General features: G+C 40.9%; 4 protein-coding genes across 25 annotated transcripts; all 4 read right to left on the minus strand.

The window, feature by feature from the left end:
* Window positions 1-333: 333 nt before the first annotated feature.
* bhlhe40 (basic helix-loop-helix family, member e40) lies at window positions 334-4,890 on the minus strand. Its single transcript, XM_082532115.1, has 5 exons — window positions 3,465-4,890; window positions 3,307-3,370; window positions 3,112-3,219; window positions 2,588-2,711; window positions 334-2,422 (listed from the first exon to the last, which is right to left on the minus strand). The coding sequence occupies exons 1-5, from the start codon at window positions 3,539-3,541 to the stop codon at window positions 1,557-1,559; spliced, it is 1,239 nt and encodes a 412-aa protein (XP_082388241.1). The 5' UTR covers window positions 3,542-4,890; the 3' UTR covers window positions 334-1,556.
* A 1,100-nt stretch (window positions 4,891-5,990) lies between these two features.
* Window positions 5,991-86,225, minus strand: LOC309705970 (inositol 1,4,5-trisphosphate-gated calcium channel ITPR1-like). Of its 16 annotated transcripts, none has more exons than XM_082532069.1 (64): window positions 86,011-86,225; window positions 84,862-84,975; window positions 78,705-78,775; window positions 71,302-71,417; window positions 71,091-71,177; window positions 70,457-70,615; window positions 68,189-68,287; window positions 67,990-68,073; window positions 67,571-67,717; window positions 67,299-67,403; window positions 67,037-67,081; window positions 66,893-66,922; window positions 66,244-66,398; window positions 64,035-64,134; window positions 63,797-63,957; window positions 63,510-63,651; window positions 63,264-63,422; window positions 63,003-63,175; window positions 61,908-62,027; window positions 61,634-61,825; window positions 61,299-61,550; window positions 61,062-61,203; window positions 60,815-60,968; window positions 60,417-60,610; window positions 60,199-60,337; window positions 60,046-60,100; window positions 59,771-59,936; window positions 59,477-59,644; window positions 59,329-59,391; window positions 59,100-59,237; window positions 58,844-58,969; window positions 58,534-58,734; window positions 58,189-58,440; window positions 57,914-58,039; window positions 57,635-57,763; window positions 57,444-57,461; window positions 56,925-56,951; window positions 56,471-56,591; window positions 56,201-56,385; window positions 54,395-54,543; window positions 53,632-53,743; window positions 51,948-51,983; window positions 46,196-46,231; window positions 45,230-45,277; window positions 44,341-44,470; window positions 40,173-40,357; window positions 34,183-34,366; window positions 33,577-33,839; window positions 32,275-32,475; window positions 30,717-30,827; window positions 30,261-30,356; window positions 30,056-30,190; window positions 29,582-29,689; window positions 28,470-28,662; window positions 24,955-25,077; window positions 18,166-18,341; window positions 17,717-17,881; window positions 17,424-17,613; window positions 17,026-17,118; window positions 16,073-16,221; window positions 14,925-15,090; window positions 13,024-13,184; window positions 8,630-8,791; window positions 5,991-7,266 (listed from the first exon to the last, which is right to left on the minus strand). In XM_082532069.1, exons 2-64 carry the CDS (start codon window positions 84,951-84,953, stop codon window positions 7,180-7,182), a joined length of 8,352 nt encoding a protein of 2,783 aa, XP_082388195.1. In that variant the 5' UTR covers window positions 84,954-84,975; window positions 86,011-86,225; the 3' UTR covers window positions 5,991-7,179. The 16 variants fall into 16 exon arrangements, with proteins under 16 accessions (XP_082388195.1, XP_082388192.1, XP_082388183.1 ...); XM_082532066.1 differs by having other exon boundaries at window positions 28,452-28,662; XM_082532057.1 differs by having other exon boundaries at window positions 28,431-28,662.
* Window positions 86,226-93,923: 7,698 nt separating this feature from the next.
* Window positions 93,924-99,311, minus strand: setmar (SET domain and mariner transposase fusion gene). Its single transcript, XM_082532467.1, has 2 exons — window positions 99,174-99,311; window positions 93,924-96,953 (listed from the first exon to the last, which is right to left on the minus strand). Exons 1-2 carry the CDS (start codon window positions 99,264-99,266, stop codon window positions 96,162-96,164), a joined length of 885 nt encoding a protein of 294 aa, XP_082388593.1. The 5' UTR covers window positions 99,267-99,311; the 3' UTR covers window positions 93,924-96,161.
* Window positions 99,312-112,327: 13,016 nt separating this feature from the next.
* Window positions 112,328-143,785, minus strand: lrrn1 (leucine rich repeat neuronal 1). 7 transcript variants are annotated; one of them, XM_082532076.1, is made up of 3 exons: window positions 143,326-143,785; window positions 125,691-126,036; window positions 112,328-115,444 (listed from the first exon to the last, which is right to left on the minus strand). In XM_082532076.1, the coding sequence occupies exon 3, from the start codon at window positions 115,295-115,297 to the stop codon at window positions 113,144-113,146; it is 2,154 nt and encodes a 717-aa protein (XP_082388202.1). In that variant the 5' UTR covers window positions 115,298-115,444; window positions 125,691-126,036; window positions 143,326-143,785; the 3' UTR covers window positions 112,328-113,143. The 7 variants fall into 7 exon arrangements, 5 of the variants coding, with proteins under 5 accessions (XP_082388202.1, XP_082388203.1, XP_082388201.1 ...); XM_082532077.1 differs by lacking the exon at window positions 143,326-143,785 and adding an exon at window positions 120,207-120,265 and having other exon boundaries at window positions 125,691-126,189; XM_082532075.1 differs by lacking the exon at window positions 143,326-143,785 and having other exon boundaries at window positions 125,691-126,189.
* Between the last annotated feature and the right edge of the window lie 394 nt (window positions 143,786-144,179).

Raw genomic sequence — 144,179 nt, forward strand, 5'->3', positions numbered from 1 at the left:
TCTTTTTTAGGAACAGTATCTCCAGGTTTCAGACTCACACTATGGATCGTCATACTAGTGGGTTATAATGGCAAGTTCTTCCTTTCCACTGTTACTCATCTGTAATAGCCGACGGTTAAATAAATATGAACGATTCCTTTGCACATTTCTGTAGATATCCTTCGAAATTGAAAATGTTCACAACCTTTACAGTAGTCTAAGACACGCTATTGATTTACAGAGACTGTGCTGCTTTATGGGTTATGTAAGTGTTATGTAAGTATGCCTTGTTATGAGAAACTGTCAGGGTGGCTGGCTACAACACGTTTAAGCCAACAGGCAGTCCAACACAAATTCCACAGGGAGGGGAAAAAGCTTTATTAATACTTTAATATATATCAATAATACTTTATATACAAAATATGTACATCCTTTGCATTACATTTCAAAATAAAAATCCCAAGTACCTCTTTCTATACAAAACTATTATATTTGTTTTACTTTACATTCACTCTCTTTGCCACAGACACATTTAAAGCAAATATGTTTGAATCACCTGCCACTGTTTGTGTCTGTGTTAAAACGAGTAAAGGCAACAGCGTGAGCTAAAAACAGGCCTGGACTCGACTGGAAAGCAGTGGGCAATATGCAAATCAGGCTGACGCCATATGTATACTGTACACGATGTCGCAACGTACAGCCAATCGCTCCCTCAGCCTTTCCCTACAAAATACACTCAGTGGGTCACGTATCAAAAATAGAGATGTACGAGTAGTATAAGCAAAAGAAATAATTACAAGACACTGCTTCACAGGAACTCCACCTAAAAAAATGCAGAAACAGTCATGAGCAACAAATGAAATCATAAAAGCGTGTATGGCCACATCATTCATCGACAGACATGAGTGACACACCTCGTACGGCGACAACGCCCTGAATTCTTTGAACTCTAAACTCTGCGTTCATTTAGCTTTGCCATAACTGAAGGAGTTAAAGGGGCAATTTTTTTTTTTTGTTTTGTTTTTTGTGGTAGGTCTAAAACAATAGTTTGTTGCATTTACAGGAGCAACAAACACTGAAAGTAGATCATCCTTAAAAGTCATTCAAGCAGCATCTACGACGGAGCTTTTGTTCAATCTTTACATTCATTACAGACTGGCGTGTGTGTTTGTGTGCGCGCGCAAAGAAAATAGCTCCAAAATGTTTTTAAATGGGGTGTGTGTTTGTGTGTGGAAGGGTTAGTCTACACCTTACATTCTAGGTTAACCTTTGACATTCAACAATAAGTGCTGAGATGACAGGTATTGCAGAAAAACACTTGCGCGCTCCCTCGTGCACTCTAAACTGACCGTATTAAAACTCACAGTATTTCAGAGCCATGCAAAAGGTCTAACATGAGCCTTCTCGTGGCCATGCCAGAATCCCCACAGAAAGTCTCATTTCACTTCAGGAGCTCATGGTAGATGGAGGTGGGACACAATGGGTCAAACTACAGCTGCTGTTTAATGGGATACCAGTGCTTTCGTGTTCGTTTATCCCATTCGACATTCAGAGGACACGATTTGTGACACATCTGCTCAGTCTTTGGTTTCCAGATTCAAGGGAGCGACCTGCTTTAAAGCTTTGTGAAACGTGGGGGAGTCCATGCGACTCTGGTGGTGTACTGGAGATCCTGCCCTCGGGGACATGGACATCATCAGAGACGAGGGAAGTGCCTCTGGGGGTAGGCCTGCTGCAGAACCGCTCATGCCTGGGTACATGACAGGCAAGCCCCCAGGGTACCAGCATTTCTCCAGCATGGGCAGATACGCTGCTGCTGCCGCTGCTGCGGGGGGGATGAGGTAGAAGGGAAGGCAAAACGGGTTCTGGTTAGGGGAGAAGCTCAGGTAACTACCAGGAACTCCTGTCGTGTGACTGGAGAGAATTTCATCTTCCGGGGAGTCCGATCTCAGCTTCTTGGCCCGAGGCTCATCATCCTCCTGCTTGATGGCACTGGCCATGCGCTCAGATCCCGAATGGTTGAGCTCCCCCTCCATCGAGTGGCTTTCTGACCACTGGGCTTTGGGGTCCCGCTTGTCATGTTCTCCCCCATAGCCACTGTCAGTGTCTGTGTCACTACCGCTCAGCTCCCCTGTCCCGTGGGGATAAGTCCTTTGAATGACTGGGACGCAGTTCTTAGCAGGGCCTTCAGAGGCCCTTTGTGGCTGTCCGGCGGATTTCTTCACTTTTTCAGAAGAGCCCACATCCTCATCCGGCCGAAGGCTGCTTTGATGCTGCAGGACTTCCGCTGCTACCTTTTGGATGTGAGTGATTACGTGCGAAGGAGTCAAGTCCCTGCTGCTTTCTTGGGTGGCCATATAGTGCAGAACCTCTTTGGCGCATAAGTGAAAGCCAGAGCGGAACATCTCCTCACTGCTCTCAGCGCTGTCAACTCCATGATCACCTAGGTGATTAAAAAAAAAAAAAGTTTAAATCCTCTTTACAGCAAGTTTTACCTCAATAAAAAACACAACAGACCACACAGTGCCAGCCCCAGTGATGCCTCTGTACCATTTCCACTTCACAGCCTAAACAAATAAGAAAAAGAAAAATGAAAACTCAAACTTACCAAGCTGCAGGTCCTTCTGTAGAGCGATAATTTTCTGCTGCTGCTGCTCCAGGAGAGAACTCAGGGCTTTCACATGCTTGAGAGTGAGTTCCAGCACCACAGCTTTCTCCAAATGACCCAGCGTCTAAAACAGGAAGACCTTCAATAAGCATGTTGATCTTTCTTATGTAACACATTCTGCAGCTGAACAGAGAACAAGTCTGGAACACCCGGGAAGTCATGCAGTCCATGTACACACGTACAAAAACTTCTAGTAACAAATTTTAAAATAACAGCAATTAAATGAATTTTTTTTAAGTACGATTGCAATTAAAATTTAAAAAATAAAACTTTTTAAAAATTATTATTATTCGGTTCTTCTCTTAATAAAAAATAAATATAGATATATGTATATAAATATATATTTTTTAAGGCTTCAAAGCTGAACTGAAAATATGGCGCAAACAAACTGCTCAGCAGAACCATGTGGCGTCTCAGATTCTCTGGCTGTTAGCAAACCTGCCATATGCTGAAATAATACTCACTGTAAGCTTAAGATGTTCTGGCAATAAATCTTTCAGTTGGGCAATGCATTCGTTTATTCTGTCGCGTCTCTTCTTCTCGATAAGTCGGTGGGGCAACTTGTAGGTCTCCTGGAGAGGGTTGTGAAAGGTGGTCAGTGAAATTCTGCTCAGATTTAACTGTTTAAATATATTACACTTGTAAAAACTAGAACTTACCTTGCTCTCATTATCTCGCTTCATGCCCCTCCTGGGTTTATACACATAAATTGGAAAATCCACTCTTTGGAGAGAAGATTAAATTAGCTGATTTCACAGAGCTTCAGTATAAAGTGCAGAATGACATTTTTTTATGTAATAGAAATTGCTTCGTTTACCCTTGCATGTCAGCTATATCCAGAGAGGGGTGTTTTGGCATACAGGGAGGTGGTTGCGCGCTGGTAATCCTCTCCATGTCGATTAAATGTAAAACCTGAAGAAAATGCTTTTTTTTTTTTTTTTTTTTAAAAACTCCAAAATTTGTCCCAGCAGCCGCAATTCAAAATGAAAAAAAAAAAAACTTTCCAAGATAAAAGAAATAAATGAGAAAAAATTATTTCCTCTTATCCAGTGTGAGTGTGTTTTCCTGTTGTGAGCTGCAGTCGAGCGCAGCTGGAGTTTTGTCGCCCTTAGGTCCGGGACTCAGTAGTATGTCTAGGGAGGCTCCACGCCCGGCGCAATGTGTGAGAGCTGGGTGGATTTCTGACTACGTGTTAAATAAACCCTGTGACTGCAGGCACGTCTCTCAGCTACAGACACAGACTCCGCTCCGTCACATGAGCCTCACGTGTTGGACGGTGCTTTCAACTCCTCACCTCCCCGCTCGCTCCGCCCCCTCTCTCTGCTGCTGGAGCAAACCCATTTGTGTAGTACTCCTCCACCGGGGCCGAGTCCCGTGTACCACCACGCTTCGGATCTCGGGGGTTGAGTCGTGTTTGCAGAGCAGAGCGTGTTTATGGAGGCAGAAAGTAGAGCAACAGATTTCCCCTGGACAGTTAGGAAGTGTGGAGCCGTTTTCCCCATGTTAACTGGCATAGTAAGCTTCATAGTAAGCTGCACTATAGAAACACTAGCATAAAATACTATAGCCTCGACGCTGAAATACAACTTTTTTATTTGTTATTATTGGGTATTAGCAAAAGGCCTACATTTTGAGATGAAACAAAAAGTGTGGTAAAATTAAGCGAAACTAGTTAACATGTAGAAATTATAACGCAGAAGAAGCTTTTATCATTAAGTTGCAACACTTGTTTACAAAAACTCTTCCAAGACTTTGCTCATTTTAGACGCTTTATTTTCTCACGCTAACATACTTACACTGGGCTCAATGCGGGCGAGACAAACAGTTGCGACACGATGAGTCACGCGATAATTATCTATGGGGTCTCAACGTTTCAGTGCGGCCAGCGGGCCACTCATTTTAGCTCTCCGCATTTTCAGAGCCTGCCAAGTGTCACGCGCTCAATGTGGCGTGGACACCCGTGTAATTTCATTCTGTACGGGTCTGGTGTGCGGCACGTGCACGTGCACCTGCGGCAGGATGACAGAGTCCCTGTGGTGGAGCGTTTTCTTTCTACATACCCGCACCGTGCTGGTACTTATTAGACCTGCTTGTACCCAGCGCGCTGTCACGTTGAGCTCCTCATGGCCGGGAGAGAGCCGAAGAGCGGATCCCTGTCGGTGACGTCAGTCCAGCAGACGACCGAGAATGCCCGACTGGTCGGTCGGTTCCACCCGCCGACGTCCCGAAGCAGACAGACTAAATATAGAAACAGCTTCAAAACAACGGAGAGGAGGGAACGGGAAGGGGTTGCAGATAAGATTTTGCACTTAATTCCGATAAGGGGGGGAGGGGGTGCCAACTACTGTTTTCAACTCATCTTTCCGTTTTCACTGTTCTGTGGAGATGCAACTGTCTGCATTTCTTATCATTTCACACAATTAGGTGCCAAACTGTGTGGTTTTAAAATAATATTAACAGTATCTGATTACCCCGAACTGTGTGCATATAGCCTACTCCCATTAGTGTAGAAAATTTGCACTCGTTCTCCGTGCCCTAAAATATTAGTTGATATAAGTCAATATAAGTTGTTTAAGAATCATTGTAACCACGCTGCACCCTTAAAGTTTGCATTTACAGATGCAGAAAGTCTGCACCTACTACCACCTTCTTTATGCAAGAATCGGCATTATGAAGCATGAGCTTCTCTGACCACAGTTTATCTGCTGAAAAACACTCAAGCAAGAATGCTGATTTTGCACCGAGGGACTCGTTTAAGGGTTTTGGAGGGATAATTTTGTAGAAAATTGTTTACATTTTTCTGGAAATGACTGACAAATGAATGGCTCTTGTATGCAGACATTTCATTAAAAAATGAATTTAAAAAAAATCTAAATATCAGGACACCAACTGATTGAACCTGGACAGTTACACATTAAGTAGAGCTTGGTGAACATATACTTGGCTGTCAGAGAATCAGGAAAGTCCCTGATCAATGAGGATATATTCTACTCAGATGTTCCTCGTTTCCAGTCAGCATATACAGATTCTCTGAAAGCCAGAAGAATAATTCGGGACGTGGCCCAGTTTAATTTTTAAACCAAACTTTCCGTGTGAACCCATATAGAACATTTTGCTTATTGCCAGTGAGCGGCATTTGTATTTCAGTATCCATTTGTGTGATCAGATGAAGACAAATTCATACATTTTTCTGCTTTATAAGTCTGCAGTTACTGAAATAAAGATACAAAGGCAGTATTAAAAGAAATGAGTCATGTGGTAATGTACGAATGTGTGCATTTGTAAACAAAAACACATTATAAATCCTGTAAAAGCACATCAATAACAAACACAGCAAAGGGAGTAAAGGATAATTACATCAATTTTAATAAATAATTCTACTCCAGTATACAAATTGATAGCGCCTAAATTTTTTTAAGTAATTATAATATTCATAAGTAACCGTTTTTTCCCCCCTCTTGTCATTTTTCTATACAAAAGCGAAGGTAAGCAACAAATTGTATATACACATAGGTAGTCCAAAAATGAGAGAAGTCTAACAGTAGCAACTAATGAGTTTTGGTGGAAATAAAAGTGACTCAGCACAAGCAGCAAACATGTCTCAGACTTAACTCGAGGACCAAAAACGGGCACAAATGGAAGAAGTCTGCTGCAAAAACTGGACAAATTTATTATTGTAAAAATGACACAACTCCTGAGCAAATATTAGCATGAGTGGCACTAAATGTCCTTTACGACCCAGTTAAATAAGAAAGCAAATATATCATAAAATTAGTTAGCGCTGAGATATGACACTGTTGGCTTTACACAGGTGAAAGTAAACTATCCATATATATTGCTCTCAAACATTATGCTATCTATACTGAGTGCCGTTGCCCCTCAACAAGTACGCACATTTTCAAGAAATAAAAGAAGAAAGTAAAACTGAGAAGGCCAGCTTATTAAGTATTATCCCTATCTGTGTGTAAGTACAGGCAACCAACAGCTCTCTATTTTATCCAGAGACAAAACATCGGGCTGTGCTTTTAAATAAGACAAAAATGATGGAATTTCAACCCACACACCAATGAGGTTGCATATTTAAGTTAATATATTGCACAACATACAAAAATAAGACGTGTAATACTGCTCATTATTCTAGAAATATAAATAGAGAACAATAACATAAAAAAAAGAACAACAAATGGGACTATTCCCTCTTGTCCAGTCAGCTTTTTCCCCCCATTTCAAGTTCAACCAGTGAAGGCCTTGTGGTCAGAAATCCAAATGATTTCTACTTAGGAAACATTTGGCACCAGTTCTGACAGGCCTGAACAGAATGAGGTGGGTGAGTGTCACGTTCTAGAGTAACACATGCGTGGTGGGTAGAGCTACACATCGCCTTATGACTACCTATGTTACAGTGTTTCCCTACCGTTATAAGTTACACTCAGTGCAGTATACATTATGTGCAACCTCGGCGTGAGGAGTGCGCGCTCCACCTGGGCGCAAAGCCGACGCGGAGCTCCTTCAGGGCTGTGTGCCGGTCGACCTCACGCAGGCTGCTGAGGGTTGACGTTCATGTGCTGAGGGTGTCCCAAAAGGCCGATCCGCTGCTTCTGCTTCCTCTGCTCTGTCATCTGAGGGGAACAGAGAGGGCTCGGTTTGTTAAAAGAAGAAAAAAGAAAAAATTATTCCACCTTCTCTGCTCTGCAGTCTTAATCGATTCAGTCTTTCGTAGCACCTTATAGAAACTGACAAAATGCAGCAGCAAACTCTGCATGCAGCTCAACTGAAACACATTCTTCTGAAATCCTGCCAGCCTTGTCATCCACTTTGCTGTGTCTTCTGACGAAAGCAGCCGAATACAAACTACTAATCCTGAAACTCAGTCAAGAGAAATTTCAGAGATCAAGAGAAGCGCATGAGTCAAAACGCAGGTGCTAACCTTTATACGAGCAGGAACAAGAGAGGGTTTTCTGCTAAGAATTTACTTTAATTGACATAAAGTGGTGATTTGCACCTCGGCAGTGAAACACAACAATATTAAAAGTGAGAAGACAAAGTGGTCCTGTAATGAGTGTTCCAGCAGAAATAATTCTGCGCAGAGGGACGTGTTAGACAAAAATATCATTTAAAGTCAGACAGCAATAGCATGCTGTCCTTTTTGCGCTATAATTTGCTAATTATGGCAATCTTTTGAGTGACTCAACATGGAGAGCGCTCATGGCATAATTTTCACTCTCCGGTGAATAAACGTTGGTTTGTTCCTGAGAAAGTAAAGAGTTTAAATTCATCAAGCGAAGGAAAAGAAATCAAAGCAGGCTGTGCGAGCATTTGTGCGTTGCAGCGCGATGTGACAGATGTTCCTGTGCCCGTCATCGCTCTTGGAGGCACAATAATCATTTCCCCCACTGTCTGGGTCAAAATGTCTCTGAAACATTCACTTCCTCACAAATAGTTCTCATTTCGAGGGTAAAAGGCTTTTTACAATTCTGTTTACTAGAAACAGCAGATTGTGCAACAATCGTCTTGTTTTCCTGGATATGCAATACCAGCAGAACTGTATCCTTACACAACTTCTAGTGTGTCTGCTGAATGCAAAAAGTAAAATCTTTTACAGAATAACCAAACTGAACTGAAGTTTGGTTTAATAACGCACCGAAATAAGACAGATACAAAGAAAAAAGCTTAGCTAACGGGTCTATAATCCAGAGAAACAAAAATGTGCTTATAACTCAGTGATGAAAATAAAATCAGATTGAGAATCTCATGAGCGGTGCTGTGAACTATGACTCACCACCTTTTGCATTTAGAAAGCTTTGCATCTAAAGGGCAATGAGGAGCAAACAAACAAACAAAACTGAAAAAACGTCAGCTTTGCTCTTTACAAAAAGAAAAAGAAAAAAACCCCTCTAATGCTTCATGTTTTCTCCCCCTGACAAAGTGTCAGACATCAAAATCAGATTCTCGGTCTTTTGATCAACTTTAGCTCAAACCGACCTGTTCCTTGAGCTCGGTCAGCTGGCCTGAGAGGTTGGACACCAGTTTCATTGTGGACTCCAGTTTCTCCTGCAGATTTCTGATCTCATTTTGCTCCCCATCTGCGTCACTGCTGACCAAAGACATGGCCCGCATTCGTGGAAACCAGTCCAAGTTGTGCTCCTGGTAAACAGAAATTTGATTTGTTAGGAGAGGTATGAAGACACAATGAAATGTATTTATCACGTTCCCCGTGACTGCCTTCAGGGTGCTGGAACCTTTGCAATTTTCTAGGAAGTTTTTCACTTCTCATTCTAATTTTAACTCACCAGAACAAGCTTAAATGGCAAAAGGCCATATGAAATTTGTACTCCCCCCCCATCTAATGCCCAGTTTTAGTGTCTGGCTTGTGTGCAGTGATTTAAAGCTGACTCTAAAAGTGGAATCAAACTAATTAGAATGGGACTTTCCATATTAGAATCACATGGGATACGCAGGCATTCTTGAAATCACTCACACGAGGCAGCTCACTTGTTTGATCTGTTTCTATCACGCCTAATCTTAAAGAACAGACGATCACACTGGCAGGCGTACAGAAATTTTCTCATATGACTCCACATTCTTTGCATCATATACACAGATAAACACCGAGATCTCGAATGTTCTCATCACTACTTCAAAATGCTCTCTGAGATATATATATATATATATAGGTATATATATAGATATATAGATAGATATATAGATAGATATATAGATAGATAGATAGATAGCAATACTAATATATAAAAAAAATAAAATGTTAATAATGTTATTTAGATGAAGCAGCATACAGAAAGGCATGTCATGTTCCTTAAATCAGCACAACGATCTGCCCTAATGCTGCATGAATGAAATGCAAGTGTGCGGCACTGCAGGCACTGTCCAGAAATCGTGCAGTGCCAAAGAACTGGGCTGAAAAAGTCCCCGCGTTTCAGTGGTCGATTTGGAGACATCGACGCAAGTGAGGTGGCCGTGCATACCGCAAACCAGCCCTGGGTCAGACGGTAGCCCGAGGGGGAATCACACAACACTAAAATAATGAGCAGCAAACAGTCATTCTGAAAGGAGGAGAGGACGGCTGTGAGCAAGTTCCACTTCCTGAATGCAAAGAGACAGAGGCTGTGTTTACTAGTTTACCTGCCTCCTCCCACTCTAACACGCACTTCTATATCTGAGGACAGCTACTGCAATATTTGGTACGTGTAAGAAATTAAATTAAATAAAAAGATACAAATGTGCCATTTTGATTATTGGAACGCTCCAGTTTCTCTAAGAAAGATTGTCATCTCTCGCTGACTGTCACAGATATAATAATTTGAAAACACCTTCCTGTTCCCAGACTCGGCTCTGCTTAAAAAAAACAAAAGCAAAACAAAACAAAAAAATCACCTAAACACGACAGAGGTCATTTCCCCCATTTGGATGTAGCCCGCAGGTTGCAGCCACACGTGTGTTTGTTTGACGACTTTATCACTTAACGGCCTAGCCTTCTTTCCATCCCCAGTGTTTACATATGAAAGCACTTCCAGTAAACTGAGAAGTGCAGGCATGACTTAAGAGTCTACAACGTGCTGGTTCAATGGAAATGACGGAAGTACATTTTTCATTATTAAAACCGCACGGGCCATGACAGAGAAACAGGATGCTGTGTGGTTAAAATAGCAACACAAAACGTCACAGTCATGCCACAAGCCACCTGATGAGCTGACGACCCACTCACTTTACAAATATGCAAATAAAGGCCCCCCCTTCTCCCCCCTCCCAGAATTATCACAGTCTTGAACGTTTACGGCAGCGGATGATTGGAAATAGAGCAAATAGAGCATGGGTGTCATTTTTTTTTAAGCGTCGGACATAATTAGAAGTAGGACAATGGGTGCAAACTGAGCATCGTCTTTTTTTACTGTTTTCTTTTTAACACCTTAGATATGACATTTCACCCAGAGCCCTCCACCATTGACGTCAGTCCCAGTCATTGTCAGAGTAGTCTGACTTCTACACCCCCTTATGTCCCGCTGCTTCTTCCACGTTAGTGCAGCATCAAAAAAATCGAAACACAGTGGGAGAGAGGCAGCTCAGATTGAAACACAAGAGCCTGAAAATATACCATCTGCTAATCAAATCACTGGTAAATACAGTGGAATATGTCTGTAATAAAAGAAAAGAAAAAAACAAGAGCTAACAACTGAAAAAGCTATAACAAAATAATTCATTAATAACTCCTATTACTGTTGGCAGAAATTATATTCATTATTATTATTATTATTATTATCGTCATGCAACTTTTGTGCATTCAAATAAAGTTTAACACAGCAAGTATCCAAAAATTGGAGAAAAATCAGAAACCAGCACAGTTGAAATTAGCTGTATGTTGTATAAAAAAATAGATGTATGTATGACTGTACGATAATTTATTGGCACTACTGCACTCTACATTATTATGGTTTAAAAAATATGAATATTATTGTGAAGTTTTATTTAATGTAGATAACATTACATGTTTACTTACATTTTTTCATGCAGGATTTTTTTAATATCTAAAAAATAAGTTAAATAAGTTGTATGGTTTTCCGTCTGCCACCCAACCAAAAAATAAAACCAAAAAACTCCAATAAACCTCATCCCATTTTAAAAGCTGATAAAACGATATCCTTGCACACAACGTGACTCAATTTAACCTCTGTGAATGATTTACTGAATGCGTTTTATGACAGACGCTCTATGAATGATATACTCTTTGTAACGAGACACAAGGACACTTGCTGAGAGTTGATGTTAAGGATGACTGGGCACGCCAGCATCTTTCAAACAATGTGCAACTTCTTCTGTTTGGCTAAGACCCTTAACCCAGTCGGAATGAACCCTTGACAAACGTATTTTGGCTCAGTGGGAGTACACCGCTAATGAGCGAGAGGACAGGGAGTTAATCCCAAATCAGGTGGTTCCTCACAAGACTAAGGGTAGCAGATCAAGGCAAAAAGCAGGAAAGTGGGCTAAATGGCATCTAATGAGAAACTGGGTCAAAAACTGACAGCAGCACAAGTGCGTCAGGGGAGCAACCACTTCAGAAACAGGGGCTTTCCTGTGGCAGTTAAAATGCTTTCTAATTGCTCACAGACTACAGGTATGATGCAGCAATCAAAACAATCACTTTTCAGACCCTTTTATTTTTCTGAAAGGCACAATTCTACAGATATCCACTTGAATCACTTTCTACGCTGGCTGTACATTTATCTGATTGGCATAAACACGAGCACTTGGCATTTGCTATCTTATAGTATTTTATGATAGCAAAGCCTTTGTTGGAACTAATAACAGTGATGACGTACTTTCTATACAACACATAGAAATATGCATTATGTCAGGATAGAAAAAAGTAAAATAAATAACCCAAGGTTTCAGTGTGTTTGCATGCCAAAGTGGCTGTCATGTGGTGATGTAAAGGGTGCATGCATGTGTGTTTAATGATTAAAACAATGCATGCCTCCTTCGGAGGATTAAAACCTTTTATGCCAATGGCAGACTGTGCCTGAATGTTAATTGTCCATTCATAAAATGGACTGATGTGATAATGCTTTGGAAGGATTCAAGGTCACAGAGGTAGGGATTACATAAAAGCAGAGCTGGTACACTAGAGCACACGAGGTGAAAAAAAATAAATATTACTGCCTGTCACAGTGCAGGAAGCGAAAAAGACTGCAGTAATCACTTCTGTCCGAACCCATATAAACCTTTACGCCTAGTCGAAGCGCCTACAGTGTTCTTCACGAGTGAAGGTTAACCTCAGTTAAGACCACAGCGGTAGCAGATACAGTGTTGCACCGTACGTTTTGCTAATGTAGGCTTTGAGGCACACCTGTAGCACTGAAGAAGATGAGCGAGAGCTCTATTTTGAGAGGAAGGCAGCTAGAAGAAAGTGAAAAACAAGTCGATTACAGAATTTCCGGAGTGTCTGTGAATTTGAAGGATATAAAAAAAAAGAAAAAAAGATTGACGATCAGGTAGATGTATCAGTCTGTAATATAAGTACCTAGTAGCTCAGTTCTTAATTAGTATCAACCCCAACAAAGCAGAAAGCAAATAGATGGAAATATACACTGTTGAAAAACAAATTTAAGTAAATTCATATTATTAGGAACTGGGACTCGCATACTACCTTACTGAAGTAGCTTTAGCAATAATTAAATTAACGTCTAAAGCAAAGAAAGAAAATATCCACAACGTACCTAATTAAAATAAAGGTCTTTCAACATCTTCTTTGGGGCTTTTTTTAACGCAACTGAAATCAAGACTCGGAAGACTTGCAGCTACACTAGTATTTACTCCAATAAGACCCTCATTAAACTAGTGCATGTCAGTGACAACATCCTTACCCGGATCATTTCAGCCACATAGCTCTCTGGGCCAGTGTACTCTGTTGAGTCCTTGACCTTCACCAGGACAATGAAGAACAAGTAGTGCCACATGTTGTGCTCAACTTTGATGTGCTCTTCAAAGGTGACCGTCTTGTTGTCAAACTTATCTCTTTCCAAACCTAAAAATAAATAAATAAATAAATAAATAAATAAATGACATAATTTCTTTCACACACACACACACACACACACACACACACACACACACACACACACACACACACACACCCACACACACCCACACACACACACACACACGCACACACCAAATAATCTGTCCTCTTTACTTCTTAGGAAAAGTGAGGAAATAAATTTTCTTATGCAAGCCTGCATCATCATTTTTGTGACCTAAATAATGACAGATGATGATCTTTTTTTTTTTTTTTAAAGACAGGAAATGGGGGTATGAGGGAATGGGCAGACAAAACAAGCGAGCACAATTTCAACTTACTACTGATTATTTAGTTGAAATTACCCTCCTGACATAAAAAAAGAAGAAAAGAAGAAAAAAAAGTGGCGGTGCAGTGACAGATGAGGCCAGTGTCTGAGTATGTGTACTGTCTAACATGGTCAAGACCCATATGGTAACAGGAAGAAACACTCCTCCTCCACATCAGCACCTGCCATGACTAACCATTCATTCTGGGAAGAGGAGGCGTTTGGTTGTTTACCCAGAAGAAAAAAAAGAAGAAAGAAAAAAAGCCCCCATTTGAAAACAGACCTGATGTGAAGTTGCATCATAGCAGGAGCATGCTCATATGAGAGCTGAGAACAGGGCACTCGTTTGATTTCCCTTAATTTCATCATCATCATCCATTTGCATCGTTCACACCCGCAAAATTACCGAGTCTGTAGCGAAACGTGTTGCGTATTGACTGTAGCTTCGACTCGAATGGAACTAAAAAGGCATTTCCGCTTTTTCTTTTAAACTTGAAGAATGGAGTGCTACTAGTACATAGAAATGAGGGTTAAAAAGACAGGAAAAGAAGTGTCAAAGGTCATGAGTCATATTCCCATAATGCTGACATATTACAGCGTTTGCCGAGTAGGCAGAATGGCTCTAAAAGTAAAACTAGAATTACCACCTAGCTGTTGTAGGCCTCCTCCAACTAAACAAGTTTCCCTTCCCACCTTTGTTTGAATGTGTTTGAATTCTCACCAACTTCATCGACTCATTCCATTAGATATCAGTGTTTGTCATGGCAAGCCTCACCTTTGACACTAATTTCTAATTATTTCATTCAAAAGAGGTCCTAGATGTCAAGAAATTCAGTCCAAGCCTTCCTGATATACTAAATTGGGGATGCACATACATAAATTTCCTTGCCTTCATCATTTCAGCACTATTGGATGTGTAACTTTATTTATAAACTGAAGATAGCATGATGGACAAAGACAAAGACCCACAGTTTGGGCAGAGCCTTCAGAATAAAAATATCACATCCAAAATAATGGCCCGTATTTATATAGCGCTTTACTAGTCCCTAAGGACCCCAAAGCGCCTTACATATCCAGTCACATCCACACACTGGATGAAAGAAAATGTTAAGCTGTGCGTTTAACTTTGTGTGAAAGAAGTGTGCTTTGAGTCCAGGTAACCATATGTTTGAAACTAACACAAGAGCAGGACTGATGTGAGGTCATGTAATGTTTCATAACCCAAATCTAATCAGTTCACACTGAAGTCTGTGAGAACACCAGCGAAACGTATAAATACCTCCCAAATTAAACAATTCTCACTTTCATGAGAATAGGACAGTAACCTTGAGCACAAATTAAAATGGGGCCATTGAAAGCATAAATAGCAGCACTTAAACAGTCTTAACTATTTTAAAAAGTTATTTTGCTTCTTTCCTCACCGCAAATAAAACATGTTGTCTTCAGAATTTCCTCTTTCTTCTGCTTCTCACTTCTCAGGTCAGCAAATGTGTCAATAATGACACCAAAGATGAGGTTAAGGACAATAATGATGACCATGAAGAAGAAGAGCAGGTCGTAGATAACCCTTGCTGCAAAAAGTGGTTCCTGTTGAAGCCAAAGAAATTGGGGGGGGGGGGGGGGGATTGAGACAGGCAATGAAAGCTCGCACGTTATGTCAGCCAATGAGAGCATTTTTCAGTTTAGAAGGTCAGTGAGGAGCAGAGAGAAAAAACAAACACACATGTTACTAAATCATTACTCACAGATGAAGCTGAACAAGTTTTCAAAGCAGTCTTACAAGTACAAGCACTGACCTGTGATTCTGAAAACTTCTAAGAGAATGCATAAAAATATTATGTCCTTTGAGAGGAGTGTATATACATATATAAGAACTAAGTTAACATATTGGTATGACTCAGTGCCCTTTTGCATGGGTACAATCCAGCTGTAAGGTTGTGTTTGGCAGGCTTCTGAACAACTGAAAACAGTTGTGACATCAATGCAAATGAGCAATAAGTTATATGAAGTTAATAAAAGTGTGAATGATTCATAATTCTTTGTGCCATCTTGTGGGTTGAGTTGCAGGTCTAATGCGTGGTCGTTACAAACTTGTCTTCATCCTGTGTGTTTTTGCTATGTTTGGAGCTTTGAAAACATCCTCCTTGTAAAGGACAACTTTCAATCACAGACTTTCAGACATACTGGACTCCTGATAAATGGACTGGTTCTTATATAGCGCTTTTCTACTCTACTGGAGCACTCAAAGTGCTTCGTATCCTCTACTACACTTATTACCTCATCCAACACATATTAAATTGACAGCATGTCTACTTTTACTTATAATGTTTAATATTAAATTCCTTATTACAAGACTAAATACACCTTTAAATATCTGTTATCTTCTCAATTTAGCTGAACTCGAGTTAGACTTATTGTGCATGGTAGGGGGATGTGCCAGTACGTCTCATCTGTGTTGCTAGACTTTAAAGTAAAAAACAGGAAAACCGATATTTGGTCATTTTATGACTCTTCTTCACACCCTCAAAGGTGTGATCTCTCCTCATTGTTGGGTTCCTGTTTTTTATACCTCTTTGGATGGTTTCCGTAGGACGTCCCCGACACCTCCCCCACTCCTGAGGCCGTGGCTCAGTACTGTGACAATGCACATGAGCAAGGAATCGCACGTCCGCTCCTTGTCCTCAATCACTACCGCTGACGGCTGGATGGCAAGGGAAGCTACAAAGACACAGCGAAGTGTTACTGTAGGATCCTTTAAAGTTTACTCTGCATTTCTATCATCCAGCAAAAATACCTTTATATATGGTTTCAATAAAATAAGTGGCTACCTTACTTAAAGATTCAATTATATTACCAAAATAAATTAGGAGGTTTTAATGTGACTGAGGACATTCTTCAACTTCCCACACAAAGGCTAGTCACCAGACTACCCTAATTAGCCCGCCTGGTGATGACGGATGGGAAGCTCAGACAAGGTCAAGCTCCAGCAGTTTGAGGATTCGACATGGTTGGCCGATCAATTTAAAGGTGCTACGTGTTCACCTTTGAACGATGGCTTTATCCCAACAAGGTCGGATGGTTTGCAAAAACTCATTGTTTGCAGTTAGAGAGTCCCCGCACCATCCCTGGGTGGACCCATCGACCTGCTCTAATCTCTGACCTTTCAGCTATGGGCCCCTACATCAAGTCTTAGGCTTGGTACTGTGAGACCACAAAGTCTAAAGAGTCTAAACCCCTGGTGTATGACCCAGCTCCCTGAAAGCCCCCAGTTGGCCCAGTCAGTTTTAATCCCATGACCACCCAGTCGCCTAGATTTGTAGCTCGGTGGGACGAATCTCTTCTGGGCAAGTCAGAAATGTGTGAGAACATAAAGCCCTTCACACAAACACGTGCACCCAGCCTCGTGGAAAAATTCAAGAGATTCACAAACAAACATGGATTTACACTTAAAAAGAAACCTTCGACCCAAGCCTCCACCCCATGTACACGCACTCACATTTACCTTTCACTTTGTCAACCTACCATCCATCGTGGCCTCTGCTGAGCAGTTTTCTCCATTTTCTTTCTGACAAACTCCACCAGAGAGGAACTCTCCCACCATGCTGGCTCCATGCTCTGTTCAGTTGGGAACGGAAGAAATTATGCAAGTATCCAAACTATACAAGGTTCACATTTGAGAGTCAAACACTCATTTTTATGCAATGCATTTTTGTGGCGACGAATAGTGATAGTGTAGCTGGATGCTAAGAGCAAGTGAATGTACAAAGATCCTCCACACTTAATATTTTTCATCTTTGGTTTTTTTTAGTGATTCAGAATGAATGAGGAAAAACATTCCATGCGTTCTGGCATCTGGGTAAGGCATGACATGCATTTTGGTTCCAGCAAGGAAATGGCAAGAAGCCTGTATTTCAACTTACCGAGAGTTTTGTTGGGTATCCGGTCCACAGCCAAAATAAAGTCGTCCTTGAAGAAGATGTATCCCACAATAGAGAAGAGGTAGACGAGGATAAGCGCCAACACAGCTGTCAGAACAATTGAGCGGCCATTGCGGGTTACGCTCTTTATTACGTTCAGCAGGGTTTCTTCTCGGTAAACCAGGTCAAAGAGCTGGAAAGAACAAGGGTTTAGAGATGTGTGTGGAACATCTGGAACTGGGTTAAATCTCATATATGAAATGTGTATAGGATGAAGTATGTGTGAGCTCACATACTAGTAGACTGTAAAAGAAGACATGGACAAAGACCCCCAAGCTGCAGATAATCAAATAGAGCAGGTGGTACAAGAACTCGACATCCATAATCATGGCTGTGTATCCACGTGTAAAGGTTCCTCTGTTTCCAACGAAGCTCATCAGGAAGATGACCTTATTACATAACTGAAGAACAATGGAAAACACACAGCATGTATAATCAGTATGGTAAGGTTTGTTCAAAGGCAGTGCAAGAAGAATTTCAAACAGTCATTGTTCAGACTACTAAATATATAGTGCAAGTGCTGCATTGTCAGCGTAGTGTGGAATCTCCCTGACCTGATATACAAGATTTAAGATTTAATGAGTGACATTTGTATTAGCAGCTGTTTGAAGGCAAAATCTTGCTTGAACAGAGTCCGTGTTTCTGTACTGCATGAAAATTAAATGTCAGGTTCATGCCCACTTACATTAAAGCCTCCTAGTAGGAGCAATGTGGGCTCGAGGCCCACCGAGAAGATCAGGCGCAGGATGGTGGAGGCAATGAGTGCCCTGATACCGTGAGGCTGAGGCAGCACTATGACAATAGCCAGTGAAACCAGCATAGCCATCCACAGCAGGGCAGACAGATGGGGCTCCAGAGTGCCTGAGGATGAAGGAGACGTCATTAGGGCGAGATGAGAAAGCTTTCACTCAATCTTTTCCATCACAGCCAACTATTTTAAGTAGTTATTAATTCTTTTATCAAGTCAAATGATAATCCAGTCAGTCGGGAGTGAGGCAAGTCACACTCGCCAACATCGGTGCGCCATGACATAAATGCATCAGTTTATCTGTTTAAACATGAAAGCAGCTGTGTGATCGTTGCAGTGAAGCAAACACACAAGCCCTTTTCAACAAGGCCATCTTTCAGATGTATTCATTCATAAAAAAGCTTCAGGAAACAGAATAGTAAGCCTTTCATTTTTAGAGAAGGAACAAGAGTTGTTTGTGCTAACTGTGGTATCAGAACAATTGCTACATTGAACAAAACATTTGTGCCACTACATCAAAAAGTAAATGACACAAAGTGGACATCAGGTGAAAAGTTGAAGCTCACTTATTTTTAGTTGTGAATGTTGATGCCTTACAGAAATCTAACTCACATTTATTATTTGTTCTATATCAGTTAATGTGGTTCAGGAAAGCAGTATTATGAGCTCATGGTGCACTGGCATCACCCCATAATCTGATTTCTTCATGAAAACAAAAAACGAAAAACAACTTTTGTGTCAGGTTTGCTTTTCTCTGAGCAAGGACGAAGAGCACTTTCGATGTCTCCCTCCATTCCCGTCTTTCTGAAGCCTCCTTCTCGTCTCTCCGTGTATACCAATCACATGGCGGGTTGTTACATAACCTCCCACTGGCTAAAAATATACTTTGTTCCCGCCAAATGTATCAGCGATGCATCCCAGGTACTGCATCGTAACAGGCAGCCTGGGCGCTCAGACTTGGCAGCCATCCCAGACACAGCAGCTTTGACGTCACACACCTACTGTCTAAGGCCATTCATCTCTCTTACTTGCTTACTCTGCAGTTATAAGAAGAGAAGCGAGACTGACCTTCACATTGAACTACTTGCACTACACTTCACATATCCACATGGCTTGCATTGTTGACAGACAAAAACAATCCGTTTCTCCTCATATTATAGCAGCCACCTGTGACAGGGTGGAGGCTCTGGCAGTTTGACCACCTGACTCGGACCTCGTCATCGAGCTCCTCCACTTGTAGTTATTCCGGGTGTTTATTTTTAAGGCTTACACACTTCTGCTTGCTACTAGAAGTTTGCAACCACAGTTTCTCTCCAAACAAACCGCTTACAGCGAACCATCCACGGTCACTGTAAGTGAGGTTTTCAATAGTATTTAAGGGGATTCCATGTAGCTTAAGACAGTATGAAAGTGAGGCCTGCTATGTCTCAATGGCAAACTTGCAATAAACAACATTTCTGACCAATTTAGCTTCACTGGTAAAATTTGATATTTCTTTGCAAGAAGCTGGTTTTAATATTTAAATGAAGCATCTCAGCTGGTAAGAAAATAGGGAATGTTATGTTTTCATGCACGCATCTGTGTGGCGGTAAGCATTCACCATTTCACACTCATCCAGGCTGGAGAAACTGATCAGGAAGGCTAGCTCTGTGGTCGGCATGAAGCTGGACACTCTGGTGACAGTGGCAGAGAAAAGGACACTAAAAAAAACTGCTGGACATTATGAACAATGCTGGGCATCCTCTGCACACGGCCATTAACAACCAGAAGAGTCTGTTCAGTGACAGGTTGCTTCTCTCCAAGACAAGAACTAACAGACTTAAAAACTCCTTTGTCCCACACGCCATCAGACTGTTTAACTCCTCTCTGCAGGGGAGAGGGAGGGGAAACAGGAGGACAAAGGAGGGGGGAACAACTAAGCTGTAGTGCCTCTTCACTTCACTGTGCAATACCTTTTGTGCAATACTTTTGTTAATAGTCAATGGTGCAATAGACCTCAATACTTTAAATGTGCAATTCACTTGTATTTTTATTTCTATTTATTCTATTTATCCCCTTCGTATATTTTATCTGTATATGTCTCTGTGTATATATATATATATATATATATATATATATATATATATATATATATATATATATATATATATATATATATATATATATATATATATATATATATATATATATATATATATGTATGTATGTATGTGTGTGTGTGTGTGTGTGTGTATATATATATTATTTTCTGTAACTCTGTAACTTCTGTCGGTGCTGTGCTTTTGGAGACCGAATTTCCCAGAGGAACCCACCCGAGGGATAAATAAAGTTTTATCTTATCTTATCTCTTAAATGCCTAAATCACCTAATTTTGCAGTGAGTGGTGTATCCTGGAATGAACCTCTAAGCTCTCAGAAGGCCTTTAACACTGAAAACCACATCAGGTTTCTGAAGCTAAGCTAACAACCTCTTTTTTTGTCTGCTCTACACCACTGCAAGGAAGTTCAAACAAAAGGGACCTCGCCGTTTGACCCCAGACAGAACAATTGAAAGTTTATGCGAAAAACAATGTGCGTCTTCTCTTTGCACTGGAACAATGGAGGCCTTAACGGCTGAGGCTTTTCGCGTCCCCACAAATATTGCCCTGAAGCAGAACTGAGAAAAAAAACGGAAGGGAATAAGAGACGGCAAATCAAAAAGAAAACTGAAACTTCACACAAAAACATGCTCAGGTCTGCTTATTCCTTTGGCTTGTGAAGAATCTCCTGTAATCACTCAGAATCTCTGTTTGAATGAATATTCAGTCTTTGAAGTTACAACTTGTGACCAAACACCAGACAGAGTTTTCCCTACCCCTAAATTTAGAAATGAAAGCCTCGTGACAGCCCAGACTGATCTGGGATTATAATCATTTGGGGAAGAAGGTCAAATCTGGAGATCTCAGGGATAATAACTTTTTATGTCCACATCCTTGTTGGTTAAAAGAAAAGGAGTGTATTTAATGTATTTTAAATGAAGATCAATATTCATTACGCTGGTTTGTTTTGGGTTTTTTTCCCACTTTTTTGTCCTTTTTACTCAATACATTCAATTGTTTGTAGGCATTAAACTGACATATATTCTTCAGGGTGATTACTTCATACTTTGTAGTGCCAAAATCTACACTTTAGGCACAAGAGACACGACAGCTTTAGAGCAAATCAATTAAATCAGCAGAGCACTGAATTTCTGTAGGTGCTTATATGCTTACATAATTTCCATAGTTGTGAACACGGGGTTAAGTAAATGCATGATGGATGATGGACTTTGGTTGACATAACAAAACCTAACCATAACCCATGTCAGAAACTGATAGGGCATGAATGGAGCATCACTCTGAAGACACTTTTTGCTAAAAACAAAAGAGAAGAAAAAAAAAACTGTTTGGAAACACGTTTAAATCTAATCAGCGTCGGCAAACGGTGACTCTAAAAGAAGGATGGCACACAGAAAATACCGATGTTAAGGAATGAATAACACCATCTGTAGTTTCAGTATCGAAATGAATGGCCTCAGTTTTTAAATTCTGGCTAAGATTGGATCTCAGTTTGGTTTTGTAAAAACATAAATGCTTCTAGATGCCTTGTAGCATTTGTTGTGTAGTTCTGGTTTTGTGGGGTGGGGGTGTGTGTATCAATCACAAAGTCCGCTCTCGTCTTAACCCTCTCCAGGCAGACGTTGCAGATTTGCAACAGTTAAAACAACAACCTGATTACCCCACATACATATTTTATGAGGTTTTTTTACTCAGAAGTACCACTGCAGGACTTGGTTGTGCATTAGCAACAAAAAACTTAATTTGAGCCTGAGAGGGTTAAAGTTGTGACCACTGCTGTCTGGCTGTATCAAAATGCAGAGGTCCGTTTCAGAAAATGGGTTTAGTGAAACTGAGAGATGACGATCCACTGGGTTTTTTGTTTCAGACAGAGCTAAATAAAACTCTGGGTTACTCATCAGTTATTAATGGAGTCTGAATCCACCTGTTCCTTGGCAGGTTTTCTTCAACAAACACAGAGTTTCTTTGCGATGTCTTCCCTTTTCCTAGTCTGAAGCAGCTGTGTGAAACTTGATTGGTTTCCTCATTGATACAAAAACTTTAACACCAAGTGCATGTCTTTATAAACATCAAGCTGTTACCACAGAATTGCTTTAAAATGACAGCTTTTATGAAGAATCGGCCACCAATGTGATGACAAATGCTGCTGACCAATTTTTAGCTGTGAATACAACCTTTAAATCTTCCTTCTTTATAGCTCTGCAGATATCACTGAATCATACACCAGAGCTTACTTTACTGATAACCGTTTAGATAAAACATGTCTGTGAGAAGACAATGATCAGTCATCAGTGTCATTTGTCATGTGAGCACATGTGAAACAGCTTTATCACAGTTAGCAAGTCATGTTGTGTGTGAGTGAAGGACACCGTGGTGCAGTCTTCCACTTTAATAGGGAAACTTTATGATTTCTGTCATAATGTGTTCTGATAGCATTTCATGCTCAACTACGTTCACACTTATACATACAGTCATTTTGATCAATAAATAATAGCATAATAGCGCTTGGTGTTGAACTAAACACTAAATACTAAAATTCACTATGACTGGCATTGATGCAGTAGTTTGCACTTTCTCTGCGCAAGAAGCAGCAAGAAGGCTCCTGGGTGAAATCTCGTGTCATGTTTTCCCTGTGCTGCGTGGGACCTCTCTGGGTACTGCCTCCCACAGTCTACAGACATTCATGTTCAGTTCATTTGTGATTGTAAATTGACCTTAAAAAATGGTTTGTACTGTAAAGCATTATGAGTTCGCTTTTACATTTAAAACTTCATTTAAAACAGATCACTGCTTGGACAAATATTTATCAGTTGTAAAGCAAGACATCTGCCATTTGAAATCTTGCTGTATGTGTCCCTGACGTGATTCTGGCTTTTTAAGGTGGTCACAGTATTAATAGTCTGGGTGAATCTATCACATACCATAATTACCAGAAGTCACGCAAAGAGAGAAAAAAAAAAAGACCTCAGAGGAAAAGAAGTGCAAAATCAATATTTTATGACACCACTGCAGTTCAAGATCCAGCTCTTCAACCGGGATTGCATTCTCTTCACAGCTGTAGCGATGCTCACACCTCCCCAACTTTGGTTAGGGAGGTGTGAGGCTACACCCAAACCACAAGCACGGGAACATACAGCATTCTGTAAGGTCCTTTAAAGCTATGCACTCACAATTCCTTTAATCTGATCAAGTACTGGCTGCAACTGTGGAAATGAATATTAAAAAGGTCTAAACATAGAGCATTTCGTAAAGGATGTGAAAATTGGGACGCAAATCAACAAGCCAGACACCCCTCATACATCTCTGAACAGCAGCCAGATCTCAAATAGATTTTAGTTTTTTTGTGTTTACTTCAGATTAAAAGACAGAAAATAAGCAAATGTGACATTATGTAATTTTTTGAGACATTGGACAGCTAAAGGTATTTAATTGTTGCTGCAGATATCCACATTCCTTGGTAGATGCTAATATAACCAAGAGTTGCTAACATTAATCAGATTTCTGATAACACTAGTTTTTCCACTTCTAACATCTGTGACTCCAGCACACACAACACCTTTTTTAATTGCTCTGTGCCAGTAACAGAAACTTGGTGAAGGAAAAAATAAACTATTGCATTTCTCTGCATATATCAAAAAGATTCCTGCCATAACTTTACAGGCTAATCTACACTTTTTAGATCACAGTTTGCCTCGAGTGGTCGAGGACTACTTTCTGTGAGCTGGAAGGTCTAAATATGCTGAGGTGTTGCGATACACCTGATCATAAAATGAAGAAATTGAAGAGTAAACACTCAGTTTCTTTCCTGTTCTTTTTAACCAGGTCTCTGATAACACACATGTTGCACTCTCTGCATCCCGCCCCACCCCTGATCTCAGCAGTAATGCTTGTGTCACTCACTCCCATTTCCTGTGTTGTAGTAGTCACACTCATTGTGTTAACCACAGTGCACACACACACACACACACACACACACACACACACACACACACACACACACACACACACACACACGTACACACACACACGCACGTACACACACACGCACGTACACACACACACACGCAGATAACAATCAGGGCATAAGCAATCTGTTATTCTCAAGTGTTAAAGTTGTAAGTTGTAAGACGAAGGGTCTGTCATGGTGTCCACATGTGTAATCTTCAGCTCAGGCACGAGAATATAAGCAGCCATGAACTGAGACATGCTAACAGGATGTTCACATAAAACAAAACTCTGTTTATCTGTCTACAAGCTGTAGATTTCTCATAATGCTGCTTCAAATTGACCTACACAGCAAAGCTTATCTCACATTTCACCTCGGACACTTCTGCTACAGCACACCACCTCTACTGCTGGGTGTTCGACCATAAGCAGCTCCGAGGATCGAGTCGATGAATCGTTTCTACTGTTAGTAGCCATACACTATGAACCAGATGGCAGTACCTACACAGAATATTTACAATATTTGTTCTGTGTTTAAGAATATTATAGCATGATCTCAGCTGCAGAAAGACTTTTTGTTTGTGTGTTTTAAACTCTGATCCAAAAGAAAACTGACAGAAGTCATCTTAACAGGGCAATGGCAATGACTGGGTATCATACACAGAGAAAGACTGAGAGTGACTGACCTCCACGGATGCCTTCCAGAGGGTAGAAGAAGGCCACGAGGAGGTTCATGAGCACAGCCAGGTTGAAGGAGATGCTGCTCCAGAATGACATGTTCCTGGAGCACCAGTACAGGATGGGCTGGGCTAGAGGACAGCATAGTGAAGCACATTAACACAGATGGCTATGCTAAAGCACTCAGATGTAGTGCGTACATGTTTGTACTCCAAAAACTGTCCAGTGTTTCAGACCAACCAAGTTTCACTTTCAATACCTTTGAGTCAAAGCTGAAAAAAAAGATTTATACAGATAACCAACTTTGCACCAACCCTAAATTACATGAACTGCTTGAACTCTCTCTGTCGCTGTCGACAAACACTGAGCATGGCAACTATAAAACTGGTGCCATTAATAGTTTCTTTCGTAAAGCCAATTCCAGCTACTCCCTTGTCACAAGTGGCAACCACAGCGAGCAGCTCTGCTTCTTTGGTTTAGAAGAACCAAAACTCGCTGAGTGAATACTCTGGATATTTGATTTGGTTAGTAAATTTGGTGTGAAACACAGTCAAACAAGTCAGAATGCGAGTGTGTACATTTACTGCTAACATAACCACCTAAACAGAATAATCTGGGACACCTCAAATCCATTTAAGTACTCAAAAATCACACACATTTCACATTTGAAAAAGGAAAAAAATACCCTCAAAAAAGCCCAAACAAACTTGGGACTCTGTTGCATTCTTTTGTTTACATTTTCCACAATCTGCAAATCATTTAAACAATAAGCATCTGAATAGAATTTCAAATTATGATTCATCAGACCACAGGACATTTTTCACTTCTGCTCAGACCATCCCGAATTACCTAAGGCACACAGCAGATACTAGTGTTTTGCTCAGTTTATTTTATTTGATGTTGTTGCACGGTAGTATGAACATTTGGAATTTTTGGATGCTGAATGTTTTCTGAAGTATCGCCGAGGCTTTCAAGTGATTTACACCTGTAGGTTTTCACACTGTCCCTTGTTTTCAGGGATTTCTCTGGATTCTCAACATTTTTATGATTTATCATAGATGATGAAATCTGGAAATTCTCCTCAGTTTTCCAAATCATTATAACCTCTGTGCACTGCTGCATTTAGTGACCCAGTAATTTACTGACAATCTGCTCATCAACCAAACTACTTCCACACATAGACATACTATTTCAAAGTTGGTGAATCCTTTTAAATTTGCCGTATTTCTGCTTTATATGTCCTAAAGCCTCACTGAAGTTTAGGATCGGAGTTATTTTGAAGGTGAAATCAGAGTCACATGTTTCAGTCAGGTGTGGGTGGGGGCTCGGTTTTATTCAACGAATGGGGATTTATCAAAGTCTGACTTTCATACATTTAGGGAAGTGATTCACAGCACGAAAAGGAAAAGAAGTGTGTTTGCAAAACCTAACTTAAAAGTCTGAGCACCAGACTTTGTGTAAAAAGAAGAAAAGGTCATATGCAAGGTCACAACTGAACTGCAAGTAACATCCGAGCAATTAAAGGCGACGCATCGGCTTATGTTCATGTTAATGAATGCACCAAAAACAATAGTGTGAGTGTGTGTGTGTGTGTGTGTGTGTGTGTGTGTGTGTGTGTGTGTGTGTGTGTGTGTGCGTAAACAGATCAAGGGGAAAGCCACTGATCTTCAAAAACAACACTGCTACTGGTTTGACAAATAAGACCTTGCACAGAACCTTTGTTATAAACGAGAATCTTTGCATTTGGAAAAAGGACAGCACGACATCTCAGCAGCCGAACTTTATATGTGAAGCATGGTGATGTCAGCGTCCTGTTTTGGGCCGGGTTTTGCTCAATCGAAGCACAGGTTAACAAATAGCTTCTTAGTCTTAACACTTAATATGCGGTTTGTGCTAAAGCGTTGAAGTTTAAATAATAATGCAAATTATTTTGCTGTTGATTCTTTTTGTTTATTTTCCATTTTAGACAGCGACAGAGTTTTTTTTGGAAACAGGGTTTCGCACTAAACGCTTTTCCTCTTTTGAGTAAAAACAACTTGCACGCACATATTTGCCCGCACACTCACACAGACACAGCATATTAGACCTTGGTCAGGAGATCAGTATCGTGGCTAATGCTATTTTGAGGTCGGCTATTCATTAGAAAAGAAGAACTGCGGGTGGGGACTTTTGGCAACAGAAGTCACTATATTGATGACAAGCGGTTAGCACCAGTGGAACAGCACAGTCTCCAGCTGTGCTGATTCATTCACATAGGAAAGAGGCTGGTCTCTTCATATTTTTTTTTCCACATTATAGGCTAACGCTGTCTCTTCTGGCCTGACCGTATGACGAACCACAACCTTTTCTTTAACCAGCAAAGACAAACAAAAGCAAAAACTGGCAGAGTCAGGTAGGCAGTCGTCAGGAACCGGACCTGACCTTAAAGGGAAAGTCAAAGTAGTGCTATTGAGTGCATAACTAAAATAACTTAAGATTAATGAACAACAAAAGATTAAAGTGAAAATGACATCAGGGCTGAGTTTTTAATGCTTTGCCTTTGTGTCCTGTTCCTGCTTTCTTTTAGCCCAGCTTTGATTGATGTCAATGTGAGAATAACCTTACAGCTGGTATGCAGGTAAAGTACATCAAACCATTAATCCCATTATGTTGGGAAGTTGAGGCTTTTAGTTTCCAGAAAAACAAAATACAGGAACCTGAACATTGTAATATCACAGCAGTATACTTTTGTTTTTATCGAGATTAGAAGATGTGATAATATCACAACATTGGGAGCTATATGCTGTATGCTTTGCTACTAATATTTATTATTAACAAACCAACTCAGTGATTACAGTGCAATTTAAATATAAGCAGCTTATAAAAGTTTACATGCTCTCTCGACTTTCATCTCTCCAGGGTTCAGCATTTTGGCAGCCTCTTTCAGACGTGGACCCTCATCACAACATGTCTCTATGGGTCAACTTTATTCTGCTACCAAGAAAGAACCGTTCTTGCAAAACTTTGAACCAAACTCATTTTTGAGTTTTTGTGTTTTCTTCGTGTTTGTGCGAAGTAGGTCCAATTTACTCTGATGCAACAGATCTTGTAATGCTGCTGCAGCTAATCTCTGACAGATCAGTGGTTAGCACAATTCAAAGTTGAAGCTATGAGTGAGACCTGTCTGAGGGTACAATATAGCTGTGAGGTTCTGTCTGCTGATAAAACATTTGAAAACCCCCATAAATGCTGTGGTAGTTGAGGCCTTTATATTCTTTATTGGGATATGCGTTTTTGTAATAATGTTATATGTGGAGGACACATTTGGAGTAATCCTACTAGAGTGAGAGGGAGGGAAACTTTGTGCTTATCCCTCATGCCAATATGTAAAACATAACCTGTATGCAGTGTATGTGTCAGAAAGGGGCTTGGGGCCTGGAGGGATGCAAGAAGAAAGAGCGTAAACCAGGCACTAGTTCATAAAGAGTTGAGGAGAAAGACGCACAGGGAACGGTGTTTGTGTTACCAGTAGCCTCTTGAGTACCTCGCAGCTTCTTCTGCCAATTCATCTCATTGAAGAGATCCTCAGAGCGCAGGAAGAAGTCATTGATCTTGCTACCTTGCTCATCTCGCTCTGTGGTGTAGTATACACGCAGCTTGGACTCTTGAGTGAGGAACTCGCAGATGTTGGGCACAGGGAAGACGATCTGCTCCATTGTGCGATCCAGCCGCACAATCTGGACACCAAACAGAGCAACAGTCACCGATCAAAACATCTGTGACTGCAGCAGGTAAATAATTCCTTATTCTTTTCTTATATGAAAACAGTTTGTATCCTTAAAGAAGTCAAGATTATTGTAGTTATAGTAAAAAGAAACTGAAAACTAAAACAATACTGTGGAAAAAAAAAAGATTTTATGAGCTAAACAAAATAAATAAAAAACAGTTTTATTTATTAGTTTGGCAAAATCTATCATAACTTGACTGACGAGGCTTTGATGGATAAGTTTATTGAGACTAAAACCAAAAAATAAATAAATCTAAAACACTGAAGCTAATAAAAATTAAAGTAAATCTAAACATTTTCAAACAATATGAACTAAACTGAAACAAGCAAACCCACTCTGGAAACTCGCTGAAGCTGAACTGAACTGAACTAAAAGCAAAAAGTAAAAATAGTGGTTATATTTTTTAAAATGAAAAATATAACCACCATGACACCTCTGATTCAAATGGACTGCCTGGCATAAACTGCTCTTTAGAGGAAAAAAACAAAAACAGGGTTGTTTTCTTTCCAAAAGCAGCTCATGAACTGAACCAACAACTTGAGCTTGGAATACTGCCAGCAATCTGCATTCCTCTTACTCATCAAGTGCACCAAACATGCCAAAGGTACTCGTCATTCTGTCACACGACACAAAGAAACACAAAAACAAGCCAAGAAAAAAAAGTATCACATGCTCCAAGTCAATAGTTAGGCCAAAACATGTCACAGTCCCCTTAAACCAACACTGGCATCTTGCAACAGAGATGTTAGATAGAGTTCATCCAGAAATAAAACTGTGGGAAAATGATGAATTGAAAATAAAATACAAGACAGACGGCAGCAGGTGAACATTAGCGGAGTTTATTTACGACATGGAGCCAGACACTGACCTCAATCTGAGCGGTGTGTTTAGCATAGAACTCCAGGGCCTCGTCGCCCTCGCCATATGTCCCTCCTGGCTTTAACATAGCTTGCAGCTCCTTGTTGTGGCGGGCTAACTGAAAACAGATGATTGACAGACACTCGTCACAAGTGTTACTTCCAGCATGTCAAAAAGGTTGGGCAACACTGCTTGTATTTAGGTTAACTCTACATGATACTTTTCCTTTTTTTGAATGTGTCAGCTTTCATTCCCCAGCAAGGTTGCAGGGTGGGGCTGTTTAGCCCCATGATTACCGTCATTCCACTAATTGATTGTATAAACAGGCCCTCTGTTACCGAGCAGCCCACAGCCTGAAAGCTTTCAAAGAGGAAATGATTATAAAATGAAAAGTATCATGTGTTTTCAGGAGTTACTGGAAATCCACTGGTCTTATTTGCTCATGGTGTGTTCCCCTTTCCACACCTATTTTATAGCGGCTTACTTGATGTGCCAAGATGTAGATGTTATGACCAACATTGCGTGGAGACGCGGAGTGCTCCTCCTCTCCATCCTCACCCTCCTGCGGCTCCTCAACCTCTATCTCTCCCTGCATGTAGGCCTTTTTGATCACCTCCACCTGCAGAAAAAGTTGACTGTCATAACAGCACCTGCTTGTTACTATGCAACTGTTTGCACTGCACACATACCAGCTCTTTAGGTCTCATGTTATACAGTATCCTCTCGGCATTCTCGCTGTCATGGCGACTCTCCATAATTGCAAGAAGCAGCTTGGAGGCATTATTCTGGGCAAAAGATGACAAGAGACAGATTGGCTTTTTTACCTGCTTGTCAGCATTCCAGACTTCCAGAGACAGTAAATCAAATGCAAGTGTTCTTTCACACTTTACTTATGCAATTTGTGATGGAGCACAGGAAAAACCCGTGCTGGCCAGCCCTGATTTTGGGTAGCTGATTCTACTTTCAGCTACTGTCAGTGAAACTGCAATTCCATGAATTTGAATGTTGTATCTAAAGCTTTTGACACTGTAATGACACAACTACCACATTACTTCTCCTACAGACATGTAACACCTGCATAATCAAATCAAATAACACCTTTTAGACGGATTACTAAAAGTATCACACCACTTCAGAACACTCACTTTGAGTTCCAACACCAGATCCATCCTCTTCTTGCCAAGGGGGTTGATGTCATTCAGGATGAGAGCAATGATGATGTCAATGCCATTGCACTCATGTGTGGCAATGCAGTTCTAAGGAGCAAAGAAAAAGAAATGGCAAAACACAAGCTTGACAGTAGTTCTGGGTTAAAAGAATGTTTAATCTCTGCTGTTGGTGTTTTTCATGATATAATCAGTAAAACCAGCAGGACAGCAGACCAATTGTTTGTTCTTTAGCAGTAATAAGATAAGAGTCTGATCCATTTTCCTATAAGTCAAGCTCTTCTCTTTTTTCTGCATCTATTATTTGTACTCATGCACACTTACAAATAAAGATTTTAATAAGTGCGAGATGGACGAATTGGAGGGTTTTATGTCTGAAATGGCAAATTTGATAGTGCATCACAAATTCATGCAATGTGACAGCTGTCACAAACCTACAGCCAGTTATAAGGTGCCAACTTCAAAGACAACATTAACCGGGTCTCTCAACAGATTACGTATTCACTAAGAAAGTGGAATTACAAGAAGAGGAAACAACAGTAAGTTATCCAAGAAATCTGGAACCATCTATCAGGTGGTATCTAGAAAACAACCAGCACCATTCTGAAGGCGGGAGTGGCAACATTATTTACATCTCATATGTTCTTTGAAGGAATTCTCACTCTAATTTCAGGGACTGTAAATTTCACGCAGTGTTATAAAACACTCAATTAAGTTTCTTAATCTTTATTTAACCAGGAAGTGAAACTACTGAGATTAAGAATCACTTTTCTGAGAGCGTCATGGGCAGAGGGTACGATCAACATCCTGGAGAAAACAGGTGGGATGACAAAAAAAAGGGCATAAAAAACAAACAAACAAAAACAAAACAACTTTGTTCCAGATTTCATTTGAAGCCAGATTGCCCTCAGGTTTTTATTCCCAGCACGGTAAGGTAGTGACGAGGCAGGTCACATATCATAAATACTGGCCAAGTTTCGGAGGCTTCACACTCATAAATCACACGAGCTGTCAAACATGTACCACACCTCAGAACTGAACAATAAGTGTGGAAGCCAAATGGTTTGGAGTGACTTGATACAATTTTACAAACGGGACATGCAAAGCACAAATAAAAAGAATTCCAGCACTTGTTCCCGTTTATTCTCTCTTTGTGAACAAAACGCTGTATTTAGTCTGGCAATGCCCCTCTGGCACTGTGTAAAGGAACTGGAATCAATTCAAACAGAGACTGTATTTAGCCAGTTGCTTGTTTAGTCATGCCAGTTTCACACTTGTTATAAAAATGACCTCACAGCGGCAGGAACAGAGGATGCCGCCATCATGTGAGAAGACTACTAACCTATGCCAAAGAACAAACAGAGGTGTCCTACCCGGAGTAGGCTGGTGTTAGCGTGCTTAGGAAAGACAAGAGCCTGACACATTCCTGACTACAGAGAACTCAAACAAAACTAGCATCACGATCACAGCCGGTCATCGATTTGATAGCTACAGAATATAAAAAGCTCATCTTGCACACAGGTGTACAGTGTGTTACCTGGTTCTCGTGGCAGGGGCCTTGGCAGTATTCAGTAAGGCTCTCCACAGTCTGGTTGATAAGTCCTACATTCTTCTCATTGATGTAAAGTCCCAGAAGCCCCAGTCCTCCTGTGGTGCTGCCACAGATGCAGTCCAAGAACTGAAGAGTCTCACACACCAGATTATAGTTGTTCTTGTTATTCTGGTTGCGTAGAAAATTCTACAGAAGGACAACATGAAAATAAACACTCAACATGGAATCTTTCTTTACTTGGACTCATCTCATCAAAAACTTTAAAAGCCCCTGTAGGGAAACATAAACACTTTGTTAACAGTTAGTCACAAAATTAAAATATATGTGATGTGGCATGAGGTAAAACCAAGAGATTTAATATGAGATGATTCACGAGAGTGTTGGAATCTGCAGAGATGGTTGGCAAAAGAGAAATTCCTCTACTTAGGTAATCTAAACCATTTTCTCTTTCTCGCTGACGTAAGAACTAAATATAAAAAGTCGTGATGGCTTTTCCAAACCTACTGTATACGGCAGCAAGACAATTACTGCAGTGACGTCTTTGGAAAGAACACAAACATCTCAGTGAACTGATCATCTGTGCAGCGAGGCTAGCGGTAAATCAATATCTGGCTCCTACACAGGTTCAGAATGGGAGAGACAGCACAGAGCCAACCAGCATTTAATGAAGGCCTGTCCCAGTTTGGAGTGCAAGAATCAGTGCAAGCAGGAAGTTTTCTGTCTGGGCTGCCGGAGCTAGCCACTACCAAACACGAGCACACTCATCATAGTGAAACCAGACCAGCACATACAAGACTGTGTCAGGAAGTTCTGCAACTGGTGCCTATTTTCAACAGTTTCATTTCTGTATAAGATGGTGTGATGACTGAAATTCAGAACACGGGACAGAAAAAGTTAACCCTGCTCCCATCAGCCCATGGCAGCCTATATATTATATGTATATATATTCAAGGATTCAAGGAGCTTTATTGTCATTCGCATCATGTTAAGATGAGGTGGAACAAAATTATGTACACACGGTCGAGCGAAAAGAACCAAAATAATGAAGAAACAGCTTTTTTTTTAAAAGTAATAAATATATATATATTTTTAAACAAACAGAATAGCAAGTAATAAAATAATATAATAAGTAGGAGTGAAACAACCTGAGTACCAGTATCGAGAATGGTATAAATACTTTAGCAGCAAAGGGCATGATGACCAGCACTGATAAAGTGACAGTGTCAGTAAGTGTCGTATATATAAATAAAGGACTTATAATCACAAGCTGGTCTGATGATGGCTGACCTGCAGCTCTCTGTTGTGGTTCTCACACAGCAGCTGCATGAGGCGCAAGATGGGCTGCATGATAGTGATGGTAACGCTCATCTCGCCCTCTTCCTGGCTCTTATCAGCAGTTGGAACAGGAGAGCCATCAGCTGCAGCTTGGTGCTCTTCGGCTTCGGCCTCACGACGATAAGTTGTGTAAGCCTTCTTGGTGACCGCAGAGGCCTCAACTAGCTGCTCCTTCACTTCCTCAGTCACCATCGCCACTACCGGCATATCTTTCACTAACCACAGGTAAAGAAGAGGCAGTCAAACACCACAGACCATTGGACAAGACAACGGTTACAATGACTGTTCACTTGACAAGTTAAGAATTTATGTACTGATCCTTGCTGTCATTTACACATACAGAGACATGTAGAAATGATACATGTGATAAATAATAATTTTGTACACGGCTATAATTAATAATGAAGAAACGGATCTACTGCCTCGTACGAAGAGTGCAGCAGAGGTTTGCTTTTCCAGTTTTTCATAGTGTCATATGTGACTTATTTGACAATGCAGTCAAACACTTCCTTCTCTAGCCTATTGTTATGTTGGTAACGCCAACACTTGTCCGCTGACCTTTCTTGCGTGCCGGTGTGTCTTTGTCTGGTGGTTCCTCGTCCTTTTTCTTGCTGCCCAGGTCACTGGTATTGACAGTCACAGTGGCTTTGATCTCCTGCTGGGCCAGCTTCATCCGCTCATAAAACACTTTAAAGAATTTCTCAGACTTGTTGTCTCCCGTTAAACGATGGAAAAATGACCTCTGGGGTGGAGACACAAAAGAAAGAAATTAAATAATACGAGTCGCTCAGACAATATCCTTATAGGTTTTTAATTACCTTATAGTGTTTACATAAAAATCGGCATTTACACCAATATTTTAAACGCATTTTAATCTCTTATTGGCATTTCTTATCATTGTCTCTGCTAATTGTTCTGCAGCGCTTTTAGCCAGAGGTTTAGTGAGAATTAGTTATATAATCCTGCTCTCACAGTGCCAGGAAAACATGCTCTAAAGGCTCACCTGATTTTACACTATCTGCTCTCTGCTCCTTATCAGAACTTGCTTCTGGCACCCAGAGTACTCAGATGGGTCTTAACATGCACAAGTACATGACCAAGGGCAGAAACGAAGACGAGCTCTGGGATTAGCATGCAGCCACATTTAAAAACATGCACACACCAAAAGAAGCAACTACACAACCTGTCGTGCAACCTGTACTTCACACGAGCGTACATGTAAGCAGGAAAATGCACACAGCTGTATAAACGTGTTCATAGAGTAGGGCTCACTCGTGCTGAGTGCATTTGTTTAACGGCAAAAAAGCAATTACTTTTTGCTTTTATAAGCATTCAAACATGAAACACGAGACGTTTTCCTCAAAAACTTCTTACTCATACTGGAACAAAGGAAATATTCTGCAACCTACAGCTACGCAAAGGCCAATCTGGCTTGAAAGCCCTGTTACATGGAGCTGTTGTTTTTCTGCAACAGGCTCATATGTTATGTCCCATTTTCCTCTCAACAATCCCTCCTTACATAAGACCTGTAATCAGCTGAGTGGTTACAGTGAGGGCACAGAGCGCCAACACTGTTACATCAGCCGCAGAGGGCGAGCAGTGAGGGAGAAAGAAAATGGGAGCGGGAGAGGAAGAGAGGAAAACCCTGCCCTACTTTTCACTGCCAGAGCGGCACGAAGTGAGCGTGTGGTGTGAGAGGGAGGTGGAGAAAGGGTCCGAAAGTGGGAGGTGGGGTTGATGCAAGCAGGAGTTATCACGTACTGAGATTCTGGGGCAGCTTTCAAAGTCTGTTACATAAGACTCTCTCCAGGTTTAGCTAAACTCAGTTAAGTTTGAGGAAAAAGGAGCAAAGCATAGAAACAGTACAACATCAGCAGTGCATTACGCTGCATGAGATAAGCAACATATGCGCAGGAAATCAAGACAACTGTTGAGACATCTTTCTGCAAAAATCACCTGACTCAAATCCCAAGAGGAGCAGAGCACTCAGTGTATTAAGTTGTTTCCGTCCCTTCCTTTATGCAACAGTTTCTTTTTCAAGCCGTTAACATCGTGTTGTTGACGAGGGTCATTCACTGATAGTGATCTGATTAAAAGTCAGACTTATGCAAGCAGGCAGACTTCTCCCAACAACAGCTCCAGGACAGCAGCTTTACAAGAGAACTATATTAAACAGAACTCATGACTGCGGCCATAAAAACTCAATTTCTCCACTAATGTGAAGAAAAGTATTTTGTCAACACTTGCTTGTTATTTTTACTGAACAGCAAGCAGCAGCTGTTTTCCTGTCTGCACACAGTCAGGGTTGGACACCTGTGACATGTTAAAAACATTAAAAACTGTCAAAAGACAGCACAAGTTGCTTACTCACACTCCTTTGTTAGATATTTCCAATTTTTTAGAAGTTAAAGGCTGTTTTGCTAAGCAACTCTACAGCTCTGTAGCTGACAGGAAGATGTACTTATTAAATCAGCATTGTTAGATGGCAATTCACTCAATAAGTGAGTCCAATTTCCTTCAATATGACAGGATCTCAAGCCTAACTCAGATAATCATTTATACACATGTTGCAGGCTAAATTAGCAACACTAATAAGGATACACCTAGACAATGAAATGGGTTTGTATAAAGACTTAAATCCTTTCTTGCACTTGTACTGCAACACTTTGGCATGGATCGCATCTTTATTGCTGGATTGTAGGACCTCATAAACAATAAGGCTTTAGATCTGGTTATCGGTGCTGAGTAGCTACAGCTTGTTGGAGGTGGAGCAAACAGTAAATTAGGTGGGTGTGAACTCAAGTTTTGTCTTATCTGTGTACTTGGGAAGCAGTCAGAGAGTAAGAGTACAGGTCCAACCACATGCTAACTGCCACATTGTGGCTTACTTCCTAGCAGAGAGAGAGCAGAGCTAGCTATCGTGTGCCACGATGAGATAGAATTGAAAGATTTTAACTTTTAAAAAAAGTCCCGGTTACAACTTTTATAACCCTTTGAAGAATGTGCCTAGCTGCAGCTTCTTTGCTAACTGCTGAGTCATTCTGTAGAGAAAACTGCCATCACCTAGTGAGTCTCTGTTTGCCATCTGAGGCAGTTTAAACGTCTCCCACTAAAGAGCCAATAAGCCTCCTGGAAGCAGTTTTGATTCTGCTGCTTTAGGTTGACTTGAAATCTTCCTCCTATCTTACAGAATCAATAGGACAGCACAGCAGGCCCTCCTGTCTGATTATTCTGCACTTCTACTTTTCCCTCCATTTCCCGTCAGCTGCTACCCCAGCTTCTGGCATCAACACGAGCCGGTTATGTAAGGCCTGTTTATACCACCAGCTCTCCCTTTCTTTTTATCCATCTCCCGCCTTTGCAGCCTGACACCTTGGTGAGTGACAAAGCCATCTCTGTGCTTATTGGAGGGCTTCAGTTGCGTACTCTGCCACCGCCCAGCTGGTATCCACAGAGATCTGCTCTTTGAAGCTATAACAAGACTTCCAGATAGCAGGTTTAAATCAAAGCAATCTACACGTGATTGCGTTTTCTCAGAAATCTGCACGGGCAACCATCCACACAGTCTAAAAATGTATGCAGTGACTTCAGCAAGTAATGATTGAAAGAAAAAGGTACACATGGCAGGACTGAAATAATTGGACCTCCATAAACTATAAACTGGGATCTAAACAGTAATTTCCTTGCCCACGCCGCAGTTAAACGAGAGCTGGTATGCTGAGGGCACCGATGCCTGGAAACTCACTTTGCAGAATCTTTTTAAAGCTTTCCAAGAGGTAGCTGTGAAGTGAAACTGAACCGAGAAGAGGCGGGAGGGGGTAAAATCACACTTGGAGGGGGCTGAGGGCAGCGGTGTGCCACAACAAGCCTATTGAGTAAGAGCAGTCGCACCTGTTCGTGCCTGTGACAGTTAGGGATCTGAGGTCCTGATGACAGCGATCACAAGATGGATGGGGGGCTCGGAGAAGCAGAGACTTTACACTTCGTCTCTTACATAACACATAGGCACACACTCCCACAAACTCTAAGGCTGTTTATCAAATAAGCTTTATAGTCTCTAAGTATAACCTGCAGTATGGCTGCGTACATGTGTTCATGAAGTGTGCATTTGAGTATGCACGAGTGAGGTTTTATGATCGCTCTAGTTTTGCTGTGTGCAAGCTGAAAATTACTCAGGGGCTGTCACAGTGTTTTACTGCTCATCTCTGAACCACCTGGAGGGCACGAGCATACGTGTCAGGCAACATGTTATCCTGTCCAGGGTGAGCTGTGCAGGTTTTGGTCATAATATGAGAGTTATGTAGGTCAAAAAGTAATGTTAGACCTACAGCATGTATGCTGCACAAGACAGGCAGTGCGTCATTTTATTGTCAGACAAAATTGACAGAAGTAAAGTTGGCAGATTTTGTTTACTTAAAATAAATGTTGTTACTTTATGTATTTGAAAGTGATGTTGGTCTCACTTAGACCAACATAGTGAGACGCCTGCTACGTGACTGCTGAACATGAGTATGAACACATGCGGGGTTGACTTACTTACTGGTGACAGCTCTGCCCTTTGGGTAGATATGTAGATAAGTAGATACAAAAAGGCTTAAAAATGTACTGACAATGCATCAAAAACATCTTTTGTTCGTCTACCAATAGTTGCGTGTTTGATGAGGTGCATCGGTGACATCAGTGAGTCCTAGGTGTTACTAAACAAAGTTGGCATATCTTGACAGGCCTAGATTGGATTCCCATGACTCGGTGAAAGCATGATGTTTCAGATCTCCAGTTTCTAAAGCTCTATTTTCATCAGACAGACACGCCTGGGTAGAAGAAAAGACAGGTAGGACTGTGCTATGACCCATTTCTTTCTGTCTTTACTAAGACATTGACTCCTTCTCTCAGGGCTGTGATATTAAGTCCAGCTAGCACAGAGCTCTGGGCCCTGTGTGAACCCTTTCTGAAGCAAAGGAAGCGTGCGCTCTCTCTGTGTCTCTCTCCCTCTTTCATTTATTTATTTTCTAGAAATTCCATTGGCTAGGCTACAAACCTGGATTACCTAGAAAACAAACAAGCAGCCTTCTTGGAGAAATCTGGGGCCATGTTGTTGTCCTGCTTTTCATTTAGACAACAAGAACCCTTCTGTCCTAAAAGAAGGGCAGGCAACCAATCGTTGTGTAAGACAGGAAAATGTGATGCATCTGCTGATATGCTGTAAATTAACTTTGGATCATACATGACTCCTCAACAAAGCTTACTTGTCCCAGCATCATTCCAAGGAAGCAGAAAAACACATTAACTCAAAACAGGACCTTACTTGATAAAAATGTTCTTATTTAAGATCATGAACTGCTTTGCTTATCAGGTTCACTTTGAGGTGCTTCTGTACCAGCAAGTGTAGGCCTCGTCACAGTAGGTGTCACAGGTAGAAATGTATACATTTACTAACGGCTCAAAACTGCTTCTACACTTGTAATGTGCACAAGAGACTCACTGAAAGCTGCAGTTAAAGCAACAAAAGTAAGCTACAGACTGCTTTCAGTAGTGGACATCAAGCTTTTTAATTATGCCCAGAATTTAAAAAGTTACAAAAGCAATCCTAAAGAAGGCTACAGGTCTTTCCAAAGGTAGCAGCAAAGACTGTATGAAATTTAACGGCTCTCTTTCAAGGCCTTTAAGGATCACACCTTTCATTGCCCTCTTAAAAGGAGCAAAACATGACCCAGATAGGAGTCTGTTAGAAGGACTGGGGCTCTGTGTATTATTCACCTAGACACAGAGAGAGGCAGCAGCTTTTGTAACAGGAGTCATGTGAGAGCCTTTGCATACAAAGTCAGGCCTTGTCAGGTAACGATACTATGCAAATAGGAGGCTATTATGCAACAGCCTTGTTTATGCAACACAAATACTAGAGCACACATGCATAAACCACAAAACCAGAATATTCTGATAGACAGCTTATGAGCAGCATGCACATACAAACACACACACACACATGCACAGACACACAGACATACAGACACACCGCAAGGCTGAAATAATGCAATAGTACACAGTGGTTTTCTCCACTCTCATCCTGCTTTCTGTGAGGTTTGCAAAGAGTTAGTGTTGCCGTAGCAACCCCTGCCTGACAGTAGAGAGGTGATGACGTGCTTGGCTGCACAGCTCGGACATCTCCCAGCAGGCTACTGTTCATCTTCCTTTCTGGTTCTTGGCCTGAGCTTTTTTTTTTTTTTTAAACATAGAAAATGTGACAACAACATGCTTTCTGTATTGTTGTGAAGTCGAGCTTTTAAAATACAGTCAGGCGGATACTCTGACAACAAATATGCGCCCTTTTCCTGAAGGCATCTTTAGCCTGTGTTGTTTTATGTTGACAGCAGCAGAGCAGCACCGACTTAAATTCTTGACATTGCGGGTGAACACATGAGATAGCATCTTATTGAGATTCTGCTCATGCCTCTGTGTAGGGAAAGGCTTCAGTGCATTTAATTGCTGGTTAGACTTGTAAGTGGTGAACTTTTACTTGTGAACCCTGTGACCCACTCCCCCCCACTTACCTGAATGACTGTGTTTCCACCCTCCAGGAGTGCAATGGCTAACAATATGCTCTCTTGGAAAATCCGATCGCTGGTGGCGTTCATGATGAGGTCAATGACCAGATCAGAAGCCCCTTCTTTGTCCAGGTGACACTGGACCTCCGCTAAGCTCAGCTCCCCTCGACCTCCGACCCCAGAGCTGACAACTAAGGGCAAAGAAGTCAGAAGCCCGATCATTCCCCTTCACTGTTTCCATCAAAGTACAAAGAGCAGCAGTTTTATCTAGACCAGGGGTGTCAAACTCAAATACACAGTGGGCCAAAATTCAAAACTGGAACAAAGTCGTGGGCGAACATTAATATTTATTGAAAAAAAAATCTTCCTCCAGATATAAGAATGAATCTTTTCTTATGGACTCAAATAAGTTTTGCTGGAAAACTGAATATGGAACAAGCAAAGCTTAATACTAAACAATATATATATATATATATTATCTGTATAATACCAGTAGGCCAGCTCTAATAGTAATTTGGTATGGCTTTGGTATGGCCAAATTTGGCCCGCAGCCTAATTACATTTGGCCCGCGGGCCAGAGTTTGACACCTATGATCTAGACACTGAGTGAAAGGGAACATTTAGTGCAGAATTTATTTAGGAACTCTGTAAACTAGCTCAACTAACAAAGAGAGTGGGATATCAAACATGAATACAGGTGGATTACTGTGACTGTTAGTATCAGGTATTTAGTGCATACGCAAAACAGTTTACTGCTGGCCTTCAGACCAACCTGAATAACCAGAGAGATACTATAAACACTGGGTTATACCCTTATTACCTCTACCAAGGACATTATGTTTTAGTGTGAACATCATTCTGACATTATGTCTGTAAACATGACAGCTTAAAAAGTTTTGACTGAAGTCTGCTAAAACTTTGTAGGGATGTAAAGTTTTTAGCCCCACCAAGGTATTCAAGGGCAACTGAATGACCGACAATGACCGGCAAAAACAAAAAAAGCCTTATAGCTTACTTCTTCTTGTGTATTGTCAATATATGTGTATGTGTATGTACACACACACACACACACACACACACACACACACACACACACAAATTAATTAATTATTCCCTTAAAAGTAAATACTGCAGAGACAGTGAGCTACTGTGGCGGAGGTTTGTGTTCTTTGAGTCCTTGTTTGGATATTTGTTGGTTGCACAGGTATTTGTTTTTTTAATTTCAGGATTTGTATCTTTTTGTGTGTTTTTAAAAGGTGGACACGGCGGACAGTGCTGTGCATTTAGCTTATAAATATAGCTAAAATCACAATGACATTTGGGAAATTCCTAATAATTATATTTTTAAAAATCTACATGTGGTTGATTCAATCACGAGCGATTGTTTCAGTTCGGTTTATTTTATTTAAGATGCTATTGGGTAAGGAGGAAGTAAGGCGATTTTGAGTCATGTAATAAGCCACAGGTGTCTTTTCAGCCACCACACACTCAAAGAAAAGAAAAGAAAAAAAAAGCACGTTAGATGTGTCTCTAATCCACTGAGGTACTTTAACTCCTACTGCTGCCAACCATAGCCAGTAAGAGAAGAACTGGTGAGATAACAGCACCCATCAGAGCCGTCTCTGGCTGGGCGAGTCACTGAATCAACAACACATCCCATTCTAGATGGAGCTTGGCTCTTTGGTCGCCTGGCAACAACACGACCTGCGTTATGCGGGAGACAGAGCCAGTACGCTCAATAGCAGAGCCCCTCAGGTCCAAGGGCTTAAAGCAGTGCAAGGCCACAGCTGTGAATAAGATCTTTTTTTTTTTTTTTTTTTCATGCCTTCTAAAGCATTATAGACCAAATATGAGTCATCGCTGATGAGAGACACGGCGTGACTCACTGGAATAGGTAAATGTCACTTACTAATAATCTATAAAATTTATGAATGTCAATCTCATGTAAGCAAAAAGAGTGAGGGGGGATAAAAATACCACTTTAACCGTTTCCTGTACAAATTCCTGATTTGGTGAGACCCTTGGTAAATAACTAAGGACACATTTGCAAATCCTTTATACTTTACTGTATATTTCTTTGCAAATATCAAAATGGCAAAATATTAAATGTTGATAAAGGGACATTTTATTCAGTTTCATTGAGGCAAACTGAGGCATTTTCAAATCGGATGCCAGCAGTATATATTACAATAAATTATATGTACTTTTTTTTTTTCTTTTTTTTTTAAATGGACCATAAAAAAAAAATACAAAGGTTATTTACTTATTTATTTATTTATTGTTACGGTAAGTTAAAAAAAAAATGTATACACATATGACAGTTCCGGAAGTACTGCTGCTTTTTCTCTGTCATTTAGGCCTAACTAAGGTGAAGTGAATAACTATATTTTTACTAATTAGGCCCACTGGTCAAAAGCTTAACCAGAAGCAGAAATTCAGACAGCCAAGAAGAGTTTTACTGCAACTTCCTTGGCCCAAATGTCGTTCACCACTTGCCTTACTCACCAGATTTGCCTCCCTGTAACTATGTCCATTTACCAGAAATGAAATTCAAGTTTAAGGCTCACTATTTAGCCACAGTGGAGAAGAAACAGGCATGGCAGTGGTACAAGTGCAAGCAGACAGATGCAATGGGAAAATAAGCAAAGCTCAGAGTCCAGAGTGGCAGCAGAAGATGACCTTGATGGCTTTAATTTGACCTAATAAACAGTTTTTTTTTTTTGTTTGTTTTTTTAAATATGCTAACATTCAGATGATGGCTTTTTCAGTTAAGCGCTTGCTTTTTTTGGCAACACAACGCCAACCCACATTCTCAACCTCTAAAATGTATCCAAAGTTAAAGAGCCACAGTTCAGCCTACCCGTTTCCACTGCTTCACAAAAAATCCGAAGCAGTATGACAACGGAGGACCAAGACAGCCTGAGCACCTGAAATCACTTTCAGTACTACAGCAATGAGTCTCTTCAGTTCCTAAACACTGAAGACTTAAGACAGTGGTAAATGTCAATTTCAAAATTCATTACAGATTCAACATTTGCCGTGTTGTCCTTTACTATTTTCAAGCAAATGCACAGCGTCTATCAGGTAAATGACTGTGAATGTGGGCGCTGAGTTTAAAATACAACATTTACAAAGTATGTTCCAACACAATGCTCGGAGCACGCTCTGTTGACTGCTACCCACTGGAAACTGTCACTCACTCACTTTTCCTTGTAATCTGTGCAACTAACAGAAATATTTCCAGCATTATAAGGAATGTAAAATAATCAGTAAATACTTTGTTGCGAATTTGTAAATAATTTAGACTGTTGACAAAAACCAATTACTCTGTAAAGAGTTAAATGACACAAACTCTTTTATTATTGTCAAAGTTAAAAGTTTTCCTCCTTAAGAAGGTACATTTGATAACATTTCATTTATGTACATGAGCATCTGGTTGTAATAAGTAGCAATTAACCTATTTAAAAAAAATACTGAATAATAAAAAAAAGGAGGGGGAGAGAGAAAGTCTTTCTGGGTAAAGTTATTTTGAATACTGACAAACAAAATGTGGTCAGATTAGTCTATGATCAATTTACTTATTTATTTTTAATTAGGTTAAAACTATGTGTGAGCATTGTTACTGTATTTTCCCATGTAATTCATCAAAACAGTAATTTTTAAGCAGCTTGTTTAGTTTAAAAAAATATCTGAATAAAAAATAAATAAAATTACTTTTACAGAAGCTTCTGCACACATGCTTTGACTTGGATATAAATAATTATTTCCTAATGAAACTGTAATGACTGCAGCTATCAAAACAAACGGTTTAATAGAACTAGATGGAGCTATGCAGCGATAGATGGAGATAAATAGCTGAAGCAGACTGCAATGGTTGAAAGATTTCATTACAGGAGCTGAAAACCTAATTATTTAATAGCTCTACCCAATTATTGAACTTTATTTTAAAACCACATTTCCATAATTGCACAACTGAAGCTGAAATTTTTCATGTGTTTCTAGCTAGCAGTCATATATTATAGCTGGCAGGCTAAAAACTATTAGGGATCTAACAACACTTTATGTTGGGTGTGCAGCGCTGTCCCACCTTCCCCAAGTAAATCATTTCATTTCATCTTATCTTTACAGCATAACCATGTAGACACACAGACACGTAGAGCATCGTTACACAAACCTGTAGGTGATTTCCCTTGCGCTCCAGGCGTGAGTGGGCCGTTACTGAAGGTTGTAAGGCTATCTCTCCTCTGGCCAGCTTTGATATTACCATAGTATCGATTGACCAAAATCTGCCGCAGAGCCTCTCCCTACCAGGAAAATGAATGTTAGGAGATGAAGATCTATTTCTGCTATAGAAATGGAAGTTGAACCCAGAGTTACCATGCTGACACAAGACTATCAAATTGATACAGAATTGCACTCATAGTAGTATGTCCTACATACACAAAGCCACAACATAAAGCCATAAAGGGTTACAAGATTCCACATAAACCAAAAATGAAACTTCATTTTGTAAAATGAATTTCTGAAATCTCCTCGCTTCACTTGAAAGGTTTCCTTTTGGTTTTTCATGTCATCTTGGTGTTTTATGGCATTTTATGGCCATACACGTGCCTTGAACTTTTGTGCAAGTAAAACAAAACTTAGAAAGAAAGAGAAAAAAAAATTAAATAAAGATAAATCTTATCAAGATGTCCACCTGGGAAAAAATAGAGCACACACACACACACATTTTTTATTTGATCCTTGCACTCTGACCTCAGTGATGTTCAGAGTTGACATTGTGCTCTTTCTCGGTCTCAACATATGCATTAACCCTCGGCCTTGTATGTAAATCACAGCAGTGTGTCACCTCTGTGTCAGTCTGTAGCAAACACAAAGCGCAGACTGAGAACCCACATTAGTGTTTCCTGGCTGATCTCTGTCACATGTTTTGTGTCACAACTGGGAGGGGAGTGAGTGAGTGCCATGCTGTAGCAGCAGTGCAACAGTGAGGGCATCACAATCAGTCAGTCAGTAAGATGCAGGCCTGTGCCAGACCACAGCAAACCAAACTCTTTACCTACCCTCCTTTGATCCTCCAGTTGCTTCAGCGGCTGGTTGGGATCAAGCTCCTTAAAGGTGAGGTGAGTTAGCAGAAAGCATTAAAATAAGAAAGAAACAAAAAGGTTGGAAAGGAAAGTTGGGGAAAACAAAAGTAGGGTGTCAATACAGTGCAAATTAGTTACTTTACAAGCATGCAGGAAACTGGGTGCAAAATTGATCATGCAGTTAAGAGGGAAGTGGTTGTGTCAGGGAAGATGTGAGGTCGAGTCAAAGGCGTGCAGGGCTTCATGCAGAGGAGGACTGACATGCTTTTTTTTTTAACACCTTCAAGAAGTTTTTGAAGTAAAAATCGTACATTTTTAAAATCTAAAATTATAACCATTTGTCAGACTACCTCCCTCATTACTTTACGCTCACAGTGGAAAAAGTGCCTAAATTATTTACATAAAAGAATGATAAGACTGCTGGAGGGAAAGAAACAAGCCATGAGCCATGAGAAAAGAAACACTTCAGGTTACATAACAGAGCAGTGAGCTACTGACACACACTGTAAGCACCAATCTGGCATGGAAAAACACCTCACCCATGACTCCAACCCCCACCCCACCCTTACAGCAACCCCAATGAAAGGAGGTCAGTGAATTGGACTTTCATCAAAGAGCTAGAAGGACAGATGAGCGGATGGGAGAAATGACGGAGGCAGAGAGGAAAGGATGAGTAGAGAAGCGGAAGACTGTATGCAAACAAGGGCACATATGTAGCAAGTTCCACAGAAGCAGCAGCGGCAGAGGGGTGATGCAGGAAGGGCGGGGGGTGGAGATAAAAGTGGAAATGCATAAGGAAAGGTTGTGACTTTTCTTTGTTTAAATAAGGATCTGGAAAACGCACAGCACAAATAATACAGGATGGTGGCCAATCATGAGTATGAGTGATGATCAGTACTGACGCATGTTAGTGGGCAATGGGCCAATATGAGTAAAACACACCTCGGCCGGGATTTCGGGCTCAGGTGGCGGTGCCAGCTGATTGGAAATAAAAGGACGCAGTTAGTTGGGGTTAGAAGTAGTCGGATTAGTTAGGTCACTCCATCTCCAAGAGCAGCTTCCAAAACCAAAACTTTCTATTACCAGTAACGTCAACGATTCATCATCAATGTGCAAAGAGCCAGGAGCAGAGAAAGCAGACACAAAATGATGTTTGTTTTTTGTTTTTTTTAAGTGTTTCTCAGGGTTTGCTTGATGACAGAGCATGAGTGATAAGCAGCATTACCACATCGCAGCAAAACAGCAAAAGCTCAGTTGCCCCCACCTCACCACAGACTGCTGGTTATTAAAGCAACACTGGTGTGTTTGGTATTCTGTGGTTCCCTCTTAATAAAATGATAATAACATTACAAACCAAAGATGGCAGAAGCAAATATGCACACTTTGATTCTTCTAAGGATAAAAAGAAATAACAAGAGATATTTATGACTGAGCGTGTTTTCAAACCATAGTCATGATATGCTTGGTTTGACTACAATCATATTGTTACAATCATATTGTTACAATTGGAAAATTGCCTAAAAATAAATTAATAAATTAAAAAAGTAATTAAAAAAGTAAAAAATTACAAAACCTTTCCCATGCTAGCTGTTTGAACAGTAAATGTATGTATTGCATGGTCAGAGATGCAAAAAGTACAACATATTTTCAATACATATCTTAAAGTAATGAAACCAACTCAAACCAACAGATACATAATAAATTCAGAGAGAGAGAAAGAGTAAAAAAGAATAAATAAAAAAAATAACAGAAATGCTAATAATTTCCTACCACATAGTAAAACAATGAATACTTTGATGGCATAATTGTACAGAGACGCTTCGTAGACATTTACCTTAAATGAGTTAAAACAAAATAAAGTGCTAATGCTAGCCTACCCAGTAGATGATTATTTTCTGTGAACGGCTATTTAAAAAAATAAAAGTCTATACACACACACACACACACACACACACACACACACACACACACACACACACACACACACACACACACACACACACACACACACACACACACACCTCACTGCAGATAATGCAAGAAAAAAAAAAGACTAAATAACAAATACACAACCAAACATGGGTTGTTTCTGTCTCTCTCGGTCATGACTGGGTTACCAGTCATGCTGCTTTATGCTGATTAATTGTGCAACTGGACAGGAATTTCCCTGCATCAAGTCTCCTTTAATGTCAACACACTGACTTCCACAGAAGAACGGTGATGCATCACACATCATGCAACTTAAGTTATATTCAGCAGCTAGTTAGTAGCAAAACTAACTTCTCTTAATATACTTCAAAAACTAACACGTGCATCGAAATCTGACCGTGAGGACAGCCCGACCCTATAATTGCCAGCATTTTTAACGTTTCCAGAATGTGTGATTAAAATGACTACAGAGGCGAGGCCTGGCAAATAAACACAATGGCACTGTGAACACTTGCAGTAAATAGTGGCAGCAAGGGTCACATGGTCTCAGTGACCAGGAAAATCTGTTGCACTTTCTCTCGAGAGTCAGTTTTCAAACCATCTCTCTATTAAGAATATTAGAACTAAAAGCCTAAACCTACATAGGATTAGATGGAGCTATATTATCTATTTTTTCTATATTTTTATAAGTTTACCGGGAGTAGAAAGCTGGCCCTGTACCATGTGCTCATTACTACCCAAGTTAAGGCCTCAATTTTCTCATGGCAGTCCGTCTAACCTAACTTGAGCTCCAGCAATCCTACTGTCTCCTGGAAGACGTGTCTGAAGTGCTTTTATTTCCAATTACCACTGGAGATCACACATCAGTGGAGAGTTTGAAATTCCAGGAAAACAGAGAGGGGGAAAAAAATGCTTTTGGCTCTTATGTAACTGCTGCTTGATAGCTGGCTTGAGCCCAAGAATCGTGCAACTTAAGTTAAGGAAACTGGGACAGCGCAGCCTGTTGCTGAGAAACGTCCGCAGCTCCCCCTGTTGAGAAGAAAAAGCAGAGCAGCTCGGAGTCTCCAGAATTCAGTCACTGTAGTGGGCAGAAGGATAAATGAGGACAGGAGCAGGCTATCTGAGGCAGCTTGGCAGAGAGAATGATGGGAGTGGCAACTGGTAAATACAGAGAAGGCTAAAAGAGGAAGTAGGTAAAGGCAAAGAGACAAAACAATGTTTGTGTGGGGATTGGAAACAATGTGGTGACAAAAAAAAATGCACAAGAAAAATAGAGGAAATAGTAAACTCAAAACCTCCCAAAAACAAGCTCTGATTGGCTGAGATAATGAAGAGACTGTTATGGGTTGACGGTGGACAAAAAGAATTTGGCGAACTGGAAAAAGACATTTGCGCCCACACAGAGAGACCGCAAAGAAATAGTTCCCTTATATAACCTTCGTGTCCGGTTACACGCTCGGCCTCAGCTAATCTCTCTGTATCACCTGAATTAGAAGGAGAAATGATCTCCATCTCGCCCCCTTATGCTCGTGCAGCCTCTCAAACGAAAGCCGTGCACACGAAGCGAGAACAAACGCGCAGCGATTGATGCGATAAGGCCTGACAATGAGTCCGCCTAGCTGGTCAGGTCTTGTTTTCTCCCGGCTTGCATTTGATCACGTTGCTATTTCTGGAAGAATGAGATAAGCTATTCCTAATGGGTGAAAAGTCATTCCACTTGATCCTGCTCCCTCATCAGCCTGACTGGATATGCAAAATCCAGTACAGCGTCTGGGCGTGCAGCAACAAGAAGCACGATGGAGTCTGTCAGACAGTAGTGAACTAACAGCTGCACTCATTCCTAGAGGTCTCTGGGTGGGTGATTCTGAAAGAGAGGGGGTGTGTTGTAAAAGGTCAGGGAGCAGCAGCAGGCTACACACTTGAGTTACGTAACTGCTATAATGGCAGTTTATCTTGCTGCTGATGAGGGGAAGTTGGGGTTTTGGCCCGTCTGCCTTCCTGCCATCAATCTGAGTACCCAGAGACGTGCTGCCAGCCATCAGCCACGCCGCTTCATGCTGTTGTTAACGCGAATGAGTGGCAGAGAACATGTGCCGAGTGTGTGGACATTCTTAGGATGCTGCACGTGGGAGGAGTTGATGAAACAAAGTGGTGCTCTGTGAGAACAGCCCTGTTTTTGTGGAAGCTGGGGATTTCCATCACTTGAGCAGTATATACGGGGAGAGAGGGAAGGAGGGAAAGCAAGACAGAGACATAACAGAGAAACTGAGAGCATGCTGCTTCCTGCAACTCTGGAAAGACCCTTTCCGACAATTTCTCCATTTCCTTACTTAACAGCATTGTTCACTTCTCTTACACACAGACGCACGCCCTGCACCACACTCTGGATTAAGTGGCTATTGTGATGTTGGCGTGCTTTTAACTTCAGTGTTTCCTGCTGCCACAGAAACGCTTCCTCCCGTGCAATACTTTCAGTTTTAATCAATTTAGTGATTACAATACAAGCTCCCAACTAGGCTAAACATATAGATATATAAGCTTTCTATTATTCAGAACATTAAGGTTTCAGTACATTTTAAATCAAACCGTGAATCACAAGGTCAAGAATTAACTTTGATGCTTTGATGAAAGCCAGCAGAAGTCCCGATAAAAACCCAGTGAAGCAGAGAAATGGGTTCAGGTCTTTTTATCCAATTAGAGCAGAATTGGAAAAAAATACAAAGTGCTTTACAATAAAACACTTTAAATCTGGTTCCAGTTCTTTTAAATATTTAAAGAAATTCCAATGCTAGGAGGCACATGTTGAAACGCTCAATAACCCTGGCCAGAAACCGAAGAAGACTGTACCAATTTAAAGCAACAATACAGTCATTAAAGCAATACTATAGCCCTAAAACTGAGTCTAGAACCCACAGTTCTATACTTAAAATGGCTAAACTATAGCAGCTAGCCTGAGAAAGCTGAAGGCTGGTGAACAGACATCTAGTATGAGTAAAGATCTGGCAATAGGTCAGTAGGAGAGAGAGCAAAGTGTGAATAACTCCTACAAAATGAGCTTAAAAGATTTGTAAGTTTAGCTGTAAACATCAAATAAAACGAAACTCCTCACAAAACATCTACATTCGTGTAAAATAGTAATCTTTTCGCAATACTGGTCTGAAGTAACATTTCAGATATGTTGTGGTTGTGGCGGCACCCATAATCTTCAGAGAGCAGAAACATGTTTCATCAGCTATTTTAAAAGGCCACACGGCCCGATGGCCTGTTTTACAAAGCTAATAGATGGAGTATCCCCAGCTAAATATACACTCACACCTGCTCTTGTAATTGTGGCAAAGGGCTTAGAAGAAAAAATATGCCATCTTATCACCATCCATCATCAGGGGGCTGTGCGACATTTAGAGTGACTCGTGCCACAAATAGAAACAGCTCTACGATGTAATGCAGTGTAACAAAATGGCCTTGTTACTGCTAAGCCGCCTGTGTGCTGACAGTGACGCACTGAATGAATACATTTATCGAGGAGCCTGTATTAGCTATCTTTAAAAAAATACGAGTACAGAGTTAAACAAAAAATTTAACCTGCACAAAAATATAATCGTTGTTTGATGGATGGATAACTTTTGTATACATGCTATATCCAAACATTAGTAACTATTGATTATAAAATGTCTCTCGAATTTCTCAACTACTTCAAGAAAGTTTGAACCAAGTTATGCTTTACATCCATGTCTCTGCAGACTTCTACTGGATATGCAGTTCTGACAGTCCACAAACTTGTAGCAATGACAGCAGACAGTGCTTTAAAAAGGGCACAATGCAACGAGGAAGACGATTCAAATTCTAGCAGGTGGATGCTTCACACCCAGCTTTAAACCACATGCACAAAAGATCTATTCAATAAGCACAGTCTCGTCTTGAGACCCCAAAATTAACACGACCAATCCAGGGTCTAACCAAAATATGTTAACTTATGTTATTTAAAAATAACAGTAACAGTAAGATCCTGTAGGATATATTCTACAAATGTAACACATCTTTACCTAAACAGTTCACTCAAAAAAAATATAGAACAAAGTACAGCATGGCACAAAAGCACATACAGTATACTGACAAAAGCACTGGGCCACACCTCAGTCCCATTACCACAGCTGAATAAAATGCAGTCTGCCTTTACAAATATTTATATATATTACAAGCTTACTGAATTCACGTGTGGTACTGTAATAGGAAGCCACCATTGCAAAAAGCAGTTGCAACAAGTGAAATTTTTCCCCTGCTGTATATTCCAGCATTAACTGCACATGGTATCACTGCAAAGTGGAAGTGTTTAGGAACCACAAAAACTCAGCCATGAAGTTGCTGAGCTGCAGTACTTGGTAGCTGCACTCTGTAACTTCACCAAGTGCTGACGTGCATAAAAGATACATGACTCACTAACTTCAGAGATCAATGCACCTCTGGCATTAACATCAGCACAAAAACTGTGCACCGTGAGCTTCGTGGGTTTCCATGGCCCGGCAGCTGTGTTGGTGGCCCAGTACTATTGGCCATATAGAGTTTGTGAGGCAGACATTTTAGCATTATGCTACTTATTTCCATGAAATTCAGGAGCAACTCTTAACAGGCACACGGCGGGGAAATGGACTAAGCTGCTGACACAGATGGGGGATTGAAACGCTAGAAAGCCTACGTGAAACACAAGCACATCTATGCTGTTAGTGGGAGACAAATGAACATCGCAATAGTAAGTAAAGTGATCAACCTCAGCCACATCCATTTCATCATCAAAGGCAATCAGCTGCAAGAGAAGAAGTATAGGAGGCACAGAGTTAGTAGAGCTAGATTAGTGAGTTAGAGCTCTGTAACAAGTGTGCAAATGTAAAGCCTCTGAAACCCACACACACACGCAGCATGTCAGGTTAGTAAAAAAGGGCGAAGAAAGGGCTGTCAAGGCTCAAAAACAGAACAAGTTAATTGCAGTAAAGACACCTTTTTTACATCATCATTGCATCAAATATTTTCATGTTAAGAGAACTGACTATAAAAGTGCAAGTCTTTGTTTTTAAACACAGTTTGGTTGAGAAGGTGAAATATTTAGTATTTTTCCCCCAACCAGTTGCTTTCTTTCCCTCCCCGTTTATCAACACAAAAATAATGTCTTCATTTTATCAGTTATGGTTGAGTTTTGTTAAACAATAAAACATGAAATAGTCCATCCAGCAGATTTTGAAGTTGAAATTGAAGATCTAATTAAAAAAGTTTAACCATTTTCAAACACCACAAACCCCCCCCCCCAAAAAACTAACTAACTAACAAAAAAAAAATAAAGCCCTTTCTGAAGGGCTTTCATCACAAAGAAAGCAAGCAGATTTCTTTCCAGAATGAGCTCAGTCTGTAATGGACCAAACAGGTTCAGTATGCAAACCAATAAAATGAGACTGTTGTGATTAAAGTACGCTCTCCTGTTAATCTTACTTGGCCTGATTAAAATGTTCTTGAAGCTTCATAGATTCTTACACCAAACTCAAAGGGACGTTAGCCATCATTCCCTGTTAAATATCAGATTTAACTATTTTTTTAATCTCTAAAAAAGGCTAAGAGGAGCCCCATGCAACAATTAGGACCTGATCCCTTACAAGCTTCTTACTTTTTCTGCTTGCCACACACACACACACACACACACACACACACACACACACACACACACACACACACACAATCCAGTCATTACTAAGCACTCAAAAAAACTAATTAAAAAAAGTGAATAAATCACAGGGTAACGTACAACAAATTCCCTGGCAGCAAATCTAGATAAAAATAGTTTTATTTTAGCAGTTAAAAACAGCAAAAAGATTTTTGAAAGTTGTTTTAATGTTTTCATCTGATATTAAAGCGCTTTTACTCCTTTTACTGGAAAACAAGTTGGCACAGTTGAGACAATTTATTTAGGATTAGTATAAGTGATCATTAGTAGCCAATGAATGGTGCGTAAAATGGTTGAGAGACAATGTTGGATCATGCACATTGTTAATAGAGTTAATAAAGCTGATACACATAACACTGTTTTTTTTGTTTGTTTTTTTAATTTAAGGAGAAAAGCAACATGGGAATCTTTTTATCATTACTTTTTGCAGACTCTTAAAAGCACTAAAACTAGAAAAGAAAAATCACAAACTGCCCTGGCTGCAGGAATATCAAATGAAAGACTTGATGACGTTCGCTGTGTATGAGTCATTTACTTTTTTGTGTTCTACAGAGGCTCCAGAGGTAAGCAGAGAACACTCAGTTTTGTTTTTTGCTCTGTGATGTCGTGTCTTACCCTAGGTTTTGACGCAGAACATCCTGACATGTCAGAAAAGTGTTGTAACATTTTAACTTGTGTGTGGGAGAATCTTGTGCAACACTAGAACCAGAGAATGAGAAACAGGAATGGAGGAACAACATACCTTCTCCCCATAGCCCCGGTCTTTTGACATCATTTCCCTCAGTGTCTGCAGTACTTTGATGCACAGGCGCTCCTCGTTCTCTTCTAGCAACTGTTTGGTGTGTTTGATCAGTCTGATCAAAGAGAACAGGGGCGGGGGGGCAGAATCAGCACAAACAATAGAAATAGACTGATGAACTCATCACCTTCCTCCAAAACTCTATATACTTCAAGTCTCACAGTGACAGAAATCATTTCTATGACACAGTGATTATCCTCGTTCTAAACAAGAGACTTGGAAGTTATGGGTCTAAAGCATATTTAGGTGCCTTGGGCATAACTGAAAACGGTGATTTAAGAAAATGACTTCAGCTGACTACAGCAGATGCTTCATGTTCACAGAAAACTTAAAGACTAAGTGATTCCCCAAAGCCAGTGCAGGCTGATGCCAGCAGCCACAGTTGAGATAGTTTTCTCTGCTTTTTCACCTTCAGACGTTTCAGAATGTTACAGTAGAACTGATTATGAGGAACAAATTTACTGTGCAGAACCACATGAATATCTAGGAAATAAAACAACAACAAGCACGCTCCTGGCCCTGCTACAGACCCTCCTCTGCTGAAAAACTAGTCTCATCAGGTTGACAAAGATGCTTGTCTCCATTCACGTTTGAGGTACACGACAAAACTACAAATGCACACATGCGAGTGGTTACAAGGGGACTTCCAAAAGCGTTCCAAAAATAGCAACAGCACTGGAAGTGGTTCAGACAACTTTAGACTCACTTTGATATGAATCCTCCACTTTCACATTTCTTGCGAGCGTCCGTGTTTTCAGGGAAGAGCAGTTCCGGACGATGCAGGACATCCACCAGCACCGAGAGCTCAGCCTGGACCAGAGGTCTCAAACGGTCCTCTAGGGCAGACACGATGTCCTATTGAGCAGAACCAAAGGTTAGAAATAACCCAGAACTGTGTTTTATGGCAAACAGCTACACTGTTATAATTAAAACAGTCTTCCTATTCCTGCATTTCGTTCAAAGACATCCAGCTACAGTCAGCCTCACATTATTTTGCTTTAATATTAATTTAATATAGAAACAGGAAGGGACACATCCAGTGCATTACACATCAAATCACACCATAATAAACACCACCGTGCCACCTTTTGCAGTGCACTTCCTGTCACGCCTGGTGATGATTACTGTGAAAATGAGTGATTCCGTGTTGGGTGCTGATTAAAGAAGTTTGAGAACATCAAGAGGTGGGAAAAACCACTAAAGCTGTGAAACTCCAGCAGTCTTTGCAAAGACAACAGGAATTTGGGAAGTACACAGTTGTGGGAACCACATAAAACCCCGTCTAGAAATGGGTGGATTAGGAACGAAACATCTAAAACATCACTGAAAATGTATTTCCATAACAAAACAGCTTTGCTTTATCGTTGGAATTACAGGATAAAAAAGTCCTAAGGTTTCATAAGTAGTATCAGCAGAGTGCAGACTGATCCTTGGCTTGATTTTTCAGTCTTCCAGTGAATACTGAGTCATGTCTTACTAGAGAATAAGGTGGAGCAACATGGTCTGCTGCTAAAACCACATATTTTTCTAGGATGTAATTGGACACATCTTTTATGGTTTTTGATTGCCACACAGTTACCAAAAACATTATATCACCCTGTGCATACTGGCAACAATTAACAGCAATGATGAGGGGGCTTAATTAACCCATTGTACTTTCACATTGGAGTTTTCAGTTATGATAAAAAGGCAGACCGAGCTGTCTTCATATAGTGTTAACTTTCTTCCACAAAAAACCCCAAAGAGGAAGTGGAGATTCACTGCACTCATTCTACTGCCTGATAGGTAGAAACCTGTGGTAAATATCAGACAGTCATGTTGCTTTAAGAGACTTTTATAGATTTTAATCACTTCTTCTTCAGAGAAATACCAAATACCCTAAAAGATAAGACATCAATATTAGAGCAAAACTTTCATTTTTGAAAATTTGAATTTTACTGCAAAACACAAATACTATAAACAATGAATCAGTACAGATCCATTTATGTAATCAGTCTGGAGAGAAAAGCAAAAAAGCTGCATGTTTATGCTGTGCATTTGGAAATGTAGGACATCTACACCCTGTTTAAGAGAGCTCCTGTGTGCCAGACTGACAATGGCACAAATGGTCATATTACCACAACTAACAGAACTGGATGTCCCGTACCACCATGCCATCTGATGTGTCGATAATGGGCTTCATAAAAGCACTTACTGCTTTCTGTGCCCCCTGATATATTGGCCTTCTTTATGAACACACAGGTACACAATCTAAAAATAACGTTTTCAAAAGATTGGTTAAAAAAAAAAAAAAAAAAGGCAATGCATTTACTTTAGCAATGTTTAATGCAGTCAGTGTTTTTTTCTGTCTATGTTTGCATTATTTTTTTATAGCTTTTATTGCTTTCATTGATGTTTATGTTTCATTTTACAGGATTTTTGGCTTACGATTAAATAAAGCAGACAAAAAATTTAAATGGATGAAAATGGATTAAGTTTATTACACTGAAACAGCAACAGACCGTCTACTGACCTGTAGCCTCTCAATGATGTTTCTGTAGTCTTTTGAGGTGGTCAGGCCGGAGTCTCGCCTGGATGTGTTCTTAGCAGACAGTCTCCAGTTGAGGATGCTCTTCTGCACGACATTGTTGGACTTGACAAACAAGTTGTTCACCTGACTGTCCAGGTCCACTGGGATAGCAATGGCTCTGCTCTTAGCTAGGCAGAAGCAGAAAGTACATATAATATGCGCCACTTTTTAACACTGAGAGGTTCATAGTCTGTGTTAGTCTTAATATCTTACCCACGTCTGACAGTACTTTAATGCAAGCCTCAACTGAGGCCTTCTGGACAGGGTTAAGCCAGTTACAGTGGTAAACCCTAAACACTCCTTGAAGAAGCTGAACAAAAACGGGCTGACGGGTCTGTAAGACAGGGGGAAAACTAATTACATCTTGCCTTTCAACAAAAGAAGGAAGGAGGAATTGTGGTGTAAAGGAGGGAAACTGTTAACAAATATTTAATAACACACAGAGTGACTATTGTGCTCTCTGAATAGCTTGAATTCATAACCCAGTTTGTGGTAGATGTGACAACGTGTGCATATAAGGGCATCAAAGGCAGACGGGTTAACAGCTTAAGATCCATTGGGCAAGCTTCCTAATCACATGCATTCCCCTTAAAACAAACCAAACCGGTGTTTAACAGAGAGTACAACAGATTTCTACCTGGCCACAGCCCTAAAGTACAATAAGTACCTCAGTCATCTTTCCAACAATGGCTGCCTGTTGCAAGAGAAAAAGGAAAAGGGTTGCGGAATTATCACGTAATGGTACACTTTAGCGAGCGTAGTTCCCAGGAAGTGCAGTTGCATAAAGGATAATCGCCATTTTCTAGTGGAACCAAATAGCAACAAAAAAGCTCCATACACAGATAACAGGAAACAAGTGTCTAACACAAAAAACCTCAAAGTTACTGTACCAAGGATTTGGAAATTGAAGGAGGTTATTGGTCATGACTTATTGGAAAGTCGTGGGGGAGAAGAAACAGGGCTAGAACAAGGTCTAAGAAACACAGTAACCACATTGCATCAGTACATCATCTGCACCAGCAAAGTCCCAGCAAAACCTTGTGCAACACACCCACAAATCTGGGAAGAACAGAGTCTGTGTGCTGACTAAACTATGACCATATAAAAACCCACACACTGACTACTTCTTCACATTCACAGCCAAAAGTTGGGAAATCAAATTTGGGGAAGTGCTAGCATTACTTACATATATATGACGAGCCAGCTATGTAAAGGGAAAAACGTTACATTTCATGGTATGTACGGTACATGCATGAGTACAGTTCCTTTTTTTCCCCCCAAACAGTGCTGAGAAGGTGTCTGATTTCTAGTCTGCACAAAGGACTCACAGTAGCAAAACTGCTTGGAAAATACATTAAAAAGACATGCCCATTTTACCTGAAGGCTTGTGCTCTGGTCAGAAAAAGGAGAGCTGAAGAAACATGTGACAATGCTCATGACTGTTTCGGTTACATAACGCTCCAGCATGGTGTCCGCGTGCTTCCTGTCACTGGTGTTGTTGCACACCTAAGCAAGGATAGAAGAGACGTTAGCATGACACACGGCCACTGGATCGGACTTCCTGCATGTGGCCGACGGGTAACTTGCTGTGTGTTCACTTCACGATGTGCTGACTGGATTCTCTGTCTATTTATTGTCAAATATTTTGTGGCTTACCCTACAAATGTCCACCAGGAAGTTCTCAAACAGCTTCCACATGTGGTTGGATGTATAAATCTCCTTCATCTCCACCTCTGTATCCACATAGCAGTGGTTCAGGAAGTTGATATAGGCAATCTTCACCTGTTGGATTGTTGGAAACTAAATGAGTGCACTGGTAATCAAGGTAGTTTTTAAAAACATGTATTCCCAATGCTCTTCTCGATCAGAATAAACTAGAATAAAGTGTATTCACTCAACTTTAAAGTGAGTGAAGAAAAAGTCTTCCATACCTCAGGAATGCAATCTTCATGGGTGACAACCCGCACAATATCATCCAGGGGCAGCAGAGAGTTGCACTTGATCTCGGTGTAGACGTTCTTGCCCTCAGTGCAAACAGCCAGCAGTTCGACCAGGTGTATGTGGTACATCAGGGGACTGTTTTCATCCATGCGATCCCGCTCTGAACGCATCATCTGGACAAGGGTCTGAAATGAGGCACGGTCGTTGTAGAACACCAGGACATCCTCGCCGGAGTTTACCAGCTGAGTGGGAGAGAGTCACAGCCGAGTGTACAGTGTTATTCCCAAACTGTCGCCCCTGTATTAGACACCACAAGCATTACTCAAACAACAGACCTCTGCCATGACAATGTCCTGACACTTCTTGATGAATTTGTTCTCGGCCTTGACAATGGTTTGCAGAAACTTGAGATACTGGACATGCCGACCATGCGACTCAGTACAGTGGACAAAGTGCTGAACCACACGCTCGTTAATCTCGCTGCAGAGCTGGAAGTTATTCATGAAGATGTGCTGCATGGTGACAGCCTCCAGGATCTGGGAATGAAACAGAAGAGAACATACATTTTCCCAATATGTGGTATTTTGGGATATTTAAGTCTTCGACTCGCCCAAGGAGTAGCTGTGAGATGCTTGTGATGCTTACCCCCGGGTTGAGAAATAAGTTTATATGCTTGTGGAGAAGAGCCTGGTTCTGCTGATTTCCTGCACAGAAATTCTGCAGGAACTCGTGGGCCAATTTCATGATTTCCTGCATCCGTACATCCTCACCCTGGTGCAGATAATACAGAGCTTCTTTTCAGTTATGTAACATTAATGGACAATTGCAAGCAAAGGAAAGCAATGAGGATCTTTAAAGCTTTTTAACGATTCTGCATTTGTATTCTGTTTCAGTGTCTGACCTTCTCATAGGGGATCTGTAGGAGTTCTAGCACCACACTGTGAGCTCCCATGTTCCTCAGCAGCCTCTGCTGCTGTTTCCTGCTCTTTTTCCCTGAGCTTCCCTCCTGGACACACAGCTTACTGAGGCGCAGCAGGATCTAAAAAACACAGACACACACAGAAGCAACATTTTAATAATCAGCAGTAAATCTAAAATGAAAATATAACTTAAAAGGCAAACAATTATACCTCTTTTACAACTCTGTAGTTGTAACTGCTGGTACTTTCAGTCTTCTTCTTGTCTGAATCTCCCTGTAAATCAAGAATCAATTATGAGTCCTTTCAATAATAACTCTACATTCAGGAAAACCTTTCCACATTCAAATTTTCAGCGTACCTTCTTTTTGTTGTCAGATTCTGAGGGGCCATCTCCGTCCATCCCATCTTCTCCTTGCCTTTTGTAAACCCACAGTTCAGACTTCTCCACAATAGAACGCAGCTGGTCCAGATCTGACTTGATCTGCTTGTAGTTCTCAACATCCTGACTGGTCACCAGGAGCTGGACCTTTTAAGGTTTAACAAAAAAATTTTTTTTTAATGTTTTCATCAAATTTAACTTCATCTGTAAAAAGTCAAGTTATTAGAATTATTTCAGAGGACTTGCTATTAAAATCAGGTGTGGATGACTTACTTGTTTGAAGGCCATGAGGACCTCTTGTCTCTGGCTGAAGTGTCTGAAGAGCAGGTGAAGCGCTCCAGACACGAGGGGCGGGTAGTCATGCATGGTCAGGTGCAGAAGGACCCGCAGGAAAGTGCGACCACCATGGTCATCCAGGTCTAGTGGGGTGTTTTCTTCACTAAACAAAAAAAATGACAAACACTACCTCAATTTTACTTTATTAAAAAAAACTTACTACAGGCAATTAAAGCCCATTAAAAAACTTAAGAATCCAATTTAAGAATCACCTTCCTCCAAAGATCCCTTCTGCTTGTTCCTCAATGTTTTCAAAGTCAAAATTTCCTTAAAAAAAAGAAAAGAAAAAATACTTCAAATAAGTTCTTTATAATTATATACATATATGTTAAATAATGTAATTAACAAGGTTAAGAGTTTCACACCTGGCATCGGACCTGTGACATTATTGGATCCATTCTGAATAGCAGTGTTGTCTCCTTGTGGGTTGTTCTCATCAAATTCTCGTTTGAAAATACAGAGCAGGCAGGAGATCCTGTAGTCTAGCCGAACGTTCAAAATGAACTGAATAAAACAGATAAAAGTTACAATATAGTCGAAGGATTTTTAAAAAATAATAATGATAATGATCCTGATGTCGTGCCTGCAGAATCTCAATGATCTTGAGCTTTGTGTCCATGACCATGATATCTTCTCTCTCCGGTTCAGTCTGAGTTTTAACCACATCGCCCTCAGGCTGATGAGTTGGTGTGGTGGGCAGCAAACCGCCTCCTCGCAGCACCACCTGGGTCATCAGCTCCCCAACTCCGTGAATGGACTTCATCACATTACTGCCACCTATAATACAGACAGAGCAAGAAAACATTCAAATCTGCATGAAGGAAAAAAAATAGTGAAATGAAACTCTATTTAATTTTAGGTCAGATGTTATTTGTTGATACTATTTCTCCTTAAAACTCTACACACCTGGAAAAGTGAGAGCTTGATAAAATCGTTGCTGCAAGAAAGTATTCAGGCTAAGGGAAAACATTCACTCTTTACCTTTGTTTTCTTCTTCCTTCTCTATCTTGTTAATGGGGTAGATGGTGTTGACATGTACACAGTCTAAAATGTTCAGTAAGATCTTTGTCAGTCGAAGCAGGTCACTGAAGTTGTAAAAACCAAAGTATATGAGGTTCCTTGCCAGGTTCACGACCTACAAGCAGGAAAAGAACCAACAAATGATTTACAACTTTAATAAACGGATGTCACTTCTCATCTGTTCATACCACAAACAAAGAAGCGTTACCTCGAAAGTAAGCTTGTTTTTCTCCTTGTCAGAGAAGGGAATATTCTGCGACACCACCTCTCTCAGGTAGTTCTCCACAAAATCCATGGTGAGGCTGAAGCGCTCTTTGATCTCATCCCGTGTGGTCCCATCGTTGTCATAGCTGGATAATTAGAGGAGAATCGCTTTTAAAAGACACTGCGTCGTTTCTGAAATGGCGATACACGCCCCTTTAAAGGGTTTATGATATGAACTCACTCATCAATAGCGATTTTAGATGGAATCTCAGACCACAGACGAGCATATTTGACAGGCGTGACCTGCTCCTGAGGGTCACGGTCGACATGCATGTGCAGCATCAGACGGCAGAAAGATGCTCTCAAGTCGTACGGCAGGTCTTCATCGGACATACAGCGCAGGATCAAATCCACGTCCAGCTGACCGGAGATCTTGTTGATGGCGAGATATTGACGGTCCAGACACATCCGGGCAAAAAGGTTCAGCTGGCACCTGGGAAGAAAATGGATTCTTAGTCCTTTCTAAATCTGAGCTGTAATCTTTTTATTAAAATTATCATCATAAAGACACGACACCTGTAGTAGCTGACCACCTCCTGATCCTCCTTCTGGCCTTCCTTTGCATCCTGGGCCAACTCCCGGATGCTCTTACTCCGGATCTCCTTAGAGTTATCTTTCCAGAAGAGCCACACCTCCTCTTCATCTTCCGCCTCCACTGGATTGTCCTCGTTTGTCGCCACCTCAATCTCAAACCTCGACAGAACCAATCTGGTACACAACACCAACATTTTTTGTAAGCTCTCATTTCAGTTTACCACATTAAAGCACCTGATGAAAATGAGCATCTCACTTGGTTTCAATGAGGATGTCAGCATTGCTAGAGTCCAGCACAGCATTGCAGATGAGCTCCTGTGTCACAGGGATGGATTTGTTCATGGACACACAGAGATCTGACAGGTAGTCCAGAAACCTGGTGACAGATGACAATATATTAAATTAAAAAATAAAGAAACAAATTTCAGACTACAGTGGAACCCCGACTTACGAAATTAATTCGTTCCAGAGGGTCTTTCGTAAGTCAAAGGTTTCGTAAGTCGAAGCACCTTTTGAGTGAGGCGATGCGGCTGAAGACGAAGGTCTTGGTGGAGGCTGAAGAAAGCATATGTATGCATGCATGCATACGTACGTGCATATGTACATAACATTAGGGAATTTAATTCTAAACATCAAAACTAAAACTTACATTTACGTTAATTAATGTACGTACGTACACTGTGCAATGACATTTTTTTTACATTTTTTTAAACTCGCTCATATTTATGCCTTATGCCGGCCCCATTATGAATGAACGATAGGCTAATTGCAAACGAAAAGCACACAAAATAGCGCACTGCAAACAACAATACGTCTTTCACGTGGAACAGCGAAACGCATTTCGCAAACTGATTTCGTTACACGGGCATTTTGTCGTACCACGGGCAAAAATATTGCCGTTAAGTGCCTTCGTAACTTGAATTTTTCGTTAAATGGGGTCTTCGTAAGCCGGGGTGCCACTGTACATACTATCCTATGTGAGGAAGAATAAATAAACTACTGTATATTAAAATGTTCTTGGCCGTTCCCCCTGCCTCAGTACTCTAACATTTCAAACAGTCCTCTCTGTTTGAACCACTGGATCCACCTCATTCACACATCATTAACAGCAATTTACATGACATAAACAAAATACATTTACGCACTAGCTGTCAGCATATTCCCTCTAGTACCGAGGTCCTGCACAAGCAATTCCACTCATATTCGTACTTCACTCATTTGAACACGTTTACATAGATTTGCATTCCTTCAGAGCTGCTAAATAAGCAAATCTGACCCAGTCTAGCCACAGGGGCTCCTTGTGTTACAGTTTGAAGAGAGCAGCCAGGGCGTGTCTTTCTGTAAGCCTTACCTTGGTTCCCGGTTCTTCCTCACTAGTGTGACGAATGTGTCTATCTCAGCAGCAGTTATGTGTTTTTCCAGCAGCTTCCGGTTGTTGTGAAGTAAAGCAGTTATTGTGTCTTCTGCCAACACATCATATCCTATCTGTTTCTGCATGAAGCGAAACTGTTTGGCTATATATTCCTGCAAATCAGACAAAGGAGGGGGTAATCAATGCAGAGAAAATGTCACACTACCCAAGCTCTGAGTGAAGCTGTGGTGTTGAACCTACTTGGTTCTTCCTGTAATCTTGCTGGGAATGGCGGAGCACTCTGTAGCAAAGCCTGCAAATATGTCTAAATGGTGCGTGGCGCTGGTCTCCCAGCTCTTCCAGTCGCAGCATGGGACCATCACCACTGTCAGTGAAAGGGGCTTGAAGAAGTTTGAAAATCTGTAAAAGGCAACAGGGATTTGTTTTAGTGCCTAAAGTGAACATTTTAAACCAGTACATAAACTGTCTCATAGGTTTAAGGCCTACCTGTTTAAGAATATTCTGCTCTCTCATGAGTTTCTGTCTTTCCCTGTTAGGTTTGTTGACCATGATCTCCAAGACATCCTGCCCACTGTTGGGGATGTCTACCACGAAAAAAACTAAATCTTCCAGGAGCTTTGTCACAAACCTGGAGAGGGTACAAGTTCCAACTCAACAGTTTAGTCTTAATTTCAGTGAAAAATGTCCTTCTATACTTATACTATCCAAATAAACAACTTACAAATAAAATATAAAGCCCAATAAGAAAGTTAGCAGTCTGGTGTCATACATACCTCCTTTCATTTTGTGTAATGGTACCCTTTTCCAGCTTTCCAGCAATGGACGCCAACACTTTACTTGCATCGTTAGCAAAGTCTAAATCACGCACTTCTGCTGGTGGCACTGGGACAATGGCAAACGCTTCTTTGTCTTCCTTTACTGCTGATGTTCCAATCTGGAAAAAACATCAAATCAATCACTGTAACTGTTAATAAAGACTCATTCGCATGTTGATCCACAGCAACTACTCACCCGTAGCATAACAGGCTTCTCCTCCTCTTTGTCAATGGGGAGGTTGGTGCTATGAACCCATGTGTTGGTGCACAGATGTCGTAGCCTCACATAGGAGCTCCTGTAAATAAGAGAGGAAGCTGATGTGATGAAATAAAACAAAAGACAAACAGAAGCTGCGAATCAGCTACAGAGCACAGTGGAGTGTGATGGGGACAAGTTAGCATAGCGCTTCAATAATCAGACTAATCATGGAGTAAAATCATTGTTAGCCCATGTATAAGCCTTTGGTGCTATCAACAGCTACAAACGCAACCTTGTTTTAATGTTGTGGGCATTCTGTGATCAAGAATAGATACGAAGGCACATTATATTTTCTTTCTTTAATAACTTTCTAAATCTTCTGTTTTAAATCCCGTTGTGTTTTATGAATATTAGACAGATTTAAGGAGGCTTTGAGCGTTCAATAAGACAGACAGCTCCATTCAACAAGCTTTTATTCCACTCTCAGGCCAAGACCTCCATTTTCAGCTCACAACATGGCTCACAATTAAGACCTACAAAAGACCATAAATCAACTCCTGTCTGAAAAAACACAGAAGACCATAAGCACTCTGATTAGATTTATTATTGGACGCTGTTATGTGACAAACGTGCAGCTGATAATTGTAAACAAGCTTCCTGGTTCTGGAAAAGGCTGCTTACAGTGGCTTCCTCAGGAAAGTGTGTTGTTTGTACAGATTAGCCAGCAGTGACCTGTACAGTATTATCTCTCTTACATTAAGCACTCAACCTTTACACATAGTAAAGTTTGAGCCAACTACGTCCTTCATTCTCAAAGCATCCAGCCAGCTCCACGTGTGTGAGTGAGTAAGCGTGTGTGTGTGTGTGTGTGTGTGTGTGTGTGTGTGTGTGTGTGTGTGTGTGTGTGTGTGTGTGTGTGTGAGTGAGAGAGAGGTCTTCAGCACAGACAGCAGCCATATTCTTGGCAGGCATTACATAACCGCCTACTGAGGCTAACAGGCTTACCTTTGTGTACTGGTTCTGCCAGGCATTAGTTAGTCCCCTGGCTGAAGTTTGAGGGACAAGGTTATTTTAGGTTGGAGTGGGAGGCGTAGTAGTAGCCTGCATCATGCAGACACACACCTGACTATGCCACACAATAGAGGCTTTGATAGAAGGTGGGGAGAATCTAAGCTCACCTTATGTGCAGTGACAATGACGATTACACAATTGTAATGTTAGAACGACACATTCTCTCTTTAACACAGTGATGTCAGCTGGAATTGAGAAACCAAACTGAGGCTCATTACGAATAAGCCAGAGGCTTATCACCAACCTTAGGACAGAGACTACATGATATATTGCATCGTGCGACTGCTTTTGTATCATCAAATTTTAATCTAAGAAAATAAATCCAAAAAACATTTCTGCCAGATGTTTTTGTTTTTTTTTAAAGTGTGTTTTTAAGTGATAGTGCATGTCATCTTAGAAAACTGAAAGTTTTTCCCTTATTGTGAACACTATCCAAACCTCAGCGGTTTCCTGTTTCATGCCATACTGGGACTTTCCTAACTCTCCTTGGTAAGTTTCACACAATCTCAAGCTTACCAGTGTGACACACACACACGCACACACACGCACACACACAGGCTCCATGATTTCTGAAAGTAAATAAAACAAAAAAAACAACAACAAAAATTTACCCAAACAACACAACTACGTCTTTGTCTCTGGTTTGAAAGATGTGTCAGACCACTCATAACAAAACTGGCCCTTGTCCAGCCTTGCAAAACGCAGTCATCACCTCAGAAACTCCCTTTCCACTGCCGTTCCAAATTCCCCCCACAATGCACATGAGTCAAAAGTTTACTATTGTCACTGTTTGAACTGCTGAAGTCTTGACATCATTGCGGTCTTTTTGATTAGCCAAGGTGTTGTTGAGATATTTGTCATCTGCATATTTCCCCCATATTTTACAACATTCCTGATGCTTTTTCCCCCCACTGAAATAACAAACAAAAAAAACTCTACTGAGGCATCTATGAAACCACTTATTGGTCTGATTGGACGTGTCTGAACACTAATCTTAACATCTTTTATGATTGTACACTAGGAACATTTTACTTTTGATTTCTGCATACTGTGAACTTGCATAAATTCAGTGGCTTCAGAAGCAGTATTTGTGGCATGCTTATGTGAATAAAAAAGTTTGTGTTAAATGCCAAACCTGGGCACCATGGAGTCCCCGCCTCTCAGAGTGGTAGGGTCCAGCTCAAAGATGGAGGAAATATCCATACCATCAGGAACAGGCACCAAAGTGTACATGATTTTCTCCTGTGGACCCCGCAGGCGACCACGTAAAGCTTCATTATCTCCATCCAGCTAAAGGAAGAAAGCATGCAGTGAGGAGGCGCAAACCACTAAAACACAAAATGATTGCAGCTTACGGAAAAAATATGGCTACACTATTCAACTATACTGAGGCAAAGGCATATCCAGGTTGTCTTCTTACGTCAACCCACTAATCACCAGCTAATCTGATTTTACAAATTAGATTTAATATCTGATGGAAGTTGAAAAAAAACCAAACAATTGATCATACAGCTGGACTTTGCTGGACCAACAGCATGATCAAACCATAGATAACAACACTGACACCTAATGGCAATTTCACTTAAGACATGCATCAGGTAGGATGCTAGAATGGTGACACCATGTGGTTATCAAGTGCAACTAAACACACACAAAAAAAATGAACAGGGTGCCACAAAAACTGCAGCGAACAAAAAGGCAACAAGCATGCATGATCAACATTGAGACAACAAGAAATGTTTGAAATACGTTGCTGCAACTATGTAAAGACTGTGTGACAGTACCTGGAAATTAAAGGGTGTAAAGTCCACCACCTAGAGCAGGAAGCACAGACCCAGCAGAGATTTTAACAAGCAAGATTAATAACGGTGAGGCAACCAGCAGGGCATTGCAGAGCACTCAGGGGGGAAGCGATCAGGCTTACTTACAGAGGGCCGCTGCTCGGCATTCTCCTCCTCAAAGTCGGGATTAACCTGGCAAACATACATTAAAACAGCCTCCTCAGCATCATTACTTTTCATATTGCTGTCCCTTTGCTGTGCTTTCAACATCCCAGCATGTGTATATACAGTAACAAAGCTTTGAACCAAACATTTCACAGTATTGTTCTGGAAGCTCATGACAAAGTAGCATGGGTACAAAGTGATAACTGCAAATCAAAAATACGAAAGTAAACATGGTGGCACACACCTCACCCATCTCAGCAGCCAAATAGCACCCTGTGGCCAAATGTTTAAACCTGAAAAGGCTGTTCCAGTAGCCTGCACCTCCCCTGCATGGGTCATGGTGAACCACCTGGCAACGGCAAAACACGCAAACACAAATTACAATAAACCCGCATTATTTATTTGAGCAACATCACTTTTACTGTGCTCAAAGATAGTGGTGAACATTAAGTTTTAAGTACTCAATTATCAGAAAACTGAGCTTCAAAGGCATTGTGCATTTACATAATTACTGACCTCAACTTCCCACAGTGCTTTGCTGCTTGTGGCAGAAGTCGCAGACTGCCGGCCGGTTGTCCTAAGAAAAACATATTGCTTCTTCCTATAGTCGTCACAAGTGAGAAACTTCTCCTGCTCCGCATGGAACAACCGGACTACATCGCCCTGCAGTTACATTGATAAACACACGTGGACAGTTACCATGGTTTTTATTCTCTTTCGACTGTTTTATTTTCAAACTTAAATGGTGTTTTTAGGTTATTGTTGTTCCTATTAAACTGCGTTTCATGTGTTCTAATACGCCTGCTTTGTAGCCAGTAAGGATGTTATATGTACATTTGGGGAAAAAATGCTTAATGTAAAAAAAAAACAAAAAAAACAAAAACAAAACAACCCCACAAAAAAACAACCACATGCAGAAATCTGAGCTCACTGACCCCCTTGAGTATCGTTTCCTTGTTGTCGCTCCATTTCATGAAGAGAACAACTTTCCAACTTGTGTTGCAATTCACAGAATTAACCTGAAAGATAGGAGTATTTTATTTTACTTCATATATATATAAAATAAAGTGTATGTGCATTCACCCAGAATTGGATGGACAGAAATGAAGTTTAACAAAACTGTGTGTTTTGTACCTCATTGCACCCTGGGTTGTCAACTAGCTGGTGGCTGCTTGCATGCAGAGGTTGTCCAGCATTGACGGGGTTAAGGACTACTTTATCTCCAATCACCACCTGCAGGAGCAACAAGAGAAACAAAGAAAATGGTGCATTAAATGGAGGATGGTTGGGATAACTACTGTATATTATTTTGCAATACTGAAACAAGCTTCCAGTCAACCACTAGGTGGTGCTGTAGACCATACTGTGTGGGAAAGAGCCTGAGGAAAATAATGAAATTGTAGCCCTTGTCTCTAACATTACATATTCACCACATATGACATATGAGAGCAGGTATTAGAAAATAATAAAAAGAAACTTCAGTCTAACAAACATCTTTTGATCAACAGCTGATTCGTTTTTGCTGCACACAATCTGAACATTAAAAGAAATTTGAATTAGGTGAAGTAATTTAAAAAACAGTCACACAACAAGTTTGAAATCTCTGCCTTTCAGGCAAGGAACCAGATCAACTTTAATAGACAAACTTCTACTTTCTGCAACCAGTCCAGCTGACAAGTATGAGACATTTGTCCCTCAAAGAAAAACCTTCATATTCAAACAGAATAGTTAAAGCCTTTAGCCTCTCCTGTCATTTCCACTGGTGGCGCTGGTGGAATGTATAAGTTCTGCACTGGAGCAGCCCCTGTTCCTGTGTAGGGAGGATGAATCATGCAGAAGAAAAACTGGTCCAAGAGGATTAATAAAATGCAACTTAATTAGCTGATCAGTCGTCTTAACTCTATTAGCTTCCATCCACCAGGAGTAGAAAAAGGAGCCGGAGGATTAGAGGTTATGTCAGTGTAGTGTGTGCTCTTTCCATATCACCGCATCTTACTTTCCAGGTCAAAACCTGGCACCAACAATATCCACAACATAACTACACTACTAATAGTTAAAGTGTGTTAAACCAGTAGCCTCCAATGTAGCTGCTAGAGGCAAGTGTACCACAGGTAAGGCCAGGTAAGGTAAATCCACTTCTATTTAACTGCACACACCTAAACCAAGACTTCTTAAGAGGTTGAGTGCAGTTACATGAATATTTTTTATTTTAATATTTCAGATTTCTTGCACCTAAAACTCCCAAACACAAATACAAAAACAATAAAATCTATAGTTTTCCATTAAATCCACTTAAAGAAGGACATTAACTGATATGCACTCACTGGTCACTTTATTAGGTATACCACTTTAACTGTAATACTAATCACTAATACAATGCTAACCAGCCAATCAAATGTTAGCAACTCAAGTCAATGGACATAGACAGCACAGCCTGCTGATGTTCAAACCATTCAACTTCGAGCTGACAGGAAGACAACAGGACATCGCTGAATACGCAGCACGCAGATGGGCTACAGCAGTAAAAGACCAAATTCTAGTCAGCCTAGAACAGGAAACTGACGCTACATTTAACGAGCGCTCATCAGGATTGGACTGCAGAATATTGGAAAAATGTTGCTTGATCTGAGTCTTAATATCTGCTGCAACATTTGCACAGTGGGGTCAGAATTTGGCATAAACATTGTCACATCTAACCTGAGTATTGCTGCTGACCATGAGCTTTAGGAGCACAGTGCACCAATCTTGGCTTAAATCATTAAAGCACCTTTAAGATGTGGCGGAAGGAGACAAATCTTCAGCAACTTTGTGATGCCATCATGTCAATAAGGACCAAAATCTCTAAGAAATGTCCCTCACCAGGCTGAATATCTGCCACAATTAATTACGGTAGGTCAAAGGGGAACAGGGTTCAGCCTGATACCTAATAAAATGTCCAGTGAGTGGATATAATAATTTATTACTATGTAGTTATATATTTAATAAGAACTGGCTTTTAAGTATTTAACATTATCATTGTAAACTAGTAAAACTGAAGCAAATGTTTACAGTACTGACATAATTTGGGGCTATACATTAAAAATAAATAAATAAGTAAATAAATAAACCTGAGCCGTCTAAAGCAGGTTGCTGATTGTTTGTTTGTTTTTTGGATACTGCGAAAACAACTGCAAGAACCCAGAAACAAACTGGGAGGACTTGAAAAAGTTTATCAGTAGTTTAGTAGTCAGCAGGTGAGTGTACAATTGCTAAATGTAAACCTATTCTGGCGTTCCAATTTTCTGCGCTACACATCAGTCTACGTAACTCCTGTTTTCAAACCTCTTTAAAAGTCTAAAAATATATCCTTGATTTCTCTTGCTGAGCATAATTAACTTGACTCCCACACCCTGCTCTACCCACACTGTCTCCCAGGGATCTGAGCTTGTAGAAAGGCTGGATGTAGAACCAGGATCCCTCGTTTCCTGCAGAGTCCAGCGTCACTCTCATGGCATTCTTCTCCAACAGTGCAGGTAAGCGCTTGTTCACTGTCAGGTATTTATTGCTTTTCAAGTGCAGCAACTGTTGGCAACAAGAAAAAACAGAATCACACGGTCACAACCCCCACAGCTACTATCATAATGAGACAGTGGAAAGAATTACAGAGCATGGATCATATAAGCTGACTGATACAAAAGCCTTTTATTTATTAATATTTTTAAAATGATCTCCCCTGAAACCAGTTAACCAACAAGTCACTGATATACTAACATATACACTGTATAGCTATTTATCCATGACCTACTGTATATACTGTAGTCCTTGTGGGTGTCATAGACTACATTTCTAGTTACCGATGACCTCATACTCGAGTGCAAAACATTCCTTTGTAATGTGTAAAGATAATAGAGCCTGCAACAGATAACTTTACAGCACATCTTTGTGCTGTAGCAGTTATTTAAAACGCCTCTTTCATTAAATAGAGTTATCTTCAATCTTAAATACTGCAGCTTTTCTGTTAAGCAAAGAACCTTATCTCACTGGGCCTTAAACGCACCTGAATGACATTTCCATACTGGATAACTGTCCCCAGCAGCTTTCGGTTTTCAGACTCATTCTGCTTCTTCTCAAGATCAGCAGCATGCTAATGCACAGAACAGAGGTACAGAGATGGAAACATGCAGCATTTTTGTCTGTGCACATTTTCTACACAACAGCACAAAGTTACACAGCACTGCAAGATGTTGGAATGGTGATGTCAGACTTACATGAAGTTTAGTGAGGAGGACTGTGTCAGTAGTGCTGTTGCCTCCAGGTTTTGCTGCCTTCCAGAACTGTTTCTGTGCCGAGTATCTGTTCATAGGACACAGTTTGAAAAGGCAATCTAGGGGGGAAATAAGAAGAGGAAGGTGAAAAGTTACACTTCATCTTTTCATATCAGCAGTGGTCTGCTTGACCTCAGCAAACAGAGGAATGTGTCAGTAGAACAAAGCAAGGTTTTGGCACACTGTGGAACTGAAAATGATGACCTGTGTGCAATTTAGTTTGATAGTTTTAAATGTTGAAAGACTAGAAGTCTTACAGAGTCGCACCAAACACTGTACGCTCCTGAGTTTAATTTTGAAAAAAAAAAAATATATATATACACAAGTTATTTTGTCAACACAAATGGCACAGGACACTCCTCTCCAGAGTTTGTGCAAGATGTTCAATACAATATAGTACTTTACCCTGCATTCGTTTTACAAGATATAACCTTAATACAATATCATACTAGAAAAAGTTGCATTTCCTGCTAAAATGCCGTGTAGCAGAAATCATGTCCCGAAAACAGCTGAAGAAGCTGAACTGCCTGCTGAAGATGGCTTTATTTGAAAGGGTACACTGAAGAGTGTCAAGAAAGCAGAGGGAGCAAGAGCGGGGAAAACATGCAGGTAGGATTCGAACCTGCACCGCCCGCTCTCTGGGTGCCTGCTTGTCCCAATGAGGCAAACCCGCACTCATCCCAGAGAGAAATATGACGAAAGAAAAAACTGCTTCAAATCCAGAGTTTGAAATCTGAGAGAAGGACAGGTTTCCTATCCTGAAACAAACGTAATTCATGGAAAAACGGTAAACGGTATCAAAAAAGTTCTTTCAGTGTCAGTAGTGTCTGAAGCTATACTGGCACATGGCTCATGTCTCTGGAGTTTAAGAGATATGACGAGTTGAAATGTTATAAAGCTTAATATTTTAAAAACTATAAAAGTTATGAGCAACAAAAGATGTACCTGGCATTAGCAGAAATAACAGAACAGTTTAAAATTTGAATGGTTAAAAGGGAGCAAAGAATAAAGAAACAGGAACTCAATAGGTTGATGTAAGATACGAGTATGAACATAAATTTCCCCCACTGTCACAATGAATGCTGGTCAGCTGATTGGCCCGATTGCCAAAACAGTTTGGCTCCATAACAGAGTTAATCCCTACAGACGTACACACTAAAGTGCCCTCAAAGTTTACAACATTAAACATGTTTAAAGCTTTAGGTATAAAAAGCTTTGAATTTTATGGACACCTACTTCCTAAAGAATGTGAGAGTTAGGAATATGGGCAGATTCAGCTGGCATAAACAAATATTTTTAGAGTGTTACATAGCAATAATAATCAGCTATGTGTGACTGTGCGGTACATGGACAGGCTGCTAGTATTGGCTGATGACTTATCCAACATTTCATCCAAACATGGTAAATTGTGGCTCCAAGTAACACAGTGATGGACAAAATGCTAACACAGAAGCTTGCAAATTGCTAAATCTAAGAACCAGTGGTTGATTTCACTGTGACACCGACGACCTGAGCATCTTCACATTTAGCTGTTCATGTCAAGATTAAGGATAAATTGCCAGTCTCTCAAAAACAACACCTCAAAACAGTGAACTACTAAATCCACAAATAGTAATGATTATAACAGTAGAACAAAATAAAATTTACTTGTGTTGCAGGTATTTATAGATAATGTTTGCAACATGAAGTAAATTAATCGTCTTTTATCTGGTCAGACTGAATTACCCACTAGAAGCAAACATGCTCAATTCTTTATAGTATACTGTAGACACTGTACTGTATATGCTAAGTGGAACAGGAGACCCAGTGAGCTATAAATGTGGTACAGTTTTTTTAAAGCCCGAGTGGATGCTGCTGTTGGAAATGCAGCCACTGCAGGAGCGTCTGTCTGATGGGGTAGGCAGCCAGGAAAAGACAAAAATAGACTGGGAAGAACCTAAATATTACGGGCAGAGAAGTATTTGCTTGAAGGAACGATAATAACATGAGAAAATAGTGTAATTTACCTAAAAGACTACATTTTTTACAGCATTTACCACAATTAGGCTCAACCAAAAGCGAAAGAAAAACAAAAAGAGATGGAAGTAAGAAACTAACACATTACAATCGCTAACGAGCAACGAAATTGAGTCCTTTCTTTTAGAGCAGTTAAAAATTTGAATTTTTAACTGCTCCAAATCCAATCTTTGAACAATAAAACTCTAAAGCACACCTTTTGCACACTTAACCAATTATTATGCAAAGAGTAATAAGTATGTAGGTTTTTAAGGGAAAATCACTGAAATAACAAAATAAAGACATTTATATACACTTTCCTGTCATCATTGGCATTTTAGAGAGCATCACGAGTTGTCATAGCAGAAAACTACAAGTGGATCCATTTTACTGAATGGTAGCGTCATTCTACTCTGTAACATCAGTGAATAATGAAAGAAAAAAAAAATAGGTAAAGCAGTATTTCCTGTTTTAGAAATACTGCTTTGTAGAAAATGAATTTCACATTTGGCCTCTGATTTAAAGCTCGCAATTTGCTCCAACAGAGTGAAGTGAGGCAACCCTGATCCCTGATTCATAGTAATAACTGTGAATTTTATCTGGGTTTAGGAAGTAAGACGAAGCTACAGAGACTTCTACAGAGAATCATATTTTCAAAAAATGAAGGCCTTACACAGTGCATCCAGTACAATACCCATGCATTACCCTTTTACGCTAACATGAGGGCAAGTGAGTAATTTTTCCACTCATAAAGACCACTGCTTCTTTCTCTTTTATTGGTCCCTGTCTCTCTGCCTTAGCTCTGTTAAGCCTACCAGTGTAGTTCCCCCAGGCATCCTAATGTAACAGAGCAAAACAAAACCCTCAGAGTAGGTGTTTTCCCAACTGATTACTTAACATTTCCTGTTTCTTTAACAAGCTAATCATGACAAACTTCAAAAGGAGATGTCAGTGCCTGAGTGATGGTTCTTAAACATCTCTAATTCAATCTCTTGCTTGATTTCATGACTTTGGTTTCCTAATTCCCAACTGAAAGCCGTCATAAATAACAACCTTTTTCATTCATTTAAATGGTTTAAATTCACATTTTTCATTCCTCATGCGCACTCAAGCCCTACTGAAAATACTTGTGAAGAAATAATATGTTTACTCTGAGCCTGGAAAAAAAGAACAAGATTGGTATACATACATTCTTGAAAAAAATTAAAGGGAAAATTTTCAAAACATCTCAATAGGGGGAAAAAACTCCCTTATCCTGATAGGGACTGAGTAATGTGTTAGGAATTAAAAGATACCACATTTTTTGATAGAAATGTAGCAGCGACACCGACCCTAGCCAAATGCAAACTAGCAAAAACAGTCAAAGATGATGAGGAGGAAACATGTCAGCTCTAAATCATTTTGGGTGTTGTTTCAGTGTTGCCCCTCTAGTGCACCTGTTAATTTCATTAACACCAAAGCAGCTGAAACTGATTAAAACCCCCTCTCCTACTTAACTGTACCGTTAAATAGCTCAAAAGTTAACTGACTTGATGGTAAATTAATTAAAAAAAAAAAAAAAGCAGTAAAGTGAAAGAAGTCAGGGTAATAAATGAAATTCTAAAAGGCCAAAAGCTCTTTGTGGGTTTTCTTACACATTAGTTAATATTTGGCTGTATTTAAAACAGCAGGTAGAACAGAAATGGGGACATTTATTTCAAATATTTTACTTGCACATTTGGTGCATGACGTACATTTTGGGCACCAAAACAGCTCTGATCCACTGCATTGTAGACTTCTCAACGAGCTCTGAAGGTGTCCGGTGGTTAAGAAGAAGATGAGGCCTCCAGGGATTTGACTTGCTTGTCCAGCACATGCCACAGACAGCTGATGCTACATCACATCAATTCCCAAAGCAGTCATGAACAGTTTCTTACAGTGTGGCAGGGCAGGTAAATTTACATTTTTAAAACATCCCATGCAGTATGCGGTCTGAAGCATAGAATTCACATAAATGCCAAAACCAAACGTTTCCCCTGCTAACCATGGCTTTTTGCTCTTGCCTTTTTTCCTCTTAGAGCATCTTGCTACCTGTTCTTTCTCAGGTAAATAACAAATGAGTCCAACAACACATTCCAGTTTTTACTAATTATATGCAAAGTGCAGCTTGGATGGCATCTCAAATTATATAATATTTATCAGTTTTCTGGATTTTGTGTTTCTAACAACAAAAACAGTCATAATATTGTGCACGAGAGGACGACTGAGCAGAGCTGAGCGCCAAGCTTTCCTGTACCCACAAAGTTTTATATGCACAGGTAAAATGACATGCAATCATGGAGTTAACCTGTATGTGAACATAGACTGACATACACGTAGATTTAAAATAAAACTGGTTCCCTACATACATCCTTGAGATAAAGACTTTTTAAACAGCTTACAGGTTCTATTATTACCAAACCAAGACGTCAGGATTTAGCTCTGGTTTCACTCTGTTTCTATTGGACACTCGCCTTAATAGAAGAGGTGATACTACTGTCTGTGGCTGGATTATGTATTACTTCACAATACCACTCCCCCCCCCCCCAAAAAAATAAAAAATCTCTTTATTGCTTCCTTGACTCATAAAAATGATCTGTAATCTAAATATACCATTTTATTTAGGATAATATATGTAAGTTTATGTCATAAAAGGAACCCTAGCATGATACCAGAAGTACATTTATACAGTTCCCCTGTGCAGTTACTGCAGTGTATTCATTAACCACATCTCTGAATATGATTTGAATAGGTCAGTCAGACATGAACACATTTCTTTGCATCCTCAGCTGGAAAAGCAGGCCTTGTTTAAACTCATAAAAGACTGCTGCCTATCTGCTATTCATCCAAATTTTCCCTGGTACAGAAAAGCAGCATATAAGGCTTTAAATGTGCAAGACTCATAAGGGTAGTGTGTCTGAACTGTGTGCTGACGACAAAAGTAATTCAGACTGTGAGAAGAAGACAGCGTCTCTGGATATTTTTTTCTGTGTACTAGTTTTAACTTCCAACTTCACAGAAACAAAATGTGTTCCCGAACCTAAGCTGTCATTTCCACCACAGAACTGTGGCCACTTTTACTGCAGTAGCCTGAGGGCAATGTTGTCGTAAAGAAATCAAAAGATCTGCATGATTCCTGAAGTGTTAAAAACATGAATAGGACCCGCTAAGGACAATTTACTTTATATTGTGGCTGGAGCAGTTCCTGGTTGACTGCTCCCACTAAGTGGTTATGAAAATTACACCATTTTATTAAACCTAAAATGCTCCACTCCCCCAATAGTGACTCAATCAGATCCCCATGTCATCACACACAGCTGCAAATGTTCTATTTTGAATCTGATGCTTCAGTAAATCAGGTCAGTCTATGGTTAGCATGCTATGTGGAAAGCAATTATAGCTAAACTATGAATATAACTGAACAAAGAAATGGTTCACGCATGTGGTGTGTGGTGTTTTCCTACACAGTGCCAAACAGACAATACAGCTACACTGATGAAAAGCATAATGCATTTTCAAAAGAATACCATGATTTAAAGAACTAAATTAGTTTGAATCAGGTATTCACAGGTTTTAGAAGGAAGAACAGGACGAGTTCTAAGCACTAAAGTGAAAATATTCTGTGCTTTTTAAAAAAATCTTAGTTATGCATTAAGACTAATTTCAGGAAACACAGAAATAAAGTCAGCGATTAAAGAATGTGTATGAAAACTGAAAGAGAAGCTAGAAGAAGCTAAACTCAGTGATTCAGAGCATGTGACACAAATTATCTACATCCGAGAGGTACACTGAACACCATCTGCATAAAAAAAAAGAAATATGATAAGACTGAAAGTCTTTTGTTGTACCTAACAATAGGTTGGCCCATGAATGCCCATCATAAAGGCTTTGGTTATATTTTGTAAACACTGTTGGAGCTCACGCAGCTCTTAACAAAGCCAGTCTGATCTCAATGAATGAGGAAGGTGATGTATAAATCCTCTTTGATAGTGTTGGCATACAATCAAAAGCAGAACTGTACTTGGTGTTCAAAAGCAAAACACAGTCTTATTGTATTTTTAGACACATGCCTCCTAGTTAATCTGTGCATGTGTTCACGCTGTCAGTTTAGACCCTGCTATTTAGCAGGGACGGCAAGTTCCTGTGACAAGCTTTTTGTGTACAGCTGCCTGGCATTCTGCCTGAAAAAAACTACATATAAGAACAATAACACAACCACACGTGATAGAGACAAAGCTATTATGTCCACACAACAACACTTGCTAGACTAGAAGACTTGAATCTGAAACCATCAGCGTACTAGTCGGGAAACTGCTTACCCTAGGCCAGTAGATATAAAGGATCAGCCATTTCTGGCTGCCTGGTACTGACACTATATGAAGATAACCATCAAAATGACACTTCTTTTTATTCATTCTTGATTTTTCTTTTGGTCAAATAATGTGCAGGTTTATCTTTGGCCTTTTGGCTCTGGGCACAGACTATTCTCCTCCTGGATATCATCACTCAGGGATGACCTGACATAAGAGATCATCAATTGAGACATGACAGGGACACTTGAAGTCCTGCTAGGCTTCTCATGTCTAATGAGACCAATTTAATCTGTTTGGAAGGAGCACTGCTACAAGTCAGTGGATGTGTCCTTGGCAGCTGTGCCATTTCACTTGCAAAACAACTCAAAATAGGGTCAGAATTTGTAATATGAACAGCAAAATTCATGAATCCATCACAGCTAAAAAGGGTTTGCTGTACAATGATATGTCAAATGTATTCTTACTCCCTTTGCTGCCAAGAGAGTATATCTGAACAGTACTCAACTGCTTCAGGTAATTATGGCAACGCAGTCCTTCTAGGTTTTCCCTACTCGACATCCTAGTATAACCATTGCCCTTTCCATCTCGAAATTATTTCACAAGCACAAAAAAAGTTGTGCACACAACTTCCAAGTTAGTCACCTTTAATTGTGAGGGTTAATATCCAAAAAAAAAGAGTAAAGACTATTTCAAACCATTTAAAATATATTGTTAGTTGTTCTGAAAACAAACAGGGCTTATATAACTTATTGGGGTTGTATTATACTCTGCATTTTCTAAATAGTTAAATAAAAGATCCAAGCAGAAAATGTATGCATATAATCCATCCTGAGCATGGGCACAAATGACCACAAAACAATTTGCTCATGAGTAACAGGTGAGACTGGTGCGTTCTCCTGCATGTTTCTACGGCATCTTTCAGTTTGAATGTAAGGCAGCAGTGAGCATAAAATGGCAGCAACACAGACTCATTTCATGAAATGTTCATCAAGAGAGAAGCGAGTGATTTTTAGACCTTACCTCTGAATTTCTTAGGGGGGTTGTTGAGGTCACCTGTATCTGGTTGTACCACACAGCGATCATCCACAAGCCTGCACAGACAGCCATCATTATGAGTGAGTCAATAAGGACATATGCAAATGAAATTTGCTTTAATCCTCAGAAGGGTTTAATAACTTTTTGAATAACAGCATTCCTAATGATATTACGATATTATGAGAGAGTCATATTAAATTAGGGCGATAATTCAGGTAAAACCCATCACTATCTGGATTATTCTAATTCATGCAGCTCATGTACCCAAAATATGACTGAATACAAAAACAAACAAAAAAAAAACTGTTCTTAAATAAGCAAAGTATTGTGTTTCCAACACTTTTTACTTTATTTGTTCACTGTAGCATATTCTATGGAGCCCTGTAGAGACAAAAATGGTTATTGTGTGGCCTTGAACTAGTAACATATAGCTACCAACTCAATAACTTCTGGCCACAAGTTGGCGTTTCATGGGAATGAGGTATGCAAATCTTGTGGCTGTATCTTAACTGTTTATAGTCAAAATTAGGGATGCTGCTTGGGACAGGCATTTTGAACAGCCACATTCTCTGCAGAGCCCAAAACATTATCAAAGACCGTCTCACCCAGGTCACCATCTGTTTGAACTGCTGCCTTCTGTAGGCGTTACTGATCCATGAAATCCAGAGGTACCAGATTCACTCACAGCTTCCAAATCCAGTAATCGCTCCCAACAAATAAAGATAGCTCCATAACGGTTTTATACTGTGCCCTTAAACATATGTCATTTTATGTATTTTAAATATATTTTATGTATGTGTTTATTTTAAAGCACCACATTAGAGCAGAACACCTAAATTCACTGTAATGCCAAGTACAATGACAATTAAAGGCTTTCTGATGTCTTAACAATTCAAAAATCGTTTAAACAAGCCAAAAATGGAGAAGAAGTCTAACAGCAAAACACTCAAAATACCGAAAAGCATAATCTACCGGAAAAGGTTAAATACTGACCATGCAAACAGTGCATGAGTATTCAAGAGACATACTTTAATAATCAAATTTAATGCTTTAAATGTATGGAATATAGGCCACACATGTTTCTGTTTATGCCATCACAGAATTATGCAGGCACGCACACACACAAACACACACACAGGAACAAACACCCCAAGTGTGCAAATGTAAGGAATGCTAGCAGCAGTATCCCGCTTTTCTTGCATGCTAGCATCAACATAGCTGTATCAAAGGTGGTTACGAATTGCTTTAGTTGACTGGTCATATTGCTGCTTTACCCTGACACAGCCTATATAGATGCTCTCATTTTCTTCATTTAAAGTACTGCAGAGCTGTGCTGGTTTACACAAGTGTCATGCACTTACTCTTCACCTAGCTTGTTTAAAGCCTTCACACAAAGAGTAGGGGGCATAGCCTTCAGTCAGGGCTGCAACCCCTTATAGAGACAGTGGCATCATAAAATCTTAAAACCAATGCTCTAATGCTTTTATGCATTTATAGAATAATTTGTTTATATTTGTAGTATTTCTGGTGCCAACTCCCAAAGGTAGCAACTTTTAAACATGGACTTAACTACTAGTGTACATCCCTCGACCAAATATCCAGAATCTATGAGTGCTGTGAATGTTGACTCACTGGCCTGGATTTGTGGGACACTTAAGCATGTGCTGACCAACTTTAATCACCTCAGTGCGAATGCGCCGAACATCAAAAAGAAAAAAAAGAAAAAAGAAAAATAGACACACAAACAAAACCCTGAAATTGACTTAACTTAGGGGTACTGCACTGACCGGTCAAAGTTCACCGTACACTGTTTTAGACTCCACTGTACCCTTAATGATGAGTTTTAACACTTTTGTATTTATCAATAAAGATTGTTTGATGACCATTAGAATAGATTCCAGATGGTAGCTCCAGTAATCTACACTATATTGCCAAAAATATTCGCTCATCTGCCTTCACAGCCATATGAACTTGAGTGACATCCCATTCTTAATCCATAGGGCTTAATATGTTGTCAGTCCGACCTTTGCAGCTATATCAGCCTTAGCTGTTCCACAAGGTTCAGGAGTGGGTTGCTGGGAATTTTTGACCACTCTTCCAGAAATACATTTGTGAGGTTAGACACTGATGTTGGACAAGAAGGCCTGAGTCCGCTCTAATTCATCCCAAATGTGTTCTAAGGTTGAGGTCAGGACTCTGTGCAGGCCAGTGAAGTCTTTTACACCAATCTCACCCATCCATGTCTTCATGGACCTTGCTTTGTGCACTAGTGAATAGTGTTGTGGTAAAAAGAAGGGGCCATCCCCAAACTGATCCCACAAAGTTGGGAGAATGAAATTGTACAAAATGTCTCTAAATGACAAAGGATTAAGAGTTTCTTTTACAGAAGGGGCTGAGGCTAACTCCTGAAAAACCCACCCTCCACCAAACTTTATACTTGGCACAATGCAGTCTGAAATTATTCTTATACCAATCCTCGTACCAGCAAACCCAGACTCGGCCATCAGATTGCCAGTTGAAGAATTGTGATTCATTACTGCAGAGAACATCTCTCCACTGCTCTAGAGTCCAGCGGCAACATGCTTTACACCACTGCATTCAACACTTTGCATTGCAATGGTGATGTAAGGCTTGGATGCAGCTGCTCAGCCATGGAAACCAATTCCATAAAGTTCTCTACACACTGTTCTTGAAGTAATCTGAAGGCCACATGAAGTTTGCAGGTCTATAGCAACTCACTCTGCAGAAAATTGGTGACCTCTACACATGATGTTCCTCAACATCTTCTGATCCTAGTCTGTGATTTTACGTGGTCTACAAGTTAGTGGCTGGATTGTTGTTGTTCCCAATCACTCCCACTACCACAAACAGCTGACTGTAGAATATTTAGTAGCAAGGAAATGTCATGAATGGACATGTTGCGCAGGTGACGTCCTATCACGGTACCACGCTGGAATTCACTGAGCTGATGCCTAGGTACTAGGTTGATGTAATGCACCTGTGACCATGGATGTGATTGGAACACCTGAATTCAATGATTTGGATGGGTGGGAGAATAATTTTGGCAATAATGTGTATATAGGCAGAGGCTGCTCTCACTATGACTTTTGATGCACACCCAATCATTCTGTTCTGAAAGCAGACCTGAAATGTGAAAGCAACTGCTCAGTTCAGAATAGAGAAGCAAGGTTAACTCTAGTAGACGTCCAAGGTGTAAACACTTAATGTCTTGCCAGCTCAAATATAACAGAGGAGCCCCATCCCAGCATTAGTAGCTTGTAATAATACAAATTTTTTTACTTATTCAAGGTATTGTTTTTTGGTGTGTCAAGTGTACAGCACTTTGTTTTCAGCTGGGAGTTGTCTGAAAGTGCTATATAAATAAATTGGTTGCTTGAAACTAATTACTAACTGCTACTTTCCTCCGTATTTTACATGCTTCTACAATCATAGATGAATTAATCTGACACAACAGTATATGCAATATTAATTCTGCTCTGTCACAGCTCTGTCAGTCAGAAGAAATACAAGTTTCATTGTCATGACAAATCTTTTTTATGATGTCCCCAAAATGTTCCCAAGCAAGCAAAGACACACAATCTCTCCAGCATGTCTTGGGTCTGCCCCAGAGTCTCCTTCCAGTGGGACTCACTTTAATGACCTCATCTAGATGATGTCCCTGGAGGCATCCTAGCTACCTCAAATTTCTTCTGATGCAGAGGAGAAGCAAATCTATTCTTACCCACTCACAAATAACTAAGCTCCTCAACCTAAGGCTGAGCCCAGGTAATCTTTGCAGATATTTTTGCTGCTTTGTATCTATTTATCGTATCATTTGGGGTACCATCCACAATTTATCACCTAGGTGAAGGTGGGAACACAGACTGACCAGTACATTGACAGTTTCAGCCTTACTGTCAGCACTCCCTTTGCTGCAAAAGAGAAATCTGTCCAAGTTCAGATGTGACACCTGAGTTCAAAGAACTGGACAGATATTAGGTGTCTGAAAGCCTTTTTTTAGAATCCAAACAGTGTAAACCACCACATTTCAAAGGGGTTTGAGAAGTTGCTGAAATCATTCCTGTAGCTTAAAATTATAAGCTGTAAGCAATTCTCCTGTCTTTCAGGGCCTCTATTTTGGGAACATTATTCCTCTTTGAATCATAGTTTTCTAAATCATCAACCTCCAGTGAAAGCACAAATTTAAAGTCAGTAGTACGATAATTACAATTCAGGGGAAGCCCCTGGGATAACTATAAGACAGTATATCGGCACAAAGAGGACACTTGTGTAGGATGCACGAGCAGGTTGATTCAGGTGCATCTTTTTATAGGTCATTCTGTACACACTTGCACTTCTGCATCGTCACAGGGCTCCTGTGACGATGCAGAAGTCACATGTCGTGAGAGACTTCGCTGCAGAAATGAAAAGCTGATCACCTCGATCACACTGATGCACCGATGGGCCGAGCTCCAAAAGAAACATGAAACTCAGGAGTCAGTGAAATCCAAGGGCAGAAAGTGGCCTTCAGGGCTACACTATCATTGATTGTCAGCCTTCCCGCACCAGTCGTGATCCAGGTAAATGCACCTGTCTCTCAGGAGTGCAACACTTAATACAATAAATCTATTTATAGGTACGTCCTCTAAGCTATTCCCTTTAACAGAGAGCGCTCACAGAAGCGGATGGGCTGGGAGGGGGGATTACTTGGCATAACAACACAAGATAGGAAAATTGACAAGCTCCGTCATGGTGGTAGCCTTCAAAGCTGTGCTCACATTTGTTGCTATGGTAGGTGACGCATAACACTAAAATTGTTTAAGAGCATAGCGTCTGAAGGCAAGGAGAAGGGCTCGACTCATCCTCTGGTAAACGGCAAACTGAAATAGTGACAAGGCAAGAGCAGAAAAACTGCAGCTCTTAAAAGGGAGAGGGAGGACAGGACAATACAGATGCTGTGCCCATTTTCACCTCAGGAGAAGAAAAACAAACTCCCCAGGACAGCAAACAGAAAGAAGCAGGAGGGAGAGAAACAGGCTAATTCTGGGTGCTGAAGCCTAAGATGCCAGACGCTGGACAGGAACATTCACATCAATGATCGCCCGCTGTTCCTCTTTTAGCCTTCTGTTTTTCCTCTGTGTGCCAGTTGTGTGTCAAGACTTTCTCAATTTCCACATAATGAGATGCACTTTTAACTCACTGCCTACAATTAGGAAGGAGTGGAGATGTCAACTAGTTGAAAACATGGTACTCAGCATGTACCGGGAGAGTAATTTCAGGCACAGAACAGCAAGCAAACACAAAATAAATAAATAAAGCTACAACTACAGGACCTAGCACTTCTCAGAGAGAACACTGGACTGACACAGTTATCCAGAGTGACATGGTATGTTGCTGTGTATTCATAGATAAGAAAAGCTACACATTTGACTGAAATAAGTTGCAACACATCAGGTACACACAGCATAGATGTCCTTAAATTTGAAGATTACAAGCACGGTGTATCAGCGTCTTCTGTAAAAGCTGCTAGAGCTGGTAGATACTGTGTTCTATTTTAAATAATTTACTAAGAGACAGCATTTACCAGCCACTGCTGGTAAAACCAAGCAACAAAACTGCAGCATAACGAACAAGTTCTACCCATTACTGTACTAATATTTGAGCTAAAATATTGATGCCTGGCCATCTGCAAGACAGGCTAAACAGTGTGCAAAATAAAGCCTCCAAAGGACCAAACCCTGTTACGTTTTCCTGCCTAGTCCAAATATTTTTCTATCCCAGTCTCTGCAATACATCAACTGAACTGGAAACACCTGAAAAAACCTCATCTTTCTTTTTCATTAATTTTGGTTAAATCAGTTATTCACTATCACCTTTTTTATGTTGACTAAAGACTGGCCAATCTGATATTTGTTAGAGGCCAATATATACATTGGTATCGCCATTCATGTTGTACATTATAAGTGAAGCTTATGAAAGAAAATTGGGTGAGATACTTAAAGAAAAACAACACTTGGGTCTTTTGGCCTTGGCTCGAAACAACTCATTCATTACATGGGTTAGTTTGTTCGTTTTGCAGTGTGTTGGAATAGGGAGATGGTGGAGGAGTCATGAAAATTAAGATAAACACAGGAAGGCTTACCCTAAAGTGCTGATAAATCCACTGGTGGAGCCTTCTGCATACAGGGAACAGATGTCCCCGATATGGAGGAAACTGGACATTTTGTCTGACATGGTTTCTCTGTGGTGATAACACCTGCAAAAAGTTGACAACATGAGAATTTAAAGAATCATGACAGACAGCAAATACAAGCAAGCCATACTTATTTAAGACATTTAAATCATCTCATGCAGTAATACAATTCAGGTGTACCTATACTGTAAGCTGCAGTGGTTATGATCACCTATTTAAACTATTATTACCTTTATGATTTTGCTACCCATTGTTTGTCTACTTGATTTTTTAGGCCATTCTCAGAGCACCACCTACTGCAAAATCACCAATGGCTATAACAAAAACTACTATTATAAACATTAACCACAAATAACTGAACTACAAAGCCGTCCATTCCCCTTGCATGGCTTTATTTTGTTGCCAGTTCTGCCTAACAGTACAGCTTGTACATATTTATGCAATATTCGTTCATAGATTTGTTAGAAATGAAACAGTAAAAAGCTTCATGTGTATTGTGCTGTTATAGCTGGGTGAAAGCAATAGGTCTGGTATTTAGGTGACCTGTTTGTTTTCAGGCTACGAGACCTCAGCTCGAATGAAAGACCACCAGCTATACCTTCTGTGGTCTATATAATCTGTGATTTTTGCAGTTACTAAGAACCACCCAAAACCTATGTCACCATCATTTCAGACTGAGAAGCTCATTGTCTGTAACACTGTAGCATCAAACATCACTAAGGGGCAAACATATTTATAGTCCTGGATGTGATTGTGAAGGAACAGAGACATTTAACAAAAATAATAAAAGATTACAATTAAAAAAATGAAATCAGAAGTCTCAATCCACGCTAGACATGTAAACTTTCTATTCCCTTCTCTACTGCCCTGTGTCAAAGCACGTAAACTAATTTAAACGTCTCGTGGCACATTTGAACCGAGTTGCACGAGCATTCTAGCTACATTACATGTCAGGTCGCACGAGCTGCAGCAAGACAACAGAAACAAACGAGCGCGTGGGCTACTTCCTTGACAGGGATGCTTGCATCTCAGTGACAAAATGAACAAAGCCCGAGCCTGGAAAAAAAAAAAACTAGCGTGCACAGGCAAGGACTTTACCTGACAGAACTAAAATGAAGGCGTCAAAGGATAGAGGCAGAGAGAACCGCGGGAAGAAGTGGGTCAGCACGGGATAATTTCCACAGTCCTATCCTCGGTTAAGTCCATGGCAGTGAAACTCCAGGTCAGAGCAGCCTGAGCGACGTTATCTCTGACAGCTGAATGCGTCCTCGGCAACAATCCTCTTCTTACCTCCTCCACATGTCACCGCAGGAACGCCCCTTTCGTTACTATTTATAATACGGCAGTGCTTCTTGGGTAATGTAGTTCTTTAGGCATTTAACTCAAAAACAGAAACAATTTTCAACCTGGAGCGGAAATACGTGACCTTAATTATTGTAAATAAATACAATGTATTCATGCCCAGTGGCAAAATAATAAAAAAGTAAAATATGTATATATTTTAAAAATGTATAATTAGCCATAAGAATGAAGAAACTATGGTGTCTTTTAAATACTCTGTAGATAAATGGTACTCAATCCGAGCACTCAAAGTACATTATGTAACTTGCCTAACACAAACACTCTTTCTATCTAACATTGATATTCCAAGAGATGCATCAGAGAGCAACTCAGGGTTAGCATCCTGCCCATTTGGCATGTAGACTGGAGCAGTCAGGATATCGAACTTACAGCCTTCCGATAAGCAAACGACCTGCTCTACCGCCTGAGCTACAGCCACCCCATAACTAACACTGATAAAACGTCTGTAATATCACATGCCGTAAGCCTTTTGAATACAAATAAAACCCATAGACACGTGTTCTGGACTGGTAAACATATCTCTGGGGGGGGGGGGGGGGGGGGGGGGTCACATCCATGTGACTTGTTTTTTTGTTTGTTTGATTTTTTAGTGTCTACATTATTTTACGTATATGATGTCAAAAACAGAGGCAACCACACTGCCTTGTAAAGAGGGGGTCATGCTGTGCATGCCAAAGTGAAAGGACACGAGATAAAGACATCCATTGTGTGGGCAGCCTCCTGTCAGGAACACTGATTCAGTCGCAAGCAGTCAGATTCCTGGGTTTGTAATGTATTTATTTGCTTTGCTTCCATTAAATTAAATGGTCTATGCATCCTAGAAACAGAGATGGACCTGCCTACTTGCCAACAAGTTTTTAAATTTGTAAGGTAAGCTTTGGCAACCTCACAACCTCAGTCTCTCTCAGTCAATTTTGAGTGATCTATTTTTTTTATTTTTTTTTTGCAGCGACCCAGTAAAACCACAGTGTGTCATTTTAGGCTACTGAACTGGAACAGACTCTTCTGTGCACTGAAATAGTTGTAAGCACTGCCAGATGCCAAATTTACAAAGATTAATAAAAAAAATAGGAAGGAGAAAGTCCTTAAAGTGATCCTAGCAATTCTTCCAAAACACGAATATCTGAAAATCCTTAAAAGCTTGATTAATTCATAATGAGTCATAATTGCAATTTCAATGAGGAAGCAAGAGATGTACGAGGAGAAAGAGCACTTTCATCCCAAAAATGGGCCCAGTGGTATTAACCAAGCCCATCAATTAGCTCTTGATTTGGTTTCTTAGCTACCGGATGTGGAGAGATTGTAAGAGGACTAAATGGGGTTGGATAAGTGTCCATTACCATAAAAGTGCTTCTTTTCACTTTCTACATTCCACATTTGCTTTTTACACACACAGTGGGGTCTTTCAGATGTAAATGGCTGCATGTTGTTATGTAGTAGAGCTATCTAAGGCCAAAACCCCTCTGATATTCATGCTCTTATGCTCTGTATTCTTTGTGTTGACCACATCTCGCAGTCTACTTGTACAAAACCACTTATTATTACTGCGTGTGTTACGTCACTTTCTGTACAGTGAATTGCTCTTCCAGCTTAACGGCTGTCCAATCCATCATCGTTACCCAACTATGAAACAATCTCGATCAAAAGAGCATTAAAAACCACAATGTAAAAACAGACTGCCCGAATCATTGGGGGACAGATGGGAGGTGGGTGACTTGTCTCTCAGCATCACTGTCAGGACTTCACGACATCAGACACTAACCTTTCTTTACTCTAAAATATTTAGAAGCTTTGGTTGAATTTGACATTAAGTGAAGTTGAACACAAATCACTGAGTACTCAGTTGTCATGGATACACTGTACAGACGACTGGCTAGGGAGGAAGTTTATAAATATAAAACTGGACACAACTGCTGCTGTGTTTTGTGAATTGCAGAAAACGATGTCAGAAATGGCTTGATTTGTAGCTTGGTTAACACAGTGCCCTCTTTATTCTCTGGGTTCCTTTGGTCAGCGTTTTAATTCTAGTAGCCTCCTTTAACGTGAAGAAGTCACGTGCTCCAGGAAGACACACACACACTCACGCATAGGATGCATGAACACAACAGACTCCGCGGTATAGATAGATATGAGGCAGGATAGGTGTGGAGACAGCTTGATCTCTCGTGTAAATTAAGGGTCGTGGACAAGAACCCAAGATTGGTTGGAAGGACGGGTGATTCATCTCGTAGCTGACGGAGATGCACTAAATTTACAAATGACTATCAAATTAGCAAATACAACATCTGCATGCTGGGAGTGCAAAGGAGACAGTGGGATGACAAAATGCAGCGACCATCTGTGTGGGAGCAGAGATTGTGAGACTCATCATTGTGCATGTGTTACAGCGAGTATTCTCATGCAGATTCCAGGCCTTCCCTTTGCAGCAATGTGTAGGCACAATGGCTGGTAGTATTCTCTTCTGAGCCTCTGATAGGCCCTGTGTGGGCCACGCTTGCGAAACCAAGCCCCGCATTCATCAGAAATGATGGTATACAAGCAAAATAGGGGAAATTGAGGAAAAGATATATTAAAAGGCAACAGCTCAGTTTAGATCATTTCTTGGTGACAGAGTGTTCACTGTTATAACGTTAAGTTCCCAAGTCCACATCAGCTCTACAGTGTTGAAAAAAGGAGGAAAGGAGGGCTCTGTAACCCTATCACTCTCTTATTGGTGTTGTGGATCTGGGACAGGAAACCACTCAAGGCATGAAGCCACTGGGAGCAAGAACCACAGATAATGACTTATTAGCAATTTCAAGCTAAATGTAGAATACTGGTAGAACTTCACTGTCATGGTTCCTGTTATACTTCTTTGTTTGGTTTTGTTTCGAGATTCTCTTGCAGTGGTATTTTCTAACACTAAGAAGTGAAGTTAGTTATTTCCTGTTTTTACTTTGACGGCATGTTTTATTATGTGTCCTGTTGTGATACTATTTCTTCCTTTCCATCCTCCATGACTGCCTGTCCCACTGTCTTAGCTTCACGTATTTATTTCCCACCTATGCCTAATCACCAGTCACCCAGTGTGTATGTGTGTGCATGTACTAGTCCCTTCTTTACCCTGTTTTGTGTAGCCTCTCCAGTGTTCCTGTACCAGGTTCTTGCTTTGTGTTTCTCAGTTTGTTGCATCAGCTTATAAAGGCTCATTTCTGTTTTAGGTTGGCTGACTCCTGGTGCTTTTTTAATACTACTTCTGAATCCCAACGGAAATTATTTTTATTGGACTTCCTAAACCAATAGCTTAGTCAATATCAGCATGCAACATGCACAACTGTGCGGCAGATGGCGTAAACAAATGTGCCGTAAACAAATGTGGTGTAAAAACACACTAACTGAGCACAGGATCTTCTTGCAAAGTCTGAAAAGAGACAACAATCTGCTTTCCTCTCCTGGTCTCCCAGCCTTTTTCAGTACGTGACGTATGCAGGCTGTGAATGACATCACACCCCCGTGGAGTCGAGTCCACACATGGTACTTCAGTTTTAGTCAGATTGCACACACAGAACCACATGCAGACAAGTGGTAAGCAGGGTAGTTGGCAGCCCCAACGATGCATGAAAGCAAGCTGCTCGGAGGAAGCTTCCTGTACGTGCTTAGTGGTTGACCAATGACAGCAAAAGAAGTGAAATAGGAGAACATAATTAACCAGAAGGAGATAAGATAAGAGATTTTTTTTCATCTCAAAGCTGTAAAGAAATACAGATCCTAGCTATTTTATAGCCTGTAAGACAACAGGTATTAGTAAGACACTGGGGCATAAAGTAGAGATCTACCTCCCTAAAAATACCAGATAATTATGCTGGTATAATGACCTGCATATCCCCAATGGAAATAGTCTGATTAGACCAGCTGCAGAGATTTTCTAATTAGGCCTTGTGATTTTTTTTTCATATAAGAAAAATCATTTTGTGCTGGATCTATATTCAATTTATAGCAAATGTAACCCACTCACTCTAAAAAAAAATGTAACAGTGAGTCTGATAGCATCTAGATAGAAGTGTGCTTTGGATATTTCATGGCCGATGAGTCTCCTCTTCAAAAGCAATGTGCACAGACCAGAGGATCACTTCACCACGTCACCTTGGTTACGGCATAATCAATATGACACTCCGTATCCATATGTCTCCCAGGCGTCTGATGTGCACAGGTGGACGTTAGCAGAGTTTCCTGTGTGACCCAGTCCCACTGAGGGAAACAATATCTGGAGGAGGAGACAGTGGTCTGAAGTCACTTATTTAACCTGGAGAACATGTTCCATAAGCTGTTTTAAAGACGGGTAATCATTAGGATCAGGAGGATGGGAGGACTCCAGCTTCACTTTCACTGCATTCTATAAAGTAGCAGCTTACTAAACTTAGTCTCTGTTATATGGTGGAAAGATATGACAAGACCAATAATGGAACTGGGGCTTATATTTTTCAGTGAACTGCTGCACATGATTTAAATATCCTTAAGTGTAATAGCCTGCAGATGAGTCGTCTTATGCCGACACGCACTCTTGCTCAACCAAGCGTTTAAACCTGTGAAACAGCGGGTCATTAAGCAAAGCTTGTGATTGCAGTGGAAAATAATGACAGTGATTATATCAGTGGAAATCCTTGGCATAAGTGAGGTTGTGATTAAACCGGTTATTTTCAGGTTCTCTAAAACTGATATCCATCCTTTCAAGAGTCGCCCTTCAATTTAAGTCACACTAATAATGGTGTGACGTTTCGCTGAAGCATTTCCTAAAGTAATAATACACTCCAAAGGACAGGTCTGGTTAACAACTTGTTGTATGTAAGAGTAGAAAAAATGCACATATGTGGTGTTCTGATCAGTACTGAGTGCAGCTGTGGAGGCGGGTGCTTCTTGGGCTCCAGAACTTCCTGCTGAGCTTGCTGCAGGTGCCCTGGGCCAAATTTAACTTCACATCTGTGAAGGGAGGAGCCACGTTGAAAACCCTCTTTAACGCTACCTTCCTTTAACACTGAAGTGAAACTGCAAATTGCAATTTACTCCGCTAGATCAGAGCACGACAGGGGGAGGGAAGGAAAAAAACTACTGTGACTCCTTAGAAGAGCAGCCAGCAGTCCTATTGAACGTTGAGATACTTTGCTCTGATGGCTTCAATGAGAACAAAAAACAACTTATTTCACACATTCGACAATTATGTCAGCACAAAGGCCAATGTTTTATGTGTTCTGCTACAACCTGAGAGAGCACAGCTAGTCAGGTGTTGTCAAGTTCTTTAAAACACATTAGAATTAATGACGTGTTGTTGAAAGAGACTGCAGATTAAAATATGTCTTCTCTTAACACTGAAACAACAAAGTCAAGAGTTTTAAAATGTGTCCCAAACTGGAATTTGAAATGCCTTTGACATATGAGGCCCCGCAGATATCTGTCATTTTTTCTTTTCCCCTTGATTTGGCTGCGGGATTCAAGACAAGGACATCTGCTCCCTCATCAGAGAGGTGCCCCACTTCTGAACAAATGGACTGCCAGTTGTAATTTCTCCACTGTTCATTCACCCTTAAATAGTGTCTCGCTCCTTTATCAATGTGATGCATTGCTCACATAAGGATCAAGGTGTACCTTATCTTTTGTCCTTTCGAGCTACACCAGGCAAGACATTTAGGTAAAGCCTATCAGGCCAAATCAAAGTGGGGGCAGTGAAGCAGAGGTGTCATGATGAAAACAGACATATTATATAGAAGAATGAAGAATTGTTCTTAAAGGAAGACTGAGTGCTCTGACAGCACTGTACTCTTCTATTCATCTCTGAGTTCAATTCTAGTCTATTTATATAGCGCCAAATCGCAGCATGAGTCACCTCAAGCTGCTTTATTCTGTAAGGTGGAGACCCTACAATAACAGAGAGAAAACCCCAACTTATGGGCAAGCACTTGGCAGCAGTGGGAAGGAAAAACTCACTTTTAACAGGAAGAAACCTCCAGCAGAACCAGGCTCAGGGAGGGGCATCAGCTGGGAATGGTTGGGGGTGAGGGGAGAGAGACAGGACAAAAGACTCGTGGAAGAAGGGAGCGAAGAATTAAACATAACTAATGATTCTCCCTTCTCCCTGTACACCAACTGCTGCACCTCCACCCACCAGTCTGTCAAGCTAATCAAGTTTGCAGATGACACCACCGTTATTGGACTCATCTCGGACGGGGACGAGTCTGCCTACAGGAGGGAGGTTGAATGTCTGGTGTCCTGGTGCAGCCACAACAACCTGGTGCTGAATGCCCAGAAGACAGTGGAGATTATTGTGGACTTCAGGAAGCACACAGCCCCACTCCCCCCCATCATCCTGACTGACACCCTCATCACCTCTGTGGACTCATTCCGCTTCCTGGATACCACCATCACCCAGGACCTGAAGTGTGAGCCCACCATCACCTCCGTGATTAAGAAAGCCCAGCAGAGGATGTACTTCCTGAGGCAGCTGAAGAAATTCAACCTGCCAACACGGACGATGATGCAGTTCTACACTGCAATCATCGAGTCCATCCTCACCTCCTCCATCACCGTGTGGTACGCTGGAGCCACTATCAGGGACAAACAGAGACTGCAGCGTGTTGTGCGCTCTGCTGAGAAGGTGATTGGCTGCAGACTCCCATCTCTGCAGGACCTGTACACCTCCAGGACACTGGGGCGTGCAGCTCGGATCTCAGCTGACCCTTCTCACCCTGGACACAGTCTGTTTGACCTGCTCCCCTCAGGCAGGAGGCTCCGGTCCATTTGCACCAGAACCTCTCGCCATAAGAACAGTTTCTTCCCCTCTGCTGTTGGACTCATGAACAACAACCATATGACTGTTCCCACCCCTAACACATGACCCTACACTGTGTTCACTGCATCATTCCATGTTTGGCACTGATCATCACCTGCACTCATGTATATATATCTATCTAGTTAGCACTTTTAATTCTTATTTTTATGTTTATTTAAGCGTTATATGACAGTATGTTTGCACTAAGTACCGCAGCAATTTCCTAATGTTGTAAACCTGCTCAACATTTGGCAATAAAACCCTTTCTGATTCTGAGCAGAGTTTTGTATAAACACAGAGTGACAAAGAGATGAGTGAAGAAGAAATAGTGCATTGCGGGAAGCCATTTTCTGTCCTAATGCTAAGTATGGTGACTAACTGCTTGTTTACCCTTTGCAAAAGAGACAGTGTTAAAATTGTCACTGAACTTTCTACAGAAAAGACATGAAACTTATTTCTATGATGAATTAACCGTTACTAAATCCATCATCATGAGGCACTCTGAGATAACAAAGATCATAAACAGGAAGGTACAAACATGCCATCTACCCAGCTACAGTGTTTGCTTTTTGTTTTACTTCAGCGATAACCCATGACATGTTTATCTGCGCCATTCTAACGCAGCAATAAATTCTTGGAGTCGGTTAACTAATTTCAGTTACACAGCAATAACTTGAATGCTGTATTTTGACATGTTCTTAAATTTCCCAATTTAGGATTCTGACACCACATAGAAACCCAATATAGAGCTGTAGTGCATGTTTTTAGTATTCAGAGCTATTTAATTTATGAATGACCCGCTACAAAAAAGAATGTGTACTGTCAAAGGTTGCACAGTCTCACTTTGAAGTTATGTTAGCAGAAGTTCTTTATGCAGATATCCAAGTAACATTTCATAAAATAAATACCAAAAATTCTCGAAAAGATCCAAAAGAGTACATTTTAGTCACACTGGTATGAAACAGCACGTCATCCTATTGTGGAATTTTTTGGACATTCCAGTTTCTTGATTTGTCCTGAACACTGATTCAAGCCGCTACCACACACATGCAGAAACAATGACCGCAGTCTACGGTCAAAATCCAGTCCCACAGTGACATGGCACTGTAAAGCATGTTTGGCTTATTTTTTTCCCCCGACTGGTGGAGGGAGCTGGGAGGGTGTCTGGTAGGGAAGTTCACCTCATGTGATTAACTGCTGGTTGCTAGGTGACAACCCTGGAAAGGAGCCATACATGTAGCAGCCAGGATTTGAGCTCATCCATCGTGCACCTCCGAACCAACCGCTGCTGTCCAAACCACCGCCTGTACACACAGCCGGTTGCCATGGGGATTCCAGGGACATTGACTCAAAATAAAATGACATGAGTCATGATTTTGAAGACCGATTGTCTTTCTTCTTACACTCTGTTCTTTTTTTTGTTTTTTGTCTTTTTTTGTTTGCACTGACAGTGGAATCTAATTTTTCACAAAGGCAAAACAAAGAAAAGACCAGAAGAATTCTAAGGACTTGACCTTAAACTAAAGACATAGCAGATGCTGCACACACGAGTTATACAAATGATATATAATATGATGTATAACTTTGTACACTCTTCTCTTTTATGTTACATATGCACAATTACTCCTGTTCTGCATTTCTCTGTTAATGTTGAGTCCAAGGCCACAGGCTCAGCAGCATCCAGACACTTTGCCTGGCTATTTCTGACTACATGCTACATGTTAGCATCTGCTGTATAACACTGGACATTTGTACTGTGTTACTGGAGTCAGACAGGGGAGGTGTCAGACATGTTGTGTATTTTTTTTTATAATACCCAAAGTTTAATTTAGCACATTTTAAAAATGCTTTAAAGCTGGGGTGTTTTTCAAATGTCCAGACTGATGCAAGGGATCTTCTCATCCAACTCTTTGGAAGAAAAATATTAGAAATCCAAATGACTCCTTTAAGTTTGAACGTGGATCAGATTAGGCTCAACGAACAGAAAGAATTCCAGGTAACCCTAAGAGAGGAAGGAATATAGGTTGATACGGCACTTTGCTTCTCCACTGGGTGACACGAAAACCAATCAACTTGACAGCGGTCTCCAATTAACAGAAGACTGCCACTCCTTCCACCACCACCACCACTGCCGCTAGTCTTTCTCAGCCCCACTGTGGCTGGAGTACTGGTCCCATTTCTGGATGAAACATGGTCTCCATCCTAATTAACCCAGATGTGGATATTAATAAGATGAAAGCAGGTCTAGACTAGAAATGGGGCAGATTGAGAGAAGGTTCTGATTTCAGAATGGTCACACTTAAGTGGGACACCTTGCCCCCCCTCCGACAGGGGAATAAGGTCTGTTTCTATATAAACTATACCCCGCGGCTCTTTTTAATTGGTCCCACTTCTCTTGAGGTTTGAGTGCTATGAGAAGCTGAGGATATCTATGAAAGGTGGCTGTGTAGCACAACGACAACAGAGACATGTCAAGCAGATGGAGACAAATGACAATTATCACCTTTTATGTGAGTTTTCCTTTTTGGAATAAAACATCTCACGTCTTTACTTGCACTGAGCTCTACCAGAGGTTCCAATCTCGATCCTATGTGACTATAAAAGGAAACCTATTAAACATCATTCTTTCACACCTGCCAGTGCAAATGACTTCACTACTTCTTCCAGAATCATGTATGGTGTGAGAAATGGGCCAGGACAGGACAATAACTATAAGACTGTAAATCACCTGGGAACAAGCCTGTCCTAATACATGAAATAGATTATACAAGTGAAAGAACAGATAAGAATGTCAGCAAGAATCTAATTGTTCTTGTTTTCATTGCATCATCTCACAGTTAGTGGGAGACGGCATTAAGACAGTGGCAGGTCAGCAGACACTCAGGGGACCAAACAGGAAGGAAGCAGAGATGGGCACAGACATGACTCATCCAGCTCATTGTGTTCATGGAGCCACCAACATGCTGCGTTGTCTTGTGCTAACAAGCAGCTGAATTAATGAAGATTTTAAGAACACAAAGACATGAATTAATAAGCATCAGAACAAAAGAAAAGAAAAGCTGAAGGTCTCTTGTTTTACAGTAATCTTTCAGCTGAGAATGGATAAATCCAGAGGAAGGAATTGTGTGCAGTTGTTGGAACCACAGCGACACACTTTCTTCTGGAGTCCATCTGTCCTCCTGGCCTGTGCATCGCTTTGCATGGGCAGCAGCTCTGCAGGACGCTGGTTACTGTATCCTCCTGAGTAGTCGAATGTCAGCTCCTCCTGAGCTTCAATGTCCCGTCCAGCAAACAGCGCCAATCTGGGAATTACAGAGTGCACACGCACTGGCACCATGACCAGATTGGGCATGCAGGAGTGGTTGAGAAAGCGACCCACGTTTCCCACCTGGGCGGGGTCCACAAACGTCTCAGTGACGGAGCCCGTGCCCGCGTGCTCCCTTACAGCGATAATGTAATTATTTTCTTCAGACCTCTGGGCAAGCTGTCGGCGCCTGGCCTCCTCAAAACTGATCACCTCCCCTGCATACTCACATACAAATGCCCCGTGTGAGATTTTCTCTAGTGTCCGGGCTCCCCAGCCCCTGTCCCGGGTTTTGTACACTTGCAACCTAAACCGCAGCCCTCTCTGCACCACCCGGTTAGAGCAATCGTCACTGCAGGTGCAAAGGGCATTACACTCAAATACAGGTGAGCAGAAACCCAAGTCTGTTCTGTTGAGGTTGAGCAGCGTGCCTGTGCCGTCATATGTCTGGCCATGGGTCTGCAGGCAGGAACAGCTGTCAATGCAGCACGAGTGGGAAAGGCAGGAGCATCCAGGAAGGGTAACTTCACTGGGGTCTTCAGTGGATCCTGGCCCCTGAACGTTATCTGGAGAGTACTGAAAGACAACATAAAGATACAATGAGCGTTGCAATTTAAAAAACAAAACAAAAAAAACAACAACTTGTGGAAATTGTGTAAAACAATACAGATGAAGAAGACAATCCACAGATAGTAATCAAATTCTTTTGTTTTTTTTGGACAGTTTGTTTAAGCATACAAGACTTTTAAGTATCTGAAAACTGTCAACCTCCATTAACAACCACATCCACACACACAATCATAATATGTCCTCTGGAGCATCACGAGTAAGGAGTTGAAGTTTAGGAGGCAGTTATTTCTTGTACTGCGTGTTGGTAATGTGGCTGTGATGCTTTGCTGCCATCTGTTGGTAAAACAATGAGTTGCATTTAAAAGTGCTAAAAACCACCAGGATTTTAGGAGGTTTTTGACACTGAGGGTTTTCTAGATCACTCGGTTACTTTTATACTCATCTTTTAAATGGCATAAATGAATTACAGCATTGTTTCTGTTTGTTTGGCTGATCCGTTTACACAGTATTAGTCTTTTTTGAAACTCTAAAATAACATAACATTGGTATCAACACTCAAAATCATATAAATGAGAGTTACACTGGTGACCTGGAGCAGCACCACCATACATCTCTTTGGCATGCATCTACTTTATGTCCATATTTGCACAGGGCATGAACAGAAGGTAGAGAGAGGAGCTGTGATCCAAAGTCCACTCTCACTGCACGTCAGTTTTAATTTGTGATCTCAGTTTGAGCTGTCATCGAGGCCACGGCCACAAAGTCAATATTAGGGGAGGGGAATTGTAGAAGTAATTCCAGTGTAATACAAATGTATTCAAATTCCATCTAATAAGCATGTACACTATATAAATGTGTAATGTAACAACCTACACATACGGTGATTGGCACTTCACTCGGACATCTTGTGAGCTTTCTGATGATTAGAACATAATAAAAACACTCATGTTGGCTGAATACAACTGTTCGTATGATGCGTGGTGAATATGAAGCTTGAACTCAACTTTGAAAGCTAATGTTAACGATGGCTTAATCATTACATTTTGACCAAAACACTTTCCTTCCACTCCTGGTAATTACTGGCCCTTTATTTATTATTAAAAAATATGTAGTTCCAGCAGTTTCGGTTTAAACAAGACACACAGACAGTAACATTAGTTTTTCATTTGTGTCAAGACTGAAATGAAGTGTTATAATTGCAAGGTGTTAAAATATTAACCACCCAGTAAACAGCTGATGGCAGCATTAGCGATTAGAATTGCTAATGACTACTTTTGGATAATGGTGTGTGGCTACCTGTTACAGCAAACTAAAAACACTATTTTATGCGTTCATGTTGTACCTGTGCCTTTATGACAGCTGGCACAGGCTCGAGCATTGACGTAAAACTAAAAGGACGAGTTTCTGAGAAATGGAGGGAATATTAGTGCTCACATTTTGATTATATTTGCATATTTTTGTGTGTGTCTCATCCAAAATACGTTATACGGACCAAAGTATTGGACACTACCTCTTAATATCTGAATCTCATGACCACAGGTGTATAAAAATCATGCTTCTAGCCATGCTGTCTGCTGTTAAAAACATTTGTGAATGAATGGGTCTTTGTAAAGACCTCAATAAATTCCGGTGTGGTATTGCAACAGGATACCATCATTGCAACACGTCAGTTCTTGAAATTTCTTCTTTTAAAGATATTCCATGATCAACTGTAAGTAGTGTTGATGCTGCAAAGTGCAAGGGTTTAGGAACTTACTAACGCCATTAAGTGACAGGCCACGTCACTAAGTGCTGAGGATCATAGTGTATAAAAGTTGCCCAGGCGGTTTTGGCCCAGTGGTTTTGTCCATATATTGTACAGCTACGTACTACTTATTTATAGTTACATATCCACAGGACAGTTAATCTGAGATGTTTTAAAAAGCTTTTTATGTTATGTTTTTTGTGTTCCCACCAAGTTTAATTAAAAATTCCGATGTCCCATGATTAATCTAAACACCACTAGGAAAAATAGTAATTGGCCTGTATCGTTGCTGTTTGTCTTAACTTACAACACGTTTAATTAAAGTTTTAGTGTCACCACATTAATAAAAAGGCAAGAACTACTTCTATTTTAACCACCCTTACACTAAGCTAGCTAAACATAGCGGCTAAAATATCGGTGCAGTGTTTTGAAATGCTCAAACGTGTTCAAATAGAGAGAAAAGCGAGTTAAAGTATCGTTACCTGAAAAGTATGAAATGCCAGTCCTTCAAATAAAACGGGAACCTCCTCCAGACCTCGACTCAGATCACCGCCGTGCGCGTCAGTCACATTCATTCCTGTAGCTGCCTGAAACAGCGAATCTGCTACAGATGTCAACAAACCAACTTCCGGTGGCTTCATTAGCAACTTTCGCCCTCTAGTGGTGGCATTACACCACAGCAATTAAAGCCTGATGGCCATTATTGACCAGCTGGACAAGGACACTTATTTTTCCACGTGAAAATGAAGAGTTCAAACACAAAATCAATCAGTTTTATGACATTATTTTTTTTCTTATTACTGAGAAAAAAAAAACTTCTTTCCGTCTTTGGTCTTCAGTTGTTCTTGCATCCTTTGCACTTCATCCTACAGTTGCTTCCAGTATTGCCTGCAGATGGCAGTATTCCACCAGGAAAGCACTAGTATGACTCTTTTGAGTCCTCATCTCCAACACATTTGCAAGAGAGGAAAGCACTTGTTTTAACAGAAGCCAAACATTTTAAAGTGCATTTAAAGTGCTGAACAACCTTATGTGCTTAATGTGCTATACCTTCTGTTTTCTGCGATGGGACTTTTCATCTGCATCCTCATCTTCCATCTCTTCAACCATGCAGAGATTCCATGTTTAACCTTTCTGTGGTGTTACACTGGCATGTGTAATTGATATGCAGTGCTTTATTCTGTGGTGGTTATCAGAAGCAGATGGAGGGAGGTCACATTGTCAGCTGGCATTTCCATGGTGCACACAAGTGACCGAGGATTTTCCTTTGAGAACCAGCCTTCATCTTTGTCCTTGGGCGAAATTAGTGCTGTCAGTAAGCCTGCATCAAGAGTTGGGACTGCATATTCAATCAACTGAAGTGAAATGCAAGCTTTTGACAATAAACTAATTGACAAATTGACTAAGTGGACAACATGAGGGACTGACAAATATAAAAGCTTTTGAAACATGTACCACGAGATCTCCTTTATCTGTTTATTTGTGCAAATTGTAAAATCTGTCAATTTGATCAGTTCTATTGAACAGATTTAGAATTCCCCTTAATTATCCAAAATATATGAGTTTTCATCCATTTGATCTCTATGAGGTCATGCAATGGCAAGTGCTATTTTGGTCCAGTGTGCAGAATTTAGAAGAATATATTGGCAGAAAATTAATTTAATATTCAGTTAAATTTTTATTAGTTTGTAATCACCTGAGAATGAGAATCACTGTGTTACTCTTACCTCTGAATGAGTCCTTTCTTTCTAAGGAGGGAACAGGTTCTCTTCTTTTAGTCGACTGTGTTGCACTGCCGTGTTTCTCAAGTACCCAAGAACAGACAAACCAAACCAAAGAGGCCCTTTTGCTTTTTCAGTGGTGGGCAAGCATACATTGTGGAGTATAAATGAATGGTTGTGGTTAAAAAAACCTCACTGATAGATGCTGTAATATAACACTTATTTTGGTATGATGTACCAAATGCGGTCCAAGGAAAGCCAAGCCTGTGGAAAGGTTGTAAAAACAGAGCAGAGCATTTGGGACTGCAGACAAATACTAGTCAAGTGTCCACACTGACTGTATTTCAAGAATAAGGCTCAGTGCAATATTCTGCTGGGAGATTTTTGTATATTACCTTGATACCTACTGTCTACATGACCATGAATACTGTCTTATGGAAGGGGTGTCTTGCTGCAGGATAATCTGCTAGGCTGCACTGCAGATGCTGTTCTGGGATAGTCTGAAGAACATGACTAAGAGCTCTAAGAGTGTTTATTATCCTCCATATTCCCCACTGCTTGGATACGCTGGAAAAGCAAGTTTGATCCACAAAGACCCCACTTCGCAACTTACAGGACTTATAGGATTTGCTACAAACACCTTTGTGTTTGACACTAAAAGAGATGCTGAAAAGGCCACAGTGCAGTGGATCAGAGCAGTGCTCTTACAATTAATTTTAAGTGGCACAATTGTTAGCTTGTTGCTGTTTAAATAATGCAAAGGCCAAGAAAAAACGTTTGACTAAATGGTGAAAATCAGGGAATTACAAACTCATAATTCATCCTCTGAGGAACTTTTTGACTGTATTCCACCACTTTTTCATTTGGCTGCTGTCAGCATCAATGATGGTCGAATTATGTGATCACTTTTGTTTTTTTTTTCACTTTGTAGGCTGATAGTTTTCAACTCTGCTTACACACTGTGGCATTCATTCATTCCTAAAGCACTACCCAGTCCTAACCAGTACAGATATCAGCATGATTTTTTTTTCTTTTGTTCTCAAAATGTCCCTTTTAATTTTTTTTTGAGCAGTGTATATAGGGCGCATAGTCTGATGCCCTAATTAAACAACAAGCTGTATATCTCCAAGCTTACATTTGAAAAATGTTGCTTTTAAATAATTAAATATGAATGTGGTATTTTTTTTCTCTCTCACATCCAGAGGAGGACATAATATGACTTGGCATTGTGGTTGTACTTGTGCTGGTTTATAAAGGAGTGAAACAGCTTCACTTGTTCCAGATGAGGCAGGTTGATGGGGGTCCGTGGTAGGCGCCATTGTTCGGGATCCTTTGATTTTAATGAGAACACACACACGTCCCAACACAAAGGAGCCGAGGCTGGACCGCAACTGGTTCGAGAGTTAATGAACCAAAGGCTTGAAAAGAGCATGTTCTCCGGGGAGATTATCAACCACGGTGAGGCACTCCCTCTGATACTGTGCTGATTGACTTGGCCTCAAATTGGCTGCGATCCTTCTTCCAGATTGCGAGGAAAGCTGTGCCGTGGCCTGGCCTGCTGGATGCCCTGTTGTCGACTCTGACAGTGGAGAACAAAGAAATTTTCAAAGGTTTTCCTCATCTGTCTGTGTCAGCGCGAGAAGGCGTGATTATGACAAGCTGACCCGAGAGGTTTCAAAGGGGCTTCTTCCAACTGCTCCTCCAAGTTACTCAGAGGCCATCAAAGGCGGTGAAGCAAACAGGGAAAGCGGCGTGTTTGGATCAGTCGCAGAGGCAGTTGGGAGAGTCGTGTTTGTGTTTTTTCGGATTTGGGTGGTTGAAAACAGGTAACTTCGGGTCGCATTCACGCACCCTTTAGCTGTAATCCCACGAGACTTCGATGTGCCTTCCTCTGCTGCCAGGCAACAGCAGTTACAATGTGTTTCACTCAAATGGCAAGATTTTGCAAAACCAATTAAGCAAGGAGTCAGAGGAGTTCATCAGCCTCCTGAGGCAAGCTTCATATTTAGCTCTTCACTCTGAGTTTGAAGAATGAATAAAGTTAGTGAGAAGTTTACAAGAAGACAATAAGTTAGACAGAGCTCCAGGTTTTGATTGAAACTTTTTTGTTTTTGCAGGCATCTGAAAGACGCACAAACAAGATGCTCCTGTCACCCTAAATTACAGTCAAGACCTCCTATATTAAGAATGTCGCAGGCCAAAATGATTAAAACTAGTTAATAAATAAATAAAATTGGCCTTTACTAAAACCCTCAATACTGTCAGCATTAAAAAAGAGAAAATCTTGGTCTAAGTTAAATACTGAATACTTTCTCTGTTTACAGAATACTGGACCTGTTAATGAGGCAGTGGTGTCAAACTTGTTTTAGTTCATTCACATAAAAGTCAAAGTGATCCCAGATGTGTCGGCCTAGTAAAGTAATGAAAAAGTGAAAAAGTAATGTCCTAAAATCTCATGCCAACCCTCATTTCTTTATATTTTGTTAGAACGATTAGAAATCGATGCCGTGAATTATTGAAACGTGCAAACATACCTGGAAATAAAATATATAGGGTAAAACAGAGTTTTTAAGAGTGAATATTTGGTATGACCGCCTTTATTCATCATCACAGCCCGGACTTTCTTGTTGTTTCTATAGGTAGTCTTCAAGAATAGTTCCCCAGGTTTCATGAAGAGCATTTGAGATTTCAAGATGATCCTACTCTTCTTGAATAAGTTTGAGTGAGGTGTCTTTTTTTTATAATTGAATGATTGATAGGTCAGTGTTAGATGACTTTGGCTCAGGTACAAAGATTGGACTAAAATGAGTGAAAAAGCAGCCAAAGAATAGCTTTAAGACTTTCAGATAGGGAACTATAAAGAAACTAGGGTTGACTCAAGACTTTTGCACCAGTCTGTATCAGTATATTGACATAAAAGTTTTATTTTATTTTAATTCTTTATGATTCTTCTTCATTTTCTAATCCTGTGCAATGTTGGTTTGAGCAGACCAGCAAAAGTATCACGTAAGATATGATTACAAAGGTAACAGGAGGCAATAATAACAATAATTACACCAGAAAAAGAAATGGAAAAATAATACATTGCTAAGATGGTAAAAGAGTGAAATCTGACTTTTATGTATGATTATAACGAACTCAGATCTGTATTGTAGTCACATTTAGTTACTATAATTAAATTCCTGTCACTCTCAAGAATAACACGCAGTAGCAAAAGTGTTTCGGTGTTTTACAGAGTAAAAATGGGAATAAGAGCACTGCAATCAATGCACAGCTTTCACAAATGAACTCAGCCAAGCAGGATCCCTGTAAAGATGCTGAATCTCTCAAGAGGTTCCATTCTTCTAAATCAAATCGATACCCTTTGTCAATTTCCACTTAGCCTGCTACGGGGTCAGTCCCTGTGTTTTAAATGGGTGTAATAACCAGTGGACACTTTCTCAGCAGGACCTCTTCCACTCTGGAGAGAAAAGAAAGAATTTCTCACTGAAGACGATTTGTTTGCATTTAGCCTTCTTTGACAGACAGGTCAAAAGTTTAGGTAGGTACCTACATTAATAAGGGTCTAAAAGCATGTTCCCTTAAACGTAGCCGTTCACTTCACGTCCATGGAATTAGAACGTGTCAGTGTTAAGTTCAAAGAAATCATTAGAACAATACCATGGCGCAGATTTCACATTAGCTCGTGTCTATGCACATGTTGCGTTTCTTCAGCTTCTGCCTTGTAAATTGTAACTGTCAGAGTATAAAACAGTGGGTGTGCTCACTGTTCACTGCTGATGTTCAGTCCTTGATCAGTAACTATCATGCAGCCAAACGGGCTCCATATTTCTGAAAGCCATATGCATGCTGTCTTTGCATGCACACGGGCATGAAATGGGCTGTCTGTGAGATGTCAGCTTGCAGAGAATGAATCCAATACTCAGCAGTGAATATTTTTTAATGGTGTGTTATTATCACAGCAAGTGAAAAAAACAGTTGCAAACTAGCCTTGTTTCCTTGAATAAAAAAGAAGCTAGGTTATATGATTCTCGGCAAATATTTGCTGGTAAAATTGAATTTGATGTTAAAACTTAAAGTGCCGAATGACTGCACGCCTCTCTCGAGCCATGCGAGTCTGCAAAGCTGTTCTTAAGTGGAATGATGATGTAAGCTAAATGCTAACTGTGAGCGTTGGCCACTACGAAAAGGCTCTCTTTTTATGTGTTCAGCACCAAAGTAATCCATATGGATAAGAAACAGTAAAAACTTATATGATTTACTCATGAAAGTGGCCACTTTCTCATTACTTTCATATATTGTTTTAGTAAGTATCCAAAACATACAAGTTTCATTATATAATTTTTCAAGGGATCTTATATCTGTTTTCACTCTTGTATGCTTTTCATACAAGTTTCACACAAGACAGATACAAACTTTATAAGATTTATATATATCTTTTCCATATACTGCAGATATTACCTGATCTTAAGCAGGCTATGCTCAGAGTTTAAATCAGCTGGAAGTGACAGGTTTATTAATATAGAGCAATGTAGATTCTCTGTTGAAGAAATGTATTGTAGGTGCAACCTGTTGAGGTTAAAAACTACAAAACTAAAAACTACTACTGCAAAACTACTACAGCATAAACTGTGTTTCACTTTGTCACTGGAATTTGCATTTATTCACATTCAGATTGTGATGCAGAAAATGTATTTTTTTTTTAAATAAAAAATGTACATTTTTTTGGTTCAAATCTGCTGCCAACACTTTTCTTGTTACACTGCTGGAATTTCAGCTATTAGAACCCAGATTACTAAACTGATAAATTACATTTGTAGGCCAATAAGAATACCTATTCAATCAATAAAATTCATTCAACTTTGAGCTGGCGACAGACTAAAGTGATTTCCGTGTCTCCTTTAGAGACAGCGGGGTGGTATCAGAGCTGAACACACAGACTAACCTTTACCTTTCAACTATATGCCTTTTAAAGTTTCACAGCTTTAATGTGCAGCTTTCATCTTAGAAATAAAAAGCAGCACTAAAAGCACAGTGAGCACTACTATAAAGATATCAATATATTTATTTTACCTCTGTGCACACTTTTGATGGTCAAATCGCCAATGAAGCTGAGTTTCTGCAATATTAGGTCTGCGCTCCTGTTTTATTTATAGTGTTGTATTTGACAGTTGCATTTTTTATAGATCTCTATCAGCTGTTCCTCTGGTAATGTCTCTGACTGGAGTAAGGAGTGCTCAATCAATCCATTTTGTACAGCAGAACTGTCAAATGACACGTCAAGTGCCCCCTTTTATGTGAGAGTGCACATAACCTGGAGCAGAAAGCGTGTGTCCGAAATGAAAGCTGGCAAACACCATCGTGATAACTGTTAATCCAAAGCTCAAGTTTTAAGCTTGTCTATGTCAAACATGCTTCATTGTATATCTCCCAGGTGTATTATTTACTGTGTATATAAACATGCTGGTATGAGAGCATTTCCAACTGATTCTCGACCTGGAGGAAAGTTCTTAATGCCTGCCAACCTCTTATATACAATGAAAATAAATAAATAAGAAATCAGTGAATCATGAGGCCATCATGCTGTGTCACTTGGAAACTGTGACTATACAAAGATTTTTGATATATTCATACTAGTCAGACACTTTCACCTGCTGATGGCCATTGCTAAAAAAAAAAGGTTAATCTTTTTTATAACAGCAGTACATTATTTAATTACTTACTCTGAGAAAGTCATTTATCACACTGATTGTTACAATAATTTTTCGTTATTCACTGAAACGATCCAAAATGCACTACAACAGGATATAAAAGCGACAGTTATTGTGATTTGGCACTATATGGCAAGTAAAATTGAGTTGAACTGAACTGTCCTATAATTTCTGGTTAGCAACATAAATCGTAGGCTACAGTCCTGGATGCAGTTTGGATTTCACCACCCTGCTCTTGTTGGTTTAAAGTAATGTTCATATTGCCACTGTAGGCCACTCTGTTATTTACCTCCTGCGCACAAACTGAAATCTGTTCATTGTGCTCAGTTTTTCTCTTTTAACCCGCTCACGGTGCAGATAACTGAAGCCCCCCTGCTTTTAAGCAAGCAGCAATATAATTGTCAGTGTCACGTAATTACTGAATTTAGCTGTTAGATTACTTCATATGTGATGTTAATCCTGCTGCACCACCAGTGCTAATGGCTCCACAGATTATAATATAAACCAAGACGGCCCATCTATTTCTTTTTTCTTACCAAGCTTAGCTTAGCATTTTTGGCTGCTGCCATATTTTTTAATCCAAACGTGCCCATATTTGGATGAAGGATTGAAGTTTTAACACTGGCCAGCTTTGTTGGCAAACTATCCCACAAACACAGGTACCCCTGCCTACCAAAACTGTGGCACAGGTAACAGAGGATGCAGCTGCCTGTGTCAGATCACATGAGTTATTTAAAAAAGAGGCATTATTCACAGGTGGTGTTATAAAGTGTTACCAAAAAGATTACTAAATTCCTTTTTGATACCAGATGATACATTTGCTAATTTTATTGCAAAATTGGGCATTTTAACATTTTGGGATGAGCTTCAAATGGCTACTAGAGGAACTGCTGTTTGTTTCGCACTTTTCATTCCTGAGGGACTAGTCAGGTAGGCATCAACATAATCAGGCCTGACCGATGTGTTCATAAATCTTTGCACAGAAATGCCTATCAATAAAAAGTAAACCTCTAGTCATTGTACAGGAGAACTTGAAACTGCCGCCCTGATAAAGTAACAAACCCCCACCTCCTTTACCCTTTACCATTCAGGATTTGAAGTAAAGGAGGAGCTTCATAAAGGTGAGACCCATTTGGGTTTGTGTTAGTCAACAGATGGCTGACCTTTTCCAACCTGCTTTCTAATGTCAGAGTTGTGCTGGAGGAAAAGTCGGAAGCAGCGTAAGGTCAGATGTAAACCAAGGTGGAAATCCACTGCTTTTTGTTTTAGTTTAACTTTAATACACAGATAAAAATGGCCACTCCCACACACCAGTTAATATGAGTATGAGTACATTTCACATTGTTTTAACAAAGCAATCAGTACATTGATGACATACACATTGTTTCACCTTCATGACCCTCAAAGTTTCATCTGTCTCTGCTTTCGTTATTTGCTTATTTTGGGCTATTTTTCACATGGATGCTGACTTTCATTGCCGAGCCTGTTTGAATTAAGACACAACTGTAATAGTAGGAGCTACATCTAAGAAGATGGAAATGAGCTTGAATCCTCTGTGTGAGCCCCGAGACTTAACACACATTCATGCTCACAGTAGGCTGCAGGCAAAAAGCGTAGCGCTTTAATTGGGCCCTCAGAGAAAACAGCGGAACAATCCATCCAACAATTCATTATGCATTTAACAGATGATTAACATTACTGAAATACATTATGGTTCCACGCTGTTATTGTGTTTTTGTGTGCCATCATTCAGACACTACAGAAGTAATAATCTCATCACAGTCGAGTCCAACAAGTACACGACAAGAACAAGTGAAGCAAATCACTTTCTTTCTTGTTGATTGTATTCCGCATTATGAATTTCAGTTTGTTTAACATCACACGGTGACATCAGTGTACGGACTGCGAAGCGATGTTCTCACCACTATTCAACGAGCAAATTGATATTGTGTTGGCACTGGTGGAGCTCATTGCCTCATTGCCCCAATACTTCAGAGACAGCATTTGTTTACCATAATTTCAGTTTTTCATTTCTGCTGTTCAGCGACCGTTCGTGGCCATTTGAAAAACTAATAGAAGCTGCATTGAAAACATAGATCTGGATGTTCTTTGGAGTTTACCTAACAAGGAAAGGCTTTGTGTGACTCAATGTAGAAGAAAGAAATGGAAATTTAGAGTATGTTGATTTAATGGTGTGCACCAATGATGAAACTGAGCATGTATGCTATGAATTTGCAAGGACATTGTGAACATGCTGAAGTTCATCAGCTATGTTTACCACTATACAGTTAGCATGCTAATGTTAGCACCAAGAGAAACAAGGACAAAGAAAAGCTGATGTGGTCTATAAAGCCAGTTAAAAGGACAAATATATTTTTTGGCCTTTTAACTGGCTTTATTGGATAGATACAGTAAAGATCGCCAGGAAAGTCATGCAGCAAAAGGCCACAGGTTGGACTTGAACTCTGGCCATGTGGCATATGGTTGCCTGCGCATCTGTCTGAGCTAAACCAGCACCCTAAAACCTGTAAGGTTTAATTGGGAGTGTGTTATAAAGCCCTTCAACATAAAGGGCTTTATAACACACTCTCATATCAGTGAGGGGTTCATAACTACAGTGTTCACCGGTGTGTTGTGTTACAAAGTAATTTGCTACACTACGTTTTTCTGTTCTTCTGTTATCTTCGTGGCAGGTGGAAAGAAAGAAAAAAACAATCAAACAAGTTTCTTTTTTCTTGTGTATTTGCGCTACAATCAGCAGATTTCAGTTTATGTGCAGGAGGAGGAAAATGGGGGAGCGGAGGACTGGAGGAATAACACAGTAAACATCCAGATGGAATGAATGACTAATTAAGTCCATGGCAAGAAACCCCTTACTGTCACACAGTAGATTAATTTCAAAGAACAATTATTGAACACAAGATAAATTAACTATTTTTAACCATTGCAGTTAGCTGTGTTCAGTCATCCTTGAGGGGCAAGGTGTGATTTTCTTTTCTATCATAGGCTTCTATAAAGGTTCTGAGAGCTTAAGGTTCTGTTTGTGTCTTTACCGTAGTTTAGTGCATTCATTTTAATATTAAAAACTCCCAGGGTAATTAGCTGTGGCTCAGGTGGTAGAGTGGGCCATCAGTCCCCAGCTTCTCCTGTGCATGTCTCAAATTATCCTTGGGCAATATACTGAACCCCAAGTTGCCCCAATACTGAATGTGAGATACAAGGTGTATGTAATCAGCATCTAGTATATGAAAGAAATCGCAGCTTAACTATTAAGCTACATGCATTTTAAATGTCTGCATCCCCACTGTTACAAATCCTGCCTCAGCTCACCTAAATTCACTGCCATTAGCGTCTCTCCAGTGTTCTGTCGTAATAAGGGATAAAAGATGTGTTTTTGTTAATTTGCTTAGCTTCATTCTATCAGCTGGATAGCATTGTTCGCCATATGCAATCTAGATAAAGAGCACTTTACTGGTAGTGAAAATTTCATGTCTGAGAGTTTGGGGATAGCAGTAAAAAACCCTCACAGGTGCTGTCTCTGCAGGAGAGCCACTCACTTTCCAGAGGAGGTGTGAAGTCACACCCAAAATCTCCCCAGAACGTCCAACATGGAGCCATGGTGGTTATGTATGCCTGTGAGCTCATCACTTTGTTCAAATACAGGCAGAGAGAAGCCTGGGTTGTGAGAACTCTTACTGCACTTATCTTAAGGGCTCTCAATATATGCTAGTACTTTGCTTTCAACAGTGGCCTTCGTTGGGGTTAAACTTGGTCATTACTGGATGATGCTAACATATCTAATTTGCCAGGTGAGCAGGAGTCATGTAGAGTGGAGATTTCTATTTAGCATAATAGAAATGCTAAATAGAAATAGAAATAGAAATTTCACATAAGAAAAGCATATGTCTTCAGTTGTAAGTATATGTATCCCCAATGCCATCATTTCTCACAGCTAGTATATGCTGTGAAATATGTTCAACATTTTCCAAACACATTGGTTAGTAGACATCAAAAATGGTGTTTCTTCTCATCTTGAATGTGAAATCACAGTGTCTGTAAATAAAAAGGGCAGGGATAGCTCAGTAGGTAGAGTGGTGGCCCCATGATCGGAAGGTCGGGGGTTCGACTCCACTGAACGGCTACCCTGAGGTACCCCTGAGCAAGGTACCATCCCTACACACTGCTCCCCGGGCGCTGCACTGGCGGCTGCCCACTGCTTCACTGGGTGAATGGGTTAAATGCAGAGGAACTATTTTCCCTATGGGGACTAACACGCACACTTTACTTTACTTGTCTAACAAAAGCTAAGCTCACTTCTGTGCATTGCTTTAAGATAGACCCATTTACAATACTTGACGTAATATGGAAAATAAATTAGACAAAACCTCTTCAAGCAAAGAAACAGAGATCATCCAATGGCCCCCAAAAGAATTAGAACCTGCACAAATATTTGCACACTGACATTGTGGTTCTCATACAGTATTCATCCACTTCAGCTGGAGTTTTACATCGTTCACCTCGAGTGTAACAAAAGAAAAAGGAAGCCATAGACTCCCCCATGTCATTTTGCTTCACCTTCAGCGCAAAGACTGAGCTTCTCTCGCTCCGCACCTTTGAAAGCGTACATGATGTTTTAGTGGTTTCCCACCTGCAGGGTGTTGACCTTGTCAGTGGTATTTCAGGCTCCGGGGACTTCTCTCACTTGGCTGCCACAGCCTGCAGGTGGATGAAGGGAGGAGTTGTCATGGAAACCGGCCACTGGGATGGGACACGGTGCAGGCTCCGCCGCACGCTTTGAAAAGCTTTCATTGATAGCTGTCCCAATGAGCTGATTTCCGGTCTGTTACTAAGCTACCCGCTGAGTCTGTATAAAGGCTCGCCCATTTCCTGCAGATTAAAGGACTGCAGCGGATGTTTCAAAGTAGCACTTTCAATGCTCAGGTTTTACAAATGCCCGACCACTCATGAGGTGTCTTCTTCTTGCAGCATGAACAACATTCCTGATATTTCCTTGCACAATCTATAATGATTGTGTAAGTGTCCTGTGATGATATCTGTTCATTGAAAACTATAATTGATGACAGAGAAACAGCTGCTACACATAAAGTAATGAATGGCTGATGAACTGTCCATTGTTTTTCCCCCTGCAGCGTAGGAGATTTGTCTCCATTGCAGCAATAATTGAGGCGAAAAGGGGCGGAGAGAGCACGCAGGAGAATGAACATGTTGTCAGGGGAGACTAAACGGAGATCGTCTGATTGCACCACAAGGCCCAGAGCTGTCAGTCAACATCAGAAACAAACAGAGCTTCAGGACTCCCACCGGAAAGACACTTTTTCTAGACACAGAGCCATCCCATTTTGGATTTGCATTGCAATGTAGTTCTGGACCTCGCTAGGACAGTGCTGGGCTGCACATTACTCAACATGAATTTCTCTGTTTTGTTTTTTGCAGAAAGGGCACTGCATAATTTTACTGACGGAGAAGCACAGATGATGCTAATAATATTCCAGCGAATGAAAATCCAACATGGCACACTGATTAATAATTTTCAGCCTGAGAAATGATGTATAATTTATGAAGCACAACATGCAAAATGAGAATATGAGACAGTTGGGTAATTATTAGAACGGTTGCCTGGTGGAAAACAGTGCTGCAGCCTTTACTGTAATTGTTGATTATCCACAGTCCCCATTTCCTTTGGTTTGTCTCGATTATGTTATACTTCCTGGGGTGTTTTCTTTCTATTATGGACTTGGGAATGCTATGGCAACAAAAACATCCACTGTCTTGGGTTTGATTGACTAAATTCTTGGTTTTTCAAGTTACTGTACCTACTCTAAGGCATATTGTGCAGTAATTATAGTCTTCTGAGAGAAGAATTTAAATTGTTCTATGATAACCGCATCTTCAATTTTCTTCCCATCAACACAGCCCAAGTCTAAGTGTTGACAGACTTGGGTTACAGCCTAACACCTACAGCTATTCTCATCATACTGATATTAATAAAACCCAACATAGGATATTAATAGATGATGAGTTTTCCCCTTTAAGAATAATTTCGGCTGTTAAACCTTTGCTTCGGTCTGTCATTCATCAATTAATCGATGGCTGCATGCACCACACAATGGTAAATGAATGGTATTGCAATAAAAAAAAAAGGCTTGGTGTTGAAATCATGGTTTAGAAAATGTGAGGAAAAAAGATTTTATTTAACTTGTTCCTCAACGAACAACATGTTGGTGTGTGTAAACCACAACAAAACCAGTGATTGTAGACATATTATAGCAAAATAAGAAACAAAGTATTTAAGAAAGTTAAAAAGCCTTACATCTAGTTACCTAGTTTATAACATTCATATTTCTATTGCTGGCTTACAGCAGTGGCTCTGCAAACTTAAACTCTAAATTAAACATATGGTTATTTTAACGGACAAAAAGAAACTTAAATCATAGCTGATACAACGTTACGGAAGAATTTCTAACATTATTCAATAGACAGTATATCAAGTCTAAACATACTTTGTCAGCTTATATTTGAGTTGATAGACAAATTAGTATATATATATATATATATATTTCAGTGCACAACAGTCAACGGTGAAACTGTTTTACAAGAGAAAGAAAGATTACAGTCTCTAACAGTTTTGCCAGAGAAACGAATTAAAAACATCTTGGATTTCAGGTTTTTTTCCTTTGCTCACGCGTACCGAATCCGTGACGATGCTCATGCTGTGTTCATCGAAACGAGTACTAAAAGTAAAGCACAGTGACTACTAAGTCCAGGAAGCTAAACAAAGCTGCCGTGTTGTGTGTCAAACTGGGTAAAAAGGCAGTATGCTAAACTAGAGATTTGAAAATGGCGGTTCATCGCCCGCTTCAGTCTGAGAGAACAAAAAATAAATAAATCAAGAAACAAGAAAAGGAAAAGGAAAAAAAAAATGCTCAGTTCACTTTTACACAAAGAAGCAAATATGTATATTTGTGCTCCTAAAACAGTGTCCCACTTGCAAAGCTGCTCTCACCACATGTAATAACTGCGTGTGGTGTCCACCTGGCTGGGTTTGGTCTCAGAAGAACCCTCTTTGTCCTTCTCACTGTCTGCCTCCCAAAGATTGATAAGGGGGGGGTACAGCTCATTTAGTGGTATTGATGAGGTTTTCTGCATATACTTTTTCAGGGAATGGTGATAATTTTTCCTCTTCCACCTCTTGGCAATGTAGACACCCAGGGAGGCCAGGCTGATGACTGCAAACATTGATCCCATGACTGCTGCAAGAGCAGTGTTGGTCCCTTGGTCTGACATTTCAACGGCGAAGGTAGCCTGCTTTGTCGTCACATTAACGCATGACTTTTGCGTTTGCTGGTGGATGTTTGAGACAGTGAGGCACACCTCATACTCCGTTGCTGGCTGTAAATGTGTCAGGTTGTATTCATGAACATCCACGGGTACTCTGGCAGTGTAAGTAATATGTGGGTTGTCTATTTTCATGGTTGCAGATGACCACTTGAGGTTAGAGGTCATTACATTGGAGTTTATTTTCCAGGCAACGAGAATTGAGTGAGATTCGGTCTGTTTGACATTGATCTTCATAAGCTGCGTGCTGTCTAACAGGGTGCCGTTCACCCTTATGGCAGTCACTCTAGTGTCAGCTCCCTCTGAGTTTTCGGCCACACAGGTATATCTGCCAGAGTCTTCTACTTGGATATGAGAAATTCTCAGTGTACCTTCACTACTGAGGCTGTACTTGTCAGATATGGTGTCGATGGATATCTTGTTTCCCATGGGCGTCACCCAGTAGATTTCAGGCTCTGGCTGGGACATGGCTCTGCAGTCCAAGTCCACAGTCACTCCAATGTCCAAATTTTGGTGGCTGGGGAAGGTATCGTGAGAAATCATGGGCAAGCACTGGTTTGCTAAGTTATTCTGCAAAACTTCACGCACATGCATACCCCTGAACTCTGTTGGCATGGCACAAAACATGGAAAGAGGTTCCATAAAGCGGACTGTTGTTTTGTTGGAGCTCATCCACTGGATGACACAGTCACAGCGCAGAGGGTTGCTATGGATGCTGATCTCTCGTAAGTTGGGCAGTGAGTCCACTGTGGACTGATAGAGGGCATTCAGAGCGTTATTGTTCAGCATAAGGCTCTCCAAAGCTGGAACATCACGAAAGGCCTGGCGGTGGATGTAAGAGAATTTAGGGTTGTTTGTAGCCTCCAACTTAGTGAGTTCAGGAAGATTATCCAAAGCATAACGGTCAATTGAAACTAGCTCTCCCATGTTGTTTATACCAAGCTCCTTCAGTCTCAGGATGTTCTTGAAATCTCCTTCTTGGATCTTGTGCACTGGGTTTTTGTTCAAATCCAAGAACTTAAGGTTAGGTAGTTTCTGAAGTGCTCTCTGAGGAACTCGGACAAGCTTGTTATCATAGAACGAGAGACTCTCAAGATTGTCAAGTCCTACTAAAGCATTTCCAGGAATGTCTGTCAAATCCATTCCAGCCAATACAAGGCTTCTCAGATTGCCCAGTGGTTTGAAATTAAAGTCCATTATTCCAACAACAGGATTCTCCCCAATCATTAGGATCTCTAGATTGGGTGTAGATTCAAACCACTGGCTGTTGATGGTCTTGAGTTTGTTGGAGTTGAGGTGAAGCCTGAGCAGATTATGGAGCCCAGAGAAGGCATTGGCAGAGATCGTGTTGATCTGATTATGGTTGATGTAGAGTTCCTGCAGGTTGCTGAGATCCTGCAGACAGTAATCGGGCATTTCAGTGATCTGGTTCTCCTCCAGGTGAAGTGTGGTGAGCTGGGACATATTGGTAAGACCAACATCTCGAATGCTACTGAAATTGTTCTGGGATAGGTCCAACTCAGTTAGGTTAAACAGCTGCTCTAGCTCCTCACTGGTCCTGGCAATATAGTTGCTCTGTAAGAGGAGAACCTGAGTGTCACTGGAAAGATTTCCTGGAATGCGTGTCAGACGAAGATCATTGCAGTCTACAGTGATGGCTTCTCTGTACGTGGACTGGGGGGTAAACCAGGGTCGGATCTCACACACGCACAGCTGGGGGCACTCATTGCTCTGGACAAAAGATAACCCTGCTGATACCAGGATCAGGCCAATAAACACCTGGCCCAGAAAAAGGCAGTCTAACCTCCATCTAGCCATGATGGAGAGGGACAGCAGGTGGGTCCAATGACTTGGGAAAACGGTGTGTTACAGTCATCAACCAGACTTTCCACAGATTATGTCCTTAAGTCCATGAAATCAAATGCTCAGGAAATTCACAGCAGGATCTTTGAGTTTCAGGATAACCTGAAAAGAAGAAGAAAACATGTATGTCATTATACTGAAAATAATCTCCATCTCATTTTTAGAATATAAAGGGTTGATACTTTTTAGCTAGCTTGTTATCTTGGCCCTAAGATTTGAAAAGACAACACCAGTACCGGTTTGTTGTCCAGACTGGAATAGCAACTATTTCCATATCCAGACACTGGTGCTAATTCAAGCTTTACAAATATCTTTGTTGCCCCGAAAATGGATCTTAGGGTGTATCTCCACTATGGGTACTGTGTCCGAGCACCTCTGATCTTTGTACTGCACTCCAGAGTTCTTGAAGATGTTGGCCCAGATGATGTTCAGTTGGACTTGAGCATAGTATACACGTAGTGTGATTACTGAGCAACCAAACACAGAACCCAAATCCTTCCTCAATGACAGCTGCCCTTGTAAAAATGAAGTAATTAACAAATCTATAAGGCATGTGAGAGGACAGTGTGTCACTGCTTCCAAATATGGACTCAATTAAGCCACAAAATGTTAAAAGAAAATCAGAAACTTCCTTAAGCTCTGCAAGAGCACTTCTCAAAAGTGTGAATGTGCGTGGGAGAGAATGGGTTGAAATGCTGAGACAACGTGAAGTGTGCTCAGGCCAGAATCATTAGGTGCAGTGTGAGCACTTACCAGTGGGGGGATGGGAGGAGGGGATAGCAATTGTGCTTGGGCAAGGTACAGGTGCAACTGAGACCAGCCTAGTATATCCTTAATGACTTTTGTGCCTCTCTGACTGTTCTTTTTGCATATCTCACTCACTATTGGATGAAACATGATACAGAAATTTATGTTAAAACTTAAGTGAGCCTATATTATAACATGGTACATGGTAAAGATTATACCCGCTAAAGATCAGTATTGTTGCTGCCGTGGGCGTGTTAGTATGCTGATATTAGCATTTAGGTCAAAGCGCTACTGTGTCACAGTACACCTCACAGTTACCCCGACATGGATGTATCCTCTGCTTAATCTTGTTATCTGTAGGAATTAATGAAATATCAAAGATCGTTAATGTCTCTCATAAATGCAGCAATTACACAAGACAGAAGATTAAGTAAGAACAACTGCCTCTCCACTATCCTTGTGAGACTTGTCATTATTTGCAGCATCAACAGTTTTGAGAAAATGCAATTTCAGCTCATTACAATGCATGCACAAAACACTGCTCTGAACTACTTGGAAACAGCTCATATTCCATCGAGGGCTTTCATCTCTCCAACAGGCCCATAAGGACTCGATCATTAGCTTCTCCGAACATCATTACACCCTGTGAGATATTGGTACATGCCAAGCCTCAAAGAAAACAAAAAAAAGATGCACTGCTTAATTTTTAATGCAGTGTCTTCAGCATTCAGAATTTGGGGCAAACATGAAAAAAAATGATTTCAGCGGGCCTAGGATTTTTTTTTTTTCACAAATAGCTGAATATAGAAAGAAGAATGTCAAAAGTTTATTTGTTCAGCTCTAACAAGGCTTAAGACTACAAATTCAAGGAGTGGGTTGTTAGTTGTGAGAAGAAGAGAAACCTTGATCTGGCCATGCAGTCGCTTTGTTTAAGGAGTAGGAGCTTTAAGTGGTGTGATGGGCATCTGCTAGCCCATATGGCAGTAACACCTACTTCACGGAGTTGGAAGATAGAGCATTAAATCTGGCAGCTTTTACTTGAAAGCACTGCCACGTTTTAGACCCCTCATTGTGTATGACAGCAAGTGAAATACAGTCATTACATTTTTATCTAGGACTGATAATGCTGACTTTGGTGTGGACTTCAATATTGCAGCTACCCTACAGAAACTTTACTCTGACTCCTTGACTTTTCCACTGGATGAATTCAGATTATGTTGGTGATGCTCCAGGCGGTTCTTTTAGTGCACCCACGGTTGCTGTTTTGAGTGAATTGTCTCAATAATCATTGGATGCACTGCCAATAAAATATATCTAACTTGCCCTTTTGCCTCTGGAGATGAAATGTAAGATTTTTTGTGCAGCCACAACTTTTTAAAATCCAACGCTGTTTTTTATTCATTTATTTGTCGAGTATTTTCTCTCAAAATCAGACACAAAGGTAAAGAAATTCCCATCAGCTTCAGCTGTGCTTACTGCCTGTTAGCAAATGCTAACATACTTAAAAGCTAAACTAAGATATGGGAAGGCTTACCAATATGATAGCTATGATAATACTACATTATCATTGTCTCTGTTATTAATGTAAGCACATCAACTTTAGCACTTGGCTTAAAGCGATGCTGCGCAGCTTTACATTCAACATCCTTTCTTCTATTTTCAATTTGTTTACATCTTTACAGCACAAATAACTATTGTCACTGCTGTATCTTTACTAATGCTAATTAGTAATATTAGGTTGTCCTCAGTGGTTTTTCAGTAAACCACAGAGACACTTAAGCTACCCCCTAAGTTAATTAGGTCTATTTAGGCCTCCACCCACCCAGTGTAGAGCCACACAGCAGCCTTCACAATGGTTCCACCTTCTTTGTGGTCAACACCAGCTTAAGAAGATACCGCTTAAGAGGCTTTCGAGCAAGAAAGCTGAGTAATACATCTGAATGCAAACTGCCTGGCAACAGCACCAAGGAGACAGCAACGCGACTCTGTTCCGCCTATACCAGGGATTCCCCTTGGACAGGGCGGAGCATTGGTGAGACAGATCTTGTTTTTAAGCTAAAGGCTGGTATTTTGTGACGATTGCTGCGTACGCAGTCGGGGTTTGGCAGATGGAGATGATGAAGTGCAGATTAGCTGGGTGTAGTGTACTGGAATCAGACCCAGAGGAGAGAAACAGGTCACTTGGCACTTTAATTAATAGCAGCACATCAGTGGAATCTAAGACTAGAGAGCGCGAGAGCAGCGTTAATGCACGGATAATCTCGTTACAGAAAGAATTGTTTAAGTGCTTGTTTGTCACTTGGTCAATGACTAAATGTTCTGTTGTTATACAGTATTTAAAATGATTTAGCTGAGTTCATGGGAATATCTTCAGAAACATGGATAAAGATGATGACAGTATATGTAACCTTTTTAAACTTGTTCTGTAAATATTGAAATTGTTTTGCATAAAAGAGCACAATTAATGATAAAGGTCCATTCTGACACTGTTAGATCAGTGTCATCCTAATGAAATGACGTGTTTCAAAGCAGTGTTTAAATCCATATCCACGACATACGACTGCAAAACATGTTTAAAATATGCCACACATCAACATTATAAGGCAGATGTAGGAATATATTATTGTCTGCCCTCCTGTATTTAACACAAATGGGGATAATCTTAAATTCTCCCCGCCTGCTGAATGCTGACAACTTTGTCAGCTTTGTCCTCTTTATACAATGTAAGATTAAGAAGTTTCTTATCCCTTTTGGTACTGTACATAAAACACAACTAATACTTTAAATGCTGTTTTGATATATCTACAACCATGTAAAAGGTGAAAATTACATAAATATCAGAATCCTGATTTTTTTTCCAAACACAGGGTGAAAGATGTCTGGGGCCAAAACTGATAAAGGTTGCACAAGTCAATTGTGAGCACAAATACACAGGGAAGCTTAAAGAACCCAGGAGGTGGAGGAAAAATCAACAACACAACAGCAAAGGCAGGAAAGAGGAAAAACCAGGTTTTAACCACAGGTACCTCTGAACCTGTGAATGGGACACTTGAACCAAACGCCACAGCTTGAGATTTCAGCTCTGTCACCTCAGACATTAATAGCAGTTTGTTATGAAGTGTTTTGTGTCACCTTCTCATCACACCGATGGGTAGGTGTTTTAACATCACAGCTCACAGAAATGCATCGGTAACCTGAACTGCAAAACTTCTCAACTCTTCGACAGACACACATTTATTTTTCATTAGTCTGCTTGACTCTTTTTCATTTCAGCTCTCATGACTACTTTTACTGTATAATTACACATTTTACCCACACAGGCACACTTCAGATAGGTTTCAATGCAATGACTGCAAAAAAGAAAAAAAAAGATCAGTTTCACAATTCCTTCCACAGGAAACTGAATGATTTTCTCTGCCACCTTCATCATTAGTGGGTTAAGTCTATTAATACAATATCTACGCAGTTAGCAAAGTGATCTTATGGTAATCACAGCAGCCCTTAGAGTGAAGCCAGATGCACCTATTAACGCTAATGGGGGATTGTGGCTTGCTTTCTAAATTTCAGATCTTGGCAGTGTCCTTTAATGATTCATTTCCTGGGATTTGACAAAATGCATTAAGCTCATCTCGTGGTAGGGCAGAACTTTTTCATAGTGCCAAAAGAAATTAACTTAATTACCCCGGGTGGGCACAAACGGACACCTGTGAAAACAGCTGCACATTATCTATGGAAGACTTGATTTCTGCTGTGCAATGCTCTGGTGAGACACATCACAAAGACAAGACATTATTAAGATGAAATTTAGGCATTTGTTGGTTATTTAAGCTGTGTCTAATGCAAAGCACATCCATCTTTTGCATCACAGTATCTCACGGTTACTCAGCTTCCTCCTTTCAAAAAAAGTGAGCTGACCCCGCCGTTTAGTTAGCCCTCAATCCACTGATACCTCAGTGGATACTCAAGCATCACAACAGGGCGCATAGCTCACATGTAGATTACATAGAATGTGAAAAGGAGGCTTTTATAACATTTGTTCAAATTGTTACATGCATAATTAAATTAATAAGTACACGCAGGTGCCAAATCATGTTTTTTTGTAACTCTGTTTCCTCACCTTCCTGTCTTCTTTCCTGTCTTGTCACTTTTTAATAAAGGCAAAAGACAAAAATAAATCTGAAAAAAGAAAGAAAAAAAAAAACAATTACAGCTCGTTTTCACCAGCTGCACATGTGTGCTTCAATAAAAGCTCTCAAAGATTAAAAAACATACAAAAGAAAAGCTGAAACCAACAGGCAATTTATTAATTTGTTTCATATGCTCTAAATCAAAAACATTTTAACGAATAATTTCCCCATTGTTATTATGATGGGTCCCATTTATTTGGCTAACTTCGAAGCTCATCCACTTAGCATGGATAGCGGCAGGTACAGAGTCTGTCAGTACAACAGAGTCTGTCATGCTGTAAAAGCCGACCCCGGTCAGTTTAGAAAATTTCACACTCTAATGGGAACCGGGACACATGGCATTTACATCTGACCTCACACATCCCTAAAAATATCACATTTGTCTGCAGGAACTGGTGAGCCACAGGTCATGACCTGGCTAATATGCTAAGACTGTGTTTGATAATGCATCCAGTTTCCCTGCATCAATATCTGTAGAACGTGTCTGTGATGAGCACTTAATCGTGGTTCCTGTGTGTGCAGTGGAATATGTCATAAAGCAGCGGTCCACAACCTTTTTTGCGCCATGGACCGGTTTATGCCCGACATTATTTTCACGGACCGGCCTTTAAGGTGTCGCGGATAAATGCAACAAAATAAAACCAGTACCGGTACCGAAAAAAAGAAGATTTATTCATAACACACGAGAAAAGACCCAGGAAAACCGAGTTAACGATAAAAACGATAACAAAATAAAGCTGAAAACCGATAAAAACCCTGAAAACCATACATTTCACACCTGAGCCTCAACTCTCGCGGCCCGGTACCAAATGACTCATGGACCAGTACCGGTCCGAGGCCCGGGGGTTGGGGACCGCTGTCATAAAGTACAAAAGGTCTCTCTCTGAAAACGTTCAAGCTACTAAATTATGATGTCTGTCTGATTGCATTTTTCCCCTTAAATGTAACATCAACTGAGCGTAACATGCGAAATATGAAAAGGAGATTTAATAAATGGATAACAAGAGTTTTGCATTAGGGCTCTCTCGGGAGCCTGAAATAGAACTCTCCCTTCTGGTCCAGGTTCACCTTTTAAGTTTTACTTTATTAGTGTGCACGGATTAAAAAGACAAAACAAAACAAAAAAACAGATAAAACAGAAATGAGGGAAAACAAATTACAGGCGGAGCAGGTGAGATAAACAACCCCAGGGTGGCTATAAACACATCATGACACAAAGGGAACCAAAGTGAGGTGACAAAAACACTCCTGAATTAGATGAGAGAACCTGAGTGACGGGAAGCGATATGTTCTACAAATAACACAACAAGAGGTCGAAGTGAAAAATATAATCTACCTAAAATGTCAGTTAACAAAATAATGATAATTATATATTATAATAATATTGTATAATGTAATTATAATAATGGTTAAACCTTCCTCGGCGGCTCTTGCAATGTAAACTTTTTATTATTATTATTATTATTATTATTATTATTAGGATGATGAGGTCATCCGCACTTTTCACTTGCCTTCCTTGCAGGGTCTCAAATAGCCGGTGTTACGTACACGTTCATGTATTTTTGGAGAGCACTGTGACAAATTAGTCACCATGCTGGATTTCTGCCATATATTAACATATGAGCAAGTGTGAAGGCTCAAGTGATTTCATAGCAGATGACTCACTTTAGGGTTTCCCTGGCTGGAAATGACAGGGCTACTTCATCACCAGGAATGTACGCATTATTTATTTTACAACAGCTTCATTTCTACACTTCTTAAAATTGTTTCACCTTCAGCCAGAGAGCCCACGATTTCCAGTGTGTAGAAATCTGCATTTAGTGCATTTGATGCATACTGCAAGTCTGAATTACACAACAGAGTCTCGGAGGAACAACAGTGAGTGAGATCTTATAGTAAGCGGGACATGCAGACGTTGAAATGGCACAAAACGGGCGGTTTGAACTTGCTACTGATCCCAAAAAAAACCCCCAGTACAGGATAAATTACCCAGACAAAAGCTGAAACGACTAAACAGTCAAATGAATAGTCAATCAATAGAAAATTAACCAGAAACTGTCTCCAAAGTGATGATTTAAATCTTAGCTAACTGAATATATTTGGGTTTTGGAGTGTCTTCTGAAAATGGGATTATCAGCAATGTCACCTCTGAGGATGGAAAATGATAATTGCCACTTTTCAAACCAGCTTTTCCCCTGACTTTTAAAACAGCCGATGAGAAAAATAATAGGGAAGAAATTTTTTAAAATAAAACGTCTCCATGGACCGAATTAAACTTGAGCCTGTTTATGGGCTTTTTAATAGCAAAGAGAATGACAGATATCAACTTTGAAGCAGTAAAGAGTGACAGTAAAGCTGCAAGGACATTAGTGCTGATAATTATTTTTAATGATGATCTTTGTTCAGTTACTGATGTCACTTTTGTCTACTTTTTTCTCACCTCTACATATGTATCTATTTATGGGAAGACTAAAAGCAATTCACCAATGACTGATGACCTGTTATAACTGGATGATGTTCCTATAAGCTACTGCTGCAGCAGCAATGTGTTTGTTAAAGATCTCAAAGTGCTGACTGAAAAAAGTCAAAAAGGACTGTGCTTTTCATTTAATTTCCACAAAAGTCACAGTGACACACCTTCCTACAAATGTTCTAAATATCACCCGACAGGTGTATGAGAGAACACAGTGTCCAGTGCTGTTGGATCAGCTTTTAATCAGCCAAGTCCCTGGTACGAAGACTGTGTGATGTTGGATTGCTGCCTTCTGCACGCTCTAGCCTGGCAACTCCTGTCAACTTTGCCAAAACTACACACGTCTGTTGCGGGCTGCTTACTGCTGTGTTCTACGTTTTATAAAGGAAATCAGTGAATAACATCAAAGCCTGACTGTCCTGAAAAATTCCAGGGTTTTTTGGGGGGAGAAGAACTTTTTCTCTTCTTTTTTTTTTTTTTTACCTTTTTCATACTTTGTTTTGTCAAAGCTTTTTTTTTTCAGGTCTTCCTCTATGATCCTAAAGACTTCTTCAACTGTGATCTCACCAGATGCACAAATGTTTTATTAAACTCTTACATGTGTGAATACGTGCCATTTATCTGGTCAAAGAGGAAGTGATAAGAGCATAAATGATCAAAGCGTGCAAATATAAAATATGTTTTATAGTTACAAAGCTGATTAAAGGTGCGCACCATAAATTTTACACATGGATTTCAGTTTATGGACACAAAAAGCTTTACTTAGCTGGGGAAATGTGGCAAACAATATATTTTGTAACTCTGAAACATGCTTTTGAACACTTACATACACAAAAAAATCCCTGATATCAAGCTACATTCTGGGAAAAGCAGGATGCTGTGGTTTAAGCGCTGATTCACATGAAACTGAGACTGAAGGTCAACAGAAGAGTCATTTTCTGCCATCATTTTTTACACCAATTCCCTTAACTGCACTGGGTGCAAGGCAGATATTCTAGTAAATACAACCTTTTATGCTTTTGTTAATTTTACAGAAGCTCTCCAGCAAAGCTATTTTAGAATTTGGAAAGCAATCCCAGAGCTTCCTGCTATGACGATCCTACTTTCACCAAGCTGGTAAATCTGCCTAGTTAAAAGCTTAAACTGCACCTGTGACACCTAACCTGCAGCACTTGGAGTTAAATTATTTCAAAAGATGATGTTAGTTGAATGACAGTTAAGTGTGTTATGTAAGCAAATAGACTCTTTCCTGTCAAGCCCCTGACGGGTCGGAGAGGAGTGCTGGAAGAAAAGGAACAACAACAGGATAAAATAAGTTTAAAAAAAGAAAGAGAGACACTGAAGACCAAAAACAGCTGTCGCAGATTTTCACTATGATTAGCACTCAGTTTCCATTCACTCCAACCAACTTCTGTTATCACTCGTCTGTTCTCCACACTGGGACTTTAATAACACACTACCACCTATCACTTAAGCCCTCCCACCATACCATGCACGCAGCCTGTATACTAATGTCTTTACCAAAGTGTCTGTGGAAGACAAAGCTTCAACGCCTCAGCCCTTCTTACAGGAATAATAGTGACCTAACTGTCGGTGGTGGGGGTGGGGGCTTTAACCTCCCTCCCATGAGTTTCGATGTCTCCTAAAAACCCTACACAGAGATAGATGTAGAGAAAGACACCTGCAACATATGCACAGTAGGAGACTCTGTGTGTGTGTGTGTGTGTGTGTGTGTGTGTGTGTGTGTGTGTGTGTGTGTGTGTGTGTGTGTGTGTGTGTGTGTGTGAAAAAGAGAGCCTGGTGGTGTGTGCGCACTTTGTCCATGTGAGACCAGATGCTCCCTTGGCATGAAAAAGAAAATCAATCAGGTGATCCTGCCTCATCCAGCTCACTCGGTTGTGATGAACGATTTGACCTTCTGTTTGCTTTGCAAATCTGAGTGAAAGAATCAACTGAAGAAGGCCAAGCGAATGTCCAACCTTTAAACACTATTAACTCTACTAAAAAAACTGCACAGAGAAGCCTCTAATGTTAAATTGCTGAGGCGGCACTTTAATTTGACCCACAGCTCTCTGCGAGGAAACACGACTCTGGGCGCTTTGGGTTCGGGAAGAGGCCATAGACAGCAGAAATATAAATAATAATAAAAATAAAGAAAAAGTGAGGCGATTACGCAAGACTCCACGCATTAAAACACTCAAAAACAAACCTGAACTCTCTACAGCGAACCCCACGTCTGCCTGAAGTTTAGTTGAGTGATGCAAGGAAGCGGCAGCAGTCTCCCGTCACAAAAGCGCAACAGCTGCAGCGACACAAGCAGCGTTTGTGAGCCACAATGGACCCCCCGCTAATGCAACCCCATTCTCAGCACAGCATCTTTCGCAGTGGGCCCCCTCCCCTCCCTCATAAGGAGACTCTGGCGACTATTTTTTTTTCTCGCTTAAACCGGAGGGATCGAGACATCTGCCGACACACTTTAACATTAATATGCAAATCACATCCACGCGCATCGCCGAGCACGCCGCACTTAGCCCCCGCTGGCACGGCAAGTGCCGCAACGAGATCAAAGTTTGTTTTCGGTGGAATAAGATTCGAGGCGTAATAAGAGTCGAAACGTGTCGTGCACTGTAAGGTTAAACGCTCTCACGTGTGTTCAGAGAAGACTGCAAACCTGAACTGATGGGCTGAAACCAGACTGCATGCATAAAAAAATGCCCTTGAGTGCGTCTGCATCCTAAATATACCCAAACTCGTTGCGTGTCTCTTGCAGGGGGAGACGGATATCCACACTCTGTGAATCACTACACACATCAAACATCACTAATCTCTTTCTGGCATCTTCGTTTTCATTTCTTTCTTATAGAAATTACAGTTCATGAGAGGAAACTAACGCGATAAAGCAGAGGGAACCTCTCCTTCCCCTCCTCCTGTCGGGTCTCACCTTGTTGGCATTCCAGTCTGATGTTCCCGAGCGCACGGGGTCCTTTATCCAGACACACGCGTCAGCACACAACAATAAACGCCACCGGTGCCAAGTGAACGGGGCTCATCAAACAGCGTCCTAACACATATTCCGGTATCCCGGTGGGTTCAGCTGGCGGCTGTTTACAGCGATTTGTCGCTCCGAGTATCCGATCAGTCCCAGGGCGCCTCGGAGAGAGGCATGGTGTGGTCTGCACAGAGATCTTGAACCTGCTGCAACCCGCCACCGACTGCGTTGTCGCTCCGATATTCCTCCGCTCTGCCACAACCACTATCACCACCGCCACAGCCTGCACCTCCTCCTCCTACGGATGGGAGAAGAAAAATTATAAAAACACCTGGCGCTGTCCAGACCGCTCAGCTGATTACCCAGCAGGCTATTGGCTGAGAGCGCCTGTCTGTCACCGCCGGCCAACGCAAAGCAGAGCACCATCTGCTCCGGGCTTGTGATGAGAACAAAGGCAGGAGAGGGCGGCGGGGTGGCGGAGCATGGGGCGTGGGGCATGGGGGGAGGATGTGTGTGGGTTGGGGGTTTGGGGGTGAAGTGGTGGACCTACAACTTCCCCTTTTAGCCTCCTTTAGATGCAAACCTCGAAGACAATATAATGTGTTACTGGACACGGGAGAATTCTTTGGATTATTATTATTATTATTATTATTATTATTATTATTATTATTATGTTCTAAATCCGAACATCGACTCCTGAGTTGAATGTTCGATTCTAAAAAGGATTCTAAAGTTCCTAAAATAAGTTATGATACAGATATTAATGAAAACTCAGGAATATTTCAATTTTAGTGGATGGAAGAAATTAAGATGGGAGCCTCGTCATCATGAAAAATGTCGTCGTGGCTTGCAAAACATACTGTAAAGCATACTGTGATATAGACAAACAGTGCTGATAAAACTATTTTTGTTCATTCTGAGATAGTAAGATGGCAATGAAAGAGTTCCACGAAGAATAAGCAAATTGGGCAATCCATGATACCATAAAAAAAACCTAAACAACTAAACAATGAAGCACACATGATGCCAACTGGTTTTCTTTAACCTCACTATAATCTGCACTACTCTCTTGGCACAAGTGGACGTCATACAGGCTTGGTTATAGGGAGGTAGTAACCCAAATGCAATGGATGTTTCCATTGTTACAATCATGTATCAATTATATATAACCCCCTATCCCTTCATTAAAACAAAAAAACAAAACAAAACAAGTTTTTGTGGATGAAATGCATGATCGTAAGAAAAAGGAATGGTCCAATAGTTTCAGTCAGGAGCACATACCAGCACTGAAAGTCACTCATGGTCTTTTTCTGGCTTTAGAGATGAACCTGTCTTTGTAATTGTCCTGTCATTGGTGCATTTGCACAGCTGATAATAGCATCTTATTACAGCCACCGGACCCTGTAGTATTCTTAGCATTAAAGGTTTTGGTCATAGTTATCAGGTAGATAACTTGTTCAGAAGCAGATGGGTCTGCTTCTCTTGCTTGCTTTGACAGTACTTTGCCAGTTTTCCCTTTCAGACTCTTAATAATGTTGACACTTGCTCTTCTTCCAAGCTTTCCACACCTCCATTAACAGAATTCTATAAGACAAATCAGTTCCAGCCAGTGCTCTAAAAGTACAAGATAAGAGAAAACTGAAAACAAAATCACCAAATATCACCACACTGGCACCATGCTCTTCTTTAACAATTACCGGTCACTGGGGCCTAATTGATGCAATATTCCAAACCGACCCTACATCACCCATGTGAAATAATGACATCGAGAACACACAGGAAGAATGTGCAAAGGGCAGGAGTAATCTCATGCTGCGACCTTTAAATATAAATTTAGCTGGATGCAGAATCATTAAACTGGCTTGCAGGCTGGAAAGCACATTGGCTCCATTAGCATCTGTGCGACCGTGTATGATGAAGCATTAGCATTTCCAGAATCCATTTGCTCACGGTTGCAGCAAGACAAGGAGATTATGGAGCCAGCGTTACGCGCAGCAGCTCAGCGTGCTGCTCCCGCTCCCTCTCAGGCCTGTTGTCACATCTCAGAGTGCATGGCAACTGCATCAAAGAAAAGAAAAAAACCGAGAGAGATGTAAAGGGGTTGAAGAGGAGACCCTAAATGAAAAATGGTTACTTTCCACAAGGCTTTGCGCAGAGAGTGGTAACACCTCAAGTTTCCCTTAAATCCACCGCAACAGTGTCGCAATCTGCGATTAAATATGCCCTAAACATGTGCGGTCAAAGCACATTCCTAGCGATTGCTCGCTTTCACTAGTTGGAAAAGTCTTTGTTGGAAGGCTTCGAGCACTGTACTCTAAAATCAATTTGCTCCACGAGTGTCCTTCACTTTGAAGCGCCAACATCTTAATGCAGGGCTTCACACGAGAGAGCCGGGTGCCTGGGAGGCAAGTGCAAGCACTCATGCTAGGCACTAATTTTTACACTTATTCTAGATGTGACTTATGTGGCGATAACGGCAAGAAAACGTGAGATCTGTTCATACATTACACGACACATTAGCCAAATGCTAATTTCCAACAAGGTAGAAATCACATGAGCGCAAAGCACATAAGGAGCTGCACAAGCACCTTGTTAGTTTGATTTTCAAAGCAGCTGTAGATGTCTACCAGGATTCATACTGTGCTGCAGGCTGAGCAGGAGCGTCTATCATCAAAGCCACCTTTGGTGACATGAAGAGAAAATTAGGAGGTAGATAGGCAGGCAGGAAGAAGAGGGCTTATCTGCAGGTCTATATGTCTTTTCTGGTCCTCATAGACAGATGGAGACAGATGGGTTGTGTTGCTGGACCTACACACTCCAAGTCGCTTAATGAAGGTGGAGGGAAATACAAGGATGTCTGCATATTGGATGCGCACAAGAAAAAGTGGGTTTTTGATACTTTCTACTCTAAGGCGTCAGATCATCTGATTTAAGTTATCTTCATGAGTCAGGTCATTGCAGCCAAAGAAAACCTCTGCACTTCTGAAAGGCTCAATGTACCACTCTACCATTTAAAATAAATATATAACTAAATAAATAAGTAGTTGTTTAAACGTGTGTTAGGTCCTAAATGAAACCAGGACCTCCAAGTATCTACAGATCAAAGTTTCTTTATTGAGCAGCAGTGACTTCAGTGCCACAGAGAGCTCACAGACAGTGGCTCTCCAACAGTAGACTCACAATGAAATCCCTCACCTTTTTTTTAAAATCATGGCTAATCCGATGAGTGCGTAGCCTTTGTTTATGTCTCTCTGTAAAGCTTCGGTTTGCATATGTAAAACAATGTGTTGAAAAATGTGACCACTGCAGCCTGGATTCCTCCCACATTGTGGCTTTTGGAAGCAAAAGTGCATTGTTTCCAAAAGCTATTAAAAACGCATTAATGAGAAATACTGTTGCACAGTGTGACACGTTCCTCCTCTGGCACAAACACAGTCATTCTAGTTTATTTTGAGTCAGTCCCGCATGCACCATCCTGCTCAATAGCTCTCCAAAGTTAAATATAGATGCCTCATTTCTCCCGCTTGATAAAAACGACACATCTAGCTTTAAAAAATCAAAACAAAAACAGGACCGGCTTGTAAAGAATTTGATTTCCCTCTTATGGGCCAAGAGCCAAAGATGAGACAGATATACTGAAAGCACTGGCATGCTTAAAGTGACATGTTTGTTTGGATTTACCGTGACCAGAGAATAATTCACTCATTGGAAAATATTTCACTCTGCTTTCTTAAATTCATGCTAATCAGCTCTATCACATGCTGTTTCGTAGAATATTTGCATCCAGGCTACAGTACACAGACTCCAAGGCCTGCATCCTGGAAGTCCACCAAACACTGCTTCATCTTTTCTCACTCCTCCTCATGTTTGATCTGCTCCTCAAGTGCTCATATTGCAACTCCAGAGTGCCAAAAAGTCCTCCTGCACTGGCCCAAGTTTTTAAGAAGCCCTGATACTGCACTTGTACCTAATGCACTCGACTCCATTAAGCCCCCAAAAGGTTGTACTGGAATCCACACTTATATCATGACAGAGGTGTGAAGGGTTCCAAGTGCAGCAGCAAAAAAACACATTCTGTCTGTGCCACATCTGTCTGCGCTTATTTTTGTCTGTGGCCAGACACGTGTGAAAAAAACAGCTGGGACGCTGTGTAAAGTGCACTTCAAAATAATAGAATGGTTATTATATTCAAAATAGAAAGTACATGATAGAAATAGTATAAAAACATATAGATGTCCATCACATTTCGCTATGATCCACAATCAAATCTCCACTTTGGCATTGGCAGTTGTTTTTTTGTTTTGTTTTTGGATACCTCATGTTTTATGCCCTGGGAACTCTCTGCTTTTCCACATTAGCAATGTGATAGAGCGGTGAACTATCCTTCATTCTCACCAAATATATTGCATATAAAACTATGGAAGGGTAAGTGTGAGTAAATATCTCCCCAGAGCCTGCAGGTGGGCTGAGGGTCCTGGGCAGCAGCTGTGCTGGCATGTTAGAGGAAGAGATGAGAGGTTTTGTTGCTTAAATAGATCTCCAAATTGTGAACGTGTGTTTGCACATGACTTGAGGTGACTGAGGCATGTCACCTCTGTGTGATACAATTTACCTTGGGTTGATGGCCTGAACTAGTTGATGCTTCTGTTCATGCTTTTTTCCTTATTGTGTGTTTTTTTTTTTTTACCACATCATGTCCTGCCTTCATGTCCTTGTCCCTCTTTTTGTATCATTTGTGCTCCTGGTCTGATTCCAGTAGTAACCTATTAAGATCATAGCACTTGATGGAGAAAAAAAGTTTAATGAAAAGCCTTTGTTTTCTTTCTTTTTTTCTTGTTTATCATAATAATGTATTCTATAAAGACCTCCGTTTCTTCTCATTACCCCAGGTGATGATATACTCTTACTTCAGCCGTTCTGTATTCAAGGTATCGAGTGCTGCTATTGATTGGCTCTGTTAACTTGTGCAGTAAACACTGCAGTTTATCAGGGCTTGTCATCTCATCACAGAATGAAACACTGCGTCTGCTGACCAGCTTCAAAACAGGCTGCGAGGTAAAGCAACAAACCCAAACTTTAATGTCTCAGCAGCTGGACGGAACAAAAAAAACTTTTGCTCTGAAGACTGCCAGGTGTACAGAGAATTAGAGACAAGTAAGCATCACTGAAATTAGCTCTTGTCATAGGAATGTGCAGCTGTAGGAGTGCTTTAGATTTATAGAACAAATACTTATGATCTCCCGGTGGAGGCAGTGTGTGTAATGATAACATTTTATTCTTTCTACTCTCTGTACACTGCAGAAACAGAGATAAACAATCAAATAGCTCTCATTTCCAGGTATTGTCAATAGCAGGGGTTGGGGGAGTGTGTGTGTGAAAATGATTGCGGGCCGGAGCCGAGCCTGGTGTGATGTGGCATTTGGCTGTGTGAGCCTCCGGGAGGTCAGGCTGTCAGGACAACTGACAGTCAGCTGAGCACGAGCCAAGTGATGCTGCGGGGAGCAGGCCGAGGCGCTGGCTGGCCAGAGCCACTGCGAACCAAACTCCCAACTCTCGTTAAAGTGCGAGTCGCCTGCTATGATGAAGAAAACAGATTCGTAAGCCCACTTTGCACCCAGCTGATAAAGCAAAAAGGTGAGGTTTTTAATCCAAGGTGTGTTTTTTCCAGCACCGTTCAACCGCTGCATCAAACCTTTTGCCAAATCGTGCTCCCAGAACTGAATTCTTTTTATAAACCATCTGCCTCGAGAGGACGGGTTCTCCATCTTTTGCCCCACCTTTCACGCAGTCTGCCCTGCCCTTCCTCCTTCCCTACTTTTGTTATTGAGATTTGTTTGAGTGAGGGAGCATTGTCCAGCACAAGAAGGCTGAGCCACTAAAGGATGCAGGGACCAATCTGTCTTCTAACATGTCACCTGAGGACTGTGGTGCTGCTGCAAATCAGTTTTACTTTCATCTCCCGTTGATAACACAGTGGAAACTTTAATAAAGCTTCATTTTTGGCTATTAGACACGGGTGTAGCCCAAGTTAGTGGCCAAAAAACAAGAAACAGATTATAGAAAACTAATCTGCAGAGTAGCTAAATATGGGGAAATTTTTGTTTAAGAGCAGAAGACAAAACAATCCATGGCTGCGTAATTAGCCAAAAAGGCTACTTTTCATCAATGGAGTTTTTCATTACAGGTGGAATATTATTCCAGATCTGAAATTATAAGGAAAATATATATTCCCTTTTTGTTTTCCCTGTCCTGTCAGGCAGTGTAGCAATGTACAGTCTGATGCTGTAGTGTAGTTTTCTCTCTTACTACAGTGACAGTAATTACTCATCATTCAGTGCTCCTTTGACGCTCTCTTCTTTCTGACAGCCTGTTATGACAGTGTGCGTGTATATTTACATAGAGATATACATATATTTGTGTGTGTGTGTGTGTGTGTGTGTGTGAGGCATGACAGTCTACAGTCAGCTCCTGGAGCTAATGCAGCAGCTCAGCTTTTACCAGCAACACTGACATTACAGGTTGAAAAGGTCAAATGGAGCAACAAAGCTCTTAGTCAGTCAGCTGGTGGTTGCTAAACTAAAAGTGGTTGCTGGGCAGATTTGGCAGCATTTTCTTGCTCACACACCCTGATCACTTTCTCACATGTTCTTTTTCTTTTTTCCACCTCCTTCTCTCCCCGTCTAGCTGCCTTCTTCCAATGTAACAGATTTGAGAGGTGTTTCATTACGCTCGCTCCTCCTTCACCGTCTTCAGTCATGCATCCCAACAATAGGACACATGCCTATCAGCCTTTTTTAAGTCTACCTGTATGCACTAAATTCAGACTTCTAGCACACATACAACAGCTGAGAAACATTCCTGCCACAGGCTGCAGAGTGTCTTTGTGTATGTGCTCAAAGGTTTTTGGCTTCAGGATATGAATAAGCAAACACAGAGTAAGTGGGTTCCTCTGTATTCTGTCAGCTGTGTGTGACAATTTCAGCGGAGCAATCTCACATCCCGAGGAGTCTCCCTATTTTATCCCAAGAGAGCGTGTAGCTTTTGCACCACTAAAGAAATGAATTTACACCACAACATGCACAAGAACACAGTCTTTAAATATTAATGATATCTGCCTAGTAACCAAGCATGAGCTCTCCGTGGAATCCTCTGCAGCTTTTGCCCAAGTTTGAGAGAGAGGTCAGCTGTTCAGTCAAATGGAAGGATTTATGGCGGGAACACTGAGAGGTGGAGAGTTTGGGGATGTGGGTAGGGCGACATCAAAGACGGATCAAGAATCTGCTCTCGCCTTCTCTGCCATTTCTTGGTAAGTACAGTGGTGGATAACCTCCTGTGGCCACTGAGCACCTGCAGGGTAAAGCTGGGAGTGAAACTGATTTGCGAATGGATGGATTCATTTCCTGGGACACTCTGCCGGGAATCACTGTGAAGATTCATAATCAGGTTCCAGCAGCCCGAGAGCTCGGAGGTGATTTCAGTTGCTGGTTTAGAGACAAAAAAAATAAAAAATCCATGAGGAACTCTTCCCAGCTTGAAAAGTGTTCCCACTCAAAACAACTTGCCTGTGTAACCTTCATGCTAGACATGACAGCCATCTTTCTTTCTGACTCTCAAACTTCTCACATTTTATTCTCTTGGGGTTCTCTCTGGGAGAAAAAAAAACCCTAGATGGATTCTCAGGCAAAAATAGTCTTCAGTGTTTATACATGCTTCAGTCATAGTGTTTGCATACAAATGTCCCACCAGCATGCCCTTAATCCATATAATCTCATCAGCTTCTCTCGAGACTCCAGTTGTAAGTGTTGCTTTGTTTGATGTTAGTGCATGTTATAACTTCTGGCAGAGTCATGTGCTGTTATTGTGTGCACATACTGTATTATTCATCTGCCTGTTGCTGTTTTAAAAGAAAAAACAGGGTAGTTAATGAAAATATGATTCAGCAAAGTAAAAGCTTAAAGGTGAATTCAAGTCTAATCTATTTCAGCTTTAGTGCTCAATAATATGTATTGAATCTCCTGTACTCATGTAAATTAATCGATCAAGAGTGAAGTATCTGCTATAATCATCCCTCCTCCATCCCTCTCTCCGTCCGTCCGTCCGTCAATCTTCTTTGTTGCTTATCACTTAAAGGTCATGGGTATTCTGGAGTCTATCCCACTGTCATAAGGTGCGCCTGGATTGGTTGTCAGAGCTAAAACAGACAGAGAGAAACATTTGATGCATAATCCACAGATGTGTATGTTGAACCTCTAATGGCAGAAATTGTTATCTTCTGTACTCAGATTGTGGGGGTATATGCCTCACTCAAAAGATATTAGGTTTAGATATTAGACTATTGACCCTGGAAAAATTGGATTCTACACAGCAACTTTAACACAGGACATTCACCGAACGTGGCCAACAACAGGAAATAGTCCTCTGCAGACACATTTTCACTGGTGGACATACTAAGTGCGAGGTAGGCGAGATAAATAGATCAATGTACTCACATTTTTTTCTTTGGTTGTCTTTATTGTCAAAGAGCTTTAAACTACAAGTTACATTTTAACCACACCCTCATGCAGTATTTTATTCTATACACTTCAAACACTTGACCTACCTCACATCCATGATCAGTTTAGATTCACAAATGTGCATCTTGTACTGTTTGAGGTTGTCGGATTACCTGGTGAGGGTCCACACAAGCACAGGGAAAGCATGCAAACTCTCCACAGCAAGATTCAAGCCCACCCAGGAACCTCCCCTCAGACTTCTTTATGATATAAATTAGTGTATGATACTAAAAAGGCCTTAGTATTGCATGGAGCCTCCACAGTAAAGGACTGAGGGATAAAACAGAGTGTTAGCCACACTGTAGCACACATAGTCTGCATCATGAAATTAACTGTAAGAGAAAATGACCAACTTTGTCTCAGCAGGCTAAAGTTACAAAGTGATATTGAGATGTTCTCAAGATCATGCATATTCACATATTCAATAACACTTACTAAACCAAAGGGAAAAGGACGTTTTATCTTCTCATCTGCCTTTATCTACCCTCACTCCAGGGATTTTTGTCCTTCGCAGGGCCTGGATCTCACTGTCCTGAGCCTATTATTATCACCTGACTGCAGATGACTTTCATTTAGAGTCAACATGTCATCTTTATTGTCATTTTCCCCTCCAGTGAACATTTTGCTTGTACACTCAGCCATCGCAGAACATCAGCTTGGATGAGAGGGTTTCTGGAAAAGACAAGATGGGATTGTTTATAAAATCCCTGCCCGTGACTCCTCCCCGTCAACAGCCAGCAGAACAAGAAAACAAAAACCAGAAGACGCATTTACTTGCTCGAACTTTTATGAAGACACGCAGACAGGGAGGCATTCATGAAAGTCTCAGTTTGGATGTTGTATTAGATTAATAGCAAAGCTCTGCTGAAAATGCTTCACAAAAGCCTACACCAGCTGTCCTTTGGTAGGAATGAGACAATGCAGTCCTCTTAAACACATCAGGGTGACAACTGCAAAAGAGGATTGAGTCGATGCTCACCAGCCAATCCTCAGCATGCCCCCTCCCTATCCACCCAGTAAGAAGGAGCTTAAAGACAAACCACATGGGGATCAAGAATCCGTGGACCAAGTGGCAGCTTGGCTAACACCATGAAATCTCACCACTGAAGCCCATCTTGGTTATTGACGTATTGCATTTTAAAGACACACGCCCCACTTCTTGTGACGTTTTTGTCCATGAGCGCTCGTGTGGCACGAGGGCAGCCTGAACAAAGGCCTCAACACGCAGTGACCTCTAGATATCACCTTTGAACCGCTGCCCGGTGCCCACAGTCCGCAATGAGCTTTGCATAGAAATAATCACAGTATTGACCCCTTGAAGGCAATCGGTCAAATGGTGCACCAATCAGCTGCTTTAGTGACAAAGCCACAGAACACTGTGCCCACAAACCTCAGCTCTGAGCATGCTCATTCCCATCTGGAGCTCAAAAGTGCTGGTATGGATTGTTTTAGAAATAACCTGACTGCACAAAACATGATGCTGCTTTTTCTGCATTTTATTTCTTTATGTTCTTCAGCAGATACTTGTTCAGAGTTCCCCGTGAGCAGCCACAGTCCCATCAGAGAGGAAGCCACTTAACCTCTAACTAGTCCAGTTTAGGTATGAGGTAGAAACCAGAGAAAAGTACTTTTGACCTTGGGAGTTTCTAAATGTGAAAGTGTAAACAGCAGAGTATTCCTGACAAAGGGTGCTTGTTCTAATTCTTCATCTCATTCTTTAAAACACAAAGAAGAACAGATCTAGCGCACCAGGGTCAAACGCTGTGATTAATGTTTCTTGCTAGAATATGTCAAGGCAAAGAGAAACATTATTCTTTCTAATATGTCTGATTCATGCCCAGACTACCAATCAATATCAGATGACTGTTACTGAACAACAGTCTTTTCTTTTTCCCCAGAATAAGTGCAGCAATAGAATAAAACAACCTAGATTTAATTTTCTGAAGCGACAATACACACTGTCGGGAAGAAATGAATAAGAGTTGCCTGCGAAGGAGCTATAGTGGGAGGGTTGGAGGACTTGGTGTGGGGCGATGACTTGCATTTCTATTACAGTTTTGCATAAATCGTCACTCTGCGACCAACAAGTGGAACTGATGCCATGTAAGGTCTGGCAGGGTTGCCCTTTGAGGCAGAAAAAGAGAGCAGAGAAAGAGGCTTGCAAATTTGCATTCTCCAGCAGAGCAGATGGAGCATCTGCCATCCATATGCATGAGGCATACGGCTGCCAGCCTATCACCTTGACCCCTTGCTATGGGATTGTGACCTTGAGACTCAATGGAAGAGAATGGGACCAGTCTGAGCTGCGATGGCAAGGCTTTATTCCTTGGGTGGGAAAAGTGACTCCAGTATTCCAGGCTGGGCCTGAGCCTATGAAGGAATGCCTATCCTCTCCCCAACACCTGCCTTGGTGCATGCAATGTTAGTAAATGATGTATGGGAGGAGGAGACATGCGAAAATGTCACAAAGACACTTCTGTATCTCAGGCAGATGCCTTGGAAAAGAGAACGGCTTTCAGAGAGGGGTGAACGCTGGGGAAAAAACAAAAAAAAACAACAACACTTTTTTTGGCTTTTCTCAAAAGGATGTCCCTAGAAGTCCCCAATAATTGTTAAACAGACAAGTTCGTCCAAATGTAACTGCAAATATTTTAATAGGTGGAAAAATGTGATGTAGGTTCATATCTCTTTCATCATCATTTATTTGAAATCGAACACCGATGCAGTGCTTTCCCATTTGGTATACTGACAATAGCAATGGCAGTAACAGCTATTTAATTATACAATTAACCTTTACTCTGTACCAGGGAAACTCAAAACAATTATGTTGAAAAATGCTACAGGAATGACTGCAATCCATAATTTAAATGAACTTTTCACAGGGCCGTCTTGGCCCTGTTTGGTCCCTTGTGCGAAAACTGATTTCTCTCTCTCAGTGATGGGAATTTAATTCTGCCTCAGAATGCCAATGTAGGTGACCTTTGCATAAAAAAACAGATGGAAACACAATGACATGCCATTTTGTAACGACATGCCAGAGAAATTAATGATATCTATCGAAATGTGTCAGCTGATGACAAAACATTAACATCCCGGAGACATGGAACTGACGCACCTGGTGTCGCGACATGAATTGTGTTCATCTTTCTTCCAACTCAGCGTCAAGTTATTCACTAAATGAAGCCACTGTAATGTCATAACTGTCTCGATTAGAGATGGCGATACCACTTTTTTATGTCCGATACCGATACCGATATCATAAATTTGGATATCTGCCGATACCGATATGAATCCGATAGTGTTTTTTAATCAACAAAACTGTTTTTTAAATATCTTGCTGCATTTTGTATAAGTTCATACTCAAGTTTAAAACAACAACTACACTAAAGCTATTCTGTTATACCTGTATGCAAAAAAAAAAAAATTTCATAGTTCAGCAATACTGATCAATCTAATAAACTTAAACCTACACCATCCTCCCTATTGTGGTATTTTAAAGAGTACTTAGCATAAATATTAAGCAACCTAACTAATAGGGTTCCAACTCCCAGCAACAACAAAAATAAATAAATAAAAAATAGGGAACCACCCCTCACGCTCCACCTCATGATGCTTAATCGACGTAATCAACCTTAATTTGATGCAGTGTGAAAAAAAATGCACAGAAATCAATTATTTTTCAAGAAATATTAAATAGATTCAACCTCTTTCTTCAACAAAATTGCAGACTGCACAGATGGTACCTTCCCAAAGGAAAAAGTACTATAGCTTACTAGGGTATATATATTAGACTTAATAGTCACTATATACAGTAATGGACTTCTATTCATTTTGCATCAAATTAAAACTTTGGGTGTCAGATAATTATTTATTAAAAGCTAGACATTTTAAATGAGAATAAGAAAGAAAAGTATGTCTTTGTGCCCCCTTTTCCCTGTTAATGCCCTATCGGCCCCCCTGGCTAAACTTTGCTAGATCCGCCCCTGCACAGTTACCAGCGTCAGCTACGTAGAAAAAGATCCTCGAGTAGAAAGTTATATTAAATACATTCTAACAACAGCTGATCAAGCTTAAACGTGCTGCTGTTGTAACTTTATGCAGTGTTGCTCCAACTGCCCGTGTAGCGTGGGTTGTGGTCAACAATAACTTTAGACCAAGCACAGAGGACTGAGACGAGGCTATGGTGGAGGTCCAGACTTTTACTCCATAAGCTCAGAACACATACAATAACACAGTACCACCTACTGGTGGGAGGTAGTAATAGCTGCTGCTTATTACAATATACCACATCCCTCTTTTCCGAGATAAAGATACTACCTCTTAACTCCAATATTTTGTAACATAAATGCACCTTTTAAATCGTAGGAACATTAACAATATTATATTCTTGAGACATTAAGTAGAGCACACCTCAGATTGCTTGTCACTTGAGCAATGCAAATACACATCAGTGTAGTGTTTTGAAACACATGACAGATTAGATAAGACATGTCAAAATGAACATATGAAACATGACATATTTTCTCTCTTTGCCAACAAGACAGTTATCTAGCTTGTACAGAACAACGCAGGTACAGGATAGAGTGACTTTAAGTTTCCCAATCACTTAGTCTCTATACCTGGCAGGGCGTATTATTGCTCGGCCACTGCGTGTGTAACATGTGGGTGTGTTGTCCATACTTGCAGGACTAGAGTTTTGTGGGGTGTCATTTGCTGGTGGCTCCACTGGCTCTTGGGTGTGAACGGACAGTTCATCTGGGTCCATGGGTGTGTCCTTGAACAGACTTGGGTGTATTTTCCTCAGATGTCTCCTGTTCCTCCTGAGCACTTTACCATCTGGTGTTTGCACAGTGTAGGAGCGTGGTTCCTCTCGCCGATGAGTTACAACAGCTGGCTCCCAACCGCGCCTTGTTTGCATGTGCACAGTCTCGCCTGGGGTCAGAACAGGCAATGGTCTTGCGTGCTGATCATAGTGGCGTTTCCGCTTTGATTGCAACCTGCGCACTTTGTCGTGAATGTTCTGTGGGGTTGACTGCCTCAACACAGCACTGGTGCATGGCAGGGTGCTGCGGAGAACCCGTCCCATCAACATTTGTGCAGGTGACACACTAAGTCCTGTGACTGGAGTGTTCCTCAAAGACAACAGCACTAGATGTGGGTCTGTTCCAGTCCGTGCGGCTTTCTTAAGTGCATGTTTGACAGTCTTTATGGCTCGCTCCGCCATGCCATTCGAAGAAGGAAAGCCGGGACTGGAGAAAGTTAGCTTTATCTCCCAGGATGCTGCAAACGATCTCATCTCGTGGCTGGCGAATGGAACATGATCGCTCACTATCTCTTTGGGAATTCCGTGTCTTGCGAAGACTGATTTCATCTTCTGAATCACAGAGTGTGCCGTTTTGTCAGGTAAGTTAAGAACTTCTGGATATTTTGATAAATAATCCACTAACAAAAGATATGGATGATCGTTCAGTTCGAAGATGTCTGCTCCGATTTTCATCCATGGCAGCTCTGGAATCTGGTGTGGAATAAGCGGTTCAGCCTGGTTCTTTGGCTGCATTTGCTGGCATTGTTCACACTTTTCAAGCATGGTCTCTATGTCGCGTGACATGCCAGGCCAGTACAGCACTCTTCTTGCTTTGGCTTTTGTGCGCTGCACGCCTTGGTGGGCAAGGTGCAGCTTCTCCAGGATCACACGCCTGAAGCTTTGGGGTATTACGATCTTGTCCCCGATCATAATAATGTCATCGTGGAAACTGATATCGTGTCTCATAGGCCAGTAGCTGTGGAGTGTTTTGTCTAAACTCTTCCTTCTGGGCGGCCATCCGTTGAAGTGTCTTTCGCGCACGGCTTGTAGTACGCTGTCTGCTGCCACTGCTTTTTTCAGGTCACACAGTGTTTTCTCGCTCAATGCTGCTGTGGCCTCCAGAGCATACACAACTCTTTCATCATTTGCGTTTTCACTCACGTTTCTGTCGTCACTGGTAGTTGTGGCACGTGAGAGTGCATCGGCTATGAACATGTCTCTGCCGGGGGTGTATGTGACGGTGAGATCATATCTCTGTAGTTGCAGCAGCATTCCTTGTAGCCTCGCTGGTGCCTTGCATAGCGGTTTGCGCACTATCACCTCCAGGGGTTTATGATCAGATTGCACTGTCACTGGTCTTCCATAGACATACTGGTGGAATCGTTTAGCGGCAAACACAATGGCTAGCAACTCTTTTTCTATTTGTGCATACCTTTTTTCTGTGTCTGTGAGTGCTCGTGACGCGTAACACACAGGTTGTCCGTCTTGTAATAGGCATGCGCCCAGCCCATCTTTTGAAGAATCGGCCTGCAGTGTTAGTGGTTTCTTGTGGTCATAAAATCTCAACACTGGAGCTTGTGTGAGCGTCGACTTGAGCGTCTGTAACGCTACTGTGTGATGTGGCTGCCACTGCCACACTGTGTCCTTCTTGAGTAGCTGTCTCAAAGGTGCTGTGAGCGATGCTTCATTTTGGATGTACTGTGCCAAAAACTTCGTCATTCCCAGCAGACGCTGAAGGCTTTGTTTGTCTTCTGGAGTCGGCATGTCGACAATAGCTTTGATCTTTGAAACATCTGCTTTCTGCCCTGCTGCTGTGATGATATGGCCCATGTATTTCACTGTGTCAACTTTGAACTGAATTTTGTCCTTGTTAAACTTCACGTTAGCTGCTCTTGCTTTCTCCATGACCTTCTGCAGGATTTCATCGTGTTCGTGCTCTGATGTAGCTGCAATTATCATATCATCTGCAATGATAAATACACCAGGAATGTTGCCGAAAGTCTCACAATTCTTTTGTTGAAAGACCTCGCTGGCTGATTTGATCCCGAATGGGAGTCGGAGGTAGCGATATCGGCCCCAAGGTGTATTGAAGGTACAGAGCTTTGATGACGGCTCGTCCAGCTTGATCTGCCAGTATCCATCTTTTTCATCCAATATGGTGAAGATGGATTTTCCTGCTAGCTTGCTGCGAACGTCCTCGTGTGTGGGAATGGAGTAGTGCTGGCGTTTAACTGCTTGGTTCAGATCACAAGGGTCCAAGCACACCCTTAGTGTTCCGTTCTTCTTCTGTGTGGCGACAAGACTGTTGACCCAATCTGTAGGCTCATTGACAGGCATTATGACATCTCTGTTTTGTAAGTCCTGTAGCGTCTTCTTCAGCGCATCCATTATGGAGAGTGGCACGTTCCTGCATGCGTGAATCACAGGTGTTGCATTTGGGTCAATATGTATGTGGTGAAGTCCAGGGAACTCACCTAAGCCTGTGAACACATCAGCGTACATCTCCACAAGTTCTTCCGAGGTAGAAGGTGGTTTAGCTGATTTCGGTACAGAGGATGTCATGGCAAGGGTCTCAACTCGTTGCACCAGATGGAGCTCTTCACAAGCTTGTCCACCTAGGATCGGTTTATCTGCATGGCTTGATACAAGAAAGTCAAACACAGCCTTGTGCTTCCGTGCTTCACACTCAAGAGACACCACACCATCTGCACGTATGCGGGCTCCACCAAAAGCTATGAGTACAGTCTTTGTGGGCTGTAACCGAGGCATATCTGGTAACTCGTCATAAACTGATCTGGGGAGCACATTTGCGTCCGCACCTGTGTCTAGCTTGAAGGTGAGTGGTACGTCTCCGATTGTCACACTTTCATGCCATTTGCCAGTCTTGTGCTTGTCGCTGGATACCATGCCGATGTATAGTGAATCGCCATCAGTTTCAATGTTGTTAATAGTTTTTGTTTTCTTGAAGCGTCTACTCTTCTCTGCGCTAGCTCTGCACACTTTTGAGAAGTGGTTATTTTTCCCACACTTGTGACATGTTGCCCCATAGGCTGGACACTGTCGGAATGCGTGTTTGTTGCCGCATTTGTGACAAACTGTTTGTTTGTCGTTGCTCAGTTTGTTTTTACTGTGTCCTGATTTAATGTATCCTGGCATTTTTCTTAATGCGTCCACTGACGTGTCTTGGGCTGCAGTTATTGACTGCATGGCCTGAATCTGTGACTTGGCCACTTCTGCTGATCTGCATATTTCTATCGTCTTGCGCAGTGTGAGGTCGTTGTCACGAAGCAATCTCTCTTTTAGTCTTGCGTCACTTATGCTGAACACCAATTTATCCCTGATCATGTCGTCCTCATTGATCCCAAACTCACAACTTTTACTTCTCTGACGGAGTTCCGTGACATATCTGTCCACTGTTATATCCGCCGACATTGGGTATGACCAGAACTTGTGGCGTTCAAAAACAACGTTCTTTCGTGGACTACAGTATTCCTTAAACGTTTTCAAAATGTCCGCCATTGTCAGTGCGTCTCCGGTCGGGGTCACTGTGAGCGTGTTGTACACTTCAAGCGCTTCTTCGCCGATAGTGTGGAGAAGAATGGCTATTTTAACCTTTTCATCCTTCTCCAACGCACCCGTAGCAGTCATATACAGTCCGAATCTTTGTTCCCATCTGCGCCAGGTCTCAGATAAATTGCCTGTGAGCAGTAGCGGTGATGGTGGCTTGAATTGCTCCATGCCGTTAGCAATGGCTACTGTTAGCTAATCTACGGCTAGCTTACTCACGTCGCGGTCCCTGTTCACACGGTCTTGCCGACTTCTGACACCATGTTGTAACTTTATGCAGTGTTGCTCCAACTGCCCGTGTAGCGTGGGTTGTGGTCAACAATAACTTTAGACCAAGCACAGAGGACTGAGACGAGGCTATGGTGGAGGTCCAGACTTTTACTCCATAAGCTCAGAACACATACAATAACACAGTACCACCTACTGGTGGGAGGTAGTAATAGCTGCTGCTTATTACAATATACCACAGCTGCTGTTGTTCAGCCGCTGGTTTCCTCTTTCTGGTGCAAAGTGGGCCAAAAGCAAACTAGAGACACGGACTCGCGACAGAAAAGCCGATCAGCTGATCGTTAAGCAGTTTCATGATCGAAGTAGCAGCAGGAGAGGCAGTCACTTGTTAAGCTTAACGCAGGAATGCTTTACAAACATTCAGAGATGGACTTACAAACTTGCTTTACTTCTCTCGGGATAACTTTGTCGGAGATGAAATGCCGGGTTGCTAGCGAAGCTCCAAATGCTATCCAGACCACCGACAGGTCCCGCATGCCACAGCCGCTCTATCACGTGATGCATACTGCTCCGACGTGCTAACGTTCTGAGGTGAGTTACGGCGTGTTGCAAGTTTTGTGAGGTGCTTTCGTGATATTTAATGGATCGGATTACATTTTTTATTTTTCTCCGATATCCGATCCAGTAATTTAGGTCAGTATCGGACCGATACGTAATATCGGATCGGTCCATCTCTAGTCTCGATGCCATCTTTGTGCTGAAACTGGATTTTATGAAGGGAGGGGTGGCGTCTCTGTGAAAGCACTCGCTCATAGAGGCGACAGATTTGTGATTGGCAAGTCATTAGCCCTACGAGCATGAGCTTTCTTTGTTACTATTACAATTCACAAAATGTACTCAATGGTCTATTATTAACGTGAAAGAAAGCTTGTCATTAAAAGGAAGGCAGACACTTCCACACGGTGGTTTTTGTTTTGTTTTTTCATTTTGTTTGAATTTCCATTTAATTTTGCCTTTTTGTTTTGAATTCAGAATAGAAAATATGCTAGCTACCCAACAGTTACAGGATTATTAAAGACAGCTGCTGGTCGCTGCAGTCCCTGTGTGACTGCATCCGGCTAAATTTCATGTTGTGTAAATTTGCAGCTGGGTAAAGTTTTAAATTATGAAGAGAAACCAGGATTTACTACCTAGACCAATCCAGACCTGTATCTCTCAGCAAAAGGTAAATAAGCACACAATGAACCTGCTTATCCATCAGGATTATACATATTCCTTATATCACTACAG

Source organism: Aulonocara stuartgranti (genome assembly GCF_965226115.1).
Source record: "Aulonocara stuartgranti genome assembly, chromosome: 5".
Taxonomy (NCBI): Eukaryota; Metazoa; Chordata; class Actinopteri; order Cichliformes; family Cichlidae; genus Aulonocara; species Aulonocara stuartgranti.

What these genes read in the sequence shown, in the direction of transcription:
- bhlhe40 (XM_082532115.1), bottom strand. Translation starts at nt 3,541, where the DNA reads ATGGAGAGGATTACCAGCGCGCAACCACCTCCCTGTATGCCAAAACAC. An exon ending in GATATAGCTGACATGCAAGG is followed by an intron (nt 3,371 to 3,464) that starts GTAAACGAAGCA and finishes TTCTCTCCAAAG; the next exon opens with AGTGGATTTTCCAATTTATG. An exon ending in ACAGAAGGACCTGCAGCTTG is followed by an intron (nt 2,423 to 2,587) that starts GTAAGTTTGAGT and finishes TTAATCACCTAG; the next exon opens with GTGATCATGGAGTTGACAGC.
- LOC309705970 (XM_082532057.1), bottom strand. Translation starts at nt 84,953, where the DNA reads ATGTCAGACAAAATGTCCAGTTTCCTCCATATCGGGGACATCTGTTCC. An exon ending in TACAGATCCCCTATGAGAAG is followed by an intron (nt 58,970 to 59,099) that starts GTCAGACACTGA and finishes TATCTGCACCAG; the next exon opens with GGTGAGGATGTACGGATGCA. An exon ending in CACACCGGCACGCAAGAAAG is followed by an intron (nt 33,840 to 34,182) that starts GTCAGCGGACAA and finishes ACCTGTGGTTAG; the next exon opens with TGAAAGATATGCCGGTAGTG.
- setmar (XM_082532467.1), bottom strand. Translation starts at nt 99,266, where the DNA reads ATGAATGTGACTGACGCGCACGGCGGTGATCTGAGTCGAGGTCTGGAG. An exon ending in TGGCATTTCATACTTTTCAG is followed by an intron (nt 96,954 to 99,173) that starts GTAACGATACTT and finishes GTTGTCTTTCAG; the next exon opens with TACTCTCCAGATAACGTTCA.
- lrrn1 (XM_082532076.1), bottom strand. Translation starts at nt 115,297, where the DNA reads ATGGCTAGATGGAGGTTAGACTGCCTTTTTCTGGGCCAGGTGTTTATT.